The 144,179-nt window shown below is 45.7% G+C and overlaps 4 protein-coding genes across 7 annotated transcripts; 1 reads left to right on the forward strand and 3 right to left on the reverse strand.

Annotated features, from left to right (window-relative positions):
* Positions 1-24,239: 24,239 nt before the first annotated feature.
* On the reverse strand, positions 24,240-60,605 carry LOC109877717 (zinc finger protein 574-like). Its single transcript, XM_031787153.1, has 10 exons — positions 60,307-60,605; positions 58,487-58,644; positions 53,708-55,316; positions 53,270-53,508; positions 52,836-53,020; positions 50,070-50,153; positions 47,391-47,485; positions 41,573-41,721; positions 26,470-26,757; positions 24,240-25,179 (listed from the first exon to the last, which is right to left on the reverse strand). The coding sequence occupies exons 2-10, from the start codon at positions 58,640-58,642 to the stop codon at positions 24,583-24,585; spliced, it is 3,402 nt and encodes a 1,133-aa protein (XP_031643013.1). The 5' UTR covers positions 58,643-58,644; positions 60,307-60,605; the 3' UTR covers positions 24,240-24,582.
* A 2,423-nt stretch (positions 60,606-63,028) lies between these two features.
* On the reverse strand, positions 63,029-88,291 carry LOC109877714 (glycogen synthase kinase-3 beta). The gene is made up of 10 exons (XM_031787157.1): positions 87,894-88,291; positions 83,533-83,720; positions 78,539-78,622; positions 78,303-78,413; positions 74,285-74,415; positions 73,814-74,018; positions 66,793-66,888; positions 66,451-66,637; positions 65,859-65,936; positions 63,029-65,616 (listed from the first exon to the last, which is right to left on the reverse strand). Exons 1-10 carry the CDS (start codon positions 88,066-88,068, stop codon positions 65,552-65,554), a joined length of 1,320 nt encoding a protein of 439 aa, XP_031643017.1. The 5' UTR covers positions 88,069-88,291; the 3' UTR covers positions 63,029-65,551.
* A 1,135-nt stretch (positions 88,292-89,426) lies between these two features.
* LOC109877715 (zinc finger protein 574) lies at positions 89,427-100,323 on the forward strand. Of its 3 annotated transcripts, none has more exons than XM_031787155.1 (8): positions 89,427-89,707; positions 95,137-95,807; positions 95,972-96,138; positions 96,278-96,373; positions 96,456-97,243; positions 97,446-97,581; positions 97,761-99,308; positions 99,434-100,323. In XM_031787155.1, exons 2-8 carry the CDS (start codon positions 95,516-95,518, stop codon positions 99,605-99,607), a joined length of 3,201 nt encoding a protein of 1,066 aa, XP_031643015.1. In that variant the 5' UTR covers positions 89,427-89,707; positions 95,137-95,515; the 3' UTR covers positions 99,608-100,323. The 3 variants fall into 3 exon arrangements, with proteins under 3 accessions (XP_031643015.1, XP_031643016.1, XP_031643014.1); XM_031787156.1 differs by having other exon boundaries at positions 95,233-95,807; XM_031787154.1 differs by having other exon boundaries at positions 95,511-95,807.
* A 5,121-nt stretch (positions 100,324-105,444) lies between these two features.
* LOC109877720 (protein capicua homolog) lies at positions 105,445-141,473 on the reverse strand. Of its 2 annotated transcripts, none has more exons than XM_031787159.1 (20): positions 138,635-141,473; positions 137,946-138,095; positions 137,611-137,779; positions 132,063-132,174; positions 131,713-131,895; positions 131,458-131,596; positions 131,098-131,276; positions 130,804-130,942; positions 130,366-130,463; positions 129,255-130,212; positions 129,006-129,139; positions 128,618-128,778; positions 127,991-128,181; positions 113,919-114,461; positions 113,496-113,824; positions 113,152-113,309; positions 112,855-113,006; positions 112,563-112,697; positions 109,211-109,375; positions 105,445-107,706 (listed from the first exon to the last, which is right to left on the reverse strand). In XM_031787159.1, exons 1-20 carry the CDS (start codon positions 138,684-138,686, stop codon positions 107,438-107,440), a joined length of 4,416 nt encoding a protein of 1,471 aa, XP_031643019.1. In that variant the 5' UTR covers positions 138,687-141,473; the 3' UTR covers positions 105,445-107,437. The 2 variants fall into 2 exon arrangements, with proteins under 2 accessions (XP_031643019.1, XP_031643018.1); XM_031787158.1 differs by having other exon boundaries at positions 113,496-113,827; positions 138,635-141,472.
* Between the last annotated feature and the right edge of the window lie 2,706 nt (positions 141,474-144,179).

Raw genomic sequence — 144,179 nt, forward strand, 5'->3', positions numbered from 1 at the left:
TTTTGAACCATTCCATTGTAGATTTTGCTTTATGTTTTGGATCATTGTCTTGTTGGAAGACAAATCTCCGTCCCAGTCTCAGGTCTTTTGCAGACTCCATCAGGTTTTCTTCCAGAATGGTCCTGTATTTGGCTCCATCCATCTTCCCATCAATTTTAACCATCTTCCCTGTCCCTGCTGAAGAAAAGCAGGCCCAAACCATGATGCTGCCACCACCATGTTTGTTGAGCTGTGTTGCTTTTACGCCAAACATAACGTTTTGCATTGTTGCCAAAAAGTTCAATTTTGGTTTCATCTGACCAGAGCACCTTCTTCCACATGTTTGGTGTGTCTCCCAGGTGGCTTGTGGCAAACTTTAAACGACACTTTTTATGGATATCTTTAAGAAATGGCTTTCTTCTTGCCACTCTTCCATAAAGGCCAGATTTGTGCAATATATGACTGATTGTTGTCCTATGGACAGAGTCTCCCACCTCAGCTGTAGATCTCTGCAGTTCATCCAGAGTGATCATGGGCCTCTTGGCTGCATCTCTGATCAGTCTTCTCCTTGTATGAGCTGAAAGTTTAGAGGGACGGCCAGGTCTTGGTAGATTTGCAGTGGTCTGATACTCCTTCCTTTTCAATATTATCGCTTGCACAGTGCTCCTTGGGATGTTTAAAGCTTGGGAAATCTTTTTCTATCCAAATCCGGCTTTAAACTTCTTCACAACAGTATCTTGGACCTGCCTGGTGTGTTCCTTGTTCTTCATGATGCTCTCTGCGCTTTTAACGGACCTCTGAGACTATCACTGTGCAGGTGCATTTATACGGAGACTTGATTACACACAGGTGGATTGTATTTATCATCATTAGTCATTTAGATCAACATTGGATCATTCAGAGATCCTCACTGAACTTCTGGAGAGAGTTTGCTGCACTGAAAGTAAAGGGGCTGAATAATTTTGCACGCCCAATTTTTCAGTTTTTGATTTGTTAAAAAAGTTTGAAATATCCAATAAATGTCGTTCCACTTGATGATTGTGTCCCACTTGTTGTTGATTCTTCACAAAAAATACAGTTTTATATCTTTATGTTTGAAGCCTGAAATGTGGCAAAAGGTCGCAAAGTTCAAGGGGGCCGAATACTTTCGCAAGGCACTGTATATCTCAGTTATAGTAAGTGCATTTTTCCTACATACAGCTAAGATAAAGCCACTGTCTCTTCTTACACAATCCAGGATCAACCCGGGCTCTGCCTTATTCCTACCTAGCTTGCTTGCCAAATCTGCTACAGGTTTAGCCAACAATACCAAACATGCCAAAGCATGGCAATGACAAAGCAGTTGGCTGAAGCAGAACCGATCTGGCTTCCAGGCTAAGTCTTACCGGTTCAGCCCAGATACTCAACTCTTTTGCCAGTTCATTTCACCTATTTTGTGGTCCGAGTCATCTTTGTATTCACATTGCTATGTTTAGAAAGGAACCAAGATCTTTTTTCCAACATTCACTCAATGCACTGCAGGCCATTCTATCAGAATGTGTTATCGGACAGCTACTTACATTTTGGAAGCTAATAGATTGCATTTATTAAAGATGAGACATAATAATTGTAATCAGAACATACTATTAAGATGTACATATTATTGGTAACAGAATAAATAGCAGAAGAATAACTGCAGATTAAATAATGCTGTAATTGGAAATTCTACACCCAATGTAGACTACTGCCCCTTTAAGAGCTACAATTGATTTTGTACCCTATGTTGTGATTGTTACCAAATATGTTGGTGTCTTCTCACCAGTGAGGGCTGCTGAGGGAGGACGGCTCATAATAATGTCTGGAACAGAGTGAATGGAAATGGCATCAAGCACATGGAAACAATGTGTTTGATGTATTTGATACCATTGAACGTATTCTGCTCCAGCCACTACCATGAGCCCATCCTCCCCAACTACGGTGCCACCAACCTCCTGTGCTTCTCACACTATTCAAACTCTACAATGGAATAAACAGCTTATGAAGTTCTCTTAGCCTATAGATCACATAATACAAACTAATCATCTGAACTAAAAACACATTTTCACACATTTTGGAATTTCTGTGCATCCTTGACAATCGCTAATCAATAGGCCATAACCAAAAACAGCATTTATTTTCTGCGAACCTGCACATCATCATCTTCTCTCTATTGTGGCACCAGTGTAAGAGGGTTTATGGCAGGGGAAACGCTGTTGCAGTAGTCTAGTGTGAGGGTTTATGACAGGGGAAACGCTGTTGCAGTAGTCTAGTGTGAGGGGTTATTACAGGGGAAACGCTGTTGCAGTAGTCTAGTGTGAGGGGTTATGGCAGGGGAAACGCTGTTGCAGTAGTCTAGTGTGAGGGGTTATTACAGGGGAAACGCTGTTGCAGTAGTCTAGTGTGAGGGTTTATGACAGGGGAAACGCTGTTGCAGTAGTCTAGTGTGAGGGGTTATTACAGGGGAAACGCTGTTGCAGTAGTCTAGTGTGAGGGGTTATGGCAGGGGAAACGCTGTTGCAGTAGTCTAGTGTGAGGGGTTATTACAGGGGAAACGCTGTTGCAGTAGTCTAGTGTGAGGGGTTATGACAGGGGAAACGCTGTTGCAGTAGTCTAGTGTGAGGGGTTATGACAGGGGAAACGCTGTTGCAGTAGTCTAGTGTGAGGGTTTATGGCAGGGGAAACGCTGTTGCAGTAGTCTAGTGTGAGGGGTTATTACAGGGGAAACGCTGTTGCAGTAGTCTAGTGTGAGGGGTTATGGCAGGGGAAACGCTGTTGCAGTAGTCTAGTGTGAGGGGTTATTACAGGGGAAACGCTGTTGCAGTAGTCTAGTGTGAGGGGTTATGGCAGGGGAAACGCTGTTGCAGTAGTCTAGTGTGAGGGTTTATGGCAGGGGAAACGCTGTTGCAGTAGTCTAGTGTGAGGGGTTATGGCAGGGGAAACGCTGTTGCAGTAGTCTAGTGTGAGGGTTTATGACAGGGGAAACGCTGTTGCAGTAGTCTAGTGTGAGGGTTTATGACAAGGGAAACGCTGTTGCAGTAGTCTAGTGTGAGGGGTTATGGCAGGGGAAACGCTGTTGCAGTAGTCTAGTGTGAGGGGTTATTACAGGGGAAACGCTGTTGCAGTAGTCTAGTGTGAGGGGTTATGGCAGGGGAAACGCTGTTGCAGTAGTCTAGTGTGAGGGTTTATGACAGGGGAAACGCTGTTGCAGTAGTCTAGTGTGAGGGTTTATGACAGGGGAAACGCTGTTGCAGTAGTCTAGTGTGAGGGGTTATTACAGGGGAAACGCTGTTGCAGTAGTCTAGTGTGAGGGGTTATTACAGGGGAAACGCTGTTGCAGTAGTCTAGTGTGAAGGTTTATGGCAGGGGAAACGCTGTTGTAGTAGTCTAGTGTGAGGGGTTATTACAGGGGAAACGCTGTTGCAGTAGTCTAGTGTGAGGGTTTATGGCAGGGGAAACGCTGTTGCAGTAGTCTAGTGTGAGGGGTTATTACAGGGGAAACGCTGTTGCAGTAGTCTAGTGTGAGGGTTTATGACAGGGGAAACGCTGTTGCAGTAGTCTAGTGTGAGGGGTTATGGCAGGGGAAACGCTGTTGCAGTAGTCTAGTGTGAGGGTTTATGACAGGGGAAACGCTGTTGCAGTAGTCTAGTGTGAGGGGTTATGACAGGGGAAACGCTGTTGCAGTAGTCTAGTGTGAGGGTTTATGGCAGGGGAAACGCTGTTGCAGTAGTCTAGTGTGAGGGGTTATTACAGGGGAAACGCTGTTGCAGTAGTCTAGTGTGAGGGGTTATTACAGGGGAAACGCTGTTGCAGTAGTCTAGTGTGAGGGTTTATGACAGGGGAAACGCTGTTGCAGTAGTCTAGTGTGAGGGTTTATGACAGGGGAAACGCTGTTGCAGTAGTGTGTGATGTGCGAATAATGACAAGTGAACCTGGGTGGCTTCCTGTTCACATTGCCCTAAAAAAAGGATCCGGACCGCGGAATTCAAGCAAACCGAACTCAGACCACCTCTTGAGATGGTTTTAGTTTGGTTTGCTTTGGGGGCTCTTTTGAGGGGTCTGAGTTAAAAATTAAGCGAAAAGCACAGCGTTTACAAAAATGGTCTGAAAGGGACCAAGTGTGAAAACACCCACCCTTAGAAATAAGGGTACGGTTAGGGTACAAATTGTTCCCTGGGGTACAAAAAGATCAAAATACATATAATGTACCTTCAGAGGTTCCCATAATGATGTCGCATAGTACTGTTTGCTACCTGTACGGATAATCTAGTACAGGTATTCCCAAACTGGGGTACGTGCAATGCTGTTGGGGGTATGCCAAATAAAAATGTGACTCACACTTAAAAAATAAAATTTAAAAAATAAATAAAATCTATATGTTCAACAAAAAATTTTTTTTTATATTTTCTAACGGGCATTTAGGTGAGGTTTTTTTCTCGCCTGAGTAGCCTCATTTCACTGCCAGAAATTAAATGAAACCATCTGGTGCTTAAATAACAACACAATGTCAAATACAGGTAGCCTAGTCAAATATATTAACATCCAATCACATTAACCGTTACTCTCTCACGGGGATGCCACTAACAGTCCATATGTAGCCAAACGTAGCTGCTGCGCATTCCGTTATCTCGGAAATGGATAAATGGTCCAACAAAAAAAAGTACGGCCGCATATCACAACTGGATGAAACCTTCACTCTTGTGCGGACATTTAGAAACAAAACATGGAATTTGGAAAATAAGCCATGGGAGTTTTTTTAAGCGACAATTAAGACAACTTTCAAGTAATAAGACATGTATAAAAGTAACAGATGCCATTAATAAGAAGGGGCTAGAAGCATCTTATATGGTGAGCTACCGAGTGGCTAGGACAGGCAAGCCCCATACTATTGTGGAGGACTTAATTCTTCCTGCTGCAACAGATATGGCTGGGACAACGCTGGGGGAAAAGGACAACAAAACTATACAGACAATGTCTTCATCAAACAACAGTTTCACGACGCATCAGTGACATGGCAGGAGATGTTTTGAAACAATTACTGCTTCACATACAAGCCAGTGAATTATATGCGTTACAGCTGGATTAGTAAACAGACATGGCGGGCCTGGCACAACTCCTGGTATATGTCTGTTATGTTTATGGGGGTCAATTAAGGAAGACATCCTCTTCTGCAAACCACTGGAAACTAGGACAACAGGAGAGGATATTTTAAAGTACTGGACATCTTTGCGACATCAAGTGGACTTTGGTGGTCAAGATGTGTTGGTATCTGTACTGATGGAGCAAAAGTCATGACAGGGAGACATAGTGGAGTGGTAACGCACGTGCAAGCAGTTGCTCCCGACGCCACTTGGGTACACTGCAGCATCCACCAAGAGGCTCTTGCTGCCAAGGGAATGCCTGATAGCTTGAAAGACGTTTTGAACACCACAGTGAAAATGGTTAGCTTTGCTAAAGCAAGGCCCCTGAACTCTCGTGTATTTTCTGCATTATGCAATGATATGGGCAGTGACCATGAAACACCTTTACAACATACAGAAGTGCGCTGGTTGTCAAGGGGCAAAGTATTGTATTTAATTTTAAATTGAGAGACGAGCTTAAAGTTTTCTTTACTGACCATAATTTTCACTTGTCTGAAAGCTTGCATGATGAGTTTCTCACATGACTGGCCTATCTCGGTGAGGTTTTTTCTCACCTGAATGATCTGAATCTAGGATTACAGGGACTCTCCGCAACTATATTCAATGTGCGGGACAAAATTAAGGCTATGATTAAAAAGTTGGAGCTCTTCTCTTTCTGCATTAACAACACACAGGTCTTTCCATCATTGTATGATTTTTTGTGTGCAAATTAACTCAAGCTTACAGACAATGTCAAATGTAATATAGTGAAGCACATGAGCGAGTTGTGTGCGCAATTACGCAGGTACTTTCACGAAATAGATAACACAAACAACTGGATTCGTTATCCCTCTCATTCCCTGCCTCCAGTCCACTTACCAATATCTGAACAAGAGAGCCTCAATGAAATTGCAACAAGCAATTGTGAAAATTATATTTAATCAGAAGCAACTGCCAAATGTCTGGATTGGGCTGCGCTCAGAGTATCCTGCCTTGGCAAATCACTGTTAAGACACTGATGCACTTTGCAACCACATACCTATGTGAGAGTGGATTCTCGGCCCTCACTAGCATGTAAACAAAATACAGGCACAGACTGTGTGGGAAATGATTTAAGACTGAGACTCTCTCCAATACAACTCAACATTGCAGAGTGATGTGCATCCTTTCAAGCATACCCTTCTCATTAACCTGTGGTGAGTTATTCACCATTTTCGAGTAACAAATAAGGTTTTATATGTAAGATGGTTAAATAAAGAGCAAAAATATTTATTATTATTATATTATTATTTGTGCCATGATCCTATAAGAGCTCTCCCCACGAGCCGGGTTGTGACAAAAACGTTGTTTAATATGTTTAATAAATGTATTATATAGTGTGTGTGTGGCAGGCTTACAATGATGGCAAAACACAACATTTGAGAGTGCGCTGACCCTGGTGCTAGAGGTTGAATGTTTGAAGGGGTTCGGGACTATAAAAAGATTGGGAACCACTGATCTAGTATAAAGTGTTGTACCAGTTTAAGTGGTCTATGGTAGAGGTACATTTCTGAAATGCTATAAAGGCAAAATGTACCTTTTCTAAAAGCATGCTTTTGTACCTGTGGACAATATGTAAGAAAGGTACTATCTGAGGTATGAACTGGGGTACAATTACGTCCCTATAAGTGAAGTTACAAAGGTCCTACCTTACAGGGTACCACTACAGTAACAAATCTAATCCTGTTTCTAAGAGTGTATTCTATTCTATGTACCCTGCAACACTGGACATGTAACCGTTATATCAGTACAGCTTGTATGAAACCTCTCTGTCTCTTCCCAGTACTATAACCCTTATCTAACCTATGTCAGCTGTTAAAGAGGCCGAACTGACACTTCCTCTCTGCATGCAGCCACAGGGGAGAGACGGTCCATTTGAGGTGAAACATTACAGTCCACTCAGTGTATCAGTTCCAATCAATACTAAATGTGTGGATGTTCCCGTGCTGACAGCCCAGTACCCACAGGAGCATGTAGTGTGCTGGGCTGTTGGCTGGGCTCATGGTGGTGGGTTGGAGGTGTAAGAAAAGGAGAGGACGGCTGTGTTGTTGGCTGATTTCTCACCAAATTGTTTGACACAAACACCACAGAACACACAGCCTGCCCTCTCTGGCATCACACACGCTTGCACGCGCACACCATCAGACAGGCGTAGAATGGTCATCGTGGAAAAACACAGAGACTATGTCCACAGCTTTTACAGCTACTGTACTGGCTGTGTCAATATAGAGACTGCCTTGTCTTCTCTGAGTGTCAATTCAAACAGAATGTGGAGAGTGTGGAGAGACAGAGAGATGGAGAAGAAGAGGGGGGAAGAGGCAAGGAGGGGGGGGGTGGGACAGAGAGGAGAGCAACACATGGAATTGAGCCATTAGATTTGATAAAAATCCATCACACTAGAGGCCTGTTTATGTCTGCATGGAGGAGGAGAGGAGGATGGATGGATGACGAAAAGAGGACGGAAAGAAGGAGTGATGGAGGGAGACATTGCAGAGCTTTAGGGGAAAACAGGTAGAAATATGCTGAAATGGAAGCAAGGAAATTGAGGGATAACTCATCAGAGATGCATATGGTGTAGCTAAATGACAAACGAGAGAAAGGGAAGAGAGATAACAAGACAGAGAGCAAGAAAGAAGGGAGAGAGAGAGAGATAACAAGACAGAGAGCAAGAAAGAAGGGAGAGAGAGAGAGTGAGAGGTTGAAAAAAGAAAATAGAGAAAATGGCTAGAGAAAGAGAGAAATAGAAAAAGAGGGAGAGAAAGATAGAGAGCGAAAGGATGAAGATGAGGAATAGACATTCACCTATTCCAGTGGCCTCTCCACAGGCGAGCACAATCCCGTCTCTGTGATGCCATCCTGGGTAGGAGCAGAGAGAGATCCTGGAGCTCCCTCCTCAGAATACCAATAGGGTAGCTATTATCAGCTCACAGACACACACACTGGCACTGAAGAGGAAAACGCCAGACACACACACACACACACAGACACACACACACACACACACTCTCTCTCACACACACACACACACACACACACAGACAGAAAGACAGACAGAGAGTCAGGTCTGAGGCCAACACTTTAATATCAACTCTCACAAACCTTTATCTAATTTCTGGCTTTATTTTTCTTTGTCTCTCTCTTTCCATGATCCCCTTTCTCTTGCTCTCTATCTCTGCCTCTCTTGCTCTCTATCTCTGCCTCTCTCGCTCTCTATCTCTGCCTCTCTTGCTCTCTATCTCTGCCTCTCTCGCTCTCTATCTCTGCCTCTCTCGCTCTCTATCTCTGCCTCTATCTCTGCCTCTCTCACTCTCTATCTCTGCCTCTCTTGCTCTCTATCTCTGCCTCTCTCGCTCTCTATCTCTGCCTCTCTCGCTCTCTATCTCTGCCTCTCTCGCTCTCTATCTCTGCCTCTCTCGCTCTCTATCTCTGCCTCTCTCGCTCTCTATGAAAATAATTTCAGCATTAGACAAGCCTGAAAAAAATATCAAAATATACTGCGACACTCACACACATGCATAGCTTACACACACACACACACACACACACACACACACACACACACACACACACACACACACACACACACACACACACACACACACACACACACACACACTCACTCACTCACTCACACACACACGCTCACCGTGTATACCATTTACACAATCCCAATGTAACGCAGCAGTCCCAATGACGATGCCGGCCATATGTTGTAGTCTGTTCCGGGTAGAATGGTGTTAAACAGGAATGAGTACCCTGTTATCATCCGTTCCCCCTCTCTGTGGATTCCTCTCCTCCGTCTGATGCCCAGATAACAGGATGAAAGACCAGACTCACTTCTCTTTTCTCTCCGTAGTGTCTGTTCTCTTATTCTCCTTAATTCATTGGTTAGTTCAAGGTTTTCTTTATCCCTGCTACCAGTGTACTTTGCTGTGATTCCATGACACTCGACTACAAACAGCATTTACTAACTCACCCTCTCTCTCTCGCTTTTTCCTTGCTCAATAGTATCCCCGTACCTTCTCAGCTCTCTCTCCAATCCAATCAGCACTGCCTCCCTACTTATGTCCCTCCCTCTGTCCCTCGCTCTGCTACCTCCTACTCTGTTGCCTCCCCCCTCCTTCTTATCACCCACCCCCCCTCTGTTTCTCTCTCAGGTTTTCTAAAATACAAATATCAACTGCCCCTGTCTCTATCAGTCTTGGAGATAAGCATTTGAAAAAAAGGAAAGAGAAAATCAACATGTGAACACACACACACACACACACACACACACAGAGAGGACAGTAATCATACGGATGTCCTCCTTCCCCAGCTGGAGTGAATGACCCTGACAGGACTTGACATGGTTACATGCTCAGGGTGACAAACAAAATCACACACTTCATACACACCCAGACCTACACACAAACAAGCGTATGTGCGCGCACACACACACACACACACACACACACCCACACAAACACCAGACTCTGCTACATGCCCAAGGAAACAAACACAATCACAGGACTTCAGAGTAAAACTCAGAGTAAACACACAAGCACAGATAGCTTACATCTCAACAAACACAGATGAAGATACACACACGGTTGAACACACACATACATTTATCCCCCACCCGACACACAGAACAGAGCAGCTCGCCTGTGGCAGCATCCTGACACTTCAGAGGGGAAGAGGGGAACTCCTCATCACTATTTATGTGTAACTTCCAGACAGACACTCCCACCAGACAGACCGTCACATGAGGAATACTCCACAACATGAAAGCCACACTCCCACCAGACAGACAGTCACATGAGGAATACTCCACAACATGACAGCCACACTCCCACCAGTCACCTTTATTTAACAAGGTAGGCAAGTTGAGAACAAGTTCTCATTTACAACTGCGACCTGGTCAAGATAAAGCAAAGCAGTTCGACACATAAAACGACACAGAGTTACACATGGAGTAAAACAAACATACAGTCAATAATACAATAGAAACAAGTCTATATACGATGTCAGCAAATGAGGTGAGATAAGGTAAACAAAAGGCCATGGTGGCAAAGTAAATAAAATATAGCAAGTAAAACACTGGAATGGTAGATTTGCAGTGGAAGAATGTGCAAAGTAGAAATAAAAATAATGGGGTGCAAAAGAGCAAAATAAATAAATAAAATAAAATAAATACAGTAGGGAAAGAGGTAGTTGTTTGGGCTAAATTATAGGTGGGCTTTAATTACAGTTGGTGCTTAAAGCTAGTGAGGGAGATAAGTGTTTTCAGTTTCAGATATTTTTGTAGTTCGTTCCAGTCATTGGCAGCAGAGAACTGGAAGGAGAGGCGGCCAAAGGAAGAATTGGTTTTGGGGGTGACCATAGAGATATACCTGCTGGAGCGCGTGCTACAGGTGGGTGATGCTATGGTGACCAGCAAGCTGAGATAAGGGGGGTCTTTACCTAGCAGGGTCTTGTAGATGACATGGAGCCAGTGGGTTTGGCGACGAGTATGAAGCGAGGGCCAGCCAACGAGAGCGTACAGGTCGCAATGGTGGGTAGTATATGGGGCTTTGGTGACAAAACGGATGGCGCATCCAATTTGTTGAGTAGGGTATTGGAGGCTATTTTGTAAATGACATCGCCGAAGTCGAGGATTGGTAGGATGGTCAGTTTTACAAGGGTATGTTTGGCAGCATGAGTGAAGGATGCTTTGTTGCGAAATAGGAAGCCAATTCTAGATTTAACTTTGGATTGGAGATGTTTGATGTGGGTCTGGAAGGAGAGTTTACAGTCTAACCAGACACCTAGGTATTTGTAGTTGTCCACGTATTCTAAGTCAGAGCCATCCAGAGTAGTGATGTTGGACAGGCGGGCAGGTGCAGGCAGCAATCGGTTGAAGAGCATGCATTTAGTTTGACTTGTATTTAAGAGCAATTGGAGGCCATGGAAGGAGAGTTGTATGGCATTGAAGCTTGCCTGGAGGGTTGTTAACACAGTGTCCAAAGAAGGGCCAGAAGTATACAGAATGGTGTCGTCTGCTTAGACGTGGATCAGAGATTCACCAGCAGCAATAGCGACATCATTGATATATACAGAGAAGAGAGTCGGTCCAAGAATTGAACCCTGTGGCACCCCCATAGAGACTGCCAGAGGTCCGGACAACAGACCCTCCGATTTGACACACTGAACTCTATCAGAGAAGTAGTTGGTGAACCAGGCGAGGCAATCATTTGAGAAACCAAGGAATATGAGGAATACTCCACAACATGACAGCCACACTCCCACCAGACGCGGTCACATGAGGAATACTCCACAACATGACGGCCACACTCCCACCAGACAGACAGTCAATTGAGCAATAATCCACAACATGACAGCCACACTCCCACTGACAGACAGTCACATGAGGAATACTCCCCAACATGACAGCCACACTCCCACCAGACACAGTCACATGAGGAATACTCCCCAACATGACAGCCACACTCCCACCAGACAGACAGTCACATGAGGAATACTCCACAACATGACAGCCACACTCCTACCAGACAGACAGTCACATGAGGAATACTCCACAACATGACGGCCACACTCCCACCAGACAGACAGTCACATGAGGAATACTCCACAACATGACAGCCACACTCCCACTGACAGACAGTCACATGAGGAATACTCCCCAACATGACAGCCATACTCCCACCAGACACAGTCACATGAGGAATACTCCCCAACATGACAGCCACACTCCTACCAGACAGACAGTCACATGAGGAATACTCCCCAACATGACAGCCACACTCCTACCAGACAGACAGTCACATGAGGAATACTCCCCAACATGACAGCCACACTCCCACCAGACAGACAGTCACATGAGGAATACTCCACAACATGACAGCCACACTCCTACCAGACAGACAGTCACATGAGGAATACTCCACAACATGACAGCCACACTCCCACCAGACAGACAGTCACATGAGGAATACTCCACAACATGACAGCCACACTCCTACCAGACAGACAGTCACATGAGGAAAACTCCACAACATGACAGCCACACTCCCACCAGACAGACAGTCACATGAGGAATACTCCACAACATGACAGCCACACTCCTACCAGACAGACAGTCACATGAGGAATACTCCACAACATGACAGCCACACTCCCACCAGACAGACAGTCACATGAGGAATACTCCACAACATGACAGCCACACTCCTACCAGACAGACAGTCACTGGAGGAATACTCCACAACATGACAGCCACACTCCCACCAGACAGACAGTCACATGAGGAATACTCCACAACATGACAGCCACACTCCCACTGACAGACAGTCACATGAGGAATACTCCACAATATGACAGCCACACTCCCACTGACAGACAGTCACATGAGGAATACTCCCCAACATGACAGCCACACTCCCACCAGACAGACAGTCACATGAGGAATACTCCCCAACATGACAGCCACACTCCCACCAGACAGACAGTCACATGAGGAATACTCCACAACATGACAGCCACACTCCTACCAGACAGACAGTCACATGAGGAATACTCCACAACATGACGGCCACACTCCCACCAGACAGACAGTCACATGAGGAATACTCCACAATATGACAGCCACACTCCCACTGACAGACAGTCACATGAGGAATACTCCCCAACATGACAGCCATACTCCCACCAGACACAGTCACATGAGGAATACTCCCCAACATGACAGCCACACTCCTACCAGACAGACAGTCACATGAGGAATACTCCCCAACATGACAGCCACACTCCTACCAGACAGACAGTCACATGAGGAATACTCCCCAACATGACAGCCACACTCCCACCAGACAGACAGTCACATGAGGAATACTCCACAACATGACAGCCACACTCCTACCAGACAGACAGTCACATGAGGAATACTCCACAACATGACAGCCACACTCCCACCAGACAGACAGTCACATGAGGAATACTCCACAACATGACAGCCACACTCCTACCAGACAGACAGTCACATGAGGAATACTCCACAACATGACAGCCACACTCCCACCAGACAGACAGTCACATGAGGAATACTCCACAACATGACAGCCACACTCCTACCAGACAGACAGTCACTGGAGGAATACTCCACAACATGACAGCCACACTCCCACCAGACAGACAGTCACATGAGGAATACTCCACAACATGACAGCCACACTCCTACCAGACAGACAGTCACTGGAGGAATACTCCACAACATGACAGCCACACTCCCACCAGACAGACAGTCACATGAGGAATACTCCACAACATGACAGCCACACTCCCACTGACAGACAGTCACATGAGGAATACTCCACAATATGACAGCCACACTCCCACTGACAGACAGTCACATGAGGAATACTCCCCAACATGACAGCCACACTCCCACCAGACAGACAGTCACATGAGGAATACTCCACAACATGACAGCCACACTCCCACCAGACAGACAGTCACATGAGGAATACTCCACAACATGACAGCCACACTCCTACCAGACAGACAGTCACATGAGGAATACTCCACAACATGACAGCCACACTCCCACCAGACAGACAGTCACATGAGGAATACTCCACAACATGACGGCCACACTCCCACCAGACAGACAGTCACATGAGGAATACTCCCCAACATGACAGCCACACTCCAACTGACAGACAGTCACATGAGGAATACTCCACAACATGACAGCCACACTCCCACTGACAGACAGTCACATGAGGAATACTCCACAACATGACAGCCACACTCCGACCAGACACAGTCACATGAGGAATAATCCACAACATGACAGCCACACTCCCACTGACAGACAGTCACATGAGGAATACTCCACAACATGACAGCCACACTCCCACCAGACACAGTCACATGAGGAATACTCCCCAACATGACAGCCACACTCCTACCAGACAGACAGTCACATGAGGAATACTCCCCAACATGACAGCCACACTCCCACCAGACAGACAGTCACATGAGGAATACTCCACAACATGACAGCCACACTCCCACCAGACAGACAGTCACATGAGGAATACTCCACAACATGACGGCCACACTCCCACCAGACAGACAGTCACATGAGGAATACTCCACAACATGACGGCCACACTCCCACCAGACAGACAGTCACATGAGGAATACTCCCCAACATGACAGCCACACTCCCACTGACAGACAGTCACATGAGGAATACTCCACAACATGACAGCCACACTCCCACTGACAGACAGTCACATGAGGAATACTCCACAACGTGACAGCCACACTCCCACCAGACAGACAGTCACATGAGGAATACTCCACAATATGACGGCCACACTCCCACCAGACACAGTCACATGAGGAATACTCCACAATATGACAGCCACACTCCCACTGACAGACAGTCACATGAGGAATACTCCACAACATGACAGCCACACTCCCACCAGACACAGTCACATGAGGAATACTCCACAACATGACGGCCACACTCCCACCAGACACAGTCACATGAGGAATAATCCACAACATGACGGCCACACTCCCACTGACAGACAGTCACATGAGGAATACTCCACAACATGACAGCCACACTCCCACCAGACACAGTCACATGAGGAATACTCCACAATATGACGGCCACACTCCCACTGACACAGTCACATGAGGAATACTCCACAACATGACAGCCACACTCCCACCAGACACAGTCACATGAGGAATACTCCACAACATGACGGCCACACTCCCACCAGACACAGTCATATGAGGAATACTCCACAACATGACAGCCACACTCCCACCAGACACAGTCACATGAGGAATAATCCACAACATGACAGCCACACTCCCACTGACAGACAGTCACATGAGGAATACTCCACAACATGACAGCCACACTCCCACCAGACACAGTCACATGAGGAATACTCCACAATATGACGGCCACACTCCCACTGACACAGTCACATGAGGAATACTCCACAACATGACAGCCACACTCTCACCAGACAGAACAATCCCAACAGAAAGTCATATTCCTCTGCTCCTCTCACATCCACCACGTATTCATCCACTATGTGTGACATCACAACTATTTCACATAGCGTTTGTCATGTTGTCCTCTCTCCTCTCTTTTAACTCGTTAGTATCCAAATTGTCACACCGCCTCAGTCATTTTCTCCATTGACCCCATTTCGTATGACTTCTGCTGCCCTGCGAGAGTGACTGAATGTCTCTCCCATCTTATTTGTCAAGTTGTCCACTCCCATAATGATATATCCTGCCTCATCCCCGTGTCTCTGGCACTACATGTGTGTCACATTTGTCCAAACCCCTTTCCTATGTTTGCTATCAATTCTCCACATACAGTTGAAGTTGGAAGTTGACATACACATTAGCAAAATACATTTAAACTCAGTTTTTCACAATTCCTAACATTTAATCAGAGTATAAATTCCCTGTCTTAGGTCAGATAGGATCACCACTTCATTTTAAGAATGTGAAATGTCAGAATAATAGTAGAGAGAATGATTTATTTCAGCTTTTATTTCATTCATCACATTCCCAGTGGGTCAGAAGTTTACATTGACTCAATTAGTATTTGGTAACATTGCCTTTAAATTGTTTAACTTGGGTCAAACGTTTCGGGTAGCCTTCCACAAGCTTCCCACAATAAGTTGGGTGAATTTTGGCCCATTCCTCCTGACAGAGCTGGTGTAACCGAGTCAGGTTTCTAGGCCTCCTTGCTCGCACACACTTTTTCAATTCTGCCCACACATTTTCTATAGGATTGAGGTCAGGGCTTTGTGATGGCCACTCCAATACCTTGACTTTGTTGTCCTTAAGCCATTTTCCACAACTTTGGAAGTATGCTTGGGGTCATTGTCCATTTGGAAGACCCATTTGCGATCAAGCTTTAACTTCCTGACTGATGTCTTGTGATGTTGCTTCAAAGAATCCACATCATTTTCCCTCTTCATGATGCCATCTATTTTGTGAAGTGCACCAGTCCCTCCTGCAGCAAAAAAAAACCACAATATGACGCTGCCACCCTCGTGCTTCATGGTTGGGATGGTGTTCTCCGGCTTGCAAGCCTCCCCCTTTTTCCTCCAAACATAATGATGGTCATCATGGCTAAACAGTTAAATTTTTGTTTCATCAGACCAGAGGACATTTCTCCAAAAAGTAGGATCTTTGTCCCCATGTGCAGTTGCAAACCGTAGTCTGGCTTTTTTATGGTGGTTTTGGAGCAGTGGCTTCTTCCTTGCTGAGCGGCCTTTCAGGTTATGCCGATATAGGACTTGTTTTACTGTGGATATAGATACTTTTGTAGCTGTTTCCTCCAGCATCTTCACAAGGTCTTTTGCTGTTTTACTAGGATTGATTTGCACTTTTCGCACCACAGTACTTTCATCTCTAGGTGACAGAACTCGTCTCCTTCCTGAGCGGTATGACAGCTGTGTGGTCTCATGGTGTTTATACTTGCACACTATTGTTTGTACAGATTAACGTGGTACCTTCAGGTGTTTGGAATTTTCTCCCAAGGATGAACCAGACTTGTGGAGGTCTACAATTTTTTTTTCTGAGGTCTTGGCTGATATCTTTAGATTTTCCCATGATGTCATGCAAAGAGGCACTGAGTTTGAAGGTAGGCCTTGAAATACATCCACAGGTACACCTCCAATTGACTCAAATTATGTAAATTAGCCAATCAGAAGCTTCTAAAGCCATGACATCATTTTCTGGAATTTTCCAAGCCATTTAAAGGCACAGTCAACTTAGTGTATGTTAACTTTTGACCCACTGGAATTGTGATTGTATGTCACGACTTCTGCCAAAGTCGTTGCCTCTCCTTGTTCGGGCGGTGCTCGGCGTTCGACGTCACCGGTCTTCTAGCCATCATTGATCCATTTTTCATTTTCCATTGGTTTTGTCTTGTCTTCCCACACACCTGTTTTCAATCCCATTCATTACCTGTTGTGTATTTAACCCTCTGTTTCCCCTCATGTCTTTGTCAGAGATTGTTTATTGTCAGTGTAGTGTTTTTTTGTATAGGTGCGCGACGGGTCTTCGTACCCATATTTGTTTATGTAAATTGTTCTATTTAGTGTTATGGAGCATGTTACTTGGACATTTATTAAAAGACTCCATTTTACACTCCATTTGACTCTCCTGCGCCTGACTTCCCTGCCACCTATACACATATATCTGACACTGTAAACAATGTCTGAAACATTTCTTGTGTCATGCACAAAGTAGATGTCCTAACTGACTTGCCAAAACTGTAGTTTGTTAACAAGAAATTTGTGGAGTGGTTGAAAAAAGTAGTTTTAATGACTCCAACCTAAGTGTATGTAAACTTCAGACTTCAACTGTACATTCATTAGGTTGTCCTGTCCCGCTTTCCCATTGGCATGTCAAGATGTCCTACCCCTCTCTTATATTTGGTGTCATCTTCATTCCATGTTGATCAATCATATGGTCTATGTCATTATTCCATCATGTTGTGCTAACCCGTTTCTCATAGTGTAGGTGTCCTGCCCTCTGTCGCTCATACTGGAGAAGACAGCACTGAAATGTTTGCTTTGATTTTCATCTCTGCTTTTTATTTTCACTTTGCATTTAGTCAAATATTAGCCAAGTGTTGATTGACCTTTGAAAAGGTTAGTGGGCAAACAGCACTGTATCACATATTACTCATGTTTGGAGTTATCGGTGTGTGTGTCTATTCCCAGAGGGGAGGGGCCAGAGCCACAATGTTCCATGTCGGTGACCCATAGCTACAGCCTACAGAAAGAAGTCTTCTCAGTCCTCTGTCTCTCCCATTCAATCACATCCACAACTATACCGCCCCAACTGCCCTGGCCCCTGTGCTGCTTAGAAGAGGTGCCTGGGGTGCCTCACTGTGTCTGTGTGTGTCCGTGGTCTGTGTGTGTGTCAGTGTCTGATAAGTCCAGCCCTGAACAGTACATACTGTTTGCTGTAGTTAAGAGTATTTTTTGCATATACACCTGACCAAAATAATTAATGCTCTCTTTCTCCCGCCTTTCTCTGATGTCTATTCTGAGCTGTCCTCTCTACCTCTCCCTCCATCCCTACATCTCTCCCTCGTACACCAACATGCATTCAACAGCTGCTCTCTCTCTGATCTTTAGCCCAAACCCCACCCCCTCGTTCACACATTTATACACACTGTTTTGACCTAACAAATACGTACAACACACATGTACACTCGTACATTCCTCGAGGGTTAGAGCACAGATGCAAATATACACACCATACAATTAAACACACACATCGTTCCACACTGCTGCAGTAGGTGAGGAGTGGCCAGCGTTAGCAGCATTCGATCCTTTGAGTGATATCCAAGTGTTCCCCTGCCACTCGTGTGCAGTGAGAAAAGAGGTTCCCATGGTTCCCATGTGGTTCCCATGTTAACCATTGCCTGGACAGCATGCAACAGGGGAGGGAGAACGAATGGCTGGAGAAAGGGTGAGAAAGAGAGGAGGAACAAAGAGAGGAAGGGAGGGAGAGAATTGACATTCAGACGGAGCACTGCGCATCACTCGTGGAATAATAATTAGCTGCTCAGTATTCTAGTCACATATCCACCGCTATCAATGAGAGAGAGAGAGGGAGAGAGAGAGAGGGAGAGAGAGAGAGAGAGAGAGGAGAGAGGGAGGAGAGAGAGGAGAGAGGGAGGAGAGAGAGGAGAGAGGGAGGAGAGAGAGGAGAGGGGGCGAGGAGAGAGAGAAGAGAGGGAGGAGAGAGAGGAGAGAGGGAGGAGAGAGAGGAGAGAGGGCGAGGAGAGAGAGGAGAGAGGGAGGAGAGAGGGAGGAGAGAGAGGAAAGAGGGGGAGAGGGAGGAGAGAGAGGAGAGAGGGAGGGGAGAGAGAGGAGATAGAGGAAAGGGGGAGGAGAGAGGGAGGAGAGAGAGGAGAGAGGGAGGAGAGAGAGGAAGGAGGGGACGGTAGAGGGTGAGATACAGAGGGAGGGAGAAGAAACAGACACCGGGAGAAACAAGGTGAACAAAAGGGGGAGGGATGAAAGGAGAAAGAAGAGGAGAGGATATGGAGGACAAAAAATAGAAGCATGGTGGCACGAGCTGGAGAGGCAGATGCTCGTACACTGCAGAACACACACACAGTCACGCATACAAATACACACACACACTGCAGCACAAATACACATACACACACATACAGCGTAAAGATATACACTCAAGTCCGAGAAAGACACCTTAAACACTGTTTTTTTTACTCACACAAGCGTCCTCGCCAGACAGAGGGTGAATATGAACACACACACACACAAGGAGACTACTTTGTCAAATTCACAGCAGGTGCCGCCACCTCAGCAAAGAGAGAGACAGGGAGAATAGAGAAAGACAAGAGGAGAGATAGAAATAGAGGGGGAGAAAGAAAGAGGGGGAGAGAGAGAAAGAAAGAGGGGGAGAGAGAGAGAGTGAGAAAAAGAAAGAAAGAGGGGGAGAGAGAAAGAAAGGAGGGGGAGAGAAAGAGAGAGAGAAAAAGAAAGAAAGATGGGGAAGAGAGAGAGAAAGAGGGCGGGAGAAAGAGAGAGAGAGAGAAAGAAAGAGGGGGAGAGAAAGAGAAAAAATAAAGAGGGGGAGAGAAAGAAAGAGGTTGAGAGAGAGAAAGAGCAGGAGAAAAGGGAGGAGAGCATGAGAGAAAGCGAAAACAGAGGTAAATGCAAAAAAAGGAAGCATGTCAGATGATAAATGTGTATAACATTAGTTAAATAGGTCAATTATAATAAGATATTTCATAATAAAGGACCAGAGAAATCAGATGAATCAGAAAACACCATGCGGTGTGTGTAGTCACCCAAAAATACTAAGGACTGCAGGCAGCATGTTGACAGAAATATGAGTTCCTACCCAGACTTAGGCATTATGGAGTAATGAGAACTATACTGTAGTTATTATTACAGCATATGAACTCATCACCAACAGGCCAAGAGCTCATACTTTATTCATCAGTCTATACTTGACTGAATGGAATTCTAATTATAGACTATTCAACTCATTGGCAGAATCCTGTTCTAATTCAAATTCTGATCTTATAATGTGTTCTATTTCACTCTGTGATTGATTGATTAATGATAGCAGTCTAATGTCGTGGGTAAACTTCATTTATCTTAGTGACGTTAATTTATCATCATGACACTCATTAACACCATTCACAGTCAGGAACTCATGAGGAAACCCAAGATAATTAAATAAAAAAGGTTTAAAAACATTCTCAGTTGTAAAATCACTACAGCAATATTCTAGATGTGATACACTGGCACTACAGTACAGCATATGGGATAATACATAATCATGTCAATGTCTTCAATGCAATGACAGCAAAGATGGCGACAATGATGCACTTACGTCCTTAACAAAGATAACACCACGTCACCTAACTAGAGGCTACCTCTTCTCTATTTACCCAGGGTGAATACTATCTTACAATATCTGTCCCCAGCGCTAAACCCCAAACCCAGGGGCTGATCCCCTCGCCCTCCACCTGAGATGTCAGCAGATTCAAGCCCAGCGCTAAATTGCACATTATTTCTGAGGGTCAGGTATTTCCAGTGTTTATGGATGAAACATAGCTGAGAATTCCAGGGATGTCCAGGGACAGATACTCAATAGGTGCTGTCACATTCACTCCTCACAAGGACAATAGTATCCCTTTCCTGCAATCAGTGACCGAAAGCACCCTCTTTATCCTCATGGGTGGAATTATCTTATTATTTTTCATAATTTCATCATTAATAAAGTTTTTTATTTTTTTTAATCAATGTAAATCTGGTGTTTCTATATCAAACTATTGTTATATTTCAGTATACTGTGATGTATATAAAGTGTCATATTAGGATGCAAACTCAAAATGGAATACATTTCAACTCTATATCTGACATGGAACAGGTGCTCTTTTTTAAGCCAATAGCCATGTGTGTGAGGTGTATACTTCTATTTCAAAGTAGATTTGTTTAAGACCAAGACATACTCTGTGTGACCCTGATTTAACCCACTGCAGTAGAAGGTTAAGGATGCTAATAATCTCCCTAAACCAAATACAGTCTGTCCATTGTTTGTGATGCCCCGAGGACAAAATATTGAGTTTCACTTTTCAGTTATGCAATTTCTTGCACTCTGATTTTTTTGGGCCACCATGATGTTATAATAAACATCTTCATTCTGCATTCAAGCCTCAGTTTTGGATGTATTCTTTTCTCCGACAGTGTGCGGGTCTCCATCTCTTCTACTGTGATATCTAGGTGAAATTTGATTTGGACGGTCCGGTTATAATCGAACTATAAACCATGAAGAAACATTTACATTAGTAAACTGTAGTAACAAAACAAACAGCAAACAAAACCACCCCTCACTACTATAACCTCCATCCTAGAAAGAAATAATCGGGAGAGGGGGCAAAAAGAGGAAATAGAAGTATGTTACAGTACGAGGACTGTCTCTATACGGACACATACGTCCACAGGCCAGTATGATTTAGACCTTCTCTCAGAGTGCAGTCCTCTCATCATTATACCTTCAACATACAGTATAGAACATATGCCAACATCTACCATCTAATAAATGACTACAGACACAGCAGAGATGACCATGCTATGATACAAGGCTACTTAGTCTGCTGGAGATGCATTGTTGAAGGGTAATGTACATGTACGTGCATTCATCTACAGTGAGGTCCACAAGTATTTGGATACAAGGCTACTTAGTCTGCTTTGTTGTTGTTGAAATGATACAATGACTAGGAGGTTAAAGTGCAGACTGGCGAGTCCCATCTCTTTAGTCAGTGATAGATGTGGGGGCTACAATTCTAACGAAATGTAGCCCCCCTGTTTATGGTAATGCGACAATGTTTTTAGCAATCCTCCAGTTGGGCCACATACAGTGAGCTCCATGTATTGGGACAGCGACATGTTTTGGCTCTGTACTCCAGCACTTTGGATTTGACATGATACAATGCCTATGATGTTAAAGTGCAGACTGTCAGCTTTAATATGAGAATCGGGTGAACCGTTTAGAAAGAACAGCACTTTTTTTTTTACCCCTTTTTCTCCCCAATTTCGTGGTATCCAATTGTTGTAGTAGCTACTATCTTGTCTCATCGCTACAACTCCCATACCGGCTCGGGAGAGACGACGGTTGAAAGTCATGCGTCCTCCGATACACAACCCAACCAAGCCGCACTGCTTCTTAACACAGCGCGCATCTAACCCGGAAGCCAGCTGCACCAATGCGCCGGAGGAAACACCGTGCACCTGGCCACCTTGGTTAGCGCACACTGCGCCCAGCCCGCCACAGGAGTCGCTGGTGCGCGATGAGACAAGGACACCACTACCGACAAAGCCCTCCCTAACCCGGGCGACGCTAGGCCAATTGTGCGTCGCCCCACGGACCTCCCGGTCGCGGCCGGTTACGACAGAGCCTGGGCGCGAACCCAGGGACTCTGATGGCACAGCTGGCGCTGCAGTACAGCGCCCTTAACCACTGCGCCACCCGGGAGGCCGAACAGCACTTTTTGTGCATAAAATGGGGGGACTACGGAAGGAAAAGGATTTGGACAAACTGTGTAGCTTGTGACTCTACAACCTTGTTGGATGCATTTGCAGTTTGTTTTGGTTGTATTTCAGATTATTTTGTGCCCAATGGAAATTAATGGTAATGTGATGTGATTTGAGTCAATTTAAGAATACAATATGTTTCTAAACACTTTTTTTTCATTCATGTGAATGCTACCATGACTACAGATAAGCCTGAATGAAAAAGGAATAATGATTAGTGAGAAAGTTACAGATGCACAAAGATCATATCCCCAAGACATGCTAACCTCTCACCAATAACAGGGGAGGTTAGCTTGTTAATATTTTAGTCTTTTAGCAAACGCTTTCAAATCCTATGTGCTGGATTACAGAGCTAAAACAACCAAAATGTGTCACTGTCCAAATACTTGTGGACCTCACTGCTCTCTGAAAAGACTGCCGGTTCGTATCTCACCTTAGTGAGGGTCTGTTACATTTTATGAAGACGTTCTCTTCCCATGAAAGTCTGGAAAAAAAGTTCATGCTAGGCTCCTATGCTAAAATGGAGGCAATTTCTCTCTCAGTCTGCAACAAAATCACCAGCATTTGTCATTTCATGTCATGAAAACAAATCAAGACAGAGTGTTTGTGTGTGAGAACGCTCCAGTCAGCATTCGTTGGGTGTGCAACAGTCATAAACGGCGCTTTAGATTAGGATTATGAGCTGCTGCAGCACTGGAAAAGTTCTGGCACATCAAGCCTTTTTCCATTTAAACACAAATTAGATCATTAGTTTTGATATCTAGCTATCCACTATAGCATAATGATACAGCAATATGACGTGTACTTCCTCATTCAGCTGAGATCATCATAAATCCTCTCCTTCCTTATCATACAGAATTACAATATTAACTTCATCTATTCATATTTATGTCATAGACATTATATTAACATTACTTTTAAATCTATATACGTCAACACACAGTGACAAACAATGAAACAAATATACTGGGTAATTACATGACTTGTATGGGGATATCTCATATTGCTGCCCTCCTGAGCTCTGCTTCTGTGACTCGGTGGGTACCTGTGTCAGAAAGTCCATATTGATGATGTCAAGTGAGAGCATTGTGGATTTACAGTGGGGCCCATAAAGGCCATCCTATCTGATGTGTGAGATTACAGTGGGGCCCATAAAGGCCATCCTATCTGATGTGTGAGATTACAGTGGGGCCCATAAAGGACATCCTATCTGATGTGTGAGATTACAGTGGGGCCCATAAAGGACATCCTATCTGATGTGTGAGATTACAGTGGGGCCCATAAAGGCCATCCTATCTGATGTGTGAGATTACAGTGGGGCCCATAAAGGCCATCCTATCTGATGTGTGAGATTACAGTGGGGCCCATAAAGGCCATCCTATCTGATGTGTGAGATATTTCATGGTGAGGACCACGTGTAATCCTCCTTATAAAATGATAGAAGCGTTGGAGAAACGGGGAAAGCTGAAGACTTTTATTAAAAAGAAAACAGGACATTTTATGGGCGACTCAAGTCCAACCCTGATAAAACTCACTCTAAATAATATTGACGTTACACACTCTGGGAATACTTTTACAATCAGCTTTATTTTAAATTTCTCATTGTAAACAGGATAAATGCTTTACCATACAACTGCTGCTTGCTTCACTGGCTTCGCTGTACGATTTCAACATTCTGCCCTTCCAAACTAAGAAGCACCTCTCAAAGCTTAAGGGCGACACATCCGATCCTTCACTAAACTCTGTCAAAATCAATTCATATGTAGATCATTCAAGTAAATGAAACAATATTACAGTCCCCTCTATGAGATGGTCTCCTCTAGGATGAACTCTATGGTGTGTGGTACGTCCTGTCGATCTACCACAGTGACCGAGGGGATCTCATGTCCCTCCATGATGGCTGACAGGGAGGGGACAGAGATGGCCTGACCACCCAAGAACACCACCTGGGAGGACCCAGCCTGCCCAGTGAACATAGCCCCAGAGGAGTGCTCTGAAACGGGCACGGCCGGCACCATCACCCCCTCTGTGGTTCCATCCGCCTGGACCAGCAGAATGGTCTGCACCGCCGACTCCCCCTCGCCACCCAATCCCGTCCCTGTAGACAAGAGCACCCTCGCCCCTTCCGCCTCTACGTCGTTGGCCGTGGTTCCACCCGTTCCGTCGTCGTGGAGACGGATGTGTTTGTCGAGGTTGGAGCGTGAGCGAAAGGCTGAGGGGCAGCGGTGGCAGGTGTAGGGCGTCTCTCCGCTGTGGATGCGGGCGTGCTCAGTAAGACGGCCGGCCACACTGAAGGCTTTACCACACACCCAGCAGCAGAAGGGCCGCAGGCCGCTGTGGATACGCTCATGGTCCTTGAGGTGGGGCAGCTGGCGGAAACGCTTCCCACACGTAGAACACTGAGAGAGGAGGAGGGAGACAGGGCAGAGAGTGGGAGGAGGGGGAGAGGAGAGAGTGAAGAGAAGCAGAGAGTGAACGGAAAGAAAGAGGGAGGAGAAGTTGAATAGGAGGAAGAAGAGTGGCGGGAGAAGGATGGGTAGGATCGGAAAACATAATGAGAGAACAAGGACAAGAAGAGAAGAGCGGACATTAAAAATCTAGATTTCATATCTTGAAAACTGTTATGAAAAAATATTTTCTGAAACACTTCCCCAAATGTGTAGACACAGCACTTCTGGCTGAAGAGGCAGAAGAATAGGAAGGGTAGAAAAACAATGTGTGAGAAGAGAGAGAGAGAGAGATCTAGGGAGGGCAGAGGACAATGGTAGATAGAGATAAAGAACAGAAAGAGGGACACAGGGGACTGAAGAGAAAAAAAGAAGCTGACAGAACAGAGCTGCACTACTACTGCAGGACATTCATCTTTTTCCACACAGCAGTGTTACCTGCCTGTCTGCCATACTGAATGACCAGAGACAACGCCTACCATTAGTAGAACCAAAGGGAATCGGCAGGGACATTCTCACCAATAACTTTACAGCTTTGATTACATTTTTATTGAACTATATAAGCCTAGGGCTGTTCTGCCACAAATTGTGCCACAATGAGCAGAGGCTGGTTGGTCTTGTGTTTAGGGCCTTCCTGCCTTTGCGGGCGGTGCCCAGTGGCGCTGGGTCCCAGAATAGTAACACAGAGGGAGATGGCAGGCTCTAACTCAGCCCCACTCATTAATCATAGGAAGTGTAGAGGGAGGGAAGACACCACCGGGCATAATACATTGGGGTGACCACAACCACAGCTTGTATTTTTTAGATGAGATGATTAGATGAGTTTATTAGTATTAGTATACATATTTACAACTGTAACAATGATCCATTTCCATTGGAGGGTGGGGCAGGGTGAATGTCCATTGGAGGGTGGGGCAGGGTGAATGTCCATTGGAGGGTGGGGCAGGGTGAATGTCCATTGGAGGGTGGGGCAGGGTGAATGTCCATTGGGGAGCAGCAGGGGGGAAGTGAGAAGTGAATGAAACAATAATAAAAATAACCACAGGCAGAATCACAACCAAAGTCTTGTCCAGACGGCCTCTTCTGCTAAAAAATGTGACAATCTAATTGATCCCTTGTAGTAGCCTGTTTTAAATCACCTCAGAACAAGACACACCATAACGAACGTCAGTCGTGTGCAGTAGATAACCCACCACGCACACAATCAATCAATCAATCATCTCCACCTCCCCACCCCCTTACCTCGAAGGGCCTCTCATCAGTGTGGATCCTCATGTGGACGTTGAAGGTGGAGGTGTAGGCAAAGTCCTTCCCACAGATCTGGCAGTGGAACCTCTTGGAGCCGCGGCCCTTCCCCAGAGTCCCCTGGCAGTGGGCCACAATGTGCTCCCCGAGGGCAGAGCTGGAGGCGAAGCGCCGTCTGCAGGGGGACAGGGGGCAGCGCAGGGGGGTCTGACCTGTATGGGACAGTCGATGGAGGTCCAGACCCTCCTGGGTCATACAGCAATGACCACACATATCACACTCCACCTGGAGTGTGATATGTGGCAAGAGAGAAGGAGGGACACATGTATAAGGAATAACTAGTGAAGAATAGATGAAAGGATCCTACTATTACAGTATCCATGTCTATAAGGTACAGTATCTGTAGAGTAAGATTCTACTATTACAGTATCAATGTCTATAAGGTATAACTAGTGTAGAGTAAGATACTACTATTACAGTATCTATGTTTATAAGGTATAACTAGTGTAGAGTAAGATCCTACTATTACAGTATCTATGTTTATAAGGTATAACTAGTGTAGAGTAAGATCCTACTATTACAGTATCTATGTTTATAAGGTATAACTAGTGTAGAGTAAATTTCTACTATTACAGTATCCATGTCTATAAGGTATAACTAGTGTAGAGTAAATTTCTACTATTACAGTATCAATGTCTATAAGGTACAGCATCTGCAGAGTAAGATTCTACTATTACAGTATCCATGTCTATAAAGGTACAGTATCTGTAGAGTAAGATTCTACTATTACAGTATCCATGTCTATAAGGTATAACTAGTGTAGAGTAAGATACTACTATTACAGTATCTATGTTTATAAGGTATAACTAGTGTAGAGTAAGATCCTACTATTACAGTATCTATGTTTATAAGGTATAACTAGTGTAGAGTAAATTTCTACTATTACAGTATCCATGTCTATAAGGTATAACTAGTGTAGAGTAAATTTCTACTATTACAGTATCCATGTCTATAAGGTATAACTAGTGTAGAGTAAGATACTACTATTACAGTATCTATGTTTATAAGGTACAACTAGTGTAGAGTAAGATACTACTATTACAGTATCCATGTCTATAAGGTATAACTAGTGTAGAGTAAGATACTACTATTACAGTATCCATGTCTATAAGGTATAACTAGTGTAGAGTAAGATTCTACTATTACAGTATCCATGTCTATAAAGGTACAGTATCTGTAGAGTAAGATTCTACTATTACAGTATCCATGTCTATAAGGTATAACTAGTGTAGAGTAAGATACTACTATTACAGTATCCATGTCTATAAGGTATAACTAGTGTAGAGTAAATTTCTACTATTACAGTATCTATGTCTATAAGGTATAACTAGTGTAGAGTAAGATTCTACTATTACAGTATCTATGTTGATAAGGTATAACTAGTGTAGAGTAAGATACTACTATTACAGTATCTATGTTTATAAGGTATAACTAGTGTAGAGTAAATTTCTACTATTACAGTATCCATGTCTATAAGGTATAACTAGTGCAGAGTAAGATTCTACTATTACAGTATCCATGTCTATAAGGTATAACTAGTGTAGAGTAAGATTCTACTATAACAGTATCTAGGTCTATAAGGTACAGTATCTGTAGAGTAAGATCCTACTATTACAGTATCTATGTCTATACAGTGCCTTCACTTATTCACACCCCTGGACTTTTTCCACATTTTGTTGTGTTACAAAGTGGAATTAAAATGGATAGAATTGCAATTTTTTGTCAACGATCTACACTAAATACTCCATTAATACAGAGAATTCCAGACTTTGATGACAAAGTTTCACGACAAAACTTGCCCAAAAGAAGGACCGCCACGCCACCTTCCTATTCAAGTGAGCACAGCAAAACAGAGTCCAAAATGTTCTTGCATGCTGCTATATATATCTATATATAAATAATGTAATATACCTGGGAAATATGTATACTGTAGCTAAGAAAGTAATACTAAGTGTATGCTGTGTAGTAAGCTGTTGGTATTCCATGTGCCTCACCCTAATAATTTGGTCCGTTTCCCCCTCATAACGTTACCTAATGTTCTGACTTGGTGTTGAAATGTCATCATCGAATATTGTAAGAGCTTTCATTGGCAGGGCTTGAAAACTATTACGGACTACAAAGGGAAATGCAGCCGCGAGCTGCCCAGTGACGCGAGATACCAGACAAGCTAAATGCCTTTTATGCTCGCTTCGAGGCAACCAACACTGAAGCATGCATGAGAGCACCAGCTGTTCTGGACGACTGTGTGATAATGCTCTCGGTAGCAGATGTGTGCAAGACCTTTAAACAGGTCAACATTCACAAAGCCACAGGGCCAGAAGGATTACCAGGGCGTGTACTCAAAGCATGCGCGGACCAACTGGCAAGTGTCTTCACTGACATTTTCAACCACTCCCTGACTGAGTCTGCAATACCTACATGTTTCAAGCAGACCACCATAGTCCCTGTGCCCAAGTAAGTGGTAACCTGCCTAAACGATTACTGCCCCATAGGACTCACGTCGGTAGCCATAACGTGCTTTAAAAAGGCTGGTCATGGCTCACATCAACAGCATCCTACCGGATACCCTAGACCCACTCCAATTCACATACCACCCCAACAGATCCAGAGATGACACAATCTTAATCACACTCCACACTGCCCTTTCCCAACTGGACAAAAGGAAGGTTGGCCTTGAAATACATCCACAGGTACACCTCTAATTGACCGAAATGACGTCAATTAGCCCAACAGAAGCTTCTAAAGTCATCACATCATTTTCTGGAATTTTCCAAGCTGTTTGAAGGCACAGTCAACTTAGTGTATGTAAACTTCTGACCAACTGGAATTGTAATACTGTGAATTATAAGTGAAATAATCTGTCTGTAAACAATTGTCGGAAAACAATTGCACAAAGTAGATGTCCTAACCGACTTGCCAAAACTATAGTTTGTTAGAAGAAATTTGTGGAGTGGTTGAAAAAATGAGTTTTAATGACTTCAACTGTGTGTGTATTTTTATATATATATATATATATATATATATATATATATATATATATATATATATATATATATATATATATATATATATATATATATATATATATATATAGTTGTGCTACTCTCCTCTTTGCGTTCAATATATATATATATTGAACGCAAAGGGGAGAGTAGCACAACCATGAGGGGCAACGGTAGGTTGCCGGTAGTTTAGCATTTGTCTGTTTTCACCTTTACAAGGAAAATAATTCCTATTGTGACATATCGTGGCAGTTAGGAGTTACAGGATATTTTTTTGTTATGATTTTTTATTTATTTTTTTATATCTGTAATGGTTATGATAAAATAGGCCTTGTTGCTCACTGTTGGCATATTGATAAACGCACACATTTACTGGAGTACTCAAAAAATAAAGTACTTGAACAGTCAAAAAAAAGTTTAAATGCCCATCCCTAGAAAGAACCAGGTTCTCCACTAGGATTTTGCCTGTGCTTTGCTACAGTATATTCCGTTTATTTATTTTTATTCTGAAAAACTCCAGTCATTAAGATTACAAGCAAAACCATAACATGATGCAGCCACCACTATGCTTTAAAATACAGTGCCTTGCGAAAGTATTCGGCCCCCTTGAACTTTGCGACCTTTTTGCCACATTTCAGGCTTCAAACATAAAGATATAAAACTGTATTTTTTTGTGAAGAATCAACAACAAGTGGGACACAATCATGAAGTGGAACGACATTTATTGGATATTTCAAACATTTTTAACAAATCAAAAACTGAAAAATTGGCTGTGCAAAATTATTCAGCCCCTTTACTTTCAAAGCAGCAAACACTCTCCAGAAGTTCAGTGAGGATCTCTGAATGATCCAATGTTGACCTAAATGACTAATGATGATAAATACAATCCACCTGTGTGTAATCAAGTCTCCGTATAAATGCACCTGCACTGTGATAGTCTCAGAGGTCCGTTAAAAGCGCAGAGAGCATCATGAAGAACAAGGAACACACCAGGCAGGTCCGAGATACTGTTGTGAAGAAGTTTAAAGCCGGATTTGGATACAAAAAGATTTCCCAAGCTTTAAACATCCCAAGGAGCACTGTGCAAGCGATAATATTGAAATGGAAGGAGTATCAGACCACTGCAAATCTACCAAGACCTGGCCGTCCCTCTAAACTTTCAGCTCATACAAGGAGAAGACTGATCAGAGATGCAGCCAAGAGGCCCATGATCACTCTGGATGAACTGCAGAGATCTACAGCTGAGGTGGGAGACTCTGTCCATAGGACAACAATCAGTCGTATATTGCACAAATCTGGCCTTTATGGAAGCGTGGCAAGAAGAAAGCCATTTCTTAAAGATATCCATAAAAAGTGTCATTTAAAGTTTGCCACAAGCCACCTGGGAGACACACCAAACATGTGGAAGAAGGTGCTCTGGTCAGATGAAACCAAAATTGAACTTTTTGGCAACAATGCAAAACGTTATGTTTGGCGTAAAAGCAACACAGCTCATCACCCTGAACACACCATCCCCACTGTCAAACATGGTGGTGGCAGCATCATGGTTTGGGCCTGCTTTTCTTCAGCAGGGACAGGGAAGATGGTTAAAATTGATGGGAAGATGGATGGAGCCAAATACAGGACCATTCTGGAAGAAAACCTGATGGAGTCTGCAAAAGACTTGATTTGTCTTCCAACAAGACAATGATCCAAAACAAAGCAAAATCTACAATGGAATGGTTCAAAAATAAACATATCCAGGTGTTAGAATGGCCAAGTCAAAGTCCAGACCTGAATCCAATCGAGAATCTGTGGAAAGAACTGAAAACTGCTGTTCACAAATGCTCTCCATCCAACCTCACTGAGCTCGAGCTGTTTTGCAAGGAGGAATGGGAAAAAAATTCAGTCTCTCGATGTGCAAAACTGATAGAGACATACCCCAAGCGACTTACAGCTGTAATCGCAGCAAAAGGTGGCGCTACAAAGTATTAACTTAAGGGGGCTGAATAATTTTGCACGCCCAATTTTTCAGTTTTTGATTTGTTAAAAAAGTTTGAAATATCCAAATGTCGTTCCACTTCATGATTGTGTCCCACTTGTTGTTGATTCTTCACAAAAAAATACAGTTTTATATCTTTATGTTTAAAGCCTGAAATGTGGCAAAAGGTCGCAAAGTTCAAGGGGGCCGAATACTTTCGCAAGGCACTGTATGGAGAGTGGTACATTGGATTTGCCCCAAACATAAAACGTAGTTTTCAGGACAAAAAGTTAATTGTTTTGCCACATTTTTTTTAGTATTACTTTACTGCCTTGTTGCAAACAGGATGCGTGTTTTGGAATATTTTTATTCTGTACAGGGGCCCTTCTTTTCACTCTGTCAATTAGGTTGGTATTGTAGAGTAAATCAAATGTTGTTGATCCATCCTCAGTTCTCCTATCACAGCCATTAAACTCTGTAACTGTTTTAAAGTCACAATTGAACTCATGGTGAAATCCCTGAGCAGTTTTCTTCCTCTCTGGCAACTGAGTTCGGAAAGACACCTGAACAAATTCTTATTTACAATGACGGCCTACCGTGGAACCGTGGGTTAACTGCCTTGTTCAAGGGCAGAACGACAGATTTTTACCTTGTCAGCTCGGGGATTCGATCCAGCAACCTTTCGGGTTCCTGGCCCAACTGTCTAACCACTAGGCTACCTGCCGCCCCAATTGATACACCATCCTAAGTGTAATTAATAACTTCACTATGCTCAAAGGGATATTCAGTGTTGCTTTTTTCCCCATTTTTCCCCATCTACCAATTCTTTGCAATGCATTGGAAAACCTCTCTGGTATTTGTGGTTGAATTTGTGTTTGAAATGTACTGCTCGACTGAGGGACCTTACAGAGAAGTCCTTGCAACTTATGTAACTTGTTAAGCAGGTTTTTACACCTGAACTTATTTAGGGGTTGAATACTTATTGACTCAAGACATTTCAGCTTTTCATTTGTAATTAATTTGTTAATATGGGTATTGAGTGTAGGCCAGTGACAAAAAATGTCAAATGTAATATATTTTAACAAAGCTAAATGTGCGAAAAGTCAAAGGGTGTGAATACTTTCTGAAGGCACTATAAGGTATAACTAGTTAAGAGTAGGATCCTACTATTACAGTAGCCATGTATATTTAAGCAATAAGGCACGAAGGGGTGTGGTAAACGGCCAATACACCATAGCTAAGGGCTGTTCTTATGCACGACGCATCGCGGAGTGCCTGGATACAGCCCTTAGCCGTGGTATATTGGTCATATACCACAAACCCCAGAAGTGCCTTATTGCTTTTATAAACGGATTACAAACATAATTAGAACAGTAAAAATAAATGTTTTGTCATACCTGTGTTATACAGTCTGATATACCAGAGCTGTCAGCCAATCAGCATTCAGGGCTCGAACCACCCAGTTTATAAAAGGTATTATAAACTGGGTGGTTCAAGCCCTGAATGCTGATTGGCTGACAGCTGTGGTATATCAGAGGGTTGTACAAAACATTTATTTTTACTACTCTAATTACATTGGTAACCAGTTTATAATAGCAATAAGGCACCTCGGGGTTTGTGATATATTGCGTTGCGTCGTGCCTAAGAACAGCCCTTAGCAATGGTATATTGGCCATATACCACACCCCCTCGGGCCTTATTGCTTAATTATACAACGGGTGGGTCTTATCCTGAATGCTGACAGGTTAAAACCACATTCCAGCCGGTGTCTATTCTACAAGTTACCACCGGCTAAATCTATGATACTATTACAGTAGCCATGTAAGGTACAACTAGTGTAGAGTAGGATCCTGCTATTACAGTAGCCATATATATTAGAGGTCGACCGATTAAAATCAGCATAGCCGAGTAATTAGGGCCGATTTTCATAACAATAGGTACATCGGCATTTTTGGACGCCGATTACATTGCAATCCACGAGGAGACTGCATGGCAGGCTGACCACCTGTTACACGAGTGCAGCAAGGAGCCAAGGTAAGTTGCTAGCTAGCGTCAAACATATCTTATAAAAAACAATCTTCACATAATCACTAGTTAACTACACATGGTTGATGATATTACTAGGTTCACTAGCTTGTCCTGCGCTGCATATAATCAATGCGGGGCCTGGTAATTTATCATCGAATCACAGCCTACTTCGCCAAACGGGGGATGATTTAACAAAAAAACATTCACGAAAAAAGCACAATCGTTGCACGAACGTACCTAACCGTAAACATCAATGCCTTTCTTAAAATCAATACACAGAAGGATATATTTTTTTAAACCTGTATATTTAGTTAAAATAAATTCATGTTAGCAGGCAATATTAACTAGGGAAATTGTGTCACTTCTCTTGCGTTCATTGCACGCAGAGTCAGGGTATATGCAACAGTTTGGGCCGCCTGGGTCGTTGCGAACTAATTTGGCAGAATTTTACATAATTATGACATAACATTGAAGGTTGTGCAATATAAACAGCAATATTTAGACTTATGGTTGCCGCCCGTTGAATAAAATACAGAACGGTTCCGTATTTCACTGAAAGAATAAACGTTTTGTTTTCGATATTATAGTTTCCGGATTTGACCATATTAATGACCAATGGCTCAAATTTCTGTGTTTATTACATTATAATTAAGTCTATGATTTGATAGAGCTGTTTGACTGAGCAGTGGTAGGCCGCCGCAGGCTCGTAAGCATTCATTCAAACTTTACTGCGTTTGCCAGCAGCTCTTAGCAATGCTTGCTTCACAGCGCTATTTATGACTTCAAGCCTACCAACTCCTGAGATTAGGCTGGCAATACTAAAGTGCCTATTAGAACATCCAACAATCAAATGTATATGAAATTCAAATGGTATAGAGATAAATAGTCGACGCGTCATAACTCCTATAATAACTACAACCTAAAACTTCTTAACTGGGAATATTGAATAACTGGGAATATTGACCCACCAGCTTTCATATGTTCTGAGCAAGGAACTTAAAACGTTAACTTTTTTACATGGCACATATTGCACTTTTACTTTCTTTACCAACACTGTGTTTTTGCATTATTTAAACCAAATTGAGCACGTTTCATTATTTATTTGAGACTAAATAGATTTTTATTTATGTATTATTTTAAGTTAAAATAAAAGTGTTCACTGTTCATTCAGTATTGTTATAAATTGTCATTATTACAAATATATATATATATATATACACACTGCTCCAAAAAATAAAGGGAACACTAAAATAACACATCCTAGATCTGAATGAATGAAATATTCTTATTAAATACTTTTTTCTTTACATAGTTGAATGTGCTGACAACAAAATCACACAAAAATGATCAATGGAAATCAAATTTATCAACACATGGAGGTCTGGATTTGGAGTCACTCAAAATTAAAGTGGAAAACCACACTACAGGCTGATCCAACTTTGATGTAATGTCCTTAAAACAAGTCAAAATGAGGCTCAGTAGTGTGTGGCCTCCACGTGCCTGTATGACCTCCCTACAACGCCTGGGCATGCTCCTGATGAGGTGGCGGATGGTCTCCTGAGGGATCTCCTCCCAGACCTGGACTAAAGCATCCGTCAACTCCTGGACAGTCTGTGGTGCATGTGTTGGTGGATGGAGCGAGACATGATGTCCCAGATGTGCTCAATTGGATTCAGTTATGGGGAACGGGCGGGCCAGTCCATAGCATCAATGCCTTCCTCTTGCAGGAACTGCTGACACACTCCAGCCACATGAGGTCTAGCATTGTCTTGCATTAGGAGGAACCCAGGGCCAACCGCACCAGCATATGGTCTCACAAAGGGTCTGAGGATCTCATCTCGGTACCTAATGGCAGTCAGGCCATCTCTGGCGAGCACATGGAGGGTTGTGCGGCCCCCCAAAGAAATGCCACCCCACACCATGACTGACCCACCGCCAAACCGGTCATGCTGGAGGATGTTGCAGGCAGCAGAACGTTCTCCACGACGTCTCCAGACCCTGTCACACGTGCTCAGTGTGAACCTGCTTTCATCTGTGAAGAGCACAGGACGCCAGTGGCGAATTTGCCAATCTTGGTGTTCTCTGGCAAATGCCAAACGTCCTGCATGGTGTTGTGCTGTAAGCACAACCCCCACCTGTGGACGTTGGGCCCTCATACCACCCTCACGGAGTCTGTTTCTGACCGTTTGAGCAGACACATGCACATTTGTGGCCTGCTGGAGGTCATTTTGCCGGGCTCTGGCAGCGCTCCTCCTTGCACAAAGGCGGAGGTAGCGGTACTGCTGCTGGGTTGTTGCCCTCCTACGGCCTCCTCCACGTCTCCTGATGTACTGGCCTGTCTCCTGGTAGCGCCTCCATACTCTGGACACTACGCTGACAGACACAGCAAACCTTCTTGCCACAGCTCGCATTGATGTGCCATCCTGGATGAGCTGCACCACCTGAGCCTCTTGTGTGGGTTGTAGACTCCGTCTCATGCTACCACTAGAGTGAAAGCACCGCCAGCATTCAAAAGTGACCAAAACATCAGCCAGGAAGCATAGGAACTGCGAAGTGGTCTGTGGTCACCACCTGCAGAACCACTCCTTTATTGGGGGTGTCTTGCTAATTGCCTATAATTTCCACCTGTTGTCTATTCCATTTGCACAACAGCATGTGACATTTATTGTCAATCAGTGTTGCTTCCTAAGTGGACAGTTTGATTTCACAGAAGTGTGATTGACTTGGAGTTACATTGTGTTGTTTAAGTGTTCCCTTAATTTTTGAGTAGTATATATATATATATATATATATATATAAACATATTTATATATATATATATATATATATATATATATATATATATATATATATATATATATATATATATATATAAACATATTTATATATATATATATAAACATATTTATATATATATATATTTATATATATATTTATATATATTTATATATATTTATATATATATATTTATATATATATATTTATATATATATAAATATAAATATATATAAATATATATATATATATAAATATATATATATATATATATAAATATGTTTATATATTAAAATATAAAAAATATATATATATAAATATATATATATATAAACAAATAAATAAATACAAGTCAGTCGATTAATCTGTATCGGCTGTTTTTGGTCGTCCAATAATCGGTATCAGCGTTGAAAAAACAATCTTTCGACATCTAATATATAGATAAGGTATTCTACTATTACAGTAGACATGTATAAGGTGTCATACTATTACAGTAGCCATATATAAACTCAGCAAAAAAAGAAACATCCTCTCACTATCAACTGCGTTTATTTTCAGCAAACTTAACATGTGTAAATATTTGTATGAACATAACAAGATTCAACAACTGAGACATAAACTGAACAAGTTCCACAGACATGTGCCTAACAGAAATGGAATAATGTGTCCCTGAACAAAGTGGAGTTCAAAATCAAAAGTAACAGTCAGTATCTGGTTTGGCCACCAGATGCACTGCAGTACTTAATGTATCTCCTCTTCATGAACTGCACCAGATTTGCCAGTTCTTGCTGTGAGATGTTACCCCACTCTTCCACCAAGGCACCTGCAAGTTCCCGGACATTTCTGGGGGGGAATGGCCCTAGCCCTCACCCTCTGTTCCAACAGGTCCCAGACGTGCACAATGATATTGAGATCTGGGCTCTTCGCCGGACATGGCAGAACACTGACATTCCTGTCTTGCAGGAAATCACACACAGAATGAGCAGTATGGCTGGTGGCATTGTCATGCTGGAGGGTCATGTCAGGATGAGCCTGCAGGAAGGTTACCACATGAGGGAGGAGGATGTCTTCCCTGTAACGCACAGCGTTGAGACTGCCTGCAATGACAACAAGCTCAGTCCGATGATGCTGTGACACACTGCCTCAGACCATGACGGACCCTCCACCTCCAAATCGATCCAGCTCCAGAATACAGGCCTCGATGTAACGCGCATTCCGTCGACGATAAACTCGAATCCGACCATCACCCCCGGTGAGAAAAAAACATGACTCGTCAGTGAAGAGCACTTTTTGCCAGTCCTGTCTGGTCCAGCGACGGTGGGTTTGTGCCCATAGGTGACGTTATTGCCGGTGATGTCTGGTGAGGACCTGCCTTACAACAGGCATACAAGCACTCAGTCCAGCCTCTCTCAGCCTATTGCGGACAGTCTGAGCACTGATGGATGTATTGTGTGTTCCTGGTGTAACTCGGGCAGTTCCTCATTGAGTTCCCTGAATTCCTATCGGACCTTGTAGTCATAGGAGATAATATTCTAATCTTTGGTGACTTTAATATTCACATGGAAAAGTCCACAGACCCACTCCAAAAGGCTTTCGGAGCCATCATCGACTCAGTGGGTTTTGTCCAACATGTCTCTGGACCCACTCACTGTCACACTCTGGACCTAGTTTGTCCCATGGAATAAATGTTGTGGATCTTAATGTTTTTCCTCATAATCCTGGACTATCGGACCACCATTTTATTACGTTTGCAATTGCAACAAATAATCTGCTCAGACCCCAACCAAGGAACATCAAAAGTCGTGCTATAAATTCACAGACAACGCAAAGATTCCTTGATGTCCTTCCAGATTCCCTCTGTCTACCCAAGGACGCCAGAGGACAAAAATCAGTTAACCAACTAACTGAGGAACTCAATTTAACCTTGCGCAATACCCTAGATGCAGTTGCACCCCTAAAAACAAAAAAACATTTCTCATAAGAAACTAGCTCCCTGGTACACAGAAAATACCCGAGCTCTGAAGCAAGCTTCCAGAAAATTGGAACGGAAATGGCGCCACACCAAAAAACTGGAAGTCTTCCGGCTAGCTTGGAAAGACAGTACCGTGCAGTACCGAAGAGCCCTTACTGCTGCTCGATCATCCTATTTTTCTAACTTAATTGAGGAAAATAAGAACAATCCGAAATTCCTTTTTGATACTGTCGTAAAGCTAACTAAAAAGCAGCATTCCCCAAGAGAGGATGGCTTTCACTTCAGCAGTGATAAATTCATGAACTTCTTTGAGGAAAAGATCATGATATTAGAAAGCAAATTACGGACTCCTCTTTAAATCTGCGAATTCCTTCAAAGCTCAGTTGTCCTGAGTCTGCACAACTCTGCCAGGACCTAGGATCAAGAGAGATGCTCAAGTGTTTTAGTACTATATCTCTTGATACAATGATGAAAATAATCATGGCCTCTAAACCTTCAAGCTGCATACTGGACCCTATTCCAACTAAACTACTGAAAGAGCTGCTTCCTGTGCTTGGCCCTCCTATGTTGAACATAATAAACGGCTCTCTATCCACCAGATGTGTACCAAACTCACTAAAAGTGGCAGTAATAGAGCCTCTTGAAAAAGCCAAACCTTGACCCAGAAAATATAAAAAACTATCGGCCTATATCAAATCTTCCATTCCTCTCAAAATGTTTAGAAAAGGCTGTTGCGCAGCAACTCACTGCCTTCCTGAAGACAAACAATGTATACGAAATGCTTCAGTCTGGTTTTAGACCCCATCATAGCACTGAGACTGCACTTGTGAAGGTGGTAAATGACCTTTTAATGGCATCAGACCGAGGCTCTGCATCTGTCCTCGTGCTCCTAGACCTTAGTGCTGCTTTTGATACCATCGATCACCACATTCTTTTGGAGAGATTGGAAACCCAAATTGGTCTACACGGACAAGTTCTGGCAAGCCCCAAAATTGCCCTCGCTAGAAGCATGTGTTTCAGACATAAGGAAGTGGATGGCTGCAAACTTTCTACTTTTAAACTCGGACAAAACAGAGATGCTTGTTCTAGGTACCAAGAAACAAAGAGATCTTCTGTTGAATCTGACAATTAATCTTAATGGTTGTACAGTCGTCTCAAATAAAAAACTGTGAAGGACCTCAGCGTTACTCTGGACCCTGATCTCTCTTTTGAAGAACATATCAAGACCATTTCAAGGAGAGCTTTTTTCCCCATCTACGTAACATTGCAAAAATCAGAAACTTTCTGTCCAAAAATTACGCAGAAATATTTATCCATGCTTTGTTCACTTCTAGGTTAGACTACTGCAATGCTCTACTTTCCGGCTACCCGGATAAAGCACTAAATAAACTTCAGTTAGTGCTAAATACGGCCGCTAGAATCCTGACAAAAATTTGATCATATTACTCCAGTGCTAGCCTCCCTACACTGGCTTCCTGTCAAGGCAAGGGCTGATTTCAAGGTTTTACTGCTAACCTACAAAGCATTACATGGGCTTGCTCCTACCTACCTCTCTGATTTGGTCCTGCCGTAGATACCTACACGTACGCTACGGTCACAAGACACAGGCCTCCTAATTGTCCCTAGAATTTCTAAGCAAACAGCTGGAGGCAGGGATTTCTCCTATAGAGCTCAATTTTTATGGAATGGTCTGCCTACCCATGTAAGAGACGCAAACTCGGTCTCAACCTTTAAGTCTTTACGGAAGACTCATCTCTTCAGTGGGTCATATAATTGAGTGTAGTCTGGCACAGGAGTGGGAAGGTGAACGGAAAGGCTCTGGAGCAACGAACCGCCCTTGCTGTCTCTGCCTGGCCGGTTCCCCTCTTTCCACTGGGATTCTCTGCCTCTAACCCTATTACAGGGGCTGAGTCACTGGCTTACTGGGGCTCTTTCATACAGTCCCTGGGAGGGGTGCGTCACTTGAGTGGGTTGAGTCACTGATGTGATCTTCCTGTCTGGGTTGGCGCCCCCCCTTGGGTTGTGCCGTGGCGGAGTTCTTTGTGGGCTATACTCGGCCTTGTCTCAGGATGGTAAGTTGGTGGTTGAAGATATCCCTCTAGTGGTGTGGGGGCTGTGCTTTGGCAAAGTGGGTGGGGTTATATTTTTCCTGTTTGGCCCTGTCCGGGGATGTCCTCAGATGGGGCCACAGTGTCTCCTGACCCGTCCTGTCTCAGCCTCCAGTATTTATGCTGCAGTAGTTTATGTGTCAGGGGGCTAGGGTCAGTTTGTTATATCAGGAGTACTTCTCCTGTCCAATTCGGTGTCCTGTGTGAATTTAAGTGTGCTCGCCCTAGGACCATGCCTCAGGACTACCTGACATGATGACTCCTTGCTGTCCCCAGTCCACCTGGCCGTGCTGCTGCTCCAGTTTCAACTGTTCTGCCTTATTATTATTGGACCATGCTGGTCATTTATGAACAATTGAACATCTTGGCCATGTTCTGTTATAATCTCCACCCGGCACAGCCAGAATAGGACTGGCCACCCCACATAGCCTGGTTCCTCTCTAGGTTTCTTCCTAGGTTTTGGCCTTTCTAGGGAGTTTCTCCTAGCCACCGTGCTTCTACACCAGCATTGCTTGCTGTTTGGGGTTTTAGGCTGGGTCTCTGTACAGCACTTTGAAATATCAGCTGATGTACGAAGGGCTATATAAATACATTTGATTTGAGTTGTGGTTGCCATCCTGTACCTGTCCCGCAGGTGTGATGTTCGGATGTACCGATCCTGTGCAGGTGTTGTTACAAGTGCTCTGCCACTGCGAGGACAATCGGCTGTCCGTCCTGTAGCACTGTCTTAGGCATCTCACAGTACAGACATCGCAATTTATTGCCCTGGCCACATCTGCAGTCCTCATACCTCCTTGCAGCATGCCTAAGGCACGTTCACACAGATCAGCAGGGACCCTGGGTATCTTTCTTTTGGTGTGTTTCAGTCAGTAGAAAGGCCTCTTTAGTGTCCTAAGTTTTCATAACTGTGACCTTCATTGTCTACCTTCTTTAAGTTGTTAGTGTCTTAATGACCATTCCACAGGTGCATGCACGTTCATTAATTTGTTATGGTTCATTGAACAAGCATGGGAAACAGTGTTTAAACCCTTTACAATGAAGATCTGTGAAGTTATTTGGATTTTTACGTATTATCTTTGAAAGACAAGGTCTTGAAAAGGGACGTTTCTTTTTTTGCTGAGTTTACAAGGTATTCTACTATTACAGTAGCCATTTACATAAGGAATAACTACTATAGAGGAGGCGGACAGTGTACCTGTCCCATGGAGCGTCCCCGTCCCTGTCCCCGGCCACGGCCCACAGTCTTGTCCTCCTCTGAGCTGGTACAGCGCTGCAAATGGATGTCCAACACTGACTGGTTCAAGAACTGGGAGGAACAGTGGGGGCACAACACTGGCTCCTTATCTGGGGAGATGGGGTGGGCAGAATGAGTTAATTACTTACTAAATTAGTGTTTATCACATTCCAAATAGTGTTTCGAGAATGTACATGAAATCAATTGAAATACACTAAACATGGAAAGGACAGGGATGTATGGATTGAGTGTGTATTTAGACAGTCACAGGCCCTGGTCACAGGCCCCTCCTGTCCCTACTAGACGTCGGCCGATTATGATTTTTCAACGCAGGTACCGATTATTGGAGGACCAAAAAAAGCCGATACCGATTAATCGGGCAATTTTTTATTTTTTATTTGTCATAATGACAATTACAACAATACAGAATGAACACTTATTTTAACTTAATATAATACATCAATAAAATCAATTTAGCCTCAAATAAATAATGAAACATGTTCAATTTGGTTTAAATAATGCAAAAACAAAGTGTTGGAGAAGAAAGTAAAAGTGCAACATGTGCCATGTAAGAAAGCTAACGTTTAACTTGTTGGGGATAGGGGGCAGTATTTTCACTTTGGATGAATTGCGTGCCCATAGTGAACTGCATCCTACTCTGTCCTAGATTGCTAATATATGCATATTATTATTACTATTGGATAGAAAACACGCTGAATTTTCTAAAACGGTTTGAATTATGTCTGAGTATAACAGAACTCATAGGGCAGCATATCTTCCAAACAGGAAGTGAAATTCTGAATACATGTCTAATTTCAAGTCATCGCCTATCCACTTCCAAATAGGATATGGATCTGGTAGCACATCCTACGCCTTCCACTAGATGTCCTCATTCAGTAGAAAGTAGAATGGAACTTCTGGTGTGAACTTTGACCGAATGGGAGGGGAAATAGTCACTGTCCCGACAGAATGCCATTTCCCTGTGGCGCATTTGTCTGTGGGTGTCACTATCGTTACATTTGGCTGCAGATGAAAACGTATGCTCCGGTTGGAACGTTATTGGATATATATGAAAATAACATCCTGAAGACTGATTCTCTAGTTAGTTTGACCAGTTTATTTCGACCTGAAATATATATTTTTGAAGTTTTCGTCTGAGTTCTCCTGGACCAGTGTCAGCTTTTGGGTACGTGAGCTGAAAGTGCTAGCAAATGCAGCTAATTGGACACTAGTATTGGACATTATGGAACAAAACAATGATTTATTGTGGAACTAGGACTCCTTGCACTGCATTCTGATGTAAGATCAAAGGTAAGGGAATATTTATGATGTAATTTCGTATTTCTGTTGACTCCAACATGGCGGAGAAATATATTTACGTCTGAGTGCTGTCTCAGGTTATTGCATGGTAGGCTTTTTTCGTAACGTTTAAAAAAATCTGACACAGCATTAAGAACCAGTGTATTTTAAATTATATGAAGAACATGTATCTTTAGTCAAAGTTTATGATGAGTATTTCTGTTATCTGGCGTAGCTTTCTATAATTCCTCCGGATATTTTGGAGGCATTTCTGAACATGGCGTCAATGTAAACCGAGATTTGTGGATATAAATATGCATATTATCGAACAAAACATAAATGTATTGTGTAACATGTCATATGAGTGTCATCTGATGAAGATTTTCAAAAGGTTAGTGATTAATTTCTCTCTCTATTCCTGCTTTTGTGACTATATTTGGCTGGGAAAAGTGGCTGTGTTTTTTGGGGGGATTTGGTGGTGGTCTAACATTAGTATATGTTGTGTTTTCGCTGTAAACCATTTTTTAAAAATCAGACATGATGGGTAGATGAACAAGACGTTTATCTTTCATTTGCTGTATTGGGGGGGGGGGGGGGGGGGGGGGGAGTTCCCATAGGGGATCGCCTTGCCATTACAGGTTTTAAGTTCCTTGCTCAGAACATGAGAACTTTTAACATGAGTCTTCAATATTCCCAGGTAAGATGTTTTAGGTTGCAGTTATTATAGGAATTATTATTATAGGAATATTTCTCTCTATACGATTTGCTTTATCTTGTACATTTCATATACATTTGACTATTGGATGTTCTTATAGGCACTTCAGTATTGCCAGTGTACCAGTATGGCTAAATGCTATGCTAGCTATCAATAATCTTACACAAATGCTTGTTTTGCTATGGTTGAAAAGCATATTTTGAAAATCTGAGATGACAGTGTTGTTAACAAAAGGCTAAGCTTGAGAACTAGCATATTTATTTCATTTCATTTGAGATTTTCATGAATAGTTAACGTTGCGTTATGGTAATGAGCTTGAGGCTGTATTCACGATCCCGGATCCGGGATGGCTAGAATCAAGAGGTTATTAACCCACCGTTCCTAGGCCGTCATTGAAAATAAGAATGTGTTCTTTGTGACTTGCCTCGGTAAATAAAGTTGTAAAAAAAAATATATATATATATATATTTTAAAAAATTATGTAAAAAAATTGGCGTCCAAAAATACCGATTTCCGATTGTTATGAAAACTTGAAATCGGCACTAATTAATCGGTCGACCTCTAGTCCCAACCCACCAAAACACACACTGGGTTAGAGGGTATTCTATCTGTATTGTCATCCCTCAGTATAGGTTACAGTATGTGGCTTAAGGTAACTTCTTTATAGACACACAGACAGACACATGCACTACTGTTGACAGTCTAGATATTGGTGAACACACTCAGGCTCTCTGTCTGCTTCTGTGAAGCTAAAGGAGCAAAAGAAGAGGAGAGAAAACGAGAGAAGGTGCTGAGGTTTGATGTTTCCCGATCTTAGCCACCGGCATCTACAGTTACCACGGCAACTCCAACCCAGGGGAATCCTCCCTCCCGGCTGGAGCGTTCACCAGTCCCCACTGAGGAGCCCTCCGTTGAAACATTTAATAAGGATCCTCTCCATCAACAGAGCATTAACTAATAATCAATGGATCAATTCCAACCTATCACATCTCTCTCTCTCCGAGGTGCACTTATCTCTGACCCCACTGCACCGATGCTGTCAACGGCAGCCATGTTGCCTTGACGCCAGACCCGATTAAGATCAGCAGATATTTTGACCCATTAATTGGTGGGGTCGATTCGATAGACCAGAATTGGCAAATACCCGTTCATCTTTTAAATCCCCCAGTTTGGGAACATTTAGGCTTCCCAGTAGATTGCAGGGGTGATGGATAGAGTTGTGGATAAAACGGTAACACTAAGTCACCACGCGCAACAAGAATAGCCTATGTAGCTAACAACACTTCAAATATGTTGACACATTTACAGCAACATCAGTGGGCCCCAGTATACCAGAGTAAGATGGAAACGCAAAGAAACTACACAACATCGTCTTCCCTCTGCATTCAAGTAGCCCTTAGCAGCTGATTCTGACCGGGCCAAATAAATGACAAGAGCGATAGGTAGGCAATGGTTTATACTTTTTACAGCCTGGTTTATAGCAGCGGGTATGTGCCCATTCCCGGTGGTTTAGAATAAGGCTTTTTAGCAACTTGTGAAAGTGCTCAAGTCACGTTACGAACTTCGCTGTTACACCCATTTCAGCAAACAGGTAGTACCCGGTCTACATAGGCAAACCAAAGCAGAAGTTTTCAATGAATTGGCAAATGCACCATGCTGCACTTATAGTGACAGCCCATCACATTACCCCGGAGTGGGAGATGTACGGTGCTACAGACACGACCCCTTTATTACAGTCCACATCTGGCACTGAAAGAGGCAATGACATGGTGTGTTCATAACCAAGGGGGAAGTGACATACAACTGGGAATAATCCATTTGAACGGCACTCAAACAGGTAATTACTAGTGGGAAACTGGTCTATCATCCTGAGCATCCACTTCTCCCACCATGGTGACCTCTGACGTCACCTACTAAAGAAATTACCTCTATAACAGCATTTTCAGCAGTTAAATGCAACAACAAAACTATATTTATAAAAAGCAATCTATTAGCGTGGTTTTTTAACTATAATTTGTTTACAAGCACTATAGCTCTACTTTATGGTTGACACAGCTTGTTGGCCATTAGCCAATCCGTGTTTCTCAATGAGTTCAACTCACATGAACGCATCCAACTGGTATTTACGACTTCACATCTGGTAAAGTCCCACCTCAAACGCAGCATCTGAGTGGAAACGTGAGGCCCAACATAACAATCTGGTAACAATAGACAATGCAAGGAACATTGTGAATGGCATCTCATTTTCCTTCTGTATCAAAACTGCATTGGTTTGGTGAACCATTAAACCCCTAATTACTACTAAGGCGCAGGGATTACCACTGCATACTTAACATGGAAATCAGCTCCATGATTAGCAGCTTCACTAATTCACAGCCCACACATACACTAGTGCACATTACATATTTGATTCATTTTATTTAACCAGGAAGGGCTCATTGAGATTTTAAATCTCTTTTTCAAGAGCATCCTGGCCAAGATAGGCAGCACCAAGTCATTACACAATTACAGACAGACAACATGAAAAACTACAGATAATCAAGTAAAAAAAATATAAAACAGCAAATTAAAAACATTGACAGGTCAGGGAATCAGCCTCAAAATCCTTCAGCAATAATTTAAAAACACCAATAGGGACAAGTTCTTCCAGTTTAAAAGTATTTTGTAAGGCGTTCCAACCCAATGGTGCAAAGTACATAAAAGCCCTTTTACCAAATTCAGTTTGGACATTTGGAAAAAAGTCCTGTGAACGGAAAGTACTCACCACATTTCTGAACAATAAAAATGCCCAAATAAAATGGTAGTAAACCCAAAATGGCTTTGTAAATAAAAGTATACCAGTGACTGAGCCTACGAGTGACTAGAGAAGGCCAGCCAATCCTGGTATATAAAATGCAGTGGTGAGAAAGGGTTTTGCAGTTTAAAATAAATCTCAATGCTCCATGGTAAAGGGTGTCAGTTGATCTCAAACACTGAGCGGAAGCATTCATATATAAAATATCTCCATAGTCTAGTAAAGGTATAAATGTAGCTGACACTAGCCTCCTTCTGGCTTCAAAAGAAAAACAGGCCTTATTCTTAAAATAAAATCCCAACTTCAAATATCCCAAATATGTAATTTAAAAGAGAGGCCATTATCAAATAAAATTCCAAGATATTTATGAGGTTACAGTCTTAATCTCATTGCCCTGACAGGTAGTAATAGGTAGTAATAATTCTTGCTTTAGAAAACAATATTAGTTTAGTTATGTCAGTATTGAGGATATTCTTCAATTGACACAAGGTATGTTGAACAGTATAAAAATCAGTTTTCAAGTTCTGGAAAGCTTTTGTGTGAGATGACAACAATAAATAACAATATCAGCATAAAAGTGAAGTTGTGCATTTTGCACATTTTTGTCTAAATTATTTATATAAAATAGTGAATAAGTGGGGACCAAGTACAGAGCCCTGGGGTACACCATTACAGACAGACAATTTAACAGACATGAGCCAATCGAATTGAGTGCACTGAGTTCTATCAGACAGATAGTTAGCAAACCATGCAACGGCATGCTCCGAAAGACCTACGCTCGACAATCTCTGCCTCAGTATAACATAATCACTACTGTCCTTATAATCTAATTCATTATGATCTAAAAGGCTAAACTGATCCTAGATCAGCACTCCTACACAGACGCTTTATGGATACAGGCACTGGTCTCTCTTTCTCGTCCAGTGCTTATCAGACACACAGGGCAACTGAGAGGAGAGGGGAGGAGCTACCTTGGTGAATGAGGGAGTGCAGGTCCAGCTCCTTCCTGCGTTTGAAGGCCTCTCCACAGACAGAGCAGGGGAACGGGTGGCTGGTGTGGAGCAGTCTGATGGACAGAACACAATAAAGGGAAGAGAAAAGGGAAAGAAGTGTAAACAACAACTAATGTTAATAATACACTTCTGAATAAATTACTACAGAAAAATAATAAATGTTAGGGGTTTTTTTCAGAGCAAAAAATGAAAGAGGGGTAAAAACAAAGAGTTATAAAAAACAAGGGCTATTAATACAGTACTGCAATGAGCAACATGTTTTTCTTGGAAGCTGAGAAAGAATTAAAGCTGTGAGGAAAAGGGAAAAAAGGAGCAAAAGGAGCACCACCATCATCAACAATATGTGCAGCAGCTCACTGGTACTAATAACACTGCAGTGTGTCATTTGTAGATGCATGTAAGCCACGCTTCAAGGGCCCACTGTAATCCTCATCCACAGAGGAGGAATAACACACACAACCACATGCTGGCTATCACCTTAGTGTCACAGTATTAGGATTACCTCCAGACATGTGTGCTTAACCATGTTGTTAAGCCTTTTAAGGTTCAATACGGAGTCATTAGGTGTGTCATATAATACAATGGCTGCAGATAAACAGGTGGTTTCAGTGTGTGATGAGATATGAGAGCCTATGTTTATCCATTCCATAATGGCAGGATATAGCCCTGGGGAAGGAGAGGGAGGAGAACCACTGGGATGTATATAACTGGCTGGATCTGTGTTGTGTTTGATCACTAGCACAGTGTTTCCCCGCCCTGGTCCTCCAGTACCCCCAACAGTACACAGCTTCGTTGTAGCCCTTGACAAACACACCTCATTCAACTCATTGAGGGCTTGATGATTAGCTGACAAGTTGAATCAGGTGTGTTTGTCCAGGGTTACAACGAAGCTGTGTACTGTTGGGGCTACTGGAGGACCAGGGCTGGGAAACACTGTGGTGGTGGAAGAGTTCACCTAAACACATTTCTTCAGCAGTGGAGGTATTCAACTCTTAACTACAGTCCTGCAGTGTCATGGTTTTATTCTAGCCCAGCATTAATACCCTCAGATTCCACTAATCAACCCTGGCTAGCAGGTGTTTTAGTGCTCGCCACTAGCCAATGCATTACAAGCAGCTGAGTCAATGTCCTTGGCAACGATAAATAAATAATTATTATGAACTGCTGGAAAATACATTGTGTATTTACAATTTACATTGTGTATTTACAAATACATTCATGACTGATGATAGTGAATTTGTAAAGTACTTAACCTCATCGTTTAATATTAGATGGTAAACATAGTGTGTGTGCTGTGGACCACTTATAGCCCTATATAAACTGTCTGGTCCATCATCCCTTTGCACAGGGCTGACAATAGGAATCAATATTTCAGGCAAAGATGACCCTGAGAATTAAAGCTTCAGTCCAGGTCTTCACACCCCCCCAGTGTTCGCTAATGAGAGAGGGTGTAGGGATATGGACTGTCCCCTTTCAGAGAAGCTGGGACTTCCTGCTTCGCCCCAACTACACATTGACATGCAGTTCAAGGGTAACGTTCCATTCACTCCCTGATCACGCCCTCCTATTGATCCCCGGATCATTTCTCCTCCCTCCCCGCATCCCCCACCTCTAGCTCCTCAGCCTGTCTGTCTCCATCGCTTTCTCGTCCTACCCTTTATCGTTATCTTAATTTACCGCCGCCCGCCTGTCAATCATCGCTGGCGAGGGCTCAAGGGCACTGAGGCATCTCTGTCTCTATGTTAACAACTCTGTCTAAATCCTGTGTAGGAACAGGGCCCGGCCTGTGTAGGAACAGGGCCCGGCCTGTGTAGGAACAGGGCCCGGCCTGTGTAGGAACAGGGCCCGGCCTGTGTAGGAACAGGGCCCGGCCTGTGTAGGAACAGGGCCCGGCCTGTGTAGGAACAGGGCCCGGCCTGTGTAGGAACAGCGCCCGGCCTGTGTGGGAACAGCGCCCGGCCTGTGTGGGAACAGCGCCCGGCCTGTGTGGGAACAGCGCCCGGCCTGTGTAGGAACAGCGCCCGGCCTGTGTAGGAACAGCGCCCGGCCTGTGTAGGAACAGCGCCCGGCCTGTGTAGGAACAGCGCCCGGCCTGTGTAGGAACAGCGCCCGGCCTGTGTAGGAACAGCGCCCGGCCTGTGTAGGAACAGCGCCCGGCCTGTGTAGGAACAGCGCCCGGCCTGTGTAGGAACAGCGCCCGGCCTGTGTAGGAACAGCGCCCGGCCTGTGTAGGAACAGCGCCCGGCCTGTGTAGGAACAGCGCCCGGCCTGTGTAGGAACAGCGCCCGGCCTGTGTAGGAACAGCGTCCGGCCTGTGTAGGAACAGCGTCCGGCCTGTGTAGGAACAGCGTCCGGCCTATGTAGGAACAGCGTCCGGCCTGTGTAGGAACAGCGTCCGGCCTGTGTTTGGGTTATGTGTAGCACATCTCCTGTTCTCAGTCCAGTCTTATGCTCTACTGCCACTGTAAATACAGTACCGTGGTGTGTTTGTTTCTCCCTGTACAACAAGCAGGGTCCAATCAAGTTAACTTACACATTGAAATGTGTTCCTTGTCTAATCTAGTTCTGTGAAACAGGCCTTTGGGGTTGATTTCAACCTGCACATTTAATTGAGTCACAGCCCAGTCACGCCCGTACCTGTGCTCCTGCAGCTGTTGGTCAGTCTGGAAGCGAGCAGTGCAGTTGGGACAGGCGAACAGCTGGCTTTCTCCATCCTCCCCTCTGGTGTCCTCTTCTGCAGGGATGTCATTGACACAGCACAACATCAGGGGAAACAACTAACAGCCTGTCTCAATGTTAACGTAGAGACAAATAGCATTCCTGAATTTCTCCGATCCTAGAGAGCCTCAGTGTGTACAGATATTTGTTCCAGCACAGCATCAACACACCCGATTGTGCTGGAACAAAACCCTGTTCACGCTGTGGCTCTCCAGGACTTGTCTGTGGTGTGTTCAGAGATGTTCTCAGGGGATTGTAAGACAGGCCGGACGCTGTTCCTCTCAAATAAAACTGTGAAGGACCTCGGCGTTACTCTGGACCCTGATCTCTCTTTTGAAGAACATATCAAGACCATTTCGAGGACAGCTTTTTTCCATCTACGTAACATTGCAAAAATCAGAAACTTTCTGTCCAAAAATGATGCAGAAAAATTAATCCATGCTTTTGTCACTTCTAGGTTAGACTACTGCAATGCTCTATTTTCCGGCTACCCGGATAAAGCACTAAATAAACTTCAGTTAGTGCTAAATACGGCTGCTAGAATCCTGACTAGAACCAAAAAATTTGATCATATTACTCCAGTGCTAGCCTCTCTACACTGGCTTCCTGTCAAAGCAAGGGCTGATTTCAAGGTTTTACTGCTAACCTACAAAGCATTACATGGGCTTGCTCCTACCTATCTCTCTGATTTGGTCCTGCCGTACATACCTACACGTACGCTACGGTCACAAGACGCAGGCCTCCTAATTGTCCCTAGAATTTCTAAGCAAACAGCTGGAGGCAGGGCTTTCTCCTATAGAGCTCCATTTTTATGGAACGGTCTGCCTACCCATGTCAGAGACGCAAACTCGGTCTCAACCTTTAAGTCTTTACTGAAGACTCTTCAGTGACTGAAGACTCTTCAAGACTCTTCAGTGGGTCATATGATTGAGTGTAGTCCGGCCCAGGAGTGGGAAGGTGAACGGAAAGGCTCTGGAGCAACGAACCGCCCTTGCTGTCTCTGCCTGACCTGTTCCCCTCTTTCCACTGGGATTCTCTGCCTCTAACCCTATTACAGGGTCTGAGTCACTGGCTTGCTGGGGCTCTCTCATGCCGTCCCTGGAGGGGGTGCGTCACCTGAGTGGGTTGATTCACTGTTGTGGTCATCCTGTCTGGGTTGGCGCCCCCCCCCTTGGGTTGTGCCGTGGCAGAGATCTTTGTGGGCTATACTCAGCCTTGTCTCAGGATGGTAAGTTGGTGGTTGAAGATATCCCTCTAGTGGTGTGGGGGCTGTGCTTTGGCAAAGTGGGTGGGGTTATATCCTTCCTGTTTGGCCCTGTCCGGGGGTGTCCTCGGATGGGGCCACAGTGTCTCCTGACCCCTCCTGTCTCAGCCTCCAGTATTTATGCTGCAGTAGTTTGTGTCGGGGGGCTGGGGTCAGTTTGTTATATCTGGAGTACTTCTCCTGTCCTATTCGGTGTCCTGTGTGAATCTAAGTGTGCGTTCTCTAATTCTCTCCTTCTCTCTTTCTTTCTCTCTCTCGGAGGACCTGAGCCCTAGGACCATGCCCCAGGACTACCTGACATGATGACTCCTTGCTGTCCCCAGTCCACCTGGCCATGCTGCTGCTCCAGTTTCAACTTCCACCTGACTGTGCTGCTGCTCCAGTTTCAACTGTTCTGCCTTATTATTATTCGACCATGCTGGTCATTTATGAACATTTGAACATCTTGGTCATGTTCTGTTATAATCTCCACCCGGCACAGCCAGAAGAGGACTGGCCACCCCACATAGCCTGGTTCCTCTCTAGGTTTCTTCCTAGGTATTGGCCTTTCTAGGGAGTTTTTCCTAGCCACCGTGCTTCTACACCTGCATTGCTTGCTGTTTGGGGTTTTAGGCTGGGTTTCTGTACAGCACTTTGAGATATCAGCTGATGTACGAAGGGCTATATAAATAAATTTGATTTGATTCTAAAAACAATCAGGTAATCCAGGGCTGTGTCCCAAACGGCTCTGCATTCCCTACATATTGAACTACTTTTGACCAGAGCCCAGTGGGGACCAGAGCCCAACGGAGACCAGAGCCCAACGGAGACCAGAGCCCGGTGGGGAGCAGAGCCCAACGGAGACCAGAGCCCAACAGAGACCAGAGCCCAACGGAGACCAGAGCCCAACAGAGACCAGAGCCCAACAGAGACCAGAGCCCAACAGAGACCAGAGCCCAACAGAGACCAGAGCCCAACAGAGACCAGAGCCCAACAGAGACCGGAGCCCAACAGAGACCAGAGCCCAACAGAGACCAGAGCCCAACAGAGACCAGAGCCCAACAGAGACCAGAGCCCAACAGAGACCAGAGCCCAACAGAGACCAGAGCCCAACAGAGACCAGAGCCCAACAGAGACCAGAGCCCAACGGAGACCAGAGCCCAACGGAGACCAGAGCCCAACGGAGACCAGAGCCCAACGGAGACCAGAGCCCAACGGAGACCAGAGCCCAACGGAGACCAGAGCCCAACGGAGACCAGAACCCAACGGAGACCGGAGCCCAATGGAGACCGGAGCCCAACGGAGACCGGAGCCCAACGGAGACCGGAGCCCAACGGAGACCAGAGCCCAACGGAGACCAGAGCCCAATGGAGACCAGAGCTCAAAAGTAGTGCACCACATAGGGAATAGTGTACTATAGGGTGCAGTGACCCCCCCCATGCCTGACCTTCCATCGGGACCTGCGACGGCGGGATTTGGGCTGGCTGTGGGTGAGGCCGTGCCTCTTCAGGACACCCGGCTGGGAGAAGCGCTTGCCACACACGGAGCAGGGGAAAGGTTTGGTGCCCATGTGGGTCAGGCTGTGGCGCAGCAGGTTGGGAGAGGACGCAAACGACTTCTGACACACCTGAATTAACCAAGAAGAAGAATGAGATGAATTTGATTGACGGAAGCCCAGTACAACATAGCTATTTCACCAAGCACAAGAGCACTAAGATTTTGTCACATAGATTAAACAGAAAAATAAACATTAAGTATATAATAGGAAGCTGCTCCTAACTAACTCCTGCTACTTGTTGATACACAACTAGTTTCAGTCATTAACATCAATATTTCACAGCATTTTCAATAGAACACATGTCCAGTCTAGCAGTACCTTGCAGGTGAAGAGCTTCTCTCCGGTGTGGCTGAAGACGTGAGCGCGGAGGAACCCCCTGCGTGTGAAGGTCTGGCCACAGTGGGGGCAGACGTGGGGGAGAGGGGTGCGGGACCAGTCCTGCATCAGCTTGGCTGGAGGAGGGAGGTTGATGTCCGGTTGTTCCCCCACTACAATATTCTCCTCCTGCTCTTCCTTAAGGATGACTGGATTCACCTCTTTACCCTGGTCTTTGTTCTCTGCCCAATGAGGAGAGAGCATGGTCAGAAACTATTGACGGTCCGTCAAAATAACCTTAAACAATAGTGAAACTTAGCAATATTCCGTTTGGTTTGGAATCAGTTATTATTCTATTTTTTACAGCAGAGTTAAGTTTTCCCACTATGTTGAACCCAGCTGCCACTGGGTCGAACCCAGCTGCCACTGGGTCGAACCTACCATTGAGATCGTTGATGCTACGTATCCTGATAGCAGTTATTTTCGCCGGTGAGCCTGACGCAGCACTGGACGAGGCGGCAGGGGGGGACAGCATCCTCTTTGGGGCGCGGGGGCTTCCCTGGGGGGGTGTGGCTGCTCCTGCCCCAGTCCCTGGTTCCCCACGGTGCTGGCGTCGGTGGTAAAGGTACTGGGTGGTGTTCATGAAGCTCTGGCCACACTGGGAACAGTGGTGGAGGGGCTCGTTCAGGCCGTGCTTGTCCCTACGGTGGGCACTGAGCTCTGGCTCTTTAGTGAAGCTGGCTCCACACTGGGCACACAGGAAACTCTGGCCCTGGACCACCTTAACCAGAGCAGAGGTAGAAACAGTGGAAATAGAGGGGGTTCCAGCCCGGTTCTGCTTCTCAGTTCCATTGTTCTGGGAATCCACCACCCCCACTGTCTCCTCTTTAGACTCTTCCACCACCTCTTGCTGCAGTGTTAGTATTTTGTAATACTGGTAATCTGCATCCTGCATCTGTCCTCCCTGGGCCTGGGTTTGTGTGACCCCCTCCTTGCCTTTCTCCTTGTGCTGCTTGCGGTGGTAGAGGAAGAGGGTGGTGTTGAGGAAGCTCTCCCCACACACAGTGCAGTGGTGCAGGGCTTCCTTGAGGCCATGCTGGGCCTTACGGTGGGTGACCAGCTCAGACACCATGCCGAAGCTGGAGCCACAGTCCACACAAAGCAGGCTGGACGGGGGCTTGAGCTTCTTGGCTGCCTTCATCCTGTAGTAGTAGGACGTCTGCTCCTCCCCAGGGTTATCGGCTGGGAGGTCCTGGGAGGGAGCAGGGTCTGGGGGGTCCTGGGAGAGAGAAGGGTCTGGGGGGTCCTGGGAGGGAGCAGGGTCTGGGGTGTCCTGGGAGGGAGCGCGGTCTGGGATGGACTGGCTGTCTGGTGCAGACTGGGCCTCTGTAGATGAATGAGCTGCCTGAGCCTGGATCTCAGAGGCTTTAGATTCAGTGGATTCCCCTACACTCTCTGTTTCTGGCTCTTCCTCTCTTCCTTCCTGCCCTCTGTTGGTGGTGTTTGGCAGATACGTGTGATCCAGGGTGGCTGATGTGTCCTCTGCACTCATCCCATCCTCCTCTTTCTCTGCTGGCAGCTCAGACTTCACTACATCCTGCTGTTGCTGGGTTTGTTGTGACCTCTCCTGAGTCCTTCCTCTCCCTCTGCCCCTTCCTCCTTCTTGGTCATCCGGTGAGTTTGGTTTGTATGGTTCATCTGGACCCAGGTCCACCTCCACTTCCACTTCAGCCTGACCGTGCTTACCCCCTCCCTCTGGGGCCAGTTCTGATCCAGATCCAGAGCCGGTCTCTTCTGGTCCTGGTTGGGTGGGTCCTGCCTTGGTCTGAAGACACTGGCCATGTTTGCGGTGCTGCTGCCAGAGGATCAGGGAGTGGAACAGGGCATCACAGTCGCCACACTGGTACAGGATCTTGGGCGTGTCTCCTGAGGGCTTATTTGGGCTAGCCATGGCCAGACCGGGTGCACCAGAGCTGAGCAGCACAGACGAGAAACTAGCCTTGGTCTGAGGGGCAGGCGATGGAGCAATGGGCTCGGTATACACCTGTTGCTGTTGAGAGGGAAAGAAAAAGAGAATATGAGAAAATAAGACAAATCAGAAGCTGACCAGTCTGGACAATAATGAGTGAACGAAAACGCCAATATGTTTTGGTGTCAAATTGAAAAACTTTCCATGGCAGTACTGGATAGCAATACCATCACAGGCAACCAGGTATCCTAGCAGTTATAAGGTTGGGCAAGTAACAGAAAGGTCGCTGGTTTGAATACCCGAGCCGACAAGGTAAAAAAACTAATTTGAGTGCTGTACTACTATGGCTGACCCTGTAAAAGAACACATTTCACTGCACCTACGTACGTGACAATATTTTTGTTGTTGTTGTTGAAAAAGTCCATAGTCAAATGAAACAGGAACAGTGTTTTTGTCAGGCAGATGAGGGATGACAATAGAGGAATATAGTAATAGAGTATTCAGAGGACAGAGGGATCAATGAGAGCAGACAGAGCAGTCTTTAGATCAACAGAGCTGGGGAGGGAGGGTTTCTCTGAGGGGGGGGTAAAGGACTGAGGGGCAGGGCGATGATAAATACCACAGGCCTATCAGTTGAGTTCAGAGGGCCAGTCCGTGGCGTTTGAGAACTGCTCGTTGATCCATTAGGATGATAAGAACCATCAAGGTCGAGGTTAATGATGTGTTCCTTCAGGAGTGTCTTCATTCAAGCAGAGGCACCACTGTGGCTCATTCTGTTATTAGTAGCCTAGACTGAGTACTACCAGCTTGCTTGCTTTAGACAATTTGTTAGAGTCATTGTTAGAATTTAGTATATTTAATATAATATATATAATATATAATATATTTAGTATAGTATAGAGAAACAGACTGCTATTATGGATATATTTAAATCTCCATAGTCTTAGTAAATGTTTTTTGTTTGCTTGTTTTGATTCCGCAAACAAACTAAATCACCATTACAATAAATTTCAGTCATGTCTGATTTATTTAGTTTCATAGTAAATACTCACAAATCAAGAGTTTTAGCTCAGTAAGGGAGCTGAGTTATAAAACCAGACTATGTAATAGTTATAAAACCAGACTATGTAACTTGAACTGCCGCTGACACTGTTCTTATCCAACGTGGCAAAAACTAATCCTGCGGACCGTCCGGGGCTCTTGAAATAGTGTCATGTATGTGTGTATTCATATGTTCTTGATGAGAGAGCATTTTCAATGTGACGCTGGTGTTTGAGTCAGTCACCTAGAAGGACTTGAGACAGGAAACTGTGTCTACATCCCAAATAGCATTCTATTCCTTATAGTTCTCAACTTCTGACCAGGGCCCATAGGCCTGTTTGGTCAGGGAAACTGGCTATGTCTATGTGTGAAACTGGCTGTGTGTATAGAGGCCTGTATCATATAATGAATTGATTTAATTACCGATTCCAGAACTGGACTTCAACTCAGGAAGTGCACTAAAATATTACACATGGGTCAACATGTAATTAAAGTAACTGAGGGAGCACTCCACTTTGCTGAAGTTTATTTTTAATAACACTTCATCTTTCCCTCTTGGTAAGCAAGATGGGTAATAGGAATGTCATTAAATACATACATATTACAAAGTGGTTCTACCACGGTGTTCATTTTCCATCTTCCTTTTTAATGCTAAAAAGCAAAGCTTCTAATTTCCTACTAGGCCTCTTCCATGTAATTACAGTTCTCTGGATCTGAACAAGTCAAGTAAAAAAAAAGGTTTGGTATAATAGCAGCCTACATTAATTTGAAATGTAAACACCCCCTGTTTTATAGCAATGTCGCCTTTAATGTTACACAGAAATGATGATAATCTAGCTAATGAAGTCTGAATGGTAGTAATCAGGCAGCTGACGGCAGAGCAGGGGCCAGAATGCCATAAGGCACTTAGGTTTTATAGAATGTTTCCACAGCTGATTCGTCTGTGAGGAGGCCAATGAGCCATCCATCAGGAGGAGGCGTGGAGCTGACTGATTCATCTTTCACACTCCTTTTCTCTCCCCACTGGCAACTCAAGATGCTTCTGCCTGTCACTCATGACACCACGCTTTATGGTTCTGAGCTTGAGGAGACCGTCACCATGGGAGGCTGGGGACACGTTTCGGAGAGTGACGCTGGTAAACGTCACTCACGGTCGACGGCTCACTATTTTAAACCTCCGAGCACACTGTAGCTATCATTACGAGGTAGCGATACAGTGGAACAAGGATAGTGTTACTCCTTCAAATTACATAGTAACAGAAAAAGTATCTGTACATTTTAATATTATAATTCAATATTTGATGTAGAAAGTAATGTGATCTGTCATATTTTTATTTTATGCATATTATTCGTTTTTTGTGTACGGTGGTTTTTGAAATATGTGTTCTTGCCCAACTTGAATATTGCATTATCAATTTTTATCCCCAAAAATAAACAAAAAATAAGGACAGTGCTGGTCATCTAATTTCCCATTATGACTCAAAGAAAATGGAATGGAATGTTCTCACTCTCATGAACTTTCAGACATGCAGATATTCTGTAGGACTTCTTTGTAGAACTGCCACTTAACGCAGTACAACATTTGGATGAACTGTGTCTCAAAGGAATACGTCTCAGTGAACTGAAAATTCCTGGTTATGCAGGTCTTAACGGAGGATCTAATTCCTTTTGTACTGGGTAAAATGCAGTGCAGTTTTGTAGGCTACAGTGCTTATCAGAGTCCAAAACATGTACGTGTCTGCACAGCAGTGTTCTAGAGTATTGGACTGTTGGCTTTCATTTTTTAATTCTCAGCGTGGCTCAAGCTATTTTTCAACCGTCACCACATTCAAACTGGAGCCGCATTGGTTGGGAATTTTGAAGGAGTCGGGTCGGGTTGTGCCTCCCCCACAGACGGACCGCCGGACTATCACGGCTCTGCGCGTGTGGACTGTGAATTACGCTTCAGCCTCACAAGGCTTTCCAATTCGCATGGGAAACATTGAGCACAACAATGGCGACACTATGAAATGTACACACTACTGCATTAATAAAATGTAATATAACAATAACAATAATATATGACATTTAGCAGATGCTTTTATCCAGAACCATTTAGCCTAGATGTGCAAAAGATGAGAGAAGATTAATAAAACTTGATTGTTTATCAATGTTCTAGACCTAGCCTATTTAGTTTAAATGTCCATGGAGTTTGAAGCTTCCACTATTACCTGAGTCTGTAGGAAGGGGATGGAGACAGGGGTGGGGGCCCCACTCCCCATGTTCTCTGTGGTGCAGGTCAGCTGGTGGGCCAGCACCTCCTCCAGGGTGTCAAACTCTTGGTAGCAGGGGAAGCACATGTACACAGCGGCACTATCCATCGCCATACCTGCCACAGGGAGAGAGAGGAGATCTAGACCAAAACAGTGCATTACTGATCATATTCAATTCAGGTTGGGTGTTCTGTTTTATGTTTGCAAGCAGCACATGCACTCAATTATTAGCCTACAATATAGCCTAACTAATATGTTATTAACATAACCTAATGTAGCCTATCCCCCCACCAGCTGATGCATCCAAATATCATTATATTTCATTGTAGACCGATTGAGAATGTGTTGTATTACCCAATGTATAAATGCTTGCAAGTCCTCATTTAAAATGGGAACGATGTAAAAATGTTTGATTGATGTCATGTTGTAAACATTGCCCTCTACTGATGGAAATTAGTATCTTCACGTGTGCCTGGGCTTTGGTCAGACAGGAGATTTGAACTTTCAGACAAAATGGCAGTAGGTAATTGTTATTTTGTCCACACTTGGTGCTCCTAAAGGGAGAGAATGTGTGTATATATATATAACAAACAAAAAATACAAAAAAGCAGTAAAAACAAAAAAAAAGAAGCGATTTTTGTCCCCCGAAGAGAGTGGATGGGGTTAATTAAAAAATACACTACCTCCGTTTTCGTCCTCATGCTAGCTAACAGTAGCCACCGCAGCCAATTTGGAATGGCAGTGTCATTCAGTGGACATGCCATTCCATAATAGTTGCGGTGACTACTGCATAATTTCTATCTTCTCGATGGAGCAGTGTGAATAAATGTCAAATTTGGAGTAAAGTAGCATATCACATCCCTGCATTGAGGTACGTTTTCCGACCCATAACGTGTGCTGGCTCCAGTGTCTTAATGTAACCATGATTGCGTTCTGACCCCAGTGCAGCCATGTAAACATGTGGAATGGTAGAGTATCTTCTGGCAATAATAATATATTCCACAATGGTACGTGATTAGGTCATGATTGTAGGCTAATATACAGCCTTATAATTTCCCCTACAGAACTACAGAAAATAACATGCAACACAATACGACAAACAGCTAATACCATTTAGTGGAATTGTGTACTGACATTAAAGTACTGCACATTGCAATACGTTCACAATAACTTCTGTCATTACAGTACAAGTTAGTGAATGGCGCCAAATGAATGCCAAAGGTGATCCAGACAAATCCCGGAGGTCAGCAATTTAGCTGTTTGCTATGTTGTTACGGGGCGGCTGACTCGCTGGTGGCACTGGCAAGTTTAGATTGGGTTTAACTAGCTTAACCAACAAACGTTACTAGTTAGCTGCATGTTTGTAGGAAGATAAATAACGTTAGCCTTTTATGTATTGACTGACAGCTAGCTGCTAGCTAGCATTTCCGCGAACAAACAATGCAAGCAACGTTAAGCTACATTACCACGATTAATATCACCTTAAAACTGTTTGAGCTTTATCAATACAAGTCAGTTGTCAGGTTAGCTAAACTAATTCACCACTGTCTGCCAGTAGTCGCTCTGAACATATTTTATGTGCTTTGTAAAAACGACGAAGAAGGGTGGCATTCACTTCTTCGGTGGTGTAATGGCGGCTGCAGTTTCGATGTAAACGTTGGATGTCTCCCCCCGTTGAGACTCCGTGAAAACAGAAATCAGTCCCAGAAATGTTGTCATGGCTGATGTCACATTCCATCCATAAAAAAATTAAGTCAGATAATTACTAAATAACTCACCGAAAACTGAAGCCGTTATCTCTTGAGGAAACAAGTTGTGTTATTGTTCCAACATGTTAACAAGGCTTGAGCGGATTGGCTGTCTGCTCTCTCGTACGCCGTACACCAATAGCATTCGGCTACACTACACAAAAGAGCGCACTTAGCGTATGACTTTGGTGCAACATCATGGCTGTCTAAAGTCCCAAACAGAGCACTTAAATTGTTGTTGTTCTGTTTATCAACTCGGTTTTCAATAGTTTTTGTAGCAAATACGATAGTTCATGCAACTTTCATTTAAATTCAAATGTTTTATTGTCACATACATATGCAGTGAAATGCTTACAGTCAGCCATATTATAGTACGGCGCACCTGCAACAGATTAGGGTTAAGTGCCTTGCTCAAGGGCACACATCGACAGATTTTTCACCGTGCGTATTCGAACCAATGACCTTTTGGTTATTGCCGCAACGCTCTAACTGCTAAGCTACTTGCTGACCTACCCAATTAGTTTGACCTTTTTTTTTATGTAAACATCTTCTTGGAAGTTGAGCTGTAATCACAACATGATCATGATGCAGTTTATGGCTTTGTGCTATTCATTCATAAAACCTCTGAAAGTCTTGAGCAAGGGCACATCAACATGTTTCACTCATGTTGGTTTAAGTATTCAAACCAATTACTTTTCAGTTACTGGCCCAGTGCTCTAACCAATAGGCTACCTGCCACCCTACCCAATTAGTTTAACCTTATATTTTTGTCAGGTAAATTTCAACATGAACATGATGCAGCTTATGGCTTTGTGCTATTCATTCATAAAACCTCTGAAGGTCTTGAACTAAGACCTCAATAAATCACTTTTTCAACTCTTAAACCCACAGTAACTGAATGTATATCTATTCCTCAACAGGCTGCTGAAGCACCATTATTCTGCCCCGTCAAGCATTGTATCCAGTAGTTGGTAGAAAGTATGGACTGTCCCACAGCATTTCTTCTCTCTCCCGGGCTGTTCGGGAGGACGACCGGTTCAACCCGACACCAAATGGTATTAAAGAGGCGTCCGGGCACACAGCCAGGGGAGGGCCAGCTAGGGGCCACTCAATCTCCACGGAAACTGTGCAAGCTGCTTGACATGCCGCAGAATAACATTATTCAACCTTGACGCATTGTATGACAAGTGGAAACAAACCAGACATGTTCTGCATTGAGGGATGTGGTTCATATACCGGAGAGCCCCTGTTTACTGCTGCACTTCATCTGTCCTCCTCATTCTCTCTCCTGTTTCTAGAGACACTTGCCAGTCTCACTGAGCTACTGCTGTGGAGCTGATGGAGCTAAGCGGGTCAGACAAGGCTTCTTCCTGCTAATTCAGTAGTGCTGCCGCCTGGACCTGAGGTGCAGATTTAAAGTAAAATGTTCACTAGATAAGATTTCTCTAAAGCACATTTTCTGTTGAATATAGAAAAAAACAGATGCAGCCAAAAGGTTCAGAAACACCTGGTGGCAAAATGAAATCCTGCCCTCCTTGGCAGTTGAGGTTGAATCATGTTGGATGGAAAAGTTAGAACTAAGAACCCCTCTGAGACCAGTCCACAGGAAAGACAGGTTTGAAGTGTGTACTGATCTACAAGCTCTAGAATAGTTATGGAATAGTTCAAGGGTATTATATCTGTGACATATCAAGTCTCACCAGATATCAACTGGACTCTTAAAAGCAGAAACAGGGGAATGCATCATATGACAACACCATCAAATGTAGATTAAAATATTAAGAATATTATGATCTGCCTGCCTATTAATCTGCCTATGATGCCCACCAATTCATGAGCCAATGACACCTGGCCACCACCCTCCCAGCTGTAATTTCATTAACTAAAGAGGCATAACACTTCATGAAGCAAGGTATCATTTCACTGACATTTGTGTGGTTTCGATAACTATTTTAATTTCATCCTTCCCGAGCCATTTGAGTGGCTTTTCATTAGAGATTCTCCATGATCCTAGCTGTGCCAACGTTCATGATATACTACGGTCTCTCATGCAATATTGCTTTGATAGGAGTAGTAAATGTCAGATACTACTACAGTTCAAATTTCGGTCAATGGGGTTTAACTCCACATGACATTTGTTAAAGTGACTATTTGTTTCCATTAGATTAAAATGCTCTTTCTAGTGGACTTATTTGACCCTAGTGCTTTCCTCAGTAGTATCCTTTCAGATTAGTGGGCTGAAAAGGAAGCTACTCACATTGGTGGGGGCATAAAGCATGGTGTCATGAGTGCCAGGCAGATTGCATCTGGCATTGCCAGTGGGGAAGAGAAGAGAGTGTGAAAGATGAATCAGTCAGCTCCACCCCTCCTCCTGATGGATGGCTCATTGGCCTCACAGATGAATCAGCTGTGGAAACACTAAAAACCTAAGTGCCTTATGGCATTCTGGCCCCTGCTCTGCCGTCAGCTACATTATTACTACCATTCAGACTTCATTTGCATTAAACAAATGCCATTACTACTTATTGGTGTCATTTAACTTAAGGCCTGTGTAGTATAAACACGCCCAAGTTTTAATGTTCCTCATTAAGTTAATCATAAATGAGATGTCTGTCTGCAACTAGCAGCCAAAACAGTCAAGTACGCTGGTCAATAAATGCAGATTGTTTTAGTGCTCACACTATTCACACCTGACACTACATAAATTGATGGTGTGAATTCACACTTGCATTCTTTAGAACATGAAACCAGGGCAGTTTCATCACTTTATTCATAAGTTGATTTATACCAACAAACAAAAACAGTCTCTCTCCGTCCCCACCTCTCTCGCATCCACTTCAAAACCATTCCATTCCCACCAGTGATGTGGTATGACCCTTGTGCAGGGCCATAAAGATCAGGATCACAACAAATTAAAACCAACTTGTGACAGGAAAATAAAACACAAAAATAACATTGTTTTCCTAAAATGAAGAGCTAAGATTTTTTTTAAATGTATCCACGGTCTCCCAACTCACACTTTTGTAAGACTTGTCAGTTCTTTCATCCATTCATTAAATTCAATCACTCATTCATGTAATCACAGACAGAAGTAACAGGTTAAACCCATTACACAAAACACATGGGACACGGAAGGGACACGCCTTGGGACATATTACACAACCCTCCCCACCCAACCCCTCATTCAAACCCACCCAGATACAGCAATATCACCAATACCCCCACATAGGATCAGCCATTTATACTGTTGGGACATCAGCTAGACTACCATAGACCAGAGGCATGTGAGAATCCCTTCACATAAATGAAAATAAAATGTAGTTCCACCTACTGGCTAGGATGTGTACTTGCAAATACAGGACCTTTATTGGAAAACACTCCCAAGTTTGGATCAAAGTCCAATAATCTTGGAAGTTGGAATATTTTGCATGACATGGGTATTGATGACTTCTTACAAAATAAACCCTTCGGCCGACGACAAACCCTCCCCAGAGAAACAAACTAAAACCCCCCAAAATACAATAAATAAAGTGATCATAATATTTATGGGGGAAAGGCAACGAGAGAGAAATGGAGGGAGAGAGAATAAAAACGAGAGAAACATTTTGTTCTGTTTTTTCCCCCCGAGCCAGGGACTGAAATGAAGTTGTATTTACAGACAGACTGAGGAGAAGGAGCCTGGTCACTGCTACACCAGCTCCCCTCTGCTAGAGAAAATAAAATGAAATTACAACAACAATATAATAACAAAAAAAAACTAAATAAAAAGGTACTTGATATTTACAGTGAGAGAAAGAGAGGGAAGGAGAGAGTGGGAGAGGAAGGAGGAGAGGAACAGAAGGCTCCAGAAGTGTTGGGGGCATTTACATTTTTTTGGGTGCAGGTATTTTAGATCAAACCATCGTTGTTGTGCGGTGATGAGTGGGGAGGGAGAACAGGTGTGGTTGCTCTAACGCATGGTGAACTTGCAAGTCTGTGTTGGTGGGCCAGATGAAAACAAGGTTTAACTGATGATAAATCACTGTGATGCTGTTAGAATCTAGACTTACAAAAACAAGAGTATACAGTGGGTTGATTTGGAGATGGAAGATGGTCAAACACACAAAAAAAACTACATAAAACCGCATTCACACACAAGCACACTAACACTTAAGACCTCCCCTACATGCAGTGTAATTGTGCATCTAGACTGAATTGAGGAAAAATGAGAGAAAGGGAGGAGTGAAAGTGCCAAGTACTTTCAAAGCTGATGTGACAGAGCTTTGGTTCAAGTACGGCTATATGGCCATTGGTGTACAGGTGTGACTGGAGGAGCCCTACCCCTTCCTGTACACAGGTTGCATATCTCCACTGCACAAGAGATGCAGCGGGCCCCTACAGCTCCGCTCTACTCCCCTTTAGAGATGTGCAAAGGTTACTTCTCACCTACACATGTCTCCAGCTAAACTGACTGGGACAAGAGCTTATAGAAACTGAATATGTACATTCCATTCTTTTAAAAAAGGTCCCTCTTATTCAAATAAAAGACATTAAGACTTTCACTTCGATGTTTCTTCTTAGAAACAGTTTAATAAAACAGCTAGCGGTTTCCGCCTTTGGATTATTTTTGAATCACCTGTGTGATAAAAGCTTCTATAAAAAATAAAAAAATGCCTCATCGAATTTAAAATGCCAGTTCCATTTGCTGCTGTTTGGTATCCAATTTAATAAAACAAATAAAAACACAGTTCTTCAATTTTCAGAACTAATTAACACTTTGGACTCGGTTTAGGAGTAATGTCTTGGTAGATGAACACCTCCATTTCCCAGAGTTTTCCCATTGACTGCAGGGACTGATCTGACCACGTGACCATTTGGTTTTTAACCTCAATGGAAGATTGTCCTAAACTGTCTGAACTGAAACAGGCTTCAGTTGACGCATCCCATTCACTGGCATACATCACTAAAACAAAATGCACTTTCAAATAAATACGTTTTTTTTTTTTAAAAGGGATAAAATTTGATTAGCAGAGATTATAATACAGAATAGTTTCCGTCAGATTCACCTATCTTCTACAACCCAACAGTCACTGGACTACTGCCACCAACAGATAGTTTTTTAGACCCATAATGGGAATATTCATGGGTTAATAGATGATTTTGTAGTATTGTTGTTGTATGTGTGCGTGTATAGTTGTCTTTTGAACTTTGGATTTAAGAGGGGGTGGAAGAGTAGGAAGAGAGGGATGGGGTTGAGAGGAAAAGGGGAAAGACAGGGTGAATGGGGGACGGGGGTTCAGGTGCTGTTGATGGATCCAGGTACTGAGCTGGGCTGGGCGGTACTGTCCGACACACTGCCATCTGGTGGAGGGAGAGACAGGACATCAGATACACACCACACTAAACACTTCAGTTCACCATCAGGTCAATGTTTTTAGTATGTTGGGTTTAACATCCAAACACATCAATATTCATTTTAAAAGGCTATTAAATGTTGATTTGAAGCTATATCTCCTATCCTAGTCTTGTAAATATGTAGTCATCTAATAAGCATGACCTGAACATGTAATAAGCATTTGTCGGGTAGGATGTGTTGTACATACCATGTGAGGCAGGTGATGTCTGTGCGCGAGCGTGAGGAGGAATGAGTGTGGAGTTCAACTGGGGCTGGATAGACAGCTCTGCGAGTGAGAGAGAGAGAGATCATACAACACACACAGGATACTCAACATACACGCTTCAGACTTACTCTGGAAAACTGAGGGGATTACAGAAGCTTGGGGAAAAAGGGAGGAGGGCATGGCTACTGACCGAGGGAGGACCAAACAGAGGAGGGCATGGCTACTGACCGAGGGAGGACCAAACAGAGGAGGGCATGGCTACTGAACGAGGGAGGGCCAAACAGAGGAGGGCATGGCTACTGACCGAGGGAGGGCCAAACAGAGGAGGGCATGGTTACTGACAGAGGGAGGGCCAAACAGAGGAGGGCATGGCTACTGACAGAGGGAGGGCCAAACAGAGGAGGGCATGGCTACTGACCGAGGGAGGGCCAAACAGAGGAGGGCATGGCTACTGACCGAGGGAGGGCCAAACAGAGGAGGGCATGGCTACTGACCGAGGGAGGACCAAACAGAGGAGGACATGGCTACTGACCGAGGGAGGGTCAAACAGAGGAGGGGAGGGCAGTGGACTCACCGACGGGGCTGAAGTTGAAGAGGAGGGGAAGTTCTCGTCCGCTGGGCAGACGGGCAGTGGGCTGGCGCAGCTCTTCAAAGAACGCATGGGCACAGGCCTCCAGGGGGGACAGCCTGGTCACAGGGGTGTACTCTAACAGACGGGAACACAGGGAGATGGCCTCTGGGGGGGTACGTGGCTTAAACACCTGACAGAAAAAAAAAAGGGAAAAAAAGGGCATCTTGTTTGACTCATTTGGGCTGTCTTATCTGTTCCATTTCAAAATGTTCTCTCTCTAATATGGATCCCAATGGAAGACAATGGTGTTAAGGCTATTTAAATGGAACTGAGGGCAGAGAGTACCTTTGTCCAGGGGTGTGCTTTGATCTGGGGGAATTTGAACTCTGTGTAGTTGGGGTTCATCTCTCGGATCTGCTCTCTCGTCGGAGTCCCCAAAACCTGGAGGAGTGAAAGATGCATGAAGTTTCTCCAAGAATGATCACTTCTACCGCCAATATACCGCTGCCAACATAGACCTACGCTCCTACCGCTGCCACCAACATACAGTGCCTTGCAAAAGTATTCACCCCACCTTGGAATTTGTCCTATTTTGTTGCATTACAACCTGTAATTTAAAAGTTTTTTTTATTTGGATTTCATGTAATGACATACACAAAATAGTCCAAATTGGTGAAGTGAAAAATAATAACTTGTTTCAAAAAATATATATATATATAAAACTGAAAAGTGGTGGGTGCATATGTATTCACCCTCTTTGCTATGAAGCCCCTAAGTAAGCTCTGTCACATGATCTCAATATTATATATATATATTGAGATCATGTGTATATATTGAGATCATGTATATATATATATATATTGAGATCATGTACAGTGCCTTGCGAAAGTATCCGGCCCCCTTGAACTTTGCGACCTTTTGCCACATTTCAGGCTTCAAACATAAAGATATAAAACTGTATTTTTTTGTGAAGAATCAACAACAAGTGGGACACAATCTTGAAGTGGAACGACATTTATGGGATATTTCAAACTTTTTTAACAAATCAAAAACAGAAAAATTGGGCGTGCAAAATTATTCAGCCCCCTTAAGTTAATACTTTGTAGCGCCACCTTTTGCTGCGATTACAGCTGTAAGTCGCTTGGGGTATGTCTCTATCAGTTTTGCACATCGAGAGACAGAATTTCTTTCCCATTCCTCCTTGCAAAACAACTCGAGCTCAGTGAGGTTGGATGGAGAGCATTTGTGAACAGCAGTTTTCAGTTCTTTCCACAGATTCTCGATTGGATTCAGGTCTGGACTTTGACTTGGCCATTCTAACACCTGGATATGTTTATTTTTGAACCATTCCATTGTAGATTTTGCTTTATGTTTTGGATCATTGTCTTGTTGGAAGACAAATCTCCGTCCCAGTCTCAGGTCTTTTGCAGACTCCATCAGATTTTCTTCCAGAATGGTCCTGTATTTGGCTCCATCCATCTTCCCATCAATTTTAACCATCTTCCCTGTCCCTGCTGAAGAAAAGCAGGCTCAAACCATGATGCTGCCACCACCATGTATGACAGTGGGGATGGTGTGATCAGGGTGATGAGCTGTGTTGCTTTTACGCCAAACAAAGCTTTCTGCATTGTTGCCATAAAGTTCAATTTTGGTTTCATCTGACCAGAGCACCTTCTTCCACATGTTTGGTGTGTCTCCCAGGTGGCTTGTGGCAAACTTTAAACGACACTTTTTATGGATATCTTTAAGAAATGGCTTTCTTCTTGCCACTCTTCCATAAAGGCCAGATTTGTGCAATATACGACTGATTGTTGTCCTATGGACAGAGTCTCCCACCTCAGCTGTAGATCTCTGCAGTTCATCCAGAGTGATCATGGGCCTCTTGGCTGCATCTCTGATCAGTCTTCTCCTTGTATGAGCTGAAAGTTTAGAGGGACGGCCAGGTCTTGGTAGATTTGCAGTGGTCTGATACTCCTTCCATTTCAATATTATCGCTTGCACAGTGCTCCTTGGGATGTTTAAAGCTTGGGAAATCTTTTTGTATCCAAATCCGGCTTTAAACTTCTTCACAACAGTATCTCGGACCTGCCTGGTGTGTTCCTTGTTCTTCATTATGCTCTCTGCGCTTTTAACGGACCTCTGAGACTATCACAGTGCAGGTGCATTTATACGGAGACTTGATTACACACAGGTGGATTGTATTTATCATCATTAGTCATTTAGGTCAACATTGGTTCATTCAGAGATCCTCATTGAACTTCTGGAGAGAGTTTGCTGCACTGAAAGTAAAGGGGCTGAATAATTTTGCACGCCCAAATTTTCAGTTTTTGATTTGTTAAAAAGGTTTGAAATATCCAATAAATGTTGTTCCACTTCATGATTGTGTCCCACTTGTTGTTGATTCTTCACAAAAAAATACAGTTTTATATCTTTATGTTTGAAGCCTGAAATGTGGCAAAAGGTCGCAAAGTTCAAGGGGGCCGAATACTTTCGCAAGGCACTGTATATATATATTGAGATCATATATATATATATATATATATATATATATATATATATATATATATATATATATATATATATACACACACACCTGTTCTGAAAGGCCCCAGAGTCTGCAACACCACTAAGCAAGGGACACCATGAATACCAAGGAGCTCTCCAAACACAGAGCACCATTAAATCCATTATTTAAAAAATGGAAAGAATATGGCACCACAACAAGCCTGCCAAGAGCGGGGCACCCACCAAAACTCAAGGAGGGCATTAATCAGAGGCAACAAAATAACCTCACACTTACTACCCTCACACTCAACGTCAACAAAACTAAGGACATGATTGTGGACTTCAGAAAACAGCAGAGGGAACACCCCCCTATCCACATCGATGGAACAGTAGTGGAGGGTAGTAAGTTTTAAGTTCCTCGGCGTACACATCACAGACAAACTGAATTGGTCCACCCACACAGACAGCATCGTGAAGGCGCAGCAGCGCCTCTTCAACCTCAGGAGGCTGAAGAAATTCAGCTTGTCACCAAAAGCACTCACAAACATCTACAGATGCACAATCGAGAGCATCCTGTCGGGCTGTATCACCACCTGGTACGGCAACTGCTCCGCCCACAACCGTAAGGCTCTCCAGAGGGCAGTGAGGTCTGCACAACGCATCACCGGGGGCAAACTACCTGCCCTCCATGATACCTACACCACCCGATGTCACAGGAAGGCCATAAAGATCATTAAGGACAACAACCACCCGAGCCACTGCCTGTTCACCACGCTATCATCCAGAAGGCGAGGTCAGTACAGGTGCATCAAAGCTGGGACCGAGAGACTGAAAAACAGCTTCTATCTCAAGGCCATCAGACTGTTAAACAGCCACCACTAACATTGAGTGGCTGCTGCCAACACACTGACTCAACTCCAGCCACTTTAATAATGGGAATTGATGTAAAATATCACTAGCCAATTTAAACTATGCCACTTTGTTTACATACTCATCTCATATGTATATACTGTACTCGATACCATCTACTGCATCTTGCCTATGCCACTCTGTACCGTCACTCATTCATATATCTTTATGTACATATTCTTTATCCCTTTACACTTGTGTGTATAAGGTAGTAGTTTTGGAATTGTTAGCTAGATTACTTGGTTATTACTGCATTGTCGGAACTAGAAGCACAAGCATTTCACTACACTCGCATTAACATCTGCTAACCATGTGTATGTGACAAATACAATTTGATTTGATTTGAGACCAAAGATAACCCTGAAGGAGCTGCAAAGTTCCACAGCGGAGATTGGAGTATCTGCCCATAGGACCACAAACATGCTGACCAGACCGGACACGTCACGTGAGCGAGTGTCGAAAATACATTTACAAATCCATGTTATTCAATTATTGCGCCCACACTGCTCGCGAGCTTCTGCGATGCCAAGGGCTAAAATAGAACTCTTATTTCTGACGCAGATCGCGCTGCAAGTCCTGCCTCTCCCCTCTCCTCATTGGTTTATAGAAGCAGGTACCTACGTGCCATCTCCTCATTGGTTATACCCATGTGGGTGATTGAAAGACAAAATGTTTTGCCGGTTCTCGTGGTAAAAGTGAAGATGCCAATCACCATATAAGTTCAAAGATGAAAAAGCCTGGAAGGAGAGATTACAAGAAACGATTCAGTTGGCCATTTTATGTGTGGATTAATTGTCAAGAGTAGAGGACCTTGTGCATTTCAGGTAAAATAACAATTCAATGTTTATATCCCAGGACAAATTAGCTAGCAACAGCAAGCTAACTAGCTGAATTGCCATACATGTTTAATGCTTAATGACCTGTCCCCAAATTAATGTCACTGGTTCAGAGTTTGTTTTGATATTTTAACCTGCGTGTCGTGATTGCGTTTGGTGTAGGGGGACAAAATTAATGTATGCACGACGGCGCACACGCGCAGCCGGTTTGGGATCCGTGTAAGCCGTACACTCCACAGAGCTGGGCTTTACGGAAGAGTGGCCAGAAAAAAGCCATTGCTTAAAACCTGTTAAGGATAGGGCTGATTGCTGCCCCCTTTGGGGTGATTGCGTGACCATAGTAAACAGAAAAAAAATCTGTCAAAAATTGCTAATATATGCAATTAAAAATTATTATTGAATAGAAAACACTAAAGCTTCTAAAACCGTTTAAATTATGTCTGTAAGTAAAGCAGAACTCTCAGGGCACTCATTCTCCCAAACTCTCTCTTGTCATCATAAAAGTTGGCCCAACTTTGACGTCATCGCCCCCACCCTTCCCAAGCACCTACAGTCCTGGGAACAGTTCCTATGCCTTCAGCGCAGTGTCCGCTTTCAATGGGGCTTCTCATTGTGTGAATCGCGCGCTCACGAGAGTATTGGCGGGCCGAATCCTTTCGGTCACGCGAGAAAACAGGTTACTCTCATGCGCGTTCTGCTCCGGTGGTGTCTTTCTTCCAAGATTGATTAAACGATGCCTGTGTTTCTCTTCGTCCTGAGAATTGCTGTGAAGCTATATAACATGCTAACGCTGTGTTCTGAACATAGTTTGACAAGTTTAGTCGACATATAATATGTAATTTCGACGTTTTGGTGCGCACCAACTTTACTTTTTGGCTGCATTTCAACCGAAATATGTCGTGTTTGATAACCGAAAGACACAGACTTCAAAACTAAAGCTGTTTTTGGTAAGTATAAACCCTTCCAGGTCTTCTGATGGAAGAACAGCAAAGGTAAGGGAACATTTATGTGTTAAATTTGGGTTTCTGTGGAGGATAGAGGAGCCAAAATGCTAATTCCTGAGCGCCGACTCACATTATAGCCTAGTGAACGAAATCTGTAAAGTTAAAAATAAATGTAACACAGCGATTGCATTTAGAAGAAGTGTATCTTTCTATATATATGTAGAACATGCATATTTAGTCAAAGTTTATGTTGTGTATTCCATGTTAGCTGACGGCGTGTGCCGAAGCCATCGTCATTTCTCCGGACATTTGAGTAACATTTTTTTAACATGGCGTCATTGTAAACAGAGATTTATGGATATTTATAGCATATTATTGAAAAAAACAAATGTACTGTGTAACATGTTATATTACTGTCATCTGATGAAGATTTCAAAAGGTTAGTGAAATTATTTTTCTTTTAATCCTGCGTTTGGTGATTGCATATTTTGTTCAATTTGGCTATGGAAATTAGCTGTGTCTTCGGTGTGTCTTCGGTGGTGGTTTGACATAAATATGTGCTATGTTTTCGCCGTAAAACATTTTAGAAATCTGACTTGCTGGCTAGATAAACAAGGTGTTTATCTTTCATTTGAGCTATTGGACTTGTTAATGTGTGGAGGTTAAATATTTCTAAGAATATTTTTGCATTCCGTGCGCCACCGTTCCAGCTGACGGTGGGGGGGCTGATCCCCAATTGGGAACCAACATCTTTGTCAGGTTAAAGAAAAACATAAGCAAGCACATTTGGTTTTCGACAAAAGGCATGTGGGAGACTCCCCAAACATATGTACTCTGGTCAGATGAGGCTAAAATTGAGCTTTTTGGCCATCAAGGAAAACAATATGTCTGGGGTAAACCCAACACCTCGCTTCACCCCAAGAACATCATTTTTCCATCGGCAGGGACTGGGAAACTGATCAGAATTGAAGGAATGATGGATGGCGCTAAATACAGGGAAATTCTTGAGGAAAACCTGTTCTAGACTTCAAGATATTTGAAACTGGAACGGAGGTTCACCTTCCAGCAGGACAATGACCCTAAGCATACTGCTAAGCAACACTCGAGTGGTTTAAGGGGAAAAAGGGGAAACATTTGAAATGTCTTGGAATGGTCTAGTCAAAGCCCAGACCTTAATCCAATTGAAAATCTATGGTATGACTTAAAGATTGCTGTACACCAGCAGAACCCATCCAACTTGAAGAACCTGGAGTAGTTTTGCCTTGAATGAGTAAAAATCCCAGTGGCTAGATGTGCCAAGCTTATAGAGACATACCCCAAGAGACTTGCAGCTGTAATTGTTGCAAAAGACGGCTCTACAAAGAGTCTTGGACTTTGGGGGGGGGGGTGAATAGTAATGCACCCTCAAGTTAGTTTTTTGGGGGGTATTATTTATGGTCTGTTTCACCAAAAATATCTTATCTTTAAAGTGGTAGGCATGTTGTGTAAATCAAATGATACAAAACCCCCAAAAGTCCATTTTTGAATTCCGGGTTGTAAGGCAACAAAATAGGAAAAATGTCAAGGGGGTGAATACTTTTGCAAGCCCCTGTAGACCTACGCTCCTACCGCCAACACAGGCCCTACGCTCCTACCGCCAACACAGGCCCTACGCTCCTACCGCCAACACAGGCCCTACGCCCCTACCGCCAACACAGGCCCTACGCCCCTACCGCCAACACAGGCCCTACGCCCCTACCGCCAACACAGGCCCTACGCTCCTACCGCCAACACAGGCCCTACGCTCCTACCGCCAACACAGGCCCTACGCTCCTACCGCCAACACAGGCCCTACGCTCCTACCGCCAACACAGGCCCTACGCTCCTACCGCCAACACAGGCCCTACGCTCCTACCGCCAACACAGGCCCTACGCTCCTACCGCCAACACAGGCCCTACGCTCCTACCGCCAACACAGGCCCTACGCTCCTACCGCCAACACAGGCCCTACGCTCCTACCGCCAACACAGGCCCTACGCTCCTACCGCCAACACAGGCCCTACGCTCCTACCGCCAACATAGGCCCTACGCTCCTACTGCCAACACAGGCCCTACGCTCCTACCGCCAACATAGGCCTACACTCTTCTTTCCATCTCCCACCCCTACAGTTTGGTGTCCCCCCTCTTCTCTACCTTGATGATCTCTACCAGTTGGTCCACTCCGCTGTCCCCGGGGAAGATGGGCTGTCCCAGCAGCAGTTCGGCCAGCACACAGCCAGCTGACCAGATGTCAATGTTGGACGTGTAGTCTGTGGCGCCAAAGATGAGCTCGGGGGCACGGTAGTACCGCGAGCAGATATAGGACACGTTGGGCTCCCCGCGAACAAGCTGCTTAGCACTGGTGACAAGAGGGGGAGAGAGGTGGTCATTCAGAGAAAAAGACATTGAAACAGATCGATTTAGACAGACTGAGCAGTAAGGTGGTATTTACACATGCAGCCCAATACTGAATATTTTTTTTGACCAATCAGATCTGACAAATATCTGAAATGACCAATTAGTGGAAAAAAGATCAGAAGAATTGGGCTGCCTGTGTAAACGCAGCCTAAGAAACACACACAGGCAGACATTCAGAGATGTTTACTGACAGACAGGCAGACTAACCTGCCGAAGTCACAGAGTTTGAGGATGGCCGTCTCGGGGTCCACCAGCAGGTTCTGGGGTTTGATGTCTCTGTGACACACGCCCTGGGAATGGATATAGGCCAGACTGCGGAACAGCTGGTACATGTACACCTGGAGGGAGAACACAGGACACATGATGTTAACATATACAAACACTTCAGGTGTGGAAAGTATGTTTAAAAAATAATTCTATAAGAAATAAGCACACAGACAGTAACAACACTGATCATCATAATCCCCTACATTACTACTACTGGTCATGCCAAGTGTCCAGACTGTCTACTGTCGGTTACCAACTTCACTGCACTCAGAACAGTCAAACATTCTGGATGTATGCAACTTACTCAAACACATTGCAACAACTTGTGGGTTCTCTGCTCTAGACATGCCAGTACAATGCTCCCATTGTAAAGCTTAGAGCTAGCATAGCAGAAAATGTGACTGTGTATGTAAGGGTTTCTGGCTGTCTGAGTGTGCGTGTGTTGGGGTCTCTCTGTTGGGTCGTTAGCTGTGTTATTGGGCACACGGTAGACAGACGGGTGTTGATGGGGACACGGTTGCCCGGCTGTGGCAGAGGGGCAGATTTGGAGGGAAACGAGCTTAATTGCACACCACAGAAAGAGCATGGGGGGGAGAAAGAGAAGTGATGGAGAAACAATTTTTTGTTTAAAGTTACTAGGTGATACATTTATTACATCCAATTGTGTATTATTAAGTCGCTAGAGATTTGAGTCAGTAGGTTGGCAGTAGCCACTCAATGTTAGTGATGGCTGTTTAACAGTCTGATGGCCTTGAGATTGAAGCTGTTTTTCAGTCTCTCGGTCCCTGCTTTGATGCACCTGTACTGACCTCACCTTCTGGATGATAGCGGGGTGAACAGGCAGTGGCTCGGGTGGTTGTTGTCCTTGATTATCTTTTTGGCCTTCCTGTGACATCGGGTGGTGTAGGTGTCCTAGAGGGCAGGTAGTTTGCACCCGGTGATGCATTGTGCAGACCTCACTACCCTCTGGAGAGCCTTCCGGTTATGGGTGGAGCAGCTGCCGTACCAGGCGGTGAGACAGCCTGACAGGATGCTCTCGATTGTGCATCTGTAAAACTTTGAGTGTTGTTGGTGACAAGCCAATTTCTTCAGCCTCCTGAGGTTGAAGAGGCGCTGTTGCGCCTTCTTCACCACACGGTCTGTGTGGGTGGACGATTTCAGTTTGTCCATGATGTGTACGCTGAGGAACTTAACTTTCCACCTTCTCCACTACTGTCCCGTCGCTGTGGATAGGGGGGGGGGGGGGGGGGGGGGGGGTTCTCCCTCTGCTGTTTCCTGAAGTCCACGGTTATCTCCTTTGTTTTGTTGACGTTGAGTGAGGTTATTTTCCTGACACCACACTCTGAGGGCCCTCACCTCCTCCCTGTAGGCCGTCTTGTCATTGTTGGTAATCAAGTCTACCACTGTAGTGTCGTCTGTAAACATGATGATTGAGTTGAGAACGCACCCTTGTGGGGTCCCAGTGTTGAGGATCAGCGGGGTGGAGATGTTTCCTACCCTCACCACCTGGGGGCGTCCCGTCAAAGTCCAGGACCCAGTTGCACAGGGTGGGGTCAAGACCCTGGGTCTCGAGCTTAATGACGAGTTTGGAGGGTACTATGGTGTTAAATGCTGTAGTCGATGAACAGCATTCTTACATAGGTATTTCTGTTGTCCAGATGGGTTAGGGCCGTGTGCAGTGTGATTGCAATTGCGTCGTCTGTGGACCTATTTGGGCGGTAAGCAAATTGGAGTGGGTCTAGTGTGTCAGGTAGGGTGGAGGTGATATGATCCTTGACTAGTCTCTCAAAGCACTTCATGATGACGGAAGTGAGTGCTACGGGGCGATAGTCATTTAGCCCAGTTACCTTTTTGTCTTCTCACTTCTGTTTACTGTTTATTTAACTTGCTTTGGCAGTGTAAATATGTTACCCCATGCCAATAAAGCCCCTTTGAATTGGAGAGAGAAAGGGGCTGACGAGTAGTAAGGGAACAAGGAGAGAGGGAGTGTAAGGGAAGGAAGAGATGTGGATAAAGAGAGAGTATGGAGGGATGAGAGGAGCACAGGGAGAGGTGGAGAGGAGTGTAGAGATGCTGAGTGAGGGCAGTGTGTGTGTATGATCAGTATGCATCTCCACACCACAGGAGAGAGCAGCAGGGTGGGCTGAGGCAAATGGGCCATCAGACACAGATAGTCCTCTCTGCTGCCACAGGGCATGGCATAGCACACACACAAACACACACAAAGCTAACAGACAAAGTAAGTGCCCTTTAAACACACAACCAACTGCAAACAGAGAAAGTTGGTTTCTCTCTCTCAAATTTTTTCAATTCTAAAACACTGAAGTAGGTATTGTCCCCCAAAAAATCTGATGTAGGAAAAGAAGAGAATGGAGAAGTTTGAAAAGAGGTGACAGACAAAGACTACCGGAGGTCAGTGAAGAGTCAGAACAGAGAGAACATAATATCAATGTGTTTTCTCCTCATCAGATACTTGGGGGAAAGAGTCCTATATTCAAATACAGTACCATTTAGGGTTGGGCAGTACCCATACTTTTACATCATCATACTGTCCTTCCCTCATGGTGGGATTTACAGTATTACCTGTTTAGTACACAAGGGGGAGCCACAAAACACACAAAAAAGCCTGCTGGGCATCTATTACCAGAACGCTAACAAAATGAGTACAAGTAAATGGCAAATTTCCATGGAGGCTGCTACCCAAATATGCTAACGAGCGCAAACGAAAATAAAGTCATTGCAAAGACCGGCAATCCGGCTCATAAAGTTATACATTAGGTAGGCGCTACCGAATATAATTTTTGGTGAATTTGGACATTTACAAGCGAATGTAAACTAAATACATTGTACAAACCAAGTTGACGCATGCTTATCTGAAGGAAGAACAGTACTGGCTCTGGACCAGTATGTGAACACGTTGTGCAGTCGCTAGGGCAACGGGCCTGTCTGCTCTACCTGGAGAGGATGATATCATTTAAACTTAGGTGTCACGTTCATGAAGAATTCTGCATTCAGGAAAAATAGTCATATCTTGCTGAGTTTTGTAAACTAATTCTATGTAATTTCTGCTCGGCATCAGATCAACGTTGTGCTTCAGTTGCACTTGTCCACTGGGATGAGAACTCACTAAGGGCATTCGATCAGCAGACAACGCTCTGATGTGTAGCTACTTTTCCTCAAGTGTAACCAGCCTACTTCTCTCTGGTAAAACACAAGATTAACTTCAAGCAAAACATTAGGAAATGTAGCCAGCTACATTGTTTCTATGGTAAACATTAGAAATATTAGAAATATGACAGCCATGCAATACCTTACTTTTTCATTGTACGCTCATTTACAATGCCAGCCAAATAGCTTTGCACTGCTGTTGTCATCTGATGAAAATGAAGCAAATTTCTGCTGAACTAATGTATTTTCTGGGAAGGAAAACTATAGGTGCATGTCCCTAATCACTCGAGGGGGGGAAAAAAACTGTTAATCAATAAACAGCTGGACTCACTTGCTACCGCTTTCTCCCGTTGTGCCATTTACAAAAACAAACACGTGACTGGCTTTCTGGGGAACTACGGTAAGCTTCATAACGTAAAATAGCGTGACAGGTGAAATGAAGAACGCAATCCGCTTCATCTCCTAATATATTGCACAAGTTGACTGCAGGTATTTACTTTAAAAAAATAGCTACAAATATGAACATTTATTGAAAAACTTCATTTCCAAATACCCCGGTATACTGCCCAAGCCTAGTACCATTTCATTTAAATAGAGAACTCTGCCTCTAGCAGCATGGAGCTTAAAGAGGAACAATGGAGGGGTGAGAGGGCAACAGAGAGATAAAGAGACTGAGTGAGAAAATGCAAGAGCGAAAATAAAATTTAAAAAATGACAGAGAGAACGAGGATAAAAGGGAGGGAAAGTAATAAGAGAAACATGGGAAGAGAAGAAGTAATGAGTGCATTACCTTGACGTATATAATGGGGATGGTGGTCTTGGCCTTGTTGAAGTGCCGGGCCACCCTGTACACCGTCTCTGGGACAAAGTCCAGCACTAGGTTCAGATACACCTCATCTTTCTGTAAGGGGAAAACAATAGGAGAAGAGCAATGTTCTTGAATACATTTTTTGACAAGTCTGGATTTTTCTTAAACGTGAAAATGTTATGTTGTTCCCAATACCTGGTAGTGTGACTTGTACATACCTTCTCCCCACTGGAGTAGAAAAAGTAACGTAGCCTGACTATGTTGCAGTGGTCCAATTTCCTCATGATCTGTAGTTCTCGGTTCTGGAGTGTAGAAATAGCAAGGGGGTGTCATTTAGGTCTTAAGAATTCATCAATTGAACAGTAGTAACATTGCGTTATGGGGAGATAACATACAGAAATACATCTGATAGAGTGTGAGTGAGGGGCAATGGTGTGTTTCTGTAGACTGCCAGTGGCAGTGAGTTGCACTGTGTGTGTGTAGACCAGTGTTTCAGTTGAGTCACTAAACCGAGTCATGTGCTTGAGTCACAAGTCTAAGGCTAAGTTGAGTTCGAGTCACCAATGGTGAAGTCCGTGCTCGAGTCCTGATCCAAGTACTCAAGTCTGAATCACTGGGTTGGAATTTAGCAAAAAATAACGATATTGGTTTGTGCATATTAAAAAAAAATTGAAAGCAAAAGTTATGAGTCAGGGTTTTTTTAGACATATTTTTTATTTTGGTTACTAATGTTTTTTGCTCGCTTGTATTGCCGGCTTGCTAGCTCGATGCTCGTATGTTGCTAGAGTGGCTCCTCTTGATTTGGCTCGGATTTGGTAGAAGAAATCTGCCCAGCAACAACTAGTGGTGGTCTGGTGGGAAGATTTTTATATGAGCATTGTAATATCGCAAAGATTTTCCTCCAGTTGCAAAGGTCATAATTGCCTACGATATGCAATAGCCCACGAGTCCTTCATACACAGGATCAAACATTTTATTTTAATAGAACGTTCAATGTTTTGAAGAGATGAATGGTCTCTGGACGGAATTGGATATTGCTCCCAAAATATTATTATTTCCAATAATTGTAACATTTTCAGGTGTTGTCTCAGCTTTTGGTAAATTGCCCAGCAATTATTTTTTTTATTCCAGAGTGAAACTCAGAGGAAGACTAGGGAAAGTGGGAGGGTAGAGCGAGACGACAAATTCAAAGAGCCTACTTTTTAATACTCAAGGGGAGAGAGCTAATAGCTATACTTGTTTTCCTTTTAAACTCAGTACTATTGTTTTCAATTTCATAAAGCAGTTTGTGTTTCTTAACCAGGCAAAGCTAAATAGTAGGCTGGTGACTGATGGTTACAAGGAAGTGAGTCACTTACGATGTGCAGCCTACATACATACCCCTTGATTTATTGTTGTGTTACAGCCCGAATTCAAAATGGACTAACTATTCTTTTCTCACCCATCTACACACAATATTCTATAATGACAAAATGAAAACATGTATAGAAATATTTTTGGCACATTTATTAACAATGAAATACAGAAATATCTAATATACATAAATAACCACACCCGAGTCAATACTTTGAATAAGCACTTTGGCAACGATTCCAGCTGATAGTCTTTCTGGGTAAGTCACTAAGAGCTTTCCACACCTGGATTGTGCAATGTTTGGCCCGTATTCTTAAAAAATAATATTCAAGCTCTGTCAAATTGGTTGTTGATCATTGTTAGACAACCATTTTCAGGTCTTGTCGTAGATTTAAGTCAAAACAGTAACCCGGTCACTCAGGAAGATTCGCTGTCTTCTTGGTAAGCAACTCCAATGTAGGTTTGGCCTTGTGTTTTAGGTTATTGTCCTGCTAAAAGGTGAATTTATCTCCCAGTGCCTGGTGGAAAGCAATCTGAAGCAAGTTTCTGATTTTTCCGGTGTTTAGCTCCATTCAGCCTCTTTTTTTTCAGTAATGTGTTGTACTGTATACAGGACAAAAAGCTAATTGCTTCGTCACATTTTTTGCAGTATCACTTTAGTGCCTTGTATATTTTCCTTCCATACAGGCTTCTTTCTTCTCACTCTCAATTAGGTTAATATTGTGGAGTAACTACATCCTCAGTTTTATCCTATCACAACCAACTCCGCAACTGTTATAAAGTCACCATTGCCCTCATGGTGAAATCCCTGAGTGGTTTCCTTCCTCTACGGCAACTGAGTCAGGAAGGACGCATGTATATTTGTAGTGACTGGGTTTTAGCATTAGTTTAGTTTATTAATTCAACCGTTAAAAAAACAAACAAGCATACATAAAAAAACTGTGTATTGATACACCCTCTAAAGTGTAAGTAATAACTTCAATGCTCAAAGGGATATTCAATGTCCGCTTCATATATTTTTTTACCCATCTACCAATAGGTGCCCTTCTTTCCGAGGCATTGGAAAGCCTCCCTGGTCTTTGTGGTTGAATCTGTGTTTGATACTCACTGCTCGACGGAGGGACCTTACAGATACAGTGGGACAAAAAAGTATTTAGTCAGCCACCAATTGTGCAAGTTCTCCCACTTAAAAAGATGAGGCCTGTAATTTTCATCATAGGTACACCAACAAACAAAATGAGAAAAAAAATCCCGAAAATCACATTGTAGGATTTTTAATGAATTAATTTGCAAATTATGGTGGAAAATAAGTATTAGGTCAATAACAAAAGTTTCTCAATACTTTGTTATATACCCTTTGTTGGCAATGACAGAGGTCAAATGTTTTCACAAGGTTCACACACACACTCCATGCATATCTCCTCTAGAGCAGTGATGTTTTGGGGCTGTTGCTGGGCAACACGGACTTTCAACTCCCTCCAAAGATTTTCTATGGGGTTGAGATCTGGAGACTGGCTAGGCCACTCCAGGACCTTGAAATGCTTCTTACGAAGCCACTCCTTCGTTGCCCTGGCGGTGTGTTTGGGATCATTGTAATGCTAAAAGACCCAGCCACGTTTCATCTTCAAATGCCCTTGCTGATGGAAGGAGGTTTTCACTCAAAATCTCACGATACATGGCCCCATTCATTCTTTCCTTTACACGGATCAGTCGTCCTGGTCCCTTTGCAGAAAAACAGCCCCAAAGCATGATGTTTCCACCCCCATGCTTCACAGTAGGTATGGTGTTCTTTGGATGCAACTGAGCATTCTTTGTCCTCCAAACACGACGAGTTGAGTTTTTACCATCTGACAATATGACATTCTCCCAATCTTCTTCTGGATCATCCAAATGCTCTCTAGCAAACTTCAGACTGGCCTGGACATGTACTGGCTTAAGCAGGGGGACACGTCTGGCACTGCAGGATTTGGGTCCCTGGCGGCGTAGTGTGTTACTGATGGTAGGCTTTGTTACTTTGGTCCCAGCTCTCTGCAGGTCATTCACTAGGTCCCCCAGTGTGGTTCTGGGATTTTTGTGATCATTTTGACCCCACGAGGTGAGATCTTGCGTGGAGCCCCATATCGAGGGAGATTATCAGTGGTCTTGTATGTCTTCCATTTCCTAATAATTGCTCCCACAGTTGATTTCTTCAAACCAAGCTGCTTACCTATTGCAGATTCAGTCTTCCCAGGCTGGTGCAGGTCTACAATTTTGTTTCTGGTGTCCTTTGACAGCTCTTTGGTCTTGGCCATAGTGGAGTTTGGAGTGTGACTGTTTGAGGTTGTGGACAGGTGTCTTTTATACTGATAACAAGTTCAAACAGGTGCCATTAATACAGGTAACGAGTGGAGGACAGAGGAGCCTCTTAAAGAAGAAGTTACAGGTCTGTGAGAGCCAGAAATCTTGCTTGTTTGTAGGTGACCAAATACTTATTTTCCACCATAATTTGCAAATAAATTCATAAAAAATCCCACAATGTGATTTTCTGGATTTTTTTCTCCATTTTGTCTGTCATAGTTGAAGTGTTCCCATGATGAAAATTATAGGCCTGTCTCATCTTTTTAAGTGGGAGAACTTGCACAATTGGTAGCTGACCACTCTAAGTAGTTAAGATTTCCTTGAGTTTAGACATAAAGGCAACATTTTGTATCAAAACACTTTGATACAATTATGCATTTATTAAGTACTAAATGTACAGTAGATGTGAACTCACCAACCTAATCTGGAAGGTGAAGAAATGTGATTTTAAACTTCATGTAGTTTGCTGCTTTAAAATGATCTCCTCACCCGATGATGGCAACATGGCTTATTCAAAGTGTACTGTATATGCTCAATCTCATCGCTGTATGGTTCTGTCCCTGTTCTTTGCAGTGAAGGGATCAACACAAGGTGGACCGAATGTTGGTGCCGCCATCGTTGGTGGTAGTTTGGGTGCAGAGAAGCCTCTTAAAGAAGAAGTTACATGTCTGTGAGAGCCAGAAATCTTGCTTGTTTGTAGGTGACCAAATACTTATTTTCCACCATAATATGCAAATAAATTCATTAAAAATTCTACAATTTGATTTTCTGGATTTTTTTCTTCTCATTTTGTCTGTCATAGTTAAAGTGTACCTATGATGAAAATTACAGGCCTCATATTTTTAAGTGGGACAATTGGTGGCTGACTAAATACTTTTTTCCCCCACAGTAATTGTAAGTGTGGGGTACAAAGATGAGGTAGTCATTCAAAAATCATGTTAAACACTATTATTGCACACTAAGTGAGTCCATGCAACTTGTGACCTGTTAAGCACATTTTTACATCTGAATTTTAGGGTTGTCATTACAAAAGGGATTGAATACTTATTGACTCAAGATATTTCAGTTTAACATTTTTATTCATTTGTAAAAATTGTGAAAAACATAATTCTACTGACATTATGGGGTATTGTGTGTAGGCTAGTGACAAAAACATCTCAATTTAATTTTCAATTCAGGCTGTAACACAACAAAATGTGGAAAAAGTCAAGGGGTGTGAAGACTTTCTGAAGGCACCATGATCGGAGGTAGTGAGTTTTCAGCGTTTGTTTTCATTGTGGCGCGTCATTTCCACTGCTAGCTAGAGAACAGAACCCTCAATACTCTGCACACACAGTGCTGCTAATGTTCTGCTTATCATAGTAGCCTATCCAGTCCAAATACACGGGAAGGGGAGTCCCAGTCATTAATGGTCAAGTCACAAGTATACATTTATTTATTTAAAATCAGGACTCGAGTACTACAACACTGGCGTAGACTGCCAGTGGAAGTGGGTTGTGCTGTGTGTCTGTAGACTCTGTACCTTAAACCTCTTATCCTGCAGAACCTTCTTGATGGCAACCATCTCCTGGCTGTCAATGAGCCGGGCCTGGTACACCACGCCGAAGGAACCATTCCCGATCACCTTGATGTCTGTGTAGGACACCTCCTGTGGGCGGTCTGGACCCTGGCCTGGTGTGGCCACCACAGTCGTCACCTTGCCACTGTCTCCTGGGGGAGAGGTACAGAGGTCAAAACACATTAAGGTACATAACCATTTGGGAATGGGGCTAAAGGTCCCCAAGTATTTTAGATGTTATCCAGATGCAGTGACACACACACAGACACTGAGAGGACCATGTCTCTGGTTTAGAGGCAGGAAACGTAGTGACGGTCAACTCATCCTTTCCCCCAATCCCCTGAGGGGGAAACACTAAACAAATGTTCATCACTCCCCCTCTCTCTTTAAATGTCCGTAACCTCAGAAGCCTCTCCCCACAGACACATAATACTAGCTGGTAATGAGTAGCTACAGTGAACCACCTCCACCCTGCCTCACCTTCCCCGGCTCCCCAGGGGGAGGCTGCACGCCTGGCTGTCACAGCTCTGAACTCCGCTAACCTCTTCACCCCCTCACTACACTGGCCTGGCCAGTACGGTTTAAATACTAGGACCCTGACAATACTGAGAAATGCATTATTGCTTTCCTCTGTTTCTTGAGGTAATGGGCAATTTAACACAGTGGGCTGGGTGAAGGTGAGGGCTCTCCAACATCGCTTTAACAGAATGTCATAATGTCAGATCTATAATTACTGTCTTCATGCAATGGAGGGTGCGTTTTTAAAGTGTTTAACAGGGCCATTGTCTGTTAGGGCCGGGACAATACTAGTATTGCAATACTCAGTATCTTGGCAAGGAAACAAAACAACGCGGTTTAACTTCTTTAGGAAAAAATACCTAATGTTGGAAACTAACATGTGTGGAAAAAAAATCATTGAAGTGACCCCATACTTTTGAACGGCAGTGTATATTTTACTCAGTTGATCCTGGGACAGGAATTGGACAGAGGACACCGTACACAAAATGTCAATCCATTTTCCAAGCCATAGGGCACACTATTTTACATATAGCAAATTTTCAAAAGACCAAATAGTGGTCTGCTTCATGTTTTCATTGATGACATGGAAAAAAATATCACAATACTGGTATCATCACAGCCTTACTGTCTGTCTGATGTGCGACCTTGTGGAAAGGAAGATTCTGAGTTCATACCGTGAGTGACAGTTCTACTTCGGGTCAGACGTGCAGTTCAGCGTGGTGTGTGTGTGAATGGTTGAGGGTGAACTGACTGACACACCAGTAGCACAGACTGAAGGGAGGAGGAACACTACAGTAGAGGTAGGGCCTGGAGCCAACTAGCTTGTCAGAGCCTGTGATAACATTGAATGGACAGTACAGTAGCACACCCAGTGAGTGTGTGCACCGGTTCCTCCATTCGCCTGCCTCAACATGACCATGCTTTCTCTAATAACTCTGTATCTCCCAGTTCTACTCTAAAGTCTGACAAGGCCTCTAGAACAAAGCTGTATAAGTGGGTGACTAGCTTAAGATTTTGTTGAGAAGACAAATTTGGATCTTCCTCTGCTGAAGACGGAAATGTATTTAATTTGGATCCTCTAATTTAGAGGGTATAAAGCCAGACTTTGTCAGTCTCAGGAATCAGACTGGAAGGGAGGGTGAATGGCAGGAGGTTTTGCTCAGCACTGCTAAAAGCATTTGGTGGGCGCAGTTGATTGATGGATTTAAAGTCAACTCCTATGATGTAGACTAGACACCTGTGGATACCTCTGGATGTCTGAAAGAGCTGGATGGCGTGTTTTAATAAACACACTGGAGATGCCTTACATAGCTTTTCACATACTAGTATATGAAGGGTCATCATAGCTAGTGGTAGATTTCACACTGGGTAGGCATTTGATTCATTGATTAATCCAAACATGACTCACTAAACTATTCTTCCTTCTGACGTCTCATACGACCAGAGAACGTCATCTGATCTGTAATCATGTGGCTCACAGCGTTTGCGTCTGTGTATACCTCTTCTTAAGGAGTGGAGTCAGAGGGGAGTGTTAAATATGAAACAGCAGTGGCATGATAGTCACTTTAATGATGAATGCAAAGATGAGCAGTCAGACAGATCAGCTGTCAGGGAAGTGCTTTGGTTCCTAAAGAGGAAGTTAACAAAGGTCTGATGAGTAGGATTAAATGAAAGAGTAAGAGGGAGAGAAGTGATTTCCAGAACACTCAGACTTTAGTCTCAAGTAACTCATCGCTTATTTCTAAATATAAAGCAAGTGAACAGTCACTAAAAGGATTAGCGATTAGACAGCCATGCATTACAACCAAACATTTATTTATGCCAGAGCTGCAGTATCCTACAAAGTTGACAGAGAGAGGCCGAGAATATTAACCAGATTAGTGGCACTGCCACTTACTCTTTATTACGGTGTTCCTCAACTCCAGCCCTGGTGGCCCACAACTGTGGTTTTGTTCCAGACCTGGGCCAATTTCCCAAAAGCATTTTAAGCCTAAGTTGATCTTCGAAGTATAGGATCCTATGGTTCTAACAGTGAACTTAGCCTTAAGATGCTTTTGGGCAACCGGGCCCAGTACTAATATAGACACACCTGATGCAACTAATTCACTGACCATCAAGCCCTTTATTAGTTGAATCAGGTGTAGGTGTGTTAGTGCTGAAACAAATATGTGCAGACACTTGGGTCCCCAGGATAGGAGCTGAGAACATTAGGGCAGTAGGAAGCTGGGAAACGTCAGTAACGCTACATGCAGCCCCAGGATACCAAGACAATCCTGTTGGCAATTATTGCCTATGACTTGTCTGACACCTTTTTGTCAGACATTTAGAACCCTTGATCTTGGCTTTGCACTTCACTTAGACAAGTCAGTGTTACTTCCAGAAACCTAACAATAGCGCAGCACCTTTGTTATGGTTTCTGGTAGGTCCAGACACCTCCAGACCAGGAACAACACTTATCAGTGGGCTAGGAAAAATCAGCAATGCAGTTTGAAGATCTGACCCCTCAGAATTACACAGTGAGACAGACATACACAAAGGTAGAGAGAAGAGCAGACCAAGTTGATGGGTAATCTTTCAACCACCTCCTGACATATTGCAGAGTTGACTTGTTACTGTCTGTTTGACATGGACATTGTGGCGCAATGTTCCAGATTGGGTTTTCCCCAAATCTGACCATGTCAACACCTCCCTCTCTACCTCCCTCCCTGTAGATATTCTGCCAACACTGCATATCCAAACTACCATTGGGCATACAGTCAATTCCTGCCATTGCACTGGCTGTAAAAATTGGTGCGAAAGAGACCCTTTGGAAGAATCCTCAACGTGCGGAAATCTCAATGGAAAGCAATAGGACTTGCCTAATTATGAAGATTATTTGATCTATCAATATATGGACGTGTCTATTTATGCAAATATGAGGAAAATCAATCATAGATCTTGAACAATAACGAGATGAGACCAACACATATTGTATTTGGAAATACGTTGTTATGATAGATACGTAACGGTTCCTTAACACCCACATTATTGCTCAATCTAAAACGGTTGACCAAAGAACTGCAAAACAAAACTGGACTTGTAACGTTATAAAAATGACATTGACAGACCTTTGACACAGCTGGCTAATTATATTCCTGCCTTGGACAAGCTAACAAAACTAGCACGTAAATTGTTCTTGAACAAGTTAGCTAGATTTAAAGCCAATTGGTCAGGGTCACGTTAAGCCATGTCGTATAAATTCCCAATAGTTTACGTTATGTGAACTGAATTAATGCTAACTTAGTCTCCCTAAATAGCATATATAGCTGTTAGCTAGGTTACCTGTCTAACGTTAGCTAGCTAACTAAGCAACCAGCTACATAACTTTCAATGCTAATAGCTAAGATTACAGGCAACTAGCTAAATGAGGACGACGGTCAACCTCGTTTGATTTCACCTAGGTAGGTAACGTTACTGTTGATGCCCGGTTTCCAATCTGGCTTCCAACTAAAAATATCACCGAAATTTGGTTCCATTCTATTTTCACCAATTTCTCCCCCGTTTCTAACATCGTATAGACGTTTCGCCTCAAATGCTATGCTAGTTAACGTTAGCTAGATTTGCCACAATCAAAGCCCGGCTTGATCCCACTATCCCTTCTACGAAAAACATACATAGCCTAGCCAGCTAGCTAGCTAGGTTTGCTTCTAGAAATAATAACATCGACAGTTTTATCAATTTGTTTCGTTAGATACTTCGTTTAAATTACCAGTACACACATATATATCCCGATCCCTTCGTTTTTTTGTTCAATTAGCTATACTCACGGGCTAGTTTCAAATTTCCGAAGCCAGTCGAGCTGCTCCCTGTGGCCTGTGAAGCCCCAGATTTTCCTGCAGAAATCCCTCCGGTAACAGACGATCCGGCGGCGGCTGAAACGGCTCCGGGAGCCCCTGGAGGCTCAGCAAACGAGCTGGTCCTGGGCCGCCCGCTGCCGCTCATATCTATGTGCGCTAAAGCCGGGGCAGGGGAAAAGTTTGTTGCGATTTAAAGCCAAGCAGGCACAGAGTTGACCTATCCTTTCTAAAGTAGTCGTTACAAATTTAACTGCATTGGTAGCATATCGTTTTAGCTAGCTTGTACGTCTCCCCCTTTCTTCTTCGCTTGGCACAGTGGTTGGACTTGACGCACAGCAACGCGCTGGCTGATAGCACTGCTTCATGGGTAACGAAGTTTTGAGGGTAGATCCAACTGGGGTGTATCCATTACGCCAATTCTGTTGCAAAACGTTTCTTTAACGAAAACAACGGAACGACACAGGGCGGAGCCTACCTGAATTTGGCCAACAGAAACTCTCGCTTCGTTGCAACATGCAAGTTTGCAACTGTTTGGACTAATGATTACACCCCAAAGTGCACTTGTGGAGCTTAGTGGTTACAAACGGTAGAAGTATACAAATAAAGATAATATATTTCGTCTTCTAATAGAAAATACACACCAAAGACAGCTTATTCATAGTGCTTCTTATTGTGCTTGTCTTGACAATTTGTAATGCTCCCCAATGAATGGTGAGTGAAGAAATGATGACTGGTCTAAAATGTAATTGGCATTTAAATATTTTATTTTTTATTTAACTATGCATAAGCAGTTGAAAATGTAGAGCAGTGCTTCCCAACCTTTTTTGGTTACCGTGTCATCAACGGAATATTACCCTTGGTTGGGAGCCACTGATGTAGAGATACCCAGGGGCTCAACAACAGCATACATACATTTCAAGCAACATTTTGGAAAAGTCAGCAATGCAGTTTGAAGATCTGACCCCTCACAATTACACAGTGAGACAGACATACACACACAAAGGTGGAGAAAATAACAGACCAAGTTGACCATCTTGGCATAAAAAGAGATTTGAAAATAAAAAAATATAGCAGGTTCACATGATGTTATCACCAGAAGAATGGAGAGTGGATTCTTCTCACTGCCTGGTGGGCATGCACCTTTAGCCACTCTAGTCTTCATTCAAGACAGCTAAGAAGTTGGAGTAGAGGTGAGTGTGAGACTGTGGCAATTCAAGAACAAGTTATAGAAGTCATTTTATTGTTGTTTCAGATTGCAGGGTTAGCAAACACTGTACATATTCTCATTATGGTGATATTAATATAGCATAACAATTATCCATTATTCAAAGTTTCCATTATTTAAAGTTTAAACAAATAGGATCAGATGAGCGCGGTTTTAAAAAAATGTAAAACAGGTCTAAAGTAGATAAAAAACAAATGACAAACCACACCGACATTGCGACAGTAAACTCCCACAACCGCAAATATATCAGTACGTTTTTTGTGAAAATGCTCTAAAGACCGCTTGATGACTGACAGGGAATGTATCCAATCACTTCCTTCCTAAGTCACAAGGCCAGAGCGCAAGGCAGAAGAGCGTGCCGACAACAGGGGGATGATCCGCGGACAAACGATGTTTTTCGTGCACCGAAATGTTTCTCTGCCAGAAGATTCACGATTTTAAATGCGTACGGTCAAATCAGTGCATTATTCACTTATAGCCGGAACGGAGAGTGCATTGTTGCTTCTGCGGAGCTTTGTGACTACCTCACGAGGGATTGTCCAACGACAATAGATGAGAGGTAAGATTCTTTGAACGGGAGGGGAAGGAAGGGCCTGTCGTGTCTACCGGAGACCTGCGGGGAAAAGTGCATAGCGCCGCCTGACGACCGCCTTGAGCCGGGGAGCCACAGTCAGGAGACAGCGGTGCCTCCGAAGAGGTCTCGGATATCGGAGAGAGCGCCGCCAACAGCTCGCCACATGAATGATAACACACAAGAAGCAATGTTGCAAGCTATCATGCAGCACTGTGACTTGTATAAACTAAATGTCATGAATTATATGCCATATTTGAGTAGAAAAAAATAATCTAATAATACACGTCCCTGTTAACTATTTCACATCCCGTCTACCACCGTTTGGCGCCTACATGCAGTTAGCTTCTGCTGTTTATTGCAGCTTCTAATTAGCGTGTAGCTATCGGCTCTATTTTCTATGACGATTTTATGGAATCATGCAATAGCTACAGGGCAATTCCATGTTAACGGAATTACGCTGAGACTCAGATTTGTCACTTTAAAACGTATGCTAAACAAAAACATTTACTGGAACGAGTGTAGATGCAAAGTTCGTTAACAGAATTACAGTAAATCTATTTTGGTTATTGAACTACAGTAAGTGAAGTAACAGAATTACGGTAACGAAATTACATCATGGGTCCCTGATATGTACTACACAGAAATGCATAATTTATGGATATGAATTAGAGGTCGATGACTATGATTTTTCAACGCCGATACCGATTTATTGGAGGACCAAAAAAAGCCAATACCGATTAATCGCCCAATTTTTTTATATTTATTTTAATTTTATTTATTTGTAATAATGACAATTACAACAATACTGAATGAACACTTATTTTATTATAATACATCAATAAAATCAATTTAGCCTCAAATAAATAATGAAACATGTTCAATTTGGTTTAAATAATGCAAAAAGAAAGTGTTGGAGAAGAAAGTAAAAGTGCAATATGTGCCATGTAAGAAAGCTAACGTTTCAGTTCCTTGCTCAGAACATGAGAACATATGAAAGCTGGTGGTTACTTTTAACATGAGTCTTCAATATTCACAGGTAAGAAGTTTTAGGTTGCAGTTATTATAGGAATGAAAGGACTATTTCTCTCTATACGATTTGTATTTCATATACCTTTGACTATTGGATGTTCTTATAGGCACTTTAGTATTGCCAGTGTAACAGTATAGCTTCCATCCCTCTCCTCGACGCTACCTGGGCTTGAACCAGGAACACATTGACAACAGCCACCCTCGAAGCAGCGTTACCCATGCAGAGCAAGGGGAACAACTACTCCAAGTCTCAGAGCAAGTGACGTTTGAAACGCTATTAGCGCGCACCCCGCTAAATAACTAGCCATTTCACATCAGTTACACCAGCCTAATCTCGGGTGTTGATAGGCTTGAAGTCATAAACAGCGCAATGCTTGAAGCATTGTGAAGAGCTGCTGGCAAAATGCACGAAAGTTCTGTTTGAATGAATGCTTACGAGCCTGCTGGTGCCTACCATCGCTCAGTCAGACTGCTTTATTAAATAATAGACTTAATTATAACAACGCACACAAATATGAGCCTTAGGTCATTAATATGGTTGAATCTGGAAACTATAATTTCGTAAACAAAACATGTATTATTTTTTAAATTTGTTATTTATTTCACCTTTATTTAACCAGGTAGGCTAGTTGAGAACAAGTTCTCATTTGCAACTGCGACCTGGCCAAAATAAAGCATAGCAGTGTGAACAGACAACACAGAGTTACACATGGAGTAAACAATTAACAAGTCAATAACACAGTAGAAAAAAAAGGGGAGTCTATATACATTGTGTGCAAAAGGCATAAGGAGGTAGGCGAATAATTACAATTTTGCAGATTAACACTGGAGTGATAAATGATCAGATGGTCATGTACAGGTAGAGATATTGGTGTGCAAAAGAGCAGAAAAGTAAATAAATAAAAACAGTATGGGGATGAGGTAGGTAAAAATGGGTGGGCTATTTACCGATAGACTATGTACAGCTGCAGTGATCGGTTAGCTGCTCAGATAGCAGATGTTTGAAGTTGGTGAGGGAGATAAAAGTCTCCGTTCCGTATTTTATCTAACGGGTGGCATCCATAAGTCTAAATATTGCTGTTACATTGCACAACCTTCAATGTTATGTCATAATTACGTAAAATTCGGACAAATTAGTTCGCAATGAGCCAGGCGGCCCAAACTGTTGCATATACACTGACTCTGCGTGCAATGAACGCAAGAGAAGTGACACAATTTCACCTGGTTAATATTGCCTGCTAACCTTTCTTTTAGCTAAATATGCAGGTTTAAAAATATATACTTCTGTGTATTGATTTTAAGAAAGCCATTGATGTTTATGGTTAGGTACATGTTGGAGCAACGACAGTCCTTTTTCGTGAATGCGCACCGCATTGATTATATGCAACGCAGGACACGCTAGATAAACTAGTAATAACTACACATGGTTTATTATAACTAGTGATTATGATTGATTGTTTTTTATAAGATAGGTTTAATGCTAGCTAGCAACTTACCTTGGCTTCTTACTGCATTCGCGTAAAACAGGCAGGCTCCTCGTAAGGCAGGTGGTTAGAGCGTTGGACTAGTTAACCGTAAGGTTGCAAGATTGAATCCCTGAGCTGACAAGGTTCAAATCTGTCGTTCTGCCCCTGAACAAGGCAGTTAACCCACCGTTCCTAGGCCATCATTGAAAATAAGAATGTGTTCTTAATAAATCCTTTTGTGACTAGGGGGCAGTATTTTCATTTTTGGAAAAATAACGTGCCCGTAGTAAACGGGATATTTTGTCAGGACAAGATGCTAGAATATGCATATAATTGACAGCTTAGGATAGAAAACACTCTAATGTTTCCAGAACTGTAAAGATATTGTCTGTGAGTATAACAGAACTGATATTGCAGGCGAAAGCCTGAGAAAAATCCAATCTGGAAGTGCCTCATGTTTTGAAAGCGCTGCGTTCCAATGCGTCCCTATTGAGCAGTGAATGGGCTATCAACCAGATTACTTTTTCTCCGTATTCCCCAAGGTGTCTACAGCATTGTGACGTAGTTTTACGAATTTATGTTGAAGAATACCTGTAAGCGGCTACATTGCGCAAGTGGTCACCTGATGCTCCCAGAGAGATTCTCACGTAAAATACAGAGGTAGCCATTATTCCAATCGGTCCTAATTGTCCCGGTGGATATATTATCGAATAGATATTTGAAAAACACCTTGAGGATTGATTATAAACAACGTTTGCCATGTTTCTGTCGATATTATGGAGCTAATTTTGAATATTTTTCGGGGTTTTCGTGACTGCAATTTCCGGGCGATTTCTCAGCCAAACGTGAAGAACAAACGGAGCTATTTCGCCTACAAAAAATATTATTTTTGGAAAAAAGGAACATTGGCTATCTAACTGGGAGTCTCGTGAGTGAAAACATCCGAAGCTCATCAAAGGTAAACGATTTAATTTGATTGCTTTTCTGATTTCCGTGACCAAGTTACCTGCTGCTAGCTGGACAAAATGCTATGCTAGGCTATCGATAAACTTGCACAAATGCTTGTCTAGCTTTGGCTGTAAAGCATATTTTGAAAATCTGAGATGACAGGGTGATTAACAAAAGGCTAAGCTGTGTCTCAATATATTTCACTTGTGATTTTCATGAATAGGAATATTTTCTAGGAATATTTATGTCCGTTGCGTTATGCTAATTAGAGTCAGTCGATGAATACGCTCCCTCGTACGGGATGGGGAGTCACTAGAGGTTCTTAACTGACTTGCCTCGTCAAATAAAGTTGTAAAAAATAAAATAAAAATCGGCATCCAAAAATACCGATTTCCGATTGTTATGAAAACTTGATATCGGCCCTAATTAATCGGCCATTCCGATTTAATCGGTCGACCTCTAATATGAATGTAATTTTCTTTATTGTGATTCATCCTGAATAGGTACACAAAGGTAGAAATATGCAATATCATCCTTTGCATATATTGGGTATCATTCTACACACTGGCTATAATGAGCTCCGCCCACAAACAAGACCAAATCTGAACCAATCATAAACTTCTATGTTTCACAAGTTTGGACATTACAATAGAGTACAGTACATTACTGTGCTCTACTGTATGGAACTCTACTGTACTATACTCTACTTTTCTTCACTGTACTGTGCTGTCCAATCTTGTGAAACATAGACGTTTATGATTGGTTCAAATTTGGTCCGGTCACCAATCATGGACGTCTGTGTTTGGGTCAAATCAAGGCCGGCCCTGACTGGCCCCCAAAATGACGTATGTGGACGTTGACATTTTAACTACTTTTCAACGTCCATGGACTTCCGATGCTAAGTGGGTGCGGATGCTGGTTACAGTTTTAGTAAATGGAAAGAGAGGGGGCTCTTGGGTAGTCGTCAGTAAGAACCGGGAGAGGTGATATTAACTAGAGAGAGAAGAGGGAGAGGTTGTCCAGACTGTTTTCACACTCGCTTTGACCACCAGACAACAGAAAGAGACAAACAGTTATGAGCTGAACATAACAGTATGCCAGTGGAAGGGAGGACATTATGATTTGATTTCACATTGTGTTCAATTCAATTGCTGTAATTCCGTTAATGTTTTTTCGTTAATTATGTTACCAATTTGGTAACAGAATTACGAGTTATAATCACTAAATAATTCAGAAACTGTAAAAAAACACTAACTAATTGGTAAGTCTACCTTGTTGCTTCTGTGAACTTTCATTATCATCTTAAAGATATGTGGTTTTTGGTAACGGAATTACAAGGCACAAGGCAGTGTTTTAAGAAGGCAACCTACATTTTAGTTTTGGAGAAATTATTTAAGTGTTGTTTACCTAAATATTACTTCAACATTATTGTGTTTTGATGTATTTCTAATACCTTTTTTAAAAAGGCTTATCTGGTAAATCTAAGACCTCTTTCCATCTGTTTGACCAGAAAACAAAGCAATTACTAGAAACATTTATCTATGACTTCATTTGACACCCATTTGACACCCATTTGACAACCATTTGACACCCATTTGACACCCATTTGACACCCATTTGACACCCATTTTGATATATATATTTTTTGTTATTCATTTTAATTGTATTTATTTAACCCTTAGATGACTGAGAACACATTCTCATTTACAGCAACGACGTGAGGTTTGTTACAGGGGAGAAGAGGGGCGATGAGTGAGCCAATTGTAAGCTGGGGATGATTAGGTGGCCATGATTGTATGAGGGCCACTTTGAGATATGCTCCTATCAACATCACATGTTGGTGCTCATGCCTCCTTTAACATGGAAATGACCTACATCATTGTAAACTAAAATAATGTCTATGGGCCAGTTGGGGATTGGGACAGGTGTTACCAAATAGCTGACAGCCTACTGTATTTTGCTTTTTTTCAGGCTCCCTCCCTGTTGTCCTGACATCACAGAACATCATAGTGAGAGACCTGAGGAAAGAGCCTAGCTGACAGCCTACTGTATTTTGCTTTTTTTCAGGCTCCCTCCCTGTTGTCCTGACATCACAGAACATCATAGTGAGAGACCTGAGGAAAGAGCCTAGCTACTATACAAATCATTGTTACTGGTTCAAGCCCTAAAACTCACAACACACTGGTTTGCTCACTAACAGACATCAGTCTTCAGTTCAACAATCGAGGCACACTTGTATCAAGATCGTAACACAGAACTATAACTCAGACCAGGACAGGAGCCTTTTTATCATTCATTGAATTGTGCTGACTAACACACACGGTCCTACAAAAACCGCCTTGCAGTAGCCATGGATGACCAGCAGGAGGACCCAGAGGGAATGTACGACGTGCAGCACCAGTACATGTGCAGTGAGTGCCACCAGCTCTTCAACACCCTAGAAGAAGTGCTGATGCACCAGCAGATCCACACAGGGCAGGAGGGAGAAGAGGGGGAGGCCATGGCCATCCAGGGCATCTCAGAGTACGGGGACAGCCAGTACCAGTGCCTGGAGTGTGGGGCCCTCCTCAGGAACCCAGATGAACTGCTACTGCACCAGGAGCTGCACATGAGAGAGGCAGGGTTGGAGACAGAGGACCAAGGTGAGAGGGAGGGGATGGTGGAGGACAGGAAAGGGTGGATATGTGTCTTGAGGAGGGGGGTTGAAGGTGGTGGTTTGTTTCAAGGATGAAAGGCAGAGGTTGTTTGAATGTAGAGAGGCTAGATAGTGAGACTCACCTGCTGAACATTGTGTTGTGTTCCCCAGAACTGTGTGAGGTGTTGGAGACAGACGAGGCAGGGACAGGGGGCCAGGTGTCGGGGCCTGTCCAGTACCAGTGTCTAGACTGCCTGGCCCTGTTTGACTCTCCAGAGGTGTGGCTGGCCCACAGACAGACCCACAGCAAGAGCAGCACGCACAGTGCCACAGAGACTGTGAGTATTAAATACCAACACATTTCATCAGAAAACCCTTCATCAAAGGGCTTACAGGCTGACATTCTTTAGCGCGAAAGCAGACAGGCAGAATTAGGTGTTTCCTTTCTTGGCTCAAACTTCCTCCTCTCTCTCCCAGGAGTATGTGTTGCAGCCCGATGGTACTGTGACACCCTTGGTCAGTGTTCAGAACTTTGTCTTGAGTGAACAACAGGCCGGGGAGATCTTAGCACAGGTACTGTACACACTTAATGTCAAAAAGCTTTTTAAAAAGTTATTTTCACTCAAACATGATCATGTCCGTGCCCCCCTCTCAGGTCCTGGCCCAACAACAACAACATCAGTCTACCCCCCAGCCCTCGACCCCCTCCCGGGCCACCTTCCTACCCCCCGTCTCCCCCCTTCCCGGCTCGGCCACCATGCGTCTCCAGATCTGCAGTGCCCAGGCCCTGGCCGATGGCTCCAGTACCCCCGGCCTACGGCGCGCCAAGCTGCTGCCCCCTCTGCTCACTCCTCTAGGGGTGGGCTCGGTAGGAAAGCTGGGGGTTCCAGAGAACGGCTTCCAGAGACTGGAGGTGGCGCTGTCTGCTGTCCGGGAGGAGAAAGAGCAGCAGGGGGAGGTGGTGATCTTCCACCCCTATGAGTGCTCTGAGTGTGCCCTCCTCTTCCAGACCCCAGAGGACTTCCTGCAACACCAGGGGGAGCACTTCCTGGCCCAGGAGAAGGAGAGCGGTGAGGATGGGGTGATGATGGGATACGAGGAAGACAGAGGGAGGGAGGAGGAGAGAGAGGAGGAGAATGGGGGGAGGGTGGCAGAGGAGAGGGGGAAGGGAACGGGGAGACGCGCCCTGGCTAAAAGATCTAGAAACACACCCCTATGCCTGCACTGCAGCCAATGCCAGCGTACCTTCACGTCAGCCAATCGGCTGGCGGCACACAGGCGCGTGCACGAGCATGGCACATACGAGTGTCGGGAGTGCGACAAGGTGTTTAAGAAGGCGATGTCACTGCAGACACACATGCGCTCTCACTCCGGGGAGGCTCGGTATCTGTGTGTGGACTGTGGTCACGGCTTCAACACAGAGATGACCCTCATCATACACAGGTAGGTGCCTGACCAGACATAATGTTCTCATCATGCACCATCACAATCCCCAATGTTTTTCTGTCTATTGCTTTTTGAATGCTGTTTTGTATTGAGGTCTCTGAGACAAATCTTCTCTTCTCTTTTTATATCTGCCCATCCCTACCTCTGCCTCCTCACCCCTCACGTCATCCCTCATGTCATCCCTCGCTCCGTCCTGTAGGAAGTCTCACACAGCAGAGCCGCTCCACAGGTGTGAGCACTGTGCCAAGACCTTCACCAATATGACCAAGTTTCTGTACCACCGTAGAACACACACCACCAAAGCAGCCACCACTACACCTACCCCTGTCGTCCTGGTAACCACGTTTTCTTTTTAAAAATGGTAATATTGTTCTTATAGTTCCAAATTCTAACTTGAGAAATGTTTTGCGCAATTCATCAATGAGAAATGTATGCAAATGTTTTGTTCCTCGAGTTAAATTCAGTCCCATACCGGTCAATGTATGAGCATGTGTTTTGACGATGTCCTGTACAGGTCCCAGCGGCCCCCAGGAGGATGTCCCTGTCAGCCCTGTCCATCCTTCAGAGAGCCCGGGCCCTGAGGGAGAGGGGTGAGGGCAGCCCCATGGAGGGGGACGAGGAGAACCTGATGGCCCCCCTTACTGAGGCTGAGATGGAGATAGGCGAGTCGGGGGAGGACACTGCCTCCAGCTCCCTGAGCAGGGCAGAGGGAGGAAAGGAGAACAGGGTGGATGTGGAGGGGACACCAGGGGGCAGTGGAGAGTCCCAACCGGGAGAACATACTGCTGATCCTGGTTCCTCTACTGACCCTAACCCCTCTGGTCCAGCTGGCCCCCGGGGAGCGTTCCCCTGCCCCTCCTGCCCTCAGGCTTTCCCCTCTCTGCTCCGCCTGGTCAAACACCGCCATACGGCCCACGTCTCCGAGCGACACTTCAAGTGCTCCGTGTGCACCAAGACCTTCAAGAAGCAGATGCACCTACGCAACCACCTGCGCACACACACCGGCGAGCGGCCCTTCCAGTGCTCAGACTGCGGCAAGACCTTCTCGTCCCTGGCCAACCTGTCTCGCCACAACCTCACCCACTCTGGCGTGCGCCCCTACCGCTGCGACATCTGCCACCGGACATTCACCCAGTCATCCAACCTCCGGCAGCACCGCCTACTCCATGCCAACCTCCCTCCCTGGCCCTGCCCGGACTGCCCCGCCACCTTCGTACGGCCGGCCAAGCTAGCCGCCCACCGCTACACTGTTCACCCGGGGGCCCCGGCCCCGTTCTCCTGCCCCCAATGCCAGGCTGGCTTCCTGCACAGGAGGAAGAGAGACCGCCACTGTCAGGAGGTCCACCCCACTGAGGCCCAGGCAGACAGAGAGGGTGGGTTAGAGAGCCAGCCCCAAGTGTGCCCTGACGGGGAGCCCCTCTCAGAGCCCTCCACCTCAGAAGACACCGGGACCACCAGCCTCATGAGAGGGGGCCTGGACTGCACTGTGTGTGGGAAGAAGCTCAACTCTGCAGCCAACTGGCGTCTGCATCAGCTGAGCCACGGCCTGGTTCCTGGTCGGTCCTGTGGTGGTGCAGTAGCCAGGGGTAAATCCCACCAGTGCCTAACCTGCGGTAAGCTGTTTGTCTCCTCCTCTGGCGTGACCTTGCATCAGCGCATCCACACAGGAGAGCGCCCCTTCCCCTGCAACCTGTGTGGCAAGCGCTTCCGGCAGAACACGCACCTGCGAGAGCACCTGCGCACGCATACGGGGGAGCGACCGTTCCGCTGCGAAATATGTGACAAGGGCTTTGTCCAGAGCATGCACCTGGCGGAGCACCGGCGTACGCACACGGGGGAGCGCCCCCACGCCTGTCTGGTGTGCGGCAAGGCCTTCAAGTCCTTCTCCAACCTGCGGAACCACAGGAAGACCCACGCACGCCAGCAGAGGCAGGAGGAGGCGGCCGCAGCACAGGTTGCCATGGAGACCAGCGCCGCCGTGGCGCTAGTGGAGGCATCCCAGGTGGGACTGGCCAATGGGCAGCCTCAGCTGTTCCACATACAGACGTCGACCCTACAGCAGGTGAGGGGCTGGCGGGGTCTGTGTGCGGCCTCTGAGGGTGTGTTATTCTGTAAAATTGAGAAAATATGTTGTTCAAATATGTTTTTCTCTCACATCCTCCATACAATGCTTCCTTTCCTATCCAGACCCAGGGTACTCCCACCATCATGTGTAATGAGTTTGGGGAGACCATCGCCATCATAGAGACCAGTGAGGGAGGAACCCTACCCCTGGCTGAGGCTATAGAGATCTACCACACAGCCCTGGAGAACAGTCTGGGGATGGACTCCATCTCTGTAGACAGTCTACAGCTCATCTAACAGTCTGGGGATGGACTTCGTCTCTGTAGACAGTCAACAGCTCATCTAAAGGCCAGACAGAGATAACTCAGAACCATGACCGGACCATCAGATAACCCTCACACAACGATCTAGATATTCTGAGGGTCAAAGAGACACTACTCAGAACTATCACAGACCTGTCATAGAACCATCAAACAAGCATCAAAGATGTATCTACAGCTACTGAGAGCCAGTGAGAGGCTCAACTATTGGAGAACCATGACAGAACTACCTGTGTGGGCTGTGGGAGTGTACTGACTCTTGACTGGCAGAGAGCATGTTTTACTGACTGTTATCCTATTGGGGTGAATGTATGGGGAGCAGTAGAATATTAAACTGTGATCGAGTGAACTACAGGAGTGTAGGAACACTGGTCTGGTTGTCATTGTTGAGTACAAAAATGATTGTCTACAATTGCAGCAGGCAGGACAACAGTAGGTGTTCATTCACTCCTCCAGACCAAATGTGTTACGATCTCATGTTCAGAAAGACAGGGCAGAGCCGGTCAGTGGTGGTGGAGAGGTAGTTGTGACAGAGGGCCATTTCCTGTGTTTGTCATGTTCTTGACTGCCCGTGGATGTTCATTCAGTGCATGTCTGTAATATGTGATTTTTACTTTGAAAACAATGACTGTTTCTCTTTTTGCTGTAAATAGATAAATTAATGATTAAATGATATTTGATAATATGCTATGACTGTTTTGTTATGTGACTGTGTGTGTGTTACTGTGTCTTGTGATTGGGGTTGATACTGGACCCCATTCACCCTCCTTTTGAAGAACGGATCAAGCCCAGGGAAAATTAACATACAGTGGGGCAAAAAAGTATTTAGTCAGCCACCAATTGTGCAAGTTCTCCCACTTAAAAAGATGAGAGGCCTGTAATTTTCGTCATAGGTACACTTCAACTATGACAGACAAAATTAGAAGAAAAAGAAAATCCAGAAAATCACATTGTAGGATTTTTTATGAATTTATTTGCAAATTATGGTGGAAAATAAGTATTTGGTCACCTACAAACAAGCAAGATTTCTGGCTCTCTAAAAGACACCTGTCCACAACCTCAAACAGTCACACTCCAAACTCCACTATGGCCAAGACCAAAGAGCTGTCAAAGGACACCAGAAACAAAATTGTAGACCTGCACCAGGCTGGGAAGACTGAATCTGCAATAGGTAAGCAGCTTGGTTTGAAGAAATCAACTGTGGGAGCAATTATTAGGAAATGGAAGACATACAAGACCACTGATAATCTCCCTCGATCTGGGGCTCCACGCAAGATCTCATCCCGTGGGGTCAAAATTATCACAAGAACGGTGAGCAAAAATCCCAGAGCCACACGGGGGGACCTAGTGAATGACCTGCAGAGAGCTGGGACCAAAGTAACAAAGCCTACCATCAGTAACACACTACGCTGAAGTGCCAGACGTGTCCCCCTGCTTAAGCCAGTACATGTCCAGGCCCGTCTTTAGTTTGCTAGAGAGCATTTGGATGACCCAGAAGAAGATTGGGAGAATGTCATATGGTCAGATGAAACCAAAATAGAACTTTTTGGTAAAAACTCAACTCGTTGTGTTTGGAGGACAAAGAATGCTGAGTTGCATCAAAAGAACACCATGCCTACTGTGAAGCATGGGGGTGGAAACATCATGCTTTGGGGATGTTTTTCTGCAAAGGGACCAGGATGTCTGATCCGTGTAAAGGAAAGAATGAATGGGGCCATGTATCATGAGATTTTGAGGGAAAACCTCATTCCATCAGCAAGGGCATTGAAGATGAAACATGGCTGGGTCTTTCAGCATGACAATGAACACACCGCCCGGGCAACGAAGGAGTGGCTTCGTAAGAAGCATTTCAGGGTCCTGGAGTGGCCTAGCCAGTCTCCAGATCTCAACCCCATAGAAAATCTTTGGAGGGAGTTGAAAGTCCGTGTTGCCCAGCAACAGCCCCAAAACATCACTGCTCTAGAGGAGATCTGGAGGAATGGGCCAAAATACCAGCAACACTGTGTGAAAACCTTGTGAAGACTTACAGAAAACATTTGACCTCTGTCATTGCCAACAAAGGGTTTATAACAAAGTATTGAGAGAAACTTTTGTTATTGACCAAATACTTATTTTCCACCATAATTTGCAAATAAATTCATAAAAAATCCTACAATGTGATTTTTCTGGATTTTTTCCCCCTCATTTTGTCTGTCATAGTTGAAGTGTACCTATGATGAAAATTACAGGCCTCTCATCTTTTTACGTGGGAGAACTTGCACAATTGGTGGCTGACTAAATACTTTTTTGCCCAACTGTAAGGGCAAGCACACACACTTTATATTGTTTTAAGTGCAGTATTCTCCTTTCTTCTCAATAAACGTCTTCATAAAAAATGTATATCTTTGCTTGTCCTAGCATTCTCCAAAATGACTAAACTGTATATATGCAGTTGAAGTCAGAAGTTTACATACACCTTAGCCAAATACATTTAAACTCAGTTTTTCACAATTCCTGACAAAAATAACTGTCTTAGGTAAGTTAGGATCTGCACTTTATTTTATGAATGTGAAATGTCAGAATAATAGTAGAGAGAATGATTTATTTCAGCTTTTATTTCTTTCATCACATTCCCAGTGTTTACATACACTCAATTAGTATTTGGTAGCATTGCCTTTAAATTGTTTAACTTGGGTCAAATGGTTCAGGTAGCCTTCCACAAGCTTCCCACAATAAATTGGATGAATTTTGGCCCATTCCTTCTGACAGAGCTGGTGTAACTGAGTCAGCTTTGTATCCATCCTTGCTTGCACACACTTTTTCAGTTCTGTGCACATGTTTTCTATAGATTGAGGTCAGGGCTTTGTGATGGCCACACCTATACCTTGACTTTGTTGTCCTTAAGCCATTTTGCCACAACTTTGGAAGGATGCTTGGGGTCATTGTCCATTTGGAAGACCCATTTGCAACCAAGCTTTTACTTCCTGACTGATGTTGCTTCAATATATCCACATCATTTTCCTCATGATGTCATCTATTTTGTGAAGTGCATCAGTCCCTCCTGCAGCAAAGTACCCCCACAACATGATGCTGCCACCCTCGTGCTTCAAGGTTGGGATGGTGTTCTTCAGCTTGCAAGCGTTTTCCTTCAAACATAACAATGGCCATTATGGCCAAACGGTTCTATTTTTGTTTCATCAGACTAGAGGACATTTCTCCAAAAAGTATGATCTTTGTCCCCATGTGCAGTTGCAAAGTCTAGTCTGGCCTTTTTATGGCGGTTTTGGAGCAGTGGCTTCTTCCTTGCTGAGCGGCCTTTCAGGTTGTCGATATAGGACTTGTTTCACTGTGGATATAGATACTTTTGTACCTGTTTCATCCAGCATCTTCACAGGGTCCTTCGCTATTGTTATTGGATTGATTTGCACTTTTCGCACCAAAGTACGTTCATCTCTAGAAGACAGAACGCATCTCCTTCCTGAGCGGTATGACGGCTGCGTGGTCCCATGTTGTTTATTTCTTACGTACTATTGTTTGTACAGATGAATGTGGTACCTTCAGGCGTTTGGAAATTGCTCCCAAGAATGAACCAGACTTGTGGAGGTCTACACTTTAATTTCTGAGATCTTGGCTGATTTTTAAATTTTTTTCCATGATGTTAAGCAAAGAGGCACTCAGTTTGAAGGTAGGCCTTGAAATACATCCACACGTACACCTCCAATTGACTCAAATGATGTAAATTAGCCTATCAGAAGCTTCTAAAGCCATGACATCATTTTCTGGATTTTTCCAAGCTGTTTACAGGCACAGTCAACTTAATGTATGTAAACTTCTGACCCACTGGAATTGTGATACAGTGAATTATATGTGAAATAATCTGTCTGTAAACAATTGTTGGAAAAATGACTTGTGTCATGCACAAAGTAATGTCCTAACTGACTTGCCAAAACTATAGTTTGTTAAAACAAGTTTTAATGACTCCAACCTAAGTGTATGTAAACGTCCAACTTCAACTGTATATATACACACACACTACCGTTCAAAAGTTTGGGGTCATTTAGAAATGTTCTTGTTATTGAAAGAAAAGCTAAAAATGTTGTCCATTAAAATAACATCAAACTAATCAGAAATACAGTGTTAATGTTGTAAATGACTATTGTAGCTGGAAACGGCTGATTTTTAATGGAATATCTTGAGATCCATTATCAGCAACCATCACTCCTGTGTTCCAATTGCACGTTGCGTTAGTGTTGTTTTTAAAGGCTAATTGATCATTAGAAAATCCTTTTGCAATTATGTTAGCACAGCTGAAAACTGTTGTTCTAATTAAAGAAGCAATACAACTGGCCATCTTTAGACTAGTTGTGTATCTCTAGCATCAACATTTGTGGGTTCGATTACAGGCTCAAAATGGCTGGAAACAAATAACTTTCTTCTGAAACTCGTCAGTCTGTTCTTGTTCTGAGAAATGAAGGCTATTCCATGCGAGAAATTGCCAAGAAACTGAAGATCTCGTACAACGCTGTGAACTACTTCAGTCACAGAACAGTGCAAACTGGCCCTAACCAGAATAGAAAAAGGAGTGGGAGGCCCCGGTGCACAACTAAGCAAGAGGACAAGTACATTAGAGGTTCTAGTTTGACTCTGGGATACTGGCTTTCTAGGCAGAGTTCCTCTGTCCAGTGTCTGTGTTCTTTTGCCCATCGTAATCTTACATTTTTATTGGCCAGTCTGAGATATGGCTTTTTCTTTGCAACTCTGCCTAGAAGGCAATCAGCCCGGAGTCGCCTCTCCACTGTTGACGTTGAGACTGGTGTTTTGCGGGTACTATTTAATGAAGCTGCCAGTTGAGGCCTTGTGAGGCGTCCGTTTCTCAAACTAGACACTCTAATGTACTTGTCCTCTTGCTCAGTTGTGCACCGGGGCCTCCCACTCCCCTTTCTATTCTGGTTAGGGCCAGTATGCGCTGTTCTGTGAAGGGAGTAGTACACAGCGATGTATGCGATCTTCAGTTTCTTGGCAATTTCTCGCATGGAATAGCCTTCATTTCTCAGAACAAGAATAGACTGATGAGTTTTAGAAGAAAGTTTTTTTTGTTTCTGGCCATTTTTCTGAATGACCCCAAACGTTTGAGTAATCGTGTATATACTGAACAAAAATATAAACGCAATGTAACAATTTCAACAATTTTACTGAGTTGCAGTTCATATGAAGAAATAAATCCATTAGGCCCTAATCTATGGATTTCACATGACTTGTCTAGGGAGCAGCCATGGTAAGACATCGGCCCACCCACTGGGGAGCCATCCCCAGCCAATGAGAATGTATTTTTCCACATAAAAGGGCTTTATTACCGACAGAAATACTTTTTACTTCAGCTATCCGGGTGGCTGGTCTCAGACGATCCCGCAGGTGGAGAAGGCGGATCTTGAGGTCCTGGGCTGGCATGGTTACACGTAGTCTGTGGTTGTGAGGCCGGTTAGACATGCTGCCAAATTCTCTAAAACAACGTTGGAGGTGGCTTATGGTAGAGAAATGAACATTCAATTCTCAGGCAACTGCTCTGGTGGACATTCGTGCCGTCAGCATGCCAATTGCGCTCTCCCTCAATTTGAGACATCTGTGGCATTGTGTTGTGTGACAAAACTGCACATTTTAGAGTGGCCTTTTATTGTCCCCAGCACAAGGTGCAACTGTGTAATATTTATGCTGTTTCATCAGCTTCTTGATGTGCCACACCTGTCAGGTGGATGGATTATCTTGGCAAAGGAGAAATTCTCACAAACAGGGACGTAAAACAAATTTGTGCACAAAATTAGAGAAATAAGCTTTTGGAACATTTCTGGGATATTTTATTTCTGTTCATGAAACATGGGACCAACACTTTACATGTTGTGTTTATATTTTTGTTCAGTATAGTTGGACAATAATAACTCATCAATAACTGGTGGTTCAGCTGTGTGTACATTAAAAACTAGTGAAAAATATGTTAACTTGAACATTTATTTGTATACTGAAAGATAGATGTACATTTATGAATAATTTAAGTTTCTTGCAAACTGTATCTCAGTAAAACGAGTAAAACCTTAATAATTTGTCAATTTTTGGAGTTTGACCTTGTGTAATGTCGTCTTTAAAAGTCGATACATGTCAGTTACACATTGTTCCTTAATATTATAGCGAGTCACCTGACTACAGTAAATAATATGTACAACCACCAGGTCTTGCACAAAGAACCAATATTATACCCTACCACTCTATATACTGCCCTGCCCCCTCCAGGCTTACCTCCTCCCACCCCAAAAAAAGATCTAGAGAGAACAGTAAGGAAGGATGAACAGAAGGAAAAGAGGGAGGAAGGAGGCGGCTATAGAATCAAACCTTACTAGCAGGGGAGTGAGAGAGAGCGGTTTTCAGGGTTGTCCAAAAACATACTTATTACACTTAAATGAATACAAATGTCAACCCTCTTTTTGTTATCCCTCATTGAAATTAATAAAAATATTTGTCACCCCAGGTCCTTGCTGGGGCAAAGTGAGGGTGTTGAAAGGGAAGACAAAAGAGAGGGAAAGAGGCACAGGTGAGGACCATCTCTCTCAAACATCCCATCCCCCCTCAAATATGCAAACCGGTTGCTAGAGCTAATCATATGACATTGCTACCAGCCCGTAGCAAAGATCAGGTCCACCAAAACAATGAGAGGAGTAATATTAGTAACAGTAATACAATAATAACATAATGAACTGCAAAGTTACATGTGTTTGATAAAAAAAAAAAAAGTTTGATGTCTTAAAAAAGAAAGAAAGTTAGATAATAAAACTGCTTGGCATTAGAAGTAAAAGGCCTGTCAGCCTGACGTCCTCTGGGTTCTCAACTGAAGTCTACAAATATATAAAACATGGTTGAAGTGACAGTGAGAAATGTAAAGCCATGATGTGCCCATTGACTCCTTCTCCCCACATGGCGAGCGAATCAGACAAGCAGGAACGCTTGGTGCACGCTTTACTGGCATCTTCTGTAGCCAATCATGGCAAGTGAGGGCGAGGTCCTAAACTCTCTCCTGTCCCCCTCACAGACCTGTCCTGCTTTTATGGATCAAAGTAGAGAAAAATCTAACGAAACAAGGATCCTTCTGATCCCTCACCAGGGTAGTGCGGGCTCTCCATCCAATGGCATCATCTCAAGCCAGTGGGGACCCAGCCCCCTAATGTCCAGCAGAAACAAATTAGCCAATGGGAGACTTGAGCCAGACCCTCCTTCAGCAGCCAATTAACTGATCTTGCTTCCCAAGCCCTCCATTTTTAAAAACAAGCCAGTCCTGTTAGAGTGAAATAAATGACCTCAAACAGTCCCAGTAAATGATATGCTATTCAGTCTGAAAGATGGGCCCTGCTCCAAGGCAAAGGGAAACAGCTGGAGAGTTGTTATTGTATAGTCTATAGTCCACTGGCATCAATGGAAGCTTACAGGGATAATATTCATATTACTAACAAAGTGCTAATTCAAGTGTGAGTATTGGAGTTTGGGGTTCATCAGCCATGTGTGTGTGTGTCACTGGCATTTTAAATGTCATTTTTTGGAGAGGGGGAATTACTTTTATTTTTTTTAATCCCCTTTTAAGTTTTAAACAATTCCACCTCAGACACATTTTGCAAACACACATCCTCTTGGTCTCTTCCACTTGCTCTTTCTGACCTGGCTCTCTGGAGAAAGAGAGACCGGTCCAGATACGCACACAGACAGAGGGGTGTAGCTTCAACAAAATTAAGAGGCGGGATTTGGGGAACTGGTCCATCGCTGATTGGTCAATCCAGCCTGTCGGCATCCTTCATCTAGAAGACTCCTGCGAATCCCTCGGCTCTTCTGGACTACCCTCCCTCTCTCGATCTGCCTCCTCTCCCAATGGCTCCGCCCCTCCTCCTGTCCCTTCCCCTGATTGGGCGCCAGACGGTCCGGGGAGCGAGGAGGCCTCGTTGGTCTCAGAGGGGACGGCAGTCTGCATGATCTTCTGTCGGACCTCCCTGATCTTCAGCTGCAGACACACCTTGGTGGGGAAGATGTCTGCGTAGCGTGCCTGGAAGGCTGCCGTGGCCTGGGCTGGAGAGCGGACAGGAGAAGGGGGAAGACAGAGGTAGTGTTGATTGACGAGGAATGTAGAAAAAAAACTATTTTGCTGGGTCTGGAGGACTGTGTACACTGTAAATGAGAGTGAGAGTAGGGCCTATGTACAATACAAGTCAAAAGTTTGGACACCTACTCATTACAGGGTTTTTCTTTATTTTGACTATTTTCTACATTGTAGAGTAGTGAAGACATCAAACCTATGAAATAACACATATGGAATTATGTAGTTACCAAAAATGTGTAGGGGTGGTATATAGAAGATAGCCCTATTTGGTAAAAATCCAAGTCCATATTATAGCAAGAACAGCTCAAATAAGCAAAGAGAAACGACAGTCCATCATTACTTAAGACATGAAGGTCAGTCAATCCGGAAAATTTCAAAAACGTTGAAAGTTACTTCCAGTGCAGTCGCAAACCATCAAGTGCTATGATGAAACTGGCTCTCATGAGGACCGCCACAGGAAAGGAAGACCCAGAGTTACCTCTGCTGCAGAGGATAACTTCATTAGAGTTACCAGCCTCAGAAATTGCAGCCCAAATAAATGCTTCAGAGTGGAAGTAAAGGACACATCTCAACCTCAACCTTTCAGACGAGACAGCGGGAATCAGGCCTTAATGGTCGAGTTGCTGCAGAGAATCCACTACTAAAGGACACCAATAAGAAGAAGAGACTTGCTTGAGCCAAGAAACACGAGCAATGGACATTAGACCGGTGGAAATCTGTCCTTTGGTCTGATGAGTCTAAATTTGAGATTTTTGGTTCCAACCACCGTGACTTTGTGAGACGCAGAGTAGGTGAACGGATGATCTCCGCATGTGTGGTTCCCACCATGAAGCATGGAGGAGGAGGTGTGATGGTGCTTTGCTGGTGATACTGTCTAATTTATTTAGAATTCAAGGCACACTAAACCAGCATGGCTACCACAGCATTCTGCAGCGATAAGCCATCCAATCTGGTTTGCACTTAGTGGGACTATCATTTGTTTTTCAACAGGACAATGACCCAACACACCTCCAGGCTGTGTAAGGGCTATTTGACCAAGGAGGAGAGTGATGGAGTGCTGCATCAGGTGACTTGACCTCCACAATCACCGACCTCAACCCAATTGAGATGGTCTGGGATGAATTGGACCGCAGAGTGAAGGAAAAGCAGCCAACAAGTGCTCAGCATGTGGGAACTCCTTCAAGACTGTTGGAAAAGCATTCCAGGTGAAGCTGGTTGAGAGAATGCCAAGAGTGCGCAAAGCTTTCATCAAGGCAAAGGGTGGCTACTTTGAAGAATCTATTTTGATTTGTTTAACAATTTTTTGGTTACTACACGATTCCATAGTTTTGATGTCGTCACTATTCATCTACAATGTAGAAAATTGTAAAAACAAAGAAAAACCCTTGAATGAGTAGGTGTGTCCAAACTTTCAACAGGTACTGTATATAAAAAGCTATATGCAAGTGTGTGTGTGTGTGTGTCTGTACTGACCTGACGGGAAGAAGCCATGCTCCTGGAAGAGCTGCATGACGAGGGCTCGTCTCTGGTCCAGGGTACGTCTCAGAGAGGAATAGGGCACCTTGTCAAACTCCAGCTCCCCCAGGATGTCCTCTCCATCAGCACCTGTCCCTGGAGGGGGACACACAGACGGGGGGGCTGACAGACACACACTCTGGTTAGTCTTTTATATAAAACATTTGTGTAAACATGAAACATATTTTAGGATTTGTAAGAGCAGTTTATTATACAGCGCATTTGGAAAGTTCAGACCCCTTGACTTTTTCCAGTTTTGTTACATTACAGCCTTATTCTAAAATCATCAATTTACACACAATACCCCATAACGCCAAAGCAAAAACAGATTTTTAGAAATGTTTGCCAATTTAAATATCACAAAAGTATTCAGACACTTTACTCAGCACTTTGTTGAAACACCTTTAGCAGCGATTACAGCCTCGAGTCTTCTTGGGTATGACGCTACAAGCTTGGCACACCTGTATTTGTGTAGTTTTTCCTATTCCTCTCAAGCTCTGTCAGGTTGGATGGGGAGCGTCGCTGCACAGCTATTTTCGGGTCTCTCCAGAGATGTTCGATCAGGTTCAAGTCCGGGCTCTGACGGGGCCACTCAAGGACATTCAGACTTGTCCTGAAGCCACTCCTGCGTTGTCGTCTTGGCTGTGTGCTTCGTGTTGTTGTCCTGTTGGAAGGTGAACCTTCGCCCCAGGCTGAGGTCCTGAGCGCTCTGGAGCAGGTTTTCATCAAGGATCTCTGTTCTTTTATTTTATTTATTTAAGCTTTATATAACCAGGAAGCGTCCTGGCCAAGATAAGCAGCACCAAGTCATTACAAAAATTACAGACAAACATGAAAAACTACAAGTAATCTAGTAAAAACCATAGAATTCACAAGAGTACAACAAAATCAAAAACATTGACAGGTCAGGGAATCAGTCTCAAGATCATTCATCAGTGATTTAAAAATACCAATCGGGACAAGTTCTTCCAGTTTATAAGTATTTTGTAAGGCGTTCCAAGACGATGACGCAGAGAACATAAAAGCCCTTTTACCAAATTCAGTTCGGACATTTGGAACAGTTAGCAGGATAAAGTCTAGCGAACAAAGAGAGTACCCACCACATTTCTGAACAATAAAAATGCACAAATAAAAAAGGTAGTAAACCCAAAATGGCTTTGTAAATAAAAGTATACCAGTGCCTGAGCCTACGAGTGACTAGAGAAGGCCAGCCAACCCTGGTATACAAAGTGCAGGGGTGCGTAAGGGTTTGGCAGTTTAAAATAAATCTCAAAGTCCCATGGCAAAGGGTGTCAGTCAATCTCAAATACTGAGCGGAACCATTCGTATATAAAATAACCCCATAGTCTAGTAAAGGCATAAATGTAGCTGATACTAGCCTCCTTCTGGCCTCAAAAGAAAAACAGGCCTTATTCCTAAAATAAAGTCCCCAATTTCAGCTTCATTTTTTTGTAAGTGGTTGAATACGCAATTTAAAAGAGGCCGTCATCAATTAAAATTCCAAGATATTTATATGAGGTTAGAACCTCAATCTCCTTGCCCTGACAGGTAGTAATAGGTGAAAGGTTCAGAGGTCTATTTCTTGCTTTAGAAAACACCATTAGTTTTGTTTTGTCAGTATTGAGGATACGCTTCAATTGACACAAGGTATGTTGAACAGTATAAAAAGCAGTTTGCAAGTTCTGGAAAGCTTTTGTAAGAGACGAGGCACAACAGTAAATAACAGTATCATCAGCATAAAAATGAATTTGCGCATTGGACGTTTGTCTAAATCATTTATATAAATAGTGAATAAGAGAGGACCAAGTACAGAGCCTTGGGGCACACCATTCAAGACAGACAATTTAACAGACATAAGCCCATCAAATTGAGTGCACGGAGTTCTATCAGACAGATAGTTAGCAAACCATGCAACTGCATGCTCTGAAAGACCTACACTCGACAATCTCTGCCTTAGTATAGCATGATCAACTGTATCAAAAGCCTTAGAGAGATCAATAAAAAGTGAGACAGTGCTATTTTTTGTCAAGGGCTTTAGTGATACAATTTAAAACCTTCATGGCTGCTGTAATTGTGCTATGCTTCTTCCTGAAGCCCGATTGGTACATTGATAAAATAGAGTTAGTAAATAAAAACTTTTAGCTGTTCACTCACAAGGGTTTCAAGTATTTTCAGATTGGCCTATAATTAAAAGATTTGGATCTCCCCCTTTTAAAAGTGGTAGGACAAATGCTGATTTATCTGGGCATTTAAGATTTGGGCGAGTTAATCAACTGGGTAAGATTCATAAAATTACAAAACATCTTTGCCTCGATCCTGACTAGTCTCCCAGCCCCTGCCGCTAAAAACATCCCCACAGCTTGACGTTGCCACCACTGCGCTTCACCGTAGGGATGGTGCCAGGTTTCCTCCAGATGTGACGCTTGGCATTCAGGCCAAAGAGTTCAATCTTGATTTTATCAGACCAGAGAATCTTGCTTGTCATTGAGAATATTTAGCTGCTTTTTGGCAAACTCCAAGCGGGCTGTCATGTGCCTTTTACTGAGGAGCGGATTCTGTCTGGCCACTCTACCATAAAAGGCCTGATTGGTGGAGTGCTGCAGAGATAGACCCTTCCAGAAGGACAACTGCCATCTCCATAGAGGAACGCTGGAGCTCTGTCAGAGTGACCATCGGGTTCTTGGTCACCTCCCTGACCAAGGCCCTTCTCCCCTGATTTCTCAGTTTGGCCGGGCGGTCTTGGTGGTTCCAAACTTCTTCCATTTATGAATGATGGAGGCCACTGTGTTCTTGAGGACCTTCAATGCTGCAGAAATATTTTGCTACCCTTCCCCAGATCTGTGCCTCGACACAATCCTGTCTCTGATCTCTAAGGACAATTCCTTCGACCTCATGGCTTGGTTTTTGCTCTGACATACACTGTCAACTGTGGGACTTATATAGATAGGTGTGTGCCTTTCCAAATCATGTCCAATCAATTTAAATTTACCACAGGTGAACTCAAAAGTAGTTGTTGAAACATCTCAAGGATGATCAATGGAAACAGGATGCACCCGAGCAAAATTTTTAGTATCAAAGCAAAGGGTCTGAATACTTATATACATTTTAAAAAATCTGAAAACATGTTTTCACTTTGTCATTCTGAGGTATTGTGTGGAGAGTGCTGAAAAAAAACATATTTCAAACATTTTAGAATAAAGCTGTAACTTAACAAAATGTGGAAAAAGTCAAGGGGTCAGAATACTCTCCGAAGGCACTGTACATGAATAAACCTTACAATGAGGGTGTGAGCGTGTCTGTGCGTTTCTACCTGGTCGGTCGAAGGTGAAGACGTCTCCCTCACACTTGGCGGCGCTCTTGGGTGTGCTGGGCTCCGAGCTGCAGCTGGAGCGCCTTCTGCTCCTCCTCTTCGGAGACACAGGGTCCTCTGTGGACGAGTCCAGGTCTGGACAAAAGAGGGGATGAGAAAGACAGACGATTCGCAGATCCCTCTACTTCAGTGGCGCACACAGTAGCAACATGTTTTGCAACAGAAAATGTCGATCTCAGTTGTCTGTCTCCCTCTTTCCTTCAGTCCTCTCTACCTCCTCTCTCTCTCTTACCTGTGGAGTTCTTCCTCTTGCGGCGGTAGCTGCCCAGAATGGCGCGGGGGGAGGTGGCCAGGCTCTGCAGGGTGGGGGAGGGCAGCACCTCCTCTGGCCTGAACTCTGGTAGCTGAGCAAAACGCTCCTCAAAATACACCTCCGACAACACCCTGGGAGAAAGAGGGGGATGAAGGGAGAGAAACACATGAGTAAGGTACCTGAACCCTTTGAAGTGTCAGGATGACTCAGGGATACTCACTAACAAACATATTTTATAAATTGATAGATGGCGTGTCTATACTCAGGGTAACTCACTTGTCCACAGAGTCAAAGGTCCTTTTGAGTGGCGGGGGGCGGGCCTTCACCTTCTTGGGAGGAGGGGCGTCTTTGTCGCTCTGGGGAGGTGGCAGGGCAGGGTCTGTACCCAAGGGAGGGGGCAGGGGTGAGGAGGGGACGGAGTCCTTCCACCCGGACTGTATGGGGCAGAGAGGAGAACAAGTTTAATAATACAGTATGCTGGGAGGGTTTCATTTTGGGACACAGGGTGTAAAATCAGAAATGTATGTTATATTCTATGAATGTGATCTAATTTGCATTCCCTGATTATTGAGAAGAAAAACCAAAACAATCCATCAGGTCTATCTCTCCGGCTCGCTCACCTCGTTGCTGGCCTCTGTGCTACATGTGTCAGTGTTGTCCCCAGGGTCGTGTCCCTCAGGGGGTCTGTCAGAGGGGGGCTCCTCAGCAGTGTGTGTGTGTTGGGAGGGGGACGTCGACTCCACAGGACGCTCCAGCTCAAAGGAAAAACGACTGTTGGCCCCATGGTTCTCTCTTTCTTTCTCCCTTTCCCTCTCTCGGTTCTTCTCCCTCTCCTTTCCTCGGCCTCCTCCCTCGTAGCTGCCCACCGGGATGTTGGCAACTGTGGCTTTGATTTTCTGAGGGGTTCTCACCGGGATCTGGGGAAGTTTGGGGGTACCTGGTGCGCTGCCTGCTGAAATATGTATATTATAAGTTCTCATATACTTGCATTTGTTAAGCATTAGATCTTTGTTCGAAAAACAAGGAGGGCACCTTAGACTTACTGGAAGTGTGAGAGGGCAGGGGGGGGCTACAGGGCCGCAGTGACAATGAGGAGCCACTTGGGGGCGCCACTAAGCTGCTGCTTTTAATGAAGGTCTGGGCTTCCCTCCCCGTCTGTCTGTCCGCCTGTGTGAGGGTTGGCCTGTCCGTCTGTCCGTACGCCTGTAGCTCAGGCTGCGTCTCCGCTTGTCTGTCTGCCGCTTTCTCTGACTGAGAGTGAGACATTCTGTCCGTGGGTCTCTCCCCCACATGCCTGTCTGTTTGTCTGTCCGACTGGAGCTGGGTGTGTGTGTGAGTGTGTGTGGTGGGGGTGGCGGGGGCGAATGTGTATTTGGGCAGGATGTGGGTGGACAGACTGGAGGAGCTGGAGACTGTGTACACCATGCTGGGTGGCCCGGTAGCCATGGAGACCACCCCAGTTGCCATGGTGACGCTGGAAGGGGGGTAGATGGCAGTGATTATCTGTCCTCCTGTAGCAGAGGCTGGGCCAGAGGGGAGGGAGGGGCAGGTAGGGGACTGGACTGGGGCCTGAAGGGGAGGCTGACCTGGAGAGAGAGAGAGAGAAAGAGTTAACACCCTTCAAAGGCCAGAGTGTACGGCCAGAGTGTACGGCCAGAGTGTACGGCCAGAGTGTACGCCCAGAGTGTACGGCCAGAGAGTACGGCCAGAGAGTACGGCCAGAGAGTACGGCCAGAGAGTACGGCCAGAGAGTACGGCCAGAGTGTACGGCCAGAGTGTACGGCCAGAGTGTACGGCCAGAGTGTACGGCCAGAGTGTACGGCCAGAGTGTACGGCCAGAGTGTACGGCCAGAGTGTACGGCCAGCCAGAGTGTACGGCCAGAGAGTACGGCCAGAGAGTACGGCCAGAGAGTACGGCCAGAGAGTACGGCCAGAGAGTACGGCCAGAGAGTACGGCCAGAGAGTACGGCCAGAGAGTACGGCCAGAGAGTACGGCCAGAGAGTACGGCCAGAGAGTACGGCCAGTGACGGCCAGAGAGTACGGCCAGTGACGGCCAGAGAGTACGGCCAGTGACGGCCAGAGAGTACGGCCAGAGTGTACGGCCAGAGTGTACGGCCAGAGTGTACGGCCAGAGTGTACGGCCAGAGTGTACGGCCAGAGTGTACGGCCAGAGTGTACGGCCAGTGACAGCCAGAGAGTACGGCCAGTGACAGCCAGAGTGTACGGCCAGAGTGTACGGCCAGAGTGTACGGCCAGAGTGTACGGCCAGAGTGTACGGCCAGAGTGTACGGCCAGAGTGTACGGCCAGAGAGTACGCCCAGAGTGTACGGCCAGTGACAGCCAGAGTGTACGGCCAGAGAGTACGGCCAGAGAGTACGGCCAGAGAGTACGGCCAGAGAGTACGGCCAGAGAGTACGGCCAGAGAGTACGGCCAGAGAGTACGGCCAGGGTGTACGGCCAGGGTGTACGGCCAGGGTGTACGGCCAGGGTGTACGGCCAGAGTGTACGGCCAGAGTGTACGGCCAGAGTGTACGGCCAGAGAGTACGGCCAGAGAGTACGGCCAGAGAGTACGGCCAGAGAGTACGGCCAGAGAGTACGGCCAGAGAGTACGGCCAGAGAGTACGGCCAGAGAGTACGGCCAGAGAGTACGGCCAGAGAGTACGGCCAGAGTGTACGGCCAGAGTGTACGGCCAGAGTGTACGGCCAGAGTGTACGGCCAGTGACAGCCAGAGAGTTCGGCCAGTGTACGGCCAGAGTGTACGGCCAGAGTGTACGGCCAGAGTGTACGGCCAGAGTGTACGGCCAGAGTGTACGGCCAGAGTGTACGGCCAGAGTGTACGGCCAGAGTGTACGGCCAGAGTGTACGGCCAGAGTGTACGGCCAGAGTGTACGGCCAGAGAGTACGGCCAGAGTGTACGGCCAGTGACAGCCAGAGTGTACGGCCAGTGACAGCCAGAGAGTACGGCCAGTGACAGCCAGAGTGTACGGCCAGAGTGTACAGCCAGTGACAGCCAGAGTACGGCCAGTGACAGCCAGAGTGTACAGCCAGTGACAGCCAGAGAGTACGGCCAGTGACAGCCAGAGTGTACAGCCAGAGTGTACGGCCAGTGACAGCCAGAGAGTACGGCCAGAGTGTATGGCCAGTGACAGCCAGAGTGTACGGCCAGTGACAGCCAGAGTGTACGGCCAGTGACAGCCAGAGAGTACAGCCAGAGTGTACAGCCAGAGTGTACAGCCAGTGACAGCCAGGGTGTACAGCCAGTGACAGCCAGGGTGTACAGCCAGAGTGTACAGCCAGAGTGTACGGCCAGTGACATCCAGAGTGTACAGCCAGAGTGTACGGCCAGAGTGTACGGCCAGTGACAGCCAGAGTGTACGGCCAGTGACAGCCAGAGTGTACCGCCAGTGTACACGGCCAGAGTGTACGGCCAGAGTGTACGGCCAGAGTGTACGGCCAGTGACAGCCAGAGTGTACAGCCAGGGTGTACGGCCAGGGTGTACGGCCAGTGACGGCCAGGGTGTACGGCCAGAGTGTACGGCCAGTGACAGCCAGAGTGTACGGCCAGAGTGTACGGCCAGCGTGTACGGCCAGCGTGTACGGCCAGCGTGTACGGCCAGCGTGTACGGCCAGCGTGTACGGCCAGCGTGTACGGCCAGCGTGTACGGCCAGCGTGTACGGCCAGCGTGTATGGCCAGCGTGTACGGCCAGCGAGTACGGCCAGTGACAGCCAGAGAGTGCGGCCAGTGACAGCCAGAGAGTACGGCCAGAGTGTACGGCCAGAGTGTACGGCCAGAGTGTACGGCCAGTGACAGCCAGAGTGTACGGCCAGTGACAGCCAGAGTGTACGGCCAGTGACAGCCAGAGTGTACGGCCAGTGACAGCCAGAGTGTACGGCCAGAGTGTACGGCCAGAGTGTACGGCCAGAGTGTACGGCCAGAGTGTACGGCCAGAGTGTACGGCCAGAGTGTACGGCCAGAGTGTACGGCCAGAGTGTACGGCCAGTGACAGCCAGAGAGTACGGCCAGAGAGTACGGCCAGAGAGTACGGCCAGAGAGTACGGCCAGAGAGTACGGCCAGAGAGTACGGCCAGAGAGTACGGCCAGAGAGTACGGCCAGTGACGGCCAGAGAGTACGGCCAGTGACGGCCAGAGAGTACGGCCAGAGTGTACGGCCAGAGTGTACGGCCAGAGTGTACGGCCAGAGTGTACGGCCAGTGACAGCCAGAGAGTACGGCCAGTGACAGCCAGAGTGTACGGCCAGAGTGTACGGCCAGAGTGTACCGGCCAGAGTGTACGGCCAGAGAGTACGGCCAGAGAGTACGGCCAGAGAGTACGGCCAGAGAGTACGGCCAGAGAGTACGGCCAGAGAGTACGGCCAGTGACGGCCAGAGAGTACGGCCAGTGACGGCCAGAGAGTACGGCCAGAGTGTACGGCCAGAGTGTACGGCCAGAGTGTACGGCCAGAGTGTACGGCCAGTGACAGCCAGAGAGTACGGCCAGTGACAGCCAGAGTGTACGGCCAGAGTGTACGGCCAGAGTGTACCGGCCAGAGTGTACGGCCAGAGTGTACGGCCAGAGAGTACGCCCAGAGTGTACGGCCAGTGACGGCCAGAGTGTACGGCCAGAGAGTACGGCCAGAGAGTACGGCCAGAGAGTACGGCCAGAGAGTACGGCCAGAGAGTACGGCCAGAGTGTACGGCCAGGGTGTACGGCCAGGGTGTACGGCCAGGGTGTACGGCCAGGGTGTACGGCCAGGGTGTACGGCCAGAGTGTACGGCCAGAGTGTACGGCCAGAGTGTACGGCCAGAGTGTACGGCCAGTGACGGCCAGAGTGTACGGCCAGAGTGTACGGCCAGAGTGTACGGCCAGAGAGTACGGCCAGAGAGTACGGCCAGAGAGTACGGCCAGAGAGTACGGCCAGAGAGTACGGCCAGAGAGTACGGCCAGAGTGTACGGCCAGAGTGTACGGCCAGAGTGTACGGCCAGAGTGTACGGCCAGAGTGTACGGCCAGAGTGTACGGCCAGAGTGTACGGCCAGAGTGTACGGCCAGAGTGTACGGCCAGAGTGTACGGCCAGTGACAGCCAGAGAGTTCGGCCAGTGTACGGCCAGAGTGTACGGCCAGAGTGTACGGCCAGAGTGTACGGCCAGAGTGTACGGCCAGAGTGTACGGCCAGAGTGTACGGCCAGAGTGTACGGCCAGAGTGTACGGCCAGAGTGTACGGCCAGAGAGTACGGCCAGTGACAGCCAGAGTGTACGGCCAGTGACAGCCAGAGAGTACGGCCAGTGACAGCCAGAGTGTACGGCCAGAGTGTACAGCCAGTGACAGCCAGAGTACGGCCAGTGACAGCCAGAGTGTACAGCCAGTGACAGCCAGAGAGTACGGCCAGTGACAGCCAGAGTGTACAGCCAGAGTGTACGGCCAGTGACAGCCAGAGAGTACGGCCAGAGTGTATGGCCAGTGACAGCCAGAGTGTACGGCCAGTGACAGCCAGAGTGTACGGCCAGTGACAGCCAGAGAGTACAGCCAGAGTGTACAGCCAGAGTGTACAGCCAGTGACAGCCAGGGTGTACAGCCAGTGACAGCCAGGGTGTACAGCCAGAGTGTACAGCCAGAGTGTACGGCCAGTGACATCCAGAGTGTACAGCCAGAGTGTACGGCCAGAGTGTACGGCCAGTGACAGCCAGAGTGTACGGCCAGTGACAGCCAGAGTGTACCGCCAGTGTACACGGCCAGAGTGTACGGCCAGAGTGTACGGCCAGAGTGTACGGCCAGTGACAGCCAGAGTGTACAGCCAGGGTGTACAGCCAGGGTGTACAGCCAGGGTGTACGGCCAGGGTGTACGGCCAGTGACGGCCAGAGTGTACGGCCAGAGTGTACGGCCAGTGACAGCCAGAGTGTACGGCCAGCGTGTACGGCCAGCGTGTACGGCCAGCGTGTACGGCCAGCGTGTACGGCCAGCGTGTACGGCCAGCGTGTACGGCCAGCGAGTACGGCCAGTGACAGCCAGAGAGTGCGGCCAGTGACAGCCAGAGAGTACGGCCAGAGTGTACGGCCAGAGTGTACGGCCAGAGTGTACGGCCAGAGTGTACGGCCAGAGTGTACGGCCAGTGACAGCCAGAGTGTACGGCCGGACAGCCAGAGTGTACGGCCAGTGACAGCCAGAGTGTACGGCCAGTGACAGCCAGAGTGTACGGCCAGTGACAGCCAGAGTGTACGGCCAGTGACAGCCAGAGTGTACGGCCAGTGACAGCCAGAGTGTACGGCCAGTGACAGCCAGAGTGTACGGCCAGTGACAGCCAGAGTGTACGGCCAGTGACAGCCAGAGTGTACGGCCAGTGACAGCCAGAGTGTACGGCCAGTGACAGCCAGAGAGTACGGCCAGTGACAGCCAGAGAGTACGGCCAGTGACAGCCAGAGAGTACGGCCAGTGACAGCCAGAGAGTACGGCCAGTGACAGCCAGAGAGTACGGCCAGAGAGTACAGCCAGAGTGTCCGGCCAGTGACAGCCAGAGTGTACGGCCAGTGACAGCCAGAGTGTCCGGCCAGTGACAGCCAGAGTGTCCGGCCAGAGACAGCCAGAGTGTCCGGCCAGTGACAGCCAGAGTGTCCGGCCAGAGTGTACGGCCAGTGACAGCCAGAGTGTACGGCCAGAGTGTCCGGCCAGTGACAGCCAGAGTGTCCGGCCAGAGTGTATAGCCAGAGTGTACAGCCAGTGACAGCTAGGGTGTACAGCCAGAGTGTACGGCCAGTGACAGCCAGAGTGTACGGCCAGTGACAGCCAGAGTGTACAGCCAGTGACAGCAAGAGTGTAAAGCCAGAGTGTACGGCCAGTGACAGCCAGGGTGTACGGCCAGGGTGTACGGCCAGGGTGTACGGCCAGGGTGTACGGCCAGGGTGTACGGCCAGGGTGTACGGCCAGGGTGTACGGCCAGGGTGTACGGCCAGGGTGTACGGCCAGGGTGTACGGCCAGAGTGTACGGCCAGAGTGTACGGCCAGAGAGTACGGCCAGTGACAGCCAGAGTGTACGGCCAGTGACAGCCAGAGAGTACGGCCAGTGACAGCCAGAGTGTACGGCCAGAGTGTACAGCCAGTGACAGCCAGAGTACGGCCAGTGACAGCCAGAGTGTACAGCCAGTGACAGCCAGAGAGTACGGCCAGTGACAGCCAGAGTGTACAGCCAGAGTGTACGGCCAGTGACAGCCAGAGAGTACGGCCAGAGTGTATGGCCAGTGACAGCCAGAGTGTACGGCCAGTGACAGCCAGAGTGTACGGCCAGTGACAGCCAGAGAGTACAGCCAGAGTGTACAGCCAGTGACAGCCAGGGTGTACAGCCAGTGACAGCCAGGGTGTACAGCCAGAGTGTACAGCCAGAGTGTACGGCCAGTGACATCCAGAGTGTACAGCCAGAGTGTACGGCCAGAGTGTACGGCCAGTGACAGCCAGAGTGTACCGCCAGTGTACACGGCCAGAGTGTACGGCCAGAGTGTACGGCCAGAGTGTACGGCCAGAGTGTACGGCCAGTGACAGCCAGAGTGTACAGCCAGGGTGTACAGCCAGGGTGTACAGCCAGGGTGTACGGCCAGTGACGGCCAGAGTGTACGGCCAGAGTGTACGGCCAGTGACAGCCAGAGTGTACGGCCAGAGTGTACGGCCAGCGTGTACGGCCAGCGTGTACGGCCAGCGTGTACGGCCAGCGTGTACGGCCAGCGTGTACGGCCAGCGAGTACGGCCAGCGAGTACGGCCAGTGACAGCCAGAGAGTGCGGCCAGTGACAGCCAGAGAGTACGGCCAGAGTGTACGGCCAGAGTGTACGGCCAGAGTGTACGGCCAGAGTGTACGGCCAGTGACAGCCAGAGTGTACGGCCAGTGACAGCCAGAGTGTACGGCCAGTGACAGCCAGAGTGTACGGCCAGTGACAGCCAGAGTGTACGGCCAGTGACAGCCAGAGTGTACGGCCAGTGACAGCCAGAGAGTACGGCCAGTGACAGCCAGAGAGTACGGCCAGTGACAGCCAGAGAGTACGGCCAGTGACAGCCAGAGTACGGCCAGTGACAGCCAGAGAGTACGGCCAGTGACAGCCAGAGAGTACGGCCAGAGAGTACAGCCAGAGTGTCCGGCCAGTGACAGCCAGAGTGTACGGCCAGTGACAGCCAGAGTGTCCGGCCAGTGACAGCCAGAGTGTCCGGCCAGTGACAGCCAGAGTGTCCGGCCAGTGACAGCCAGAGTGTCCGGCCAGAGTGTACGGCCAGTGACAGCCAGAGTGTACGGCCAGAGTGTCCGGCCAGTGACAGCCAGAGTGTCCGGCCAGAGTGTATAGCCAGAGTGTACAGCCAGTGACAGCTAGGGTGTACAGCCAGAGTGTACGGCCAGTGACAGCCAGAGTGTACGGCCAGTGACAGCCAGAGTGTACAGCCAGTGACAGCAAGAGTGTAAAGCCAGAGTGTACGGCCAGTGACAGCCAGAGTGTACAGCCAGGGTGTACGGCCAGGGTGTACGGCCAGGGTGTACGGCCAGGGTGTACGGCCAGGGTGTACGGCCAGGGTGTACGGCCAGGGTGTACGGCCAGGGTGTACGGCCAGGGTGTACGGCCAGGGTGTACGGCCAGGGTGTACGGCCAGGGTGTACGGCCAGGGTGTACGGCCAGGGTGTACGGCCAGCGTGTACGGCCAGCGTGTACAGCCAGAGTGTACAGCCAGCGTGTACAGCCAGAGTGTACAGCCAGAGTGTACAGCCAGCATGTACGGCCAGTGACAGCCAGAGTGTACGGCCAGTGACAGCCAGAGAGTACGGCCAGAGTGTACGGCCAGAGTGTACGGCCAGAGTGTACGGCCAGTGACAGCCAGAGTGTACGGCCAGTGACAGCCAGAGTGTACGGCCAGTGACAGCCAGAGTGTACGGCCAGTGACAGCCAGAGAGTACGGCCAGTGACAGCCAGAGAGTACGGCCAGTGACAGCCAGAGAGTACGGCCAGTGACAGCCAGAGAGTACGGCCAGTGACAGCCAGAGAGTACGGCCAGTGACAGCCAGAGAGTACGGCCAGTGACAGCCAGAGAGTACGGCCAGTGACAGCCAGAGAGTACGGCCAGTGACAGCCAGAGAGTACGGCCAGTGACAGCCAGAGAGTACGGCCAGTGACAGCCAGAGAGTACGGCCAGAGAGTACGGCCAGAGTGTGCGGCCAGTGACAGCCAGAGTGTACGGCCAGTGACAGCCAGAGTGTACGGCCAGTGACAGCCAGAGTGTACGGCCAGTGACAGCCAGGGTGTACAGCCAGAGTGTACAGCCAGAGTGTACGGCCAGAGTGTACAGCCAGAGTGTACGGCCAGAGTGTACGGCCAGTGACAGCCAGAGTGTACGGCCAGTGACAGCCAGAGTGTACAGCCAGAGTGTACAGCCAGAGTGTACGGCCAGTGACAGCCAGAGTGTACGGCCAGAGTGTACGGCCAGAGTGTACGGCCAGAGTGTACGGCCAGAGTGTACGGCCAGAGTGTACGGCCAGAGTGTACGGCCAGAGTGTACGGCCAGAGTGTACGGCCAGAGTGTACGGCCAGAGTGTACGGCCAGAGTGTACGGCCAGAGTGTACGGCCAGAGAGTACGGCCAGAGAGTACGGCCAGAGAGTACGGCCAGAGTGTGCGGCCAGTGACAGCCAGAGTGTACGGCCAGTGACAGCCAGAGTGTACGGCCAGTGACAGCCAGAGTGTACGGCCAGTGACAGCCAGGGTGTACAGCCAGAGTGTACAGCCAGAGTGTACGGCCAGAGTGTACAGCCAGAGTGTACGGCCAGAGTGTACGGCCAGTGACAGCCAGAGTGTACGGCCAGTGACAGCCAGAGTGTACAGCCAGAGTGTACAGCCAGAGTGTACGGCCAGTGACAGCCAGAGTGTACAGCCAGAGTGTACGGCCAGTGACAGCCAGAGTGTACAGCCAGGGTGTACGGCCAGGGTGTACGGCCAGGGTGTACGGCCAGGGTGTACGGCCAGGGTGTACGGCCAGGGTGTACGGCCAGTGACAGCCAGAGTGTACGGCCAGTGACAGCCAGAGTGTACGGCCAGTGACAGCCAGAGAGTACGGCCAGTGACAGCCAGAGAGTACGGCCAGTGACAGCCAGAGAGTACGGCCAGTGACAGCCAGAGAGTACGGCCAGTGACAGCCAGAGTGTACGGCCAGAGTGTACGGCCAGAGTGTACGGCCAGAGTGTACGGCCAGAGTGTACGGCCAGAGTGTACGGCCAGAGTGTACGGCCAGTGACAGCCAGAGTGTACGGCCAGTGACAGCCAGAGAGTACGGCCAGTGACAGCCAGAGAGTACGGCCAGTGACAGCCAGAGAGTACGGCCAGTGACAGCCAGAGAGTACGGCCAGTGACAGCCAGAGAGTACGGCCAGTGACAGCCAGAGAGTACGGCCAGTGACAGCCAGAGAGTACGGCCAGAGTGTACGGCCAGTGACAGCCAGGGTGTACGGCCAGAGTGTACGGCCAGAGTGTACGGCCAGTGACGGCCAGAGTGTACGGCCAGAGAGTGCGGCCAGAGAGTGCGGCCAGAGTGTGCGGCCAGAGTGTGCGGCCAGAGTGTGCGGCCAGAGTGTGCGGCCAGAGTGTGCGGCCAGAGTGTGCGGCCAGAGTGTGCGGCCAGAGTGTGCGGCCAGAGTGTGCGGCCAGAGAGTACGGCCAGAGAGTACGGCCAGAGTACGGCCAGAGGTACGGCCAGAGTGTACGGCCAGAGTGTACGGCCAGAGTGTACGGCCAGAGTGTACGGCCAGAGTGTACGGCCAGAGTGTACGGCCAGAGTGTACGGCCAGAGTGTACGGCCAGAGTGGACGGCCAGAGTGGACGGCCAGAGTGGACGGCCAGAGTGGACGGCCAGAGAGTACGGCCAGAGTGTACGGCCAGAGAGTACGGCCAGAGAGTACGGCCAGAGAGTACGGCCAGAGTGTGCGGCCAGTGACAGCCAGAGTGTACGGCCAGTGACAGCCAGAGTGTACGGCCAGTGACAGCCAGAGTGTACGGCCAGTGACAGCCAGAGTGTACAGCCAGAGTGTACAGCCAGAGTGTACAGCCAGAGTGTACAGCCAGAGTGTACAGCCAGAGTGTACGGCCAGTGACAGCCAGAGTGTACGGCCAGTGACAGCCAGAGTGTACGGCCAGTGACAGCCAGAGTGTACGGCCAGTGACAGCCAGAGTGTACGGCCAGTGACAGCCAGAGTGTACGGCCAGTGACAGCCAGAGTGTACGGCCAGTGACAGCCAGAGTGTACAGCCAGAGTGTACGGCCAGAGTGTACGGCCAGTGACAGCCAGAGTGTACGGCCAGTGACAGCCAGAGTGTACGGCCAGGGTGTACGGCCAGGGTGTACGGCCAGGGTGTACGGCCAGGGTGTACGGCCAGGGTGTACGGCCAGGGTGTACGGCCAGGGTGTACGGCCAGGGTGTACGGCCAGGGTGTACGGCCAGGGTGTACGGCCAGTGACAGCCAGGGTGTACGGCCAGTGACAGCCAGAGTGTACGGCCAGTGACAGCCAGAGTGTGCGGCCAGTGACAGCCAGAGAGTACAGCCAGAGAGTACGGCCAGAGTGTACGGCCAGTGACAGCCAGAGTGTACGGCCAGTGACAGCCAGAGTGTACGGCCAGTGACAGCCAGAGAGTACGGCCAGTGACAGCCAGAGAGTACGGCCAGTGACAGCCAGAGAGTACGGCCAGTGACAGCCAGAGAGTACGGCCAGTGACAGCCAGAGAGTACGGCCAGTGACAGCCAGAGAGTACGGCCAGTGACAGCCAGAGAGTACGGCCAGTGACAGCCAGAGAGTACGGCCAGAGTGTACGGCCAGAGTGTACGGCCAGAGTGTACGGCCAGAGTGTACGGCCAGTGACAGCCAGAGTGTACGGCCAGAGTGTGCGGCCAGAGTGTGCGGCCAGTGACAGCCAGAGAGTACGGCCAGAGAGTACGGCCAGAGTGTACGGCCAGAGTGTACGGCCAGAGTGTACGGCCAGAGTGTACGGCCAGAGTGTACGGCCAGAGTGTACGGCCAGAGTGTACGGCCAGAGTGTACGGCCAGAGTGTACGGCCAGAGTGTACGGCCAGAGTGTACGGCCAGAGTGTACGGCCAGAGTGTACGGCCAGAGTGTACGGCCAGAGTGTACGGCCAGAGAGTACGGCCAGAGAGTACGGCCAGAGTGTGCGGCCAGTGACAGCCAGAGTGTACGGCCAGTGACAGCCAGAGTGTACGGCCAGTGACAGCCAGAGTGTACGGCCAGTGACAGCCAGAGTGTACAGCCAGAGTGTACAGCCAGAGTGTACAGCCAGAGTGTACAGCCAGAGTGTACAGCCAGAGTGTACAGCCAGAGTGTACGGCCAGTGACAGCCAGAGTGTACGGCCAGTGACAGCCAGAGTGTACAGCCAGAGTGTACAGCCAGAGTGTACGGCCAGTGACAGCCAGAGTGTACAGCCAGAGTGTACGGCCAGTGACAGCCAGAGTGTACAGCCAGGGTGTACGGCCAGGGTGTACGGCCAGGGTGTACGGCCAGTGACAGCCAGGGTGTACGGCCAGTGACAGCCAGAGTGTACGGCCAGTGTACGGCCAGGGTGTACGGCCAGGGTGTACGGCCAGGGTGTACGGCCAGGGTGTACGGCCAGGGTGTACGGCCAGGGTGTACGGCCAGGGTGTACGGCCAGTGACAGCCAGAGTGTACGGCCAGAGTGTACGGCCAGCGTGTACGGCCAGCGTGTACAGCCAGTGAGTACGGCCAGCGACAGCCAGAGTGTACGGCCAGCGACAGCCAGAGTGTACGGCCAGCGACAGCCAGAGTGTACGGCCAGCGACAGCCAGAGTGTACGGCCAGCGACAGCCAGAGTGTACGGCCAGCGACAGCCAGAGTGTACGGCCAGCGACAGCCAGAGTGTACGGCCAGCGACAGCCAGAGTGTACGGCCAGCGACAGCCAGAGTGTACGGCCAGCGACAGCCAGAGTGTACGGCCAGCGACAGCCAGAGTGTACGGCCAGCGACAGCCAGAGTGTACAGCCAGGGTGTACAGCCAGGGTGTACAGCCAGGGTGTACAGCCAGGGTGTACAGCCAGGGTGTACAGCCAGAGTGTACAGCCAGAGTGTACAGCCAGAGTGTACAGCCAGAGTGTACAGCCAGAGTGTACAGCCAGAGTGTACAGCCAGAGTGTACGGCCAGTGACAGCCAGAGTGTACGGCCAGTGACAGCCAGAGTGTACGGCCAGTGACAGCCAGAGTGTACAGCCAGAGTGTACGGCCAGAGTGTACGGCCAGTGACAGCCAGAGTGTACGGCCAGTGACAGCCAGAGTGTACGGCCAGGGTGTACGGCCAGGGTGTACGGCCAGGGTGTACGGCCAGGGTGTACGGCCAGTGACAGCCAGAGTGTACGGCCAGTGACAGCCAGAGTGTACGGCCAGTGACAGCCAGAGTGTGCGGCCAGTGACAGCCAGAGAGTACAGCCAGAGAGTACGGCCAGAGTGTACGGCCAGTGACAGCCAGAGTGTACGGCCAGTGACAGCCAGAGAGTACGGCCAGTGACAGCCAGAGAGTACGGCCAGTGACAGCCAGAGAGTACGGCCAGTGACAGCCAGAGAGTACGGCCAGTGACAGCCAGAGAGTACGGCCAGTGACAGCCAGAGAGTACGGCCAGAGTGTACGGCCAGAGTGTACGGCCAGAGTGTACGGCCAGAGTGTACGGCCAGAGTGTACGGCCAGTGACAGCCAGAGTGTACAGCCAGAGTGTACGGCCAGTGACAGCCAGAGTGTACGGCCAGAGTGTACGGCCAGTGACAGCCAGAGTGTACAGCCAGAGTGTACGGCCAGTGACAGCCAGGGTGTACAGCCAGAGTGTACAGCCAGAGTGTACGGCCAGTGACAGCCAGGGTGTACAGCCAGAGTGTACAGCCAGAGTGTACGGCCAGTGACAGCCAGGGTGTACAGCCAGAGTGTACAGCCAGAGACAGCCAGGGTGTACAGCCAGAGTGTACAGCCAGAGTGTACGGCCAGTGAAAGCCAGAGTGTACAGCCAGAGTGTATGGCCAGTGACAGCCAGAGTGTACAGCCAGAGTGTACGGCCAGTGACAGCCAGGGTGTACAGCCAGAGTGTACGGCCAGTGACAGCCAGGGTGTACAGCCAGAGTGTACGGCCAGTGACAGCCAGGGTGTACAGCCAGAGTGTACGGCCAGTGACAGCCAGGGTGTACAGCCAGAGTGTGATAACCTGTTTCCTCTAACCTAAAGGTTTTGCTTTTGTTCTCAAAACTGAGGGGAGGTTTCTTGTTGCTACTGTTGCAGTTCACAGGGAACTTAAAATGCGCAATATAGTTTCAAGTTTGAATGTCGCATGCACAAGTACAGTGAAAGGCATTTCTTGCCAGCGCTAACCCCAACACTGCAATAATCAATAACAATCTAATACTAAAAATAACAAGGTGGAACTAAAGCACACAAGATGGAAAATAAAAAATAAGAACATGATCAATGAAGCAAGCAAAATTGGGTTGAAGCTTGCAAAACGGCAACCATCCAGTATCCATCTTATTCTAGATGTCCTTCAAGTGGATGCACTGACGTGTAGAGCCCTGCACGGGCATGCATTTTATGCCGGAGCCAAACCCATGCCCTACCCAGGCCTGATTGCATCTGGCAAATTTAAAGCCAGGCCCTGCCCAGCCCTGCCCGAAACCTGAAATAATGCCCTCCGTTAGTAAATCCATTAGCTGCTCCTCTTTATCGGTCACTCTGCTCATGGAGGCTCTGGGTCTGTGAGTATCCATAGTAACTGCTTTGCTTGTGCTGCTCTGCTCACGAGACATGAGACTCCACACTACCACAAAACACAAGGGACATTCTTATTTTCTGTTAAATAATCTCTTCTGCTTTATATTGGACGAGGTTGAAGCATTTCTGACACCATGTTATGATCTTAGTCAGACATGACTGTACTTCGCAGCAGAGCACGAGCAAATGGCTCAGCTTCAAAATGTTAGTGATCAATTTAGTTATACAGGAGCCCTGCCCGTACCTTAGTTATTGATGAGGGCCCTACCCGGCCCTAACCTGATGTATAATGTCAGGGCCCATCGGGCTCGGGTAGCAGAGCTCTACTGACCTGTGATGAGGGGTTGGACTAGGTTCTGTCCAGGGGGGGCTATGGCTGTAAAGCCCAGCGTTGCTAGGGGCGATGAAACATATGCAGATCCAGGGGGGGGCTGGGCCTGCTGAGGGGAGGAGGAGCCTGTTGTTGTGGAGACCAGAGGCAGAGCAGAGGGGACTCCTGGCGTGGACTCGACATAGGTGATCCTGTGAGTGGTGGAGAGAGAGAGAAAAGAGAGAAGTTAAGGTGAAGAGGGAAAGAGAAAGTGTGTATGAGAGAGAGAGAGAAGATGATAGATGAAACAGGCAGTGAAGGAGGAGAGAGACAAAAAAAAGGAAAATAGAACATGAACAAGGATGAAAGGAGGAGAGAGGAGAGAAATGGTGCAGTGGGGGTCAGTGGGTGACGGAACAGTAGATGAGTGTGTCTGTGTGGTGGAGCCGAGAGGCAGTGAGGGGGCGGCAGGCAGGCAGCAGGCACTGCAGAGGAAGAGGCAGCCTGGGCCAGCAGCAGCAACAGAGCAGAATGACTAACACACAACACAAGAGCTGCACTTCTTCCAAAACCATTGTGTTATGTATTATGGTAGGGCAGCAGCGCTAATAGTGCACTGTTAGATTGAGTTGGTCTGTGTCCTCCTACCTGGTTGGTGGGGGCGGCAGCAGCACAGTCTGAGATGGGGCAGAACCTTGGTGCAACACTGTGGCCGTTCCCAAGGTAACGGGAAAAGGGCTCCCAGGATGCCCTGCCCCGCCTTGCTGGAGCTGGGATTGGACAACAGGCATGGGAGCGATCTGGAAGATCTATCAGAGAGAAAAAGAGAAAGAGTGAAAGAGTGAGAAGATACATGTGTATTTAGTCATTCACCTGGGGTAACTAACTACAAGTGTAATTAGTTAGATTATTCTATGATTACAAAGACTAGTAAGAATGGTCATGTTGGGGCTCTGACAGCCCTGGGATACAGAATAAACCTACTGAAATCTCAATGTCTTGGTCTGGCTGTCATCACCATGGTAACACTGCTTACCTTGCTTCCTGCTTGAGCTCCATTCTGGACAGGAAGAGGTGGCGCCACGAGGGGGTACTGTTGGGCGGGTGCCGTCCTCACTGTTGCCATGGGAAGCAGCATCTTGCCCTGTAGGACTGGGGACTGGGATTGCACTAAAGAGTGAAAGAGAGAGGAAAATATGGATAAGGTTAAGCCTTTTTTGAAAACAGTGTCACAGTTCTCCATTTATTAGAGTTTTGGTGTACGATTCTTCCCCCCCCCCCTCACCTCTGGCTCCCGGGCTGACCACACCCACGGCTGGGCTGGAGGCGTATCCCATCAGCGAGCCCAGCCCCACCTGCTTCCCATTGGCTATGGACATGTGGGTGGGCGGAGCTGTCGGCAGGTTGAAGATACTGTTCGGCAGGTTGTGCAGCTGAGGGGAGGGGCTCTTGTGATTGGAGCTGGCTGATAGGGTGGGCAGGATGTATTGGACCTGTGTGATGGCTTTGCCCCCGGGGGATGCCAGAGATGACGAGGAGAGGAACTGGGGCTGGAGCAGGGAGAGGGGCAGGGGGCCGTTGGTGTGGTTGTGTGTGGGGGCAGAGACAGGGGCGGTGGGGGGCAGCTGGTGGTGGGAGGACGGATTGGGGGAGGGACTGATGAGCTGGACGGTGGACTGGCTGTGCCCCGGGAACACCAAGCTGGTCACCAGCCCCCCTGGACCTGCCCCTGCACCTATGGGATTGGGTGACGATGAGGAGTAGTAGCCAGGCCCTCCGCTTCCTGCTCCGGAGCCAATCAGAAGCTGCGCCTGTTGCAATGGGAGGGACCTCCTGTCTGATGGGTGAGGAATGGATGAAGCTGCTCCGTCTCGGGGTTTACTAGCGATGGGGACTGGTGTGCTCACGACCGGACGAACCACATTGGTCACCACTGTAGAGGCCACTCTGACAGCCCCCAACCCGAGGAGAGGAGACAGGCCAAGGGGGGCAAGGGCAGAAGGAACTGGGCCTCCGGGGCTGGAGATGACAGAGTGGCCTGAGGAGGACAGGGAAAGAGAGAGGGATGCCACTCCTCCTCCATCACCACCTCCTCCCTCTATTCCTCTCTTCCTCCTGCGGTCTGAGAGCCCCCCTCCTCTCTCCTCGTCGTAGCGTTTGGAAGGGTAGGAGGAGAGAGAGACGGAGCGTCCGTGGGGGGTGGGCTGGGAGGAGGAAGAGCAGATCACTGGAGCAAAGACACGCTGCAGAGACAGAAAGAGAAACAACTAAATGTCTGTAGCAGGTGAAAAGCAGGTCTAAAACATGTTCCACTTCTCTAAATAATGGTACTATATTGAGAAAATGATCAGTCAGACAACTAACTCAATCTAGCCTTGATAAAGGAAGAGACTTACCTTGCGATCGCTCTCGTTCCCAGAGGCGTTGTCACTGTCGCTGTCCGTCACTCTCTCCTTACACTTCAGGTCTATGGAGCTGGCAGGGTACGGGTCCTCTGTAGGGGGAAAGGGGAGTGAGGGTACTCATGGTTTATGTGCACAAACACCTATTTCTAACTTCCTCTGCCAGTATATTGTACACGTAATATGCATGTCTGGGAATCATATGTGTGGAATTCCCTGTGACCAAATATCCCGTAGGGGGCAATAAAGGTCTTTTGAATAGAATTTCTCAAACTGTCCAATTAAGATGATGTCATTATGGGAAAAGAGCTACCAGTAGTATTGTGTTTCCCAGCAGTGTAATAACCTGAGTTTTACATGTTTACCGGGACTTACCAAAATAAGCTTATAATTGTTGCGTTGTTGAGATATCACAGCAGTTTAGTTTCTCACCAATGACATCGTCGTCTCCCTCCTCTTCACAGATGACCATGCGTTCCTCATCACTGGTCATGTCCTCACTGACCCCCCTCTGAGACCGGGACAGGGTCTGGGCACGCCCCGAAAACTGGCCACCACCATCCCCACACATCTGAGAGAGGAAGAGGAGGAGAGGAAGCCAGATATAAAACAACAAAGTGATGGATGAGAGGGACGAGTCAAAATTGACACACCAAAGTAAGAAACCTGTTTATCATTTGAGTAAAGTGGATGTAGTGGAAACAACATTATGTAGCATGGCCTTACCTGTGACAGTTCGGCCAGGGCCTGTGTGTTGCCCCTCTCACACCTCTCCAGGCTGTGCACGGCACTCTGGGAGAAGGCTCGGGGGCGGGGTAGCTGACCTACATGCCCCTCCCCTGGATTCCGCTCAGACACACCCAGCAGGCCAGGCCCCACCCCTTTCAGCTCCACACCATGGGGCTCTGAGAGAGAGAAAGTAAGGGGGAGAGAGACAGTAGAGCATAGCGAGAGGAGAGAGATAAATATTCAATCATTATGTTTTAGTGATGACAGAGCTCAGAGGAAACCTTGGCAATCAAATGAACATCTCTTCCTTTCTGTTATCTCTTATTTGGGTGTTTTGAGCAGCAGTGTGTGACTCACCGGTGGTCTCAGACATGCTCCTTTCTCTAATGTCTTTGCCCCCCGGCCCTGGGAGCCCTCGGGCATCAGAACTAGACTTCTTCCTGTCTTTGTTGCACCACTTCCAGTCTGGGTGGGCCTTAAAGTGGGCCTCCTTCACCTGAGAAAGAGGGAGAGAGAGAGAGAGAGGATGAGCAAACAAAATACATTCCTGTTTTGGCTGCTTAGTCAGGTCAGACTAAACCATTGCACTAAATTGGTGTGTGTGTGTCACACCTGGAAGGCGAGGTCGTGATACTTCTGCTTCTCTTTGGGCCCCAGGGCATACCACCACTCGCCCAGGATCTTGCTAACCGTGCGGTTGTCCTGGTTGGGGTGCCTCTGGTGCACCAGCGCTCGATGACGCTTACTGAAGATCATGAACGCGTTCATCGGCCGCCTGATGTGGTCCTTCTCCCTCTGAGAGGGAGGAAAGAATGATTAGATGAGAGGGTGAGAGAAAGCCAGAGCGCCTTGCCAGGGATGCTCCTCTTTTAACAATGTGATTAAATGAGGAACGGAATGTATGACGAGGTAAGAGATGAATTGAGAAAATGAGTGAGCGAGAGAGACAGGTGAGAGGTTACCTTGTTAGGGCTGATTTTGTCCCCATCTTTGGGCAGGGCGCTGAGGGACTGAGTGCGTCTCTTCACAGGAGTCACAGACAAGGGCGGCTCAGGAAGAACACTGGGGAAGAACCTGAGAGACAGACAGGTGGAGACAGAACCATAACAACATCAGATATATCTGACCGAAACCATGTACATCTCACTCATCATCATACCTCTGTAGCAAACATGGAACATTAAAAATATATATATATATATATATTATTTTTTAAACAACTCTTTGCAGGAGTAGGTCTTAGGAGAGAAATTTGAATAAAACTGTCACTCTTTCACACACACAGAGCAGGGAAAGTGACTCCACTCCCCAGAGACATTTCGGTGGATTCAGCAGACAGCTCATGACAGTCAATGGACAGCAGCAGCCTGGCCACTGCCATTCTTTTCAGTTATTTTTGTATATTTTATTGTCAAACACACAGGATAGGTGCAGTGAAATGTTTTGTTTTACAGGGTCAGCCATAGTAGTACGGCGCCCCTGGAGCTAATAAGAGTTAAGTGCCTTGCTCAAGGTCACATCGACAAATCTTTCACCTTGTCGGCTCAGGTATTCAAACCAGCAACCTTTTGGTTACTGGCCCAACACTCTAACCGCTACGCTACCTGCCACCCTGTATAGTCATTTAGCTTATATTCATATAGCCATTCATATGGCTAGTATTAAAGCACAGAGATGGATGCTTTTGTTCCTCACCTCGTTGTTCAAATAACATGCTGCTCTACATGTAGAAAACTTAAGTGGACGCGTGGAGCCACTCACTCTACTAGCCCTGTCCCTGCCACCAAAACATCTTGCCTGACCAAAAGTCGTCTGTTCTTTCGACCAATTAACTGGTCTAAATTTTAAAACGAGTCTATAAAAATCAACAATATGCATTACGCTTGTCTGATGCTTGACGTGGATGTTGATTCAGAAGGGTTGGGTTAAATGCAGAAGACACATTTCAGTTGAATGCATTCAGTTGTACAACTGACTAGATATCCCCTTTCCCTTTAAGCACACTTAAGCATCCATCTATTCTGCCAACAATGCCTTAGTGTATGTCCCATCTCCTGATTGGATTTTAGGAGCCTAAACCCATGTGAGTGATTGAAAGATGATCTGAGGTCCACACTCCTGTCCAGTTGGTGGCAGTAATGCACCTTAACGTTGGTTGCCAACTGCCATATAAACCCCAAAGAAGAAGCCTGACGGAGGAGAGATTACCAGAAACTAACACCGTTTACCCTTCTATCTGTGGAATAATTGTCAGAGGACCTTGTGCATTTCAGGTAAAATAACAAGCCAATGTTTATATCCCAGGACAAATTAGCTAGCAACAGCAAGCCAAATTGCCATGAATGTTTAATGTTTTTCGACCTATCACCAAATGAATATAGTTGGTTCAGAGTTTGCGTGTCCTGATCATGTCTGGTGTGGATGGACAAAATCAACATGCGTGTGATAGCACATGCGGACCCACGCACCCGGTCTGGTCAGTATGTAAGTCCACATCAATCTGATTGGGTGGGCCTGTCAGGGCCTGGCTCCCCAGCAGGTGGGCCTCTGTCCACCCAGGCCCATTCATGTCTACACCCCTGATGCAAACAGCGCATGATGACAGTTGCACATTACAAATAGCCTACTAACCAACACTTCTGACTAAACTTTTTAAATACCTGGTTTGCATATCTTTGGTGCCTTGGTTAACATGTACTGGAAGATATCGTATGTTGAAACGTCTTTCCTACCCTACCAGCTACCGATGTCATTCTTCTCTGAGCTGCTCCATGCCAAACCCATCTGAAAGCTGCACACTCTTACTGCCTGCAGATGATATTCCATTGAAACTAGGCTATGTGCAGCGTAAATATACACTGCTCAAAAAAAAAGGGAACACTTAAACAACACAATGTAACTCCAAGTCAATCACATTTCTGTGAAATCAAACTGTCCACTTAGGAAGCAACACTGATTGACAATAAATTTCACATGCTGTTGTGCAAAGGGAATAGACAACCGGTGGAAATTATAGGCAATTAGCAAGACACCCCCAATAAAGGAGTGGTTCTGCAGGTGGGGACCACAGACCACTTCTCAGTTCCTATGCTTCCTGGCTGATGTTTTGGTCACTTTTGAATGCTGGCGGTGCTTTCACTCTAGTGGTAGCATGAGACGGAGTCTACAACCCACACATAAATGCGAGATGTGGCAAGAAGGTTTGCTGTGTCTGTCAGCGTAGTGTCCAGAGCATGGAGGCGCTACCAGGAGACAGGCCAGTACATCAGGAGACGTGGAGGAGGCCGTAGGAGGACAACAACCCAGCAGCAGGACCGCTACCTCCGCCTTTGTGCAAGGAGGAGCAGGAGGAACACTGCCAGAGCCCTGCAAAATGACCTCCAGCAGGCCACAAATGTACATGTGTCTGCTCAAATGGTCAGAAACAGACTACATGAGAGTGGTATGAGGGCCCGACGTCCACAGGTGGGGGTTGTGCTTACAGCCCAACACCGTGCAGGACGTTTGGCATTTACCAGAGAACACCAAGATTAGCAAATTTGCCACTGGTGCCCTGAGCTCTTCACAGATGTGCTCAGTGTGAACCTGCTTTCATGTGACAGTTGTGAAAGTCTGGAGACGCAGGTAGCAGAATGTTCTCCACGTCAACATCCTTCAGCATGACCGGTTTGGCGGTGGGTCAGTCATGGTGTGGGGTGGCATTTCTTTGGGGGGGCTGCACAGCCCTCCATGTGCTCGCCAGAGGTAGCCTGACTGCCATTAGGTACCGAGATGAGATCCTCAGACCCCTTGTAAGACCATATGCTGGTGTGGTTGGCCCTGGGTTCCTCATAATGCAAGACAATGCTAGACCTCATGTGGCTGGAGTGTGTCAGCAGTTTCTACAAGAGGAAGGCATTGATGCTATGGACTGGCCCGCCCGTTCCCCAGACCTGAATCCAATTGAGCACATCTGGGACATCATGTCTCGCTCCATCCACCAATGCCACGTTGCACCACAGAGTGTCCAGGAGTTGGCAGATGCTTTAGTCCAGGTCTGGGAGGAGATCCCTCAGGAGACTATCCGCCACCTCATCAGGAGCATGCCCAGGCGTTGTAGGGAGGTCATACAGGCACGTGGAGGCCACACACACTACTGAGCCTCATTTTGACTTGTTTTAAGGACATAACATCAAAGTTGGATCAGCCTGTAGTGTGGTTTTCCACTTTAATTTTGAGTGCAACTCCAAATCCAGATGTCCATGGGTTGATAAATTTGATTTCCATTGATAATCTGTGTGATTTTGTTGTCAGCACATTCAACTATGTAAAGAAAAAAGTATTTAATAAGAATATTTCATTCATTCAGATCTAGGATGTGTTATTTTAGTGTTCCCTTTTATTTTTTGAGCAGTGTATTTCACGTGCTTTGCGATTTTGCAGGCTACTTTGTGAATGATTTCTCTATTTTCCTTCATAAATTGTCATACACCTCCACTACACTACTTTGATATGCATCAGTAGCGATTAAGAAGCAAGTATACGCAAAGCCCACTGTACCTGTACCTCTTATACTGTACCTGCGTATACCCTACACCACTGGCCCTTTGTGTTTTACAAAAAGTGCACTCTCCTACAGTCCGCTGGTATTAGGGTTGCTGTCCTTTCAGAATCACGAACCTGTCACACACTGAAGACCTATAGGTTCCCCACTGTACTAACCTGTCACACACTGAAGACCTATAGGTTCCCCACTGTACTAACCTGTCACACACTGAAGACCTATAGGTTCCCCACTGTACTAACCTGTCACACACTGGAGGCCTATAGGTTCACCACTGTACTAACCTGTCACACACTGGAGCCCTATAGGTTCACCACTGTACTAACCTGTCACACACTGGAGCCCTATAGGTTCACCACTGTACTAACCTGTCACACACTGGAGCCCTATAGGTTCACCACTGTACTAACCTGTCACACACTGGAGCCCTATAAGTTCACCACTGTACTAACCTGTCACACACTGAAGCCCTATAGGTTCACCACTGTACTAACCTGTCACACACTGAAGCCCTATAGGTTCACCACTGTAACCTGTCACACACTGGAGGCCTATAGGTTCACCACTGCGCAAACATGTCTATAATAGATAAAAAGGCTGTTAAGATATTCATGTTTCAGGAAAGGAGCGTGTATATTTGGCCTGGAGAAGCAGTTCTATGTGCTGACTGAATGGAAGCTGATAATTATGAGTTTTACACTCTGGGAAGAAATTATGAGTCCGCACTGTCCAAGACAGAGTCAAGACCGAGTACAACTGTATCCAAAATGTAGAGAAGACCGAAACACTCAAAATGTGGTCTCGAGTACTACTATTGTAAAAATAGCCTACATATAAAGCCAACAAATAAAAACAATACAGCCTACAGGTAGAAAATAACATTGTAAAAATAAATATCCTATAAATCACATTGGCTATGCATTGCCTGTCTGCAAGGAACTTGAAACATTGTATCAACTTGTGTCAGCCCAAAGCTCATGCTAACAAACTTGCAACATTGTAGAAAATATTCTGGGCCCTCAGTTTTGCTCTAGTGAGCTCGGAACAGACTGTAGGCTATAAGAGCTCATCGGGTAGGACGTTTCCACTGGATTAGAGCATGATATTTTTCCCTTTCACGCTAAGTGGTTATCGAAAGGGAGAGAGCTGAAAAGATATTTGAAATACATTGAGGACTATTGTCATTCTCAACGGATGTAATAACAGACTGTTTGCTTGAAGTGAAGAAAACATTACTTCGAGAAGCTCCACAGCCCATTAGTGGTGGTGCGTTAAGCCAATCAGAAATACTATCAGACCCTTAAAATTGGCCTACATTTGAGCACAGGCAAGGTAGCCTATAGTCCTACTTCTATGCGTAATCAGGTACAAATTGGGGGGAGACCGCACATTCTGGAGAGACGTGCATTGTGCATCCTAGCCACACTCCTCTTCCTCTTGGACTGTGCCATCCTCCACAATGGATTAGAACAGAAAAGTCTCTCATATTTAATAAATAAATAAATAAATAAATAAATATATATATATATATATATATATATAGTACCAGTCAAAGGTTTGGACACACCTTATCATTCAAGGGTTTTTCTTTATTTTTACTATTTTCTACATTATAGAATAATAGTGAAGACATCAAAACTATGAAATAACACGTGGAATCATGTAGTAACCAAAAAGTGTTAAACAAATCTAAATATATTTTAGATTTGAAATTCTTCAAAGTAGCCATCCTTCCCCTTGATGACAGCTTTGTACACTCGTCTTACAATGTAGAAAATAGTAAAAATAAAGAAAAACACCAGAATGAGTAGGTGTGTCCAAACTTTTGACTGGTACTGTATACATTTGCTACAGCTCAACAACAAAAAAAATATTAGTTGACCAACAGCCTAAGGACCAAACAATCGACTAATTGGGGTCAGCCCTAGTGTCCACATGCAGTCACGCACGCACACACACACACTTACGGGTCATCCACATCACTCTCAGTCTCACTGTCTGGCCTCTCTCTTTCGGCCTCTCTCTCCCTCTCTGGGGCCAGGTCATCTGTGGAGGGAGTTGGCCTTGTGGGTCCTCTCTCCAGGGTGGGGGGGTCCTCATTGGCCTCCTGTAGCAGCACTGCACCCCCCTGAGACTCTGAGAAAGACAGGAAAAGGGGGTATTTTCACAATGATTCAAATCTCTGATAGTTATCTGGTAATACCAATGTGTGTTACGTAATCCATTATGTTTCATGTGTTAGAAATCATGGTAGAAATTGCAATCTTGCTGGGATTTGGGTAGAATTTAACTAACAACCTACCTGTTTTCAGACTGGCAGCTTGGGGATGATTGATTGGTTGTTGGCCCTCGCCAGACTGAGTAGAGGCGTCTGATTGGGTTGGTGCCAGGAAAGGGACCAATGAATGCCAGGGAAACACAGGAACTGACCGGGGTTCCACGTTGGTCCAGACTTTTTTTTTTTTTTTTAAATACAAAGAAATGGTTAGGCCTACTCCTTTCATAACGGTTTATGGACTCACAATATGTCCAGACAATACACTCCTCATAGTAAGCTAGCCCAAACATTTTTATAAAATCTCAACATCCGATAAACAATCTCAACTTTCATATAAACAAGATTCTATTTCCAGATTTGGGGAACATAGTGTTGTTAGCCCGTACACTTGCTAATAGTTTATTTTTGACAATATTAAACACTTTTCTAGTATGGTCAAGAAGTGACTATCAAAGGCCCATCTTCCCAGAACCAGTGGCCCACTGGCTTAACCAATTAGCCTCAGGTATATACTCATGGCTGTTGCTGCTCCCCATATGGGACACCTCTGGAAACTCACCAGCAGGTAGCTGATCTATGTGAGCATCAATCAGCCATAAGAAAGACCTGTATATACCATTTATATCACACTGTAAATTCATAATGCTACAATACTCAAAATGGTGCTGGAGACAAATATGAAAAACACACAGAGGTAAATGACCATGACTGACCAAACATGCTCAGTCCTTGACGGAGGTATTGAGGGCTTTCTGATGAATACATGGTTGAAAAGGGTCCTTAATTGGGTTTTTCCAAAAACGTGAGTCAATTAAAAAGGGTCCTTGAAAACGTCCCTTTACAATGTCAGATAAAAATCCATGTGTTCAAACATCCATCAGTGATCCAAGATCGTATAGTGGATGGCAACTCCATCGATGAAACAAGAAAGCAACAGTGCTCGATGGTGCCTGTATCTGACGCTTATCTTCAGATTGCGGTCATCACGCACAACGTTCACTGCAATAGACGCACCGCTATTATGATTTACCCGGTGGCGCACAGATATCTGTAAATGTTGATTTCTGATTAAAATGAAGTCCCAGGCGTATCGGTCAACAACATGAGACCAGCTCACGCGTTCATATTTTCAGAATGCCGCATTCTCTGCGAGCAGCCTATTTATTCACGCGCATTGACGATAAATTATATTTCCCCAGTGCAGAACATGAAATACGGGGAATAACACAATGTAAAATGGATTGCCAAATAGTCACAAATTGCAACAGGATACAGATGGGACAATATGTTAAATATCATCGGAGAAGTATGTGTTCCTCTTGATCTAATAACCCCTGATGTACCCTCGTCTGTTTGTTTACATTACTGGAGTGCTGCGGTCATGAGTAAATTAACTAGGCCTCACCCTCATCCACGGAGTAAATTGGCACATCAGTCCGAGACATACGCTATCCTCGCGGCCATGTTCAACTTGTCTCTACACGTACTCGCTTCAGTTTAGCAATGTACAAATGGTACGAAAGGCTAGTAAATTGTTTAGGGCAGAAACGATCTCCGGAGTATTCGATTTATTGCATGTAGTCGACCAAGAATGTCTGACAGCTAGCTTGGACGACACTAACATTAATTGCTAGCAGTGGATAGCAAGCTGGCTAGCTAACTACGTGCATTAGCTATCTGGCTAGCTTTTTGTTATGCAAATGCTCAAAATGACAAAGCTATCAAATTCATCATCCTGCTAGATTTGTTTATTGAAGGGATGTGTATGTCTGAATCTATCAATCAATTGCGTATGCATCGGACCGTGTGTAAAGTTATACACAACTACTAGTTAGCTGAATGAACACAGGCTAGCAGCAGCTATTTGCCATCCATAAACTCCAGTGCAGGCTATGCTCAGCAACATTATGCTTTTACTTTGGATGTTCTTGCTTAAGTTTGGAGGACAAGTGACAACCCCAATTGTTTATCTTACGTTAGCTGGCCACCACAGATGGGTTTATTGCAGTCTACATTGACGCAAGTATCACATCAAATTTATATAGCCCTTCGTACATCAGCTGATATCTCAAAGTGCTGTACAGAAACCCAGCCTAAAACTCCAAACAGCAAGCAATGCAGGTGAAGAAGCACGTAGCACTGCAATTGTCAGTCAAAATAGCCTGTGTTACTTCAAAATACAGCCGAATGGTTCAACTCGAGAAGGCAACCCGAGCCTCAAGTGCACCGGACCCTGGCCCTGCACCCGCCGAACAGAAACAGAAAGCAGTCAAAGAAACGCAATTATTGTCCTCATGACACTACCCTTCCTTTACACAACATATCAAATCAAATTTATTTATATAGCCCTTCGTACATCAGCTGATATCTCAAAGTGCTGTACAGAAACCCAGCCTAAAACCCCAAACAGCAAGCAATGCAGGTGTAGAAGCACGTATGTCTGTTACTATTGTTTTTCTTCACACCATGAAACCACTTATTTGAGGAACAATGACTTGAGTACTAGATCTATAAGATGGTAGCTAAATTTACTAAAACCTGTCTGAATACGCCTGCATTTTTTACTTCCAAAACCGTTAGCTACCTGTCTGTTTAGCCGTATGGTTACTGTCAGCATCCAACATTGATATTATATTGCTTTGGCACAAACTCATATTCAAATGTAAAGCAACGTGAAACCGTATTCACCATCAATTAACGTTCTACCACACAAGGCGGATCACATGCAGGTGTGCGTAAAACTGGTGCATTCACCCATCTCCCACTGGCTCTCCAGTTGCTGGTTAAATCCAAAGACCCATTGTTTTTGCAAGCTAGCCACCAATGCGCTACCCCCACTAACGTTAATATATTTTTTTTAAACACCACCTTGGCCTCAGTCGGCTCCCGCACACACCCCTACCTCGTATATATCAACGTCTCAAAAAGATAATCGACTGAAAATTTAGTTAGCAGAAGTATTTCACTCCAGCGCTGTCATGAGCAGCAGCGATGATGATAACTCGGACCCCAATGACAGAAAGTGGGGCGAGACCAGAGCACTGTTCTATGTTGGTTGCTGCTCCCCTTGGACCAAAGAAAACGGCAGGAAACCGCAGCGAGAGACCAGCTGGAGATGCTCTGACACAGATCCGTGGAATCGTGGGCTTTATATAGAAATAGCAGCTCGAGGTCCGGTGCGATCTCCGCCTGCAGCAGATCACTTCGCGCGCGCCCACTCCTGTCCGTCAGCTCAGCAGGTATTTGTAGTAGAAAAGTTAACGTATCATAACATCTCACTTTAGCTCAACTCTCTTCTCCACAATTTCTTCTCTCTGGCTTCGTCTGGCCCTTTCTTTCTTTTCCCCTCCCTCTTGTTGTAAACTAGGCTGCCCCCTCTCGCTCTTTCACTGTGTCAACCTCGCCCATCCGTGCCCCGCCTTTTCTCTACATCTAAGCTCCGCCATTGGTCAAGGCAGCCACCTGTCATCCCACCGCCGTGACCGCTGATTGGTTCAAATATACACTGGAATGTCAGTCATATGCAAATCTCATCGGTCAGTCACTGATCACTGCACTGAAATAGAGCTCCTAAAAAAATACATATAAAATTGGAACATGACTTCGTATTGGCTCTTATGTTATTCAATCCAACCGTTACGTATCTGGCGTTAATTTATTGGCTACAAAGCCCAAGTTCCCCAACCTGAATCATACCGCAATAATTACTTTACATAATCCCGCCCATGTCCCATCTCCATTGGTCTATTTTAGGTAGTATGCAAGATTGATTGCAGAGCAAGCAAATCGAACAGAGACACTCGGATGGAGGACAACAAATCGCATGACAGAAGTTTAAATAAGGATAGTTTAAAAAAACACATGCAGTACCGAGTTCGTCCATCTGCATAGCGGGCGCTCTAGAAATCAAACTTTGAAGTGGAGCTGTGAAGCAGTTTCCACTAGATAGCACAGCCACAAAGTAAAATTGGCAATATAGTAAAAATGTATGAAAACAAAAATGTGCTTTTTGGTCTTAATTTAAGGTTAGGCAAGGTTAGCAGTGGGGTTGCAAATGACAAGTGTTTTAACTACTTTGCAGATATGAAACAAACAAACAGACAAGTTAAAAATATCAGTTAAAAATACAAATAAAATAAATTCCAAGTTTATGCTACAAAAAACAACTTTTATAAAAAATATTTAAAAAAAGGTTCTATTTGACTCAACATCCCATGAGGTATACTAAGGCATTGTTGCCAGAATAGATGGATGCAGTTGAATGCAAGATTATAATTCACCAATACACTTCTTGGTAGTCCAAAACATATTGCTATCAGGTTGTAAATCACAGCTGGCCTGGTACATTGTTTGCTGCCTCCATTCGGGAATCACAGTTTCAGTTTCAATGACTGAATATTTTGGACAAAAACTGACAAATGTAACTAAGACTGGAATGCCAATAGGGCTCTTTCATACCGTCCCTAGGAGGGGTGCGTCACTTGAGTGGGTTGAGTCACTGATGTGATCTTCCTGTCTGGGTTGGCGCCCCCCCTTGGGTTGTGCCGTGGCGGAGATCTTTGTGGGCTATACTCGGCCTTGTCTCAGGATGGTAAGTTGGTGGTTGAAGATATCCCTCTAGTGGTGTGGGGGCTGTGCTTTGGCAAAGTGGGTGGGGTTATATCCTTCCTGTTTGGCCTTGTCCTGGGGTGTCATCGGATGGGGCCACAGTGTCTCCTGACCCCTCCTGTCTCAGCCTCCAGTATTTATGCTGCAGTAGTTTATGTGTCGGGGGGCTAGGGTCCGTTTCTTATATCTGGAGTACTTCTCCTGTCCTATCCGATGTCCTGTGTGAATTTAAGTATGCTCTCTCTAATTCTCTCTTTCTTTCTCTCTCTCGGAGGACCTGAGCCCTAGGACCATGCCTCGGGACTATCTGACATGATGACTCCTTGCTGTCCCCAGTCCACCTCCAGTTTCAACTGTTCTGCTTTTGATTATTATTATTTGACCATGCTGGTCATTTATGAACATTTGAACATCTTGGCCATGTTCTGTTATAATCTCCACCCGGCACAGCCAGAAGAGGACTGGCCACCCCACATAGCCTGGTTCCTCTCTAGGTTTCTTCCTAGGTTTTGGCCTTTCTAGGGAGTTTTTCCTAGCCACCGTGCTTCTACACCTGCATTGCTTGCTGTTTGGGGTTTTAGGCTGGGTTTCTGTACAGCACTTTGAGATATCAGCTGATGTACGAAGGGCTATATAAATACATTTGATTTGATTTGACAATCAAACTAGCAAGGGCTATGATAACAAGTAAGTCATAACATGGCTAATAGACTAGCATATCTATTTATGTAGCAAGATAAAAACAGAGCCTAACATTAGTTAGCTAGCTAGCTGCTAGGAGGAAGTCATGCCATTGGAGGAGTGGGTGAGTGACTTTTTTTTTCTTCCAGCTAGAGATGCAGGTGTCATTTGGTTAGCTAGCAAGAACTTGAATAACTGTCATCCAGTTACCTAGCATATCTCTTGCGTTAGCAAATTCACTCTGGCTATCTAGCTAGCCTAGTGGTTAGAGTGTTGGGCCAGTAACTGAAAGCTTGCTGGATCGAATCCCGAGCTGACAAGGTGAAAATCTATCATTCTGCCCCTTGAGAGAATGCCAAGAGTGTGCAAAGATGTCATCAAGGCAAAGGGCTACTTTGAAGAATCTCAAATATAAAACATGTTGATTTGTTTAACACTTTTTTGGTTACTACATGATCCCATTTGTGTTATTTACTAGTTTTGATGGCTTTACTATTATTCTACAATGTAGAAAATAGTGCAAATAAACAAAAACCCTGGAATGAGTAGGTGTGTCCAAACCTTTGACTGGTACTGTATGTTTTTATTAGGTTTTATTTACTGCTGTGTCTATTAATTGTCCAAACGCATGGCCGCTTTCCCACTCTATATTGCTATAGAATTCTCACAAATGCCTTACTATACGTTGTTCCCAAACATTCTATTAATTTATGAAAACATGAAAAAAAAAAAAAAAAAATTTAAACATGCTCGCTTAGAATATATATATATATTTTTTAAAGTGTAATATTCTTCCTGGTGGTGTATATGAACTGATTTTTTAAATCAAATGTCATGTTGCTAAAATTCTGTCAGTTCCACTAAGGTTAGAGTTAGGTTTAAAATCCTATTTTAAGGAGATGAATTGTAGAAATAGGCAGGGATTCTGACTTTGTGGCTGTGGTAACTAGTGACAACCCGGGGATGCCT

Source organism: Oncorhynchus kisutch, linkage group LG13 (assembly GCF_002021735.2).
Source record: "Oncorhynchus kisutch isolate 150728-3 linkage group LG13, Okis_V2, whole genome shotgun sequence".
Lineage (NCBI taxonomy): Eukaryota > Metazoa > Chordata > Actinopteri > Salmoniformes > Salmonidae > Oncorhynchus > Oncorhynchus kisutch.

Bases quoted from the DNA above. Each gene is read 5' to 3' on its own strand.
- LOC109877717 (XM_031787153.1), bottom strand. From the start codon at position 58,642: ATGGCGATGGATAGTGCCGCTGTGTACATGTGCTTCCCCTGCTACCAA. The intron at 53,021-53,269 runs GTACTGCTAGAC...TGGTTAATTCAG, and splicing joins AGAAGCTCTTCACCTGCAAG to GTGTGTCAGAAGTCGTTTGC. The intron at 41,722-47,390 runs GTAGCTCCTCCC...CCATCTCCCCAG, and splicing joins GCACTCCCTCATTCACCAAG to ATAAGGAGCCAGTGTTGTGC.
- LOC109877714 (XM_031787157.1), bottom strand. From the start codon at position 88,068: ATGAGCGGCAGCGGGCGGCCCAGGACCAGCTCGTTTGCTGAGCCTCCA. The intron at 83,721-87,893 runs GTGAGTATAGCT...CCTCTCCCCCAG, and splicing joins CGGAAATTTGAAACTAGCCC to GAGACAGTGGCAAGGTGACG. The intron at 74,019-74,284 runs GTTAGTCTGCCT...TCTTGTCACCAG, and splicing joins AAACTCTGTGACTTCGGCAG to TGCTAAGCAGCTTGTTCGCG.
- LOC109877715 (XM_031787154.1), top strand. The intron at 96,374-96,455 runs GTACTGTACACA...CCCCCCTCTCAG, and splicing joins CCGGGGAGATCTTAGCACAG to GTCCTGGCCCAACAACAACA. The intron at 99,309-99,433 runs GTGAGGGGCTGG...TTTCCTATCCAG, and splicing joins AGACGTCGACCCTACAGCAG to ACCCAGGGTACTCCCACCAT.
- LOC109877720 (XM_031787158.1), bottom strand. From the start codon at position 138,686: ATGTATTCATCAGAAAGCCCTCAATACCTCCGTCAAGGACTGAGCATG. The intron at 131,597-131,712 runs GTGTGACACACA...CCTCTTTCTCAG, and splicing joins ATCACGACCTCGCCTTCCAG to GTGAAGGAGGCCCACTTTAA. The intron at 130,213-130,365 runs GTAAGTCTCTTC...CTGTCTCTGCAG, and splicing joins GGAACGAGAGCGATCGCAAG to CGTGTCTTTGCTCCAGTGAT.